This window comes from Cyprinodon tularosa, unplaced genomic scaffold, assembly GCF_016077235.1.
Source record: "Cyprinodon tularosa strain WSP-4 unplaced genomic scaffold, ASM1607723v1 ctg851, whole genome shotgun sequence".
NCBI classification, from domain to species: domain Eukaryota; kingdom Metazoa; phylum Chordata; class Actinopteri; order Cyprinodontiformes; family Cyprinodontidae; genus Cyprinodon; species Cyprinodon tularosa.
In genome coordinates, this window is record NW_024039620.1 from 151393 (window position 1) to 295571 (window position 144179).

The 144179-nt window shown below is 38.3% G+C and overlaps 2 protein-coding genes across 8 annotated transcripts; both read right to left on the bottom strand.

The window, feature by feature from the left end:
- Nucleotides 1–1610: 1610 nt before the first annotated feature.
- On the bottom strand, nt 1611–57836 carry col5a2a (collagen, type V, alpha 2a). Its single transcript, XM_038273026.1, has 54 exons — nt 57589–57836; nt 32472–32690; nt 29189–29208; nt 29057–29089; nt 28944–28976; nt 28748–28801; nt 26213–26305; nt 26015–26086; nt 24858–24902; nt 24718–24771; nt 24553–24606; nt 22640–22693; nt 22491–22544; nt 22257–22310; nt 21457–21501; nt 20961–21014; nt 20755–20799; nt 19373–19426; nt 19154–19252; nt 19024–19068; nt 18839–18937; nt 18690–18743; nt 18472–18579; nt 17658–17711; nt 17474–17572; nt 17320–17373; nt 12832–12930; nt 12665–12718; nt 12482–12535; nt 12330–12383; nt 12067–12120; nt 11947–11991; nt 11708–11806; nt 9273–9380; nt 9087–9140; nt 8824–8877; nt 8688–8741; nt 8533–8586; nt 8325–8432; nt 8098–8151; nt 7891–7944; nt 6093–6254; nt 5858–5965; nt 5541–5648; nt 5410–5463; nt 5233–5340; nt 5032–5085; nt 4820–4927; nt 4523–4576; nt 4295–4402; nt 3882–4194; nt 3598–3779; nt 3255–3497; nt 1611–2940 (listed from the first exon to the last, which is right to left on the bottom strand). The coding sequence occupies exons 1-54, from the start codon at nt 57671–57673 to the stop codon at nt 2794–2796; spliced, it is 4482 nt and encodes a 1493-aa protein (XP_038128954.1). The 5' UTR covers nt 57674–57836; the 3' UTR covers nt 1611–2793.
- A 36551-nt stretch (nt 57837–94387) lies between these two features.
- Nucleotides 94388–139521, bottom strand: gulp1a (GULP PTB domain containing engulfment adaptor 1a). 7 transcript variants are annotated; one of them, XM_038273033.1, is made up of 13 exons: nt 139366–139521; nt 133924–134004; nt 118815–118876; nt 107201–107272; nt 104222–104320; nt 103971–104108; nt 103760–103876; nt 100801–100887; nt 98968–99198; nt 98695–98833; nt 98510–98604; nt 98097–98107; nt 94388–95120 (listed from the first exon to the last, which is right to left on the bottom strand). In XM_038273033.1, exons 2-13 carry the CDS (start codon nt 133949–133951, stop codon nt 95099–95101), a joined length of 1101 nt encoding a protein of 366 aa, XP_038128961.1. In that variant the 5' UTR covers nt 133952–134004; nt 139366–139521; the 3' UTR covers nt 94388–95098. The 7 variants fall into 7 exon arrangements, with proteins under 7 accessions (XP_038128961.1, XP_038128960.1, XP_038128959.1 ...); XM_038273032.1 differs by having other exon boundaries at nt 103965–104108; XM_038273031.1 differs by lacking the exon at nt 98097–98107.
- Between the last annotated feature and the right edge of the window lie 4658 nt (nt 139522–144179).

The window sequence follows — 144179 nt, forward strand, 5'->3', positions numbered from 1 at the left end:
CCATTGGCTCCATGGTAGTTACTTACATTGGTTGCCCTGTTTTTGCTTTATTAGCCATTAAACCATCGCTCTACTCTCTTGTAGTAGGACTCAGAAGGGCTGGTAACTAACACCGCAGCCACATTTTTCTTGTTAACTGTGTCACAACTTCCAGATGTGTTATGTCCTTCCAGCCATCCATCTTAGAGATCCATATTGACCATTTTGCTACCCTCTGGTAGTCACTGGGCCCATTGAATTGTGTGAATTATGGACTCTTAAGCCAAAGTGAAAGTGCATCAGCGGTCACCCTGATAAGTCCTGCTGACTAGTGCCATTAGTGAGGCAAGAGGTAAGGAAAGGAAACTGGACGTTCCTTATTATAGTTAATTTAGCATAAGGACCTCCCTATGTTCTCTATGGTTCTCTAATTCACAGTCTTCAACTTCTTTTGGAGGTTCTCCAGACATTCCTGAGCCAGAAGGATTTCTAATATTTGACTGAAGGTCCTTTAAGGTCCTTCAATTTGCAAATGTGTCCGAGCATTAACACTATTGATCACCTCCTCAGCATGCGATCTGGTTCTGATGGAGCTTGGTACCTGACTAAGCTTGAACATGTTCTAATGAAACTTTTCCATAAATGCTAGATTGAGGGTGTCACAGTTTAGACAATTACATCTCAAGAGTTGGGAAATACATAGACTGCCATATCAAGAACTTTGTTTTTTTGTCGTAGCATTGTCTTTGTTGACTCTTCAGTTGATTAAGCATCAAGCAACGTGTTCATTTGATCAGCCCTCCAATGCAATTCTTTGATAGAAACGCAGCCCCAGATGTTTTTAGGGGTTTGTCTCTAGCTTTGGCCATAATCTGTGTGAGCGTTTATCTCCTACAGGGCTTGTGTCAAAATGAAAAAGTGTTTTGTAAGAGTGGCAAGAAAAGGTGTTCCTTGTCTTCAATATGTTTGTCCTCAGTTGTTTTGAAATGACAGAACCTGCGGATTACAGCTGGATATATTTTGAGGTAACATTACAATTGGACTAACTAACTGGAACTAATTGGTGCCTTCAAGCTAATTGCTTGAAAGAAACTGGCTCCAATACATTTTGTTTATTAGTATCACAGGAAACGGGACTGATAAAAATTCTTTCAATTGTTTTTTCTAAACCCTAATATATCTCAAAACCGCACATTTATATCCTCCTAAGATTAATACGTTACAGAAAAATTTAAATCTATACAAGTTATGTTTTATTTTTAAGTGCATTTTTTCTTGAATTGAGCCTATGAGACATTTTGCCAATGGAAAAAGACTATTAGCCTTTAAAATAAGAAAAAACTTTGAATTATCTTATTTAGAGTACATATTATATAAGTATCTTATTTTAGGAGTAAAAATACTAATTCTACTTGAAAATCATCGTATTAACCTACTCAAATTAAGGATAAATACCCTTAATTTAAGACATTTTTACTTATTTCTAGACAGTTTTTGCAGTATACTGTATATGTTACTGGTCTGTCACATAAAATCCCACCAAAAGAGTTGCAAGCTTGAACCTGCAGCCTAATCTTTTAAGGCAACAGTCTAAACCAATGTGCAGCCCGCAAACAAGAACAGGCAGTGAGAAAAGTTTTAATATTTATTTTGAAACATCCAAACTCCTCCATTTCTTGTTTGAAATGCCTCCCTCTTCTGCTCCTCTCATTCTGTTAACCTTAGCTATTCCATAATAAATACTGTAAATTGAAATATAACCACATTCTGACCAAATATTCGCTTGAAAATACAATCTAGAAATACAAAAAAAAAAAAAAATGAAAAAAAAAACTGCTCACATTGTAAATGTCACCACCCTAACAGAACCTAACTGTGGCTTCATTAATGTGACAAAAACTTAGGGGATTAAAAAGCATTCAGTTTAATTTGTTGCATAGCAAAAAGTACAAAGCAGACAGCCAGTTATTCTAAAAAAACTGAATATAAGAAGGATTTCTTAAGCAATATTAAAAGCCCAGAATACGGCAAATGGGGAACTGCCGTTCAGAAAATGGTTATAGTTCTGCTACCTGTTGCTGTACCTTTATGTGGGTTAAAGGTCACCACAAACCACCTAACCCCTCCCACACCACCCACCTCTTTCGTCAAACCCTGCCTTTGTGGACCGGAAGAACCGATCACACTACCTTAAAAGAAAAACAGCACCTGGGAAGAAAGATTTACATGCAGCATCATCGTTTTCTCAGCTTTGGTGACGAGGTAGCTAACACTGAGCAATCGAAGGATGAAATGAGTCTGATCCCCCGCCTGCGATCCAAAAAGCTGGATGCAGACTTCAGACGCTGCATCGCTGACCTCCTCCGAGATGGTGTTTTCCTCAATAGCACCAAAATGTGTTTAGTTTAAACATTAAAAACAGCAAGTTTGTAAAAAAAAAAAAAAAAAAACAACAAAAAAAAAACTCATTGATGATAATAATAGCAATGGGGTGGGACATTTAACATTTCTGGGCTTATAAACAGCAGTTATGGGTACCATTTTAAAGCTTTTTTTTTATTATTATTTGGATCCAATTAGTGAAATGAAATTTAATGCATGAAGCTTTAGCTGAACAAACACAAGACAACAAAAGAATGATTTAGTTGTTTTTTTTTCACCAATTATTTTTTAAAACCAAACATTTTTACAAAATTAGAAATCTTGGATGTCTTGAACTGGATTGAAAGGCACAATAAATATCCTGCCACAGGGCCAGAAGAGTCCTCAGTACTCTGACCATGTCAGCTGTCAGTTCAACAGTCTGCTGAATCTTTACAAGAAGCACACAGGCCCGATATCGATGCCAAACTCCTGATTTGGGCCACCAATGTCCACAGGGGCCATATCAACAATGGGAAGTCTTGCAGTTTTCTGTGTCCTGTATTCAAACACTGTCTTGCCCCAGTTGCCAGATGCTTGCTGTGAAAAAGAATAAAGAAAATCAAATAAGAAAATTCTATTTTCAAGAAACAGCTAATATTTCACAGTTGTTTTAATTGAAGAGCATTCAAATGCCTATATCAAAAGAAAATAGGTAAACATTTTGTGCAATCAGATGTAAGTAAGAGGATAATCTCATAAACAAAGAATCTTTATGGAAAGATTGGGTACTAAAAAATGATAGAATAGATAGAATCTTTTTGTGTACTACCCAAAATACTTTTGGGTTTTAATGATGTGTTTTCGTTGGGCGTAACAAGGAGAGATGTTCAATCAGGTTGAATGAAACGTACCGAGCAGGAGTCCTCCAACACTGTATATCTGAAGCGGTTATTCCCGTCGGCTTTGAGCTCCAAGTTGTTGGAGCCTCTGAGGATCATAGCTTTCTTCAGGTTGCCATTCTTGGCATCGTTGTAGGCCACAGAGTTCTTACAGTGGTAAGTAATGGTCTGAGATGCCTCCTTGGAAAGCAGGCGTATGAAGGTCATCTGCACTGTGGCGGAGTTCGCAGGCTGATCCATGTTGCCATAAGTGAACTGAAAACAGGTAGAAAAAGTTAACGCTGCACTGAAACAGATGTGTGGTGTATTTAAAGCTAAATATTTCTCCTATTATAATTTAAAAGGTGCTACTCACATGCGTCCCGCCATTGATGTCAGCTCCGAACCACACGGGCTTGTTCCTGGAGGAGGTCCACCACACTTTACGGGGTATGCTGGCTGGGTTGGCAGAGATGCAGGTTTCTCCTGTGTCCATGTTGCAGTGAACCTTGATGGCATCTTCTGAACTGCCCTGGTTTGGATCCACCCAGTACTCACCTGGAGTCAAATCAATCATCTTTAGGAAGGAAAACGCTCATCTTGGGTTTTTTTCTCTACAGATCGTAAGGAAACCAACTGGCTGTCGCCTCTAAAACGTACCACTCTTCTTCATGGGATAGCACCTCTTCAGGTCATCACAGGTCCTGGCTGGGTGCTTCCTGCTGCCGTCTGGACTCTTTATGCTGTCGATCTGGCTGCTGAGGGCCTTCAGGGTGGCTTGTACGCTGGGGTCAACAGGCATAATGATGGATGAAGAGTTGCTGTTTGGCATGGCTTCATCTTCGCTAAACTCTGGAGGAGGAGGAGGCCCAGAGTCGTAATCTTGGGGGCCACCAAACAGATCGTCCATAGCTGCCACAGGGGGTCCCGGAGGCCCAGGAGGCCCAGCAGGTCCAGGTTCTCCTGGAGGGCCCTGTTGATTTGATATTATTAAAATATTGGTGGATATACATCTGTTAATAACATTTTAAGGTTTCAATGACTCCCACATCTATGTTTTTGATAGAATTTACCTGAGGTCCAATTTCTCCACTGAGTCCACGGGTTCCCGGGGGTCCCATTGGTCCAGGCTGGCCCATATATCCCTCTTTACCAGGAGGTCCGATAGGCCCGGGAGGACCCTGAGTTATGTTCAAATAGAGGTTTACTTAGTTTTAGAAACTGAATTCCACAGTTTTTATCATGCATGAAAAGTCAATCTCATATTGTTATAAAAAGTTTGCCATAAAAAAGTTACATACCCTCGGACCACCTGGTCCAACTATTCCAGGAGCTCCTTGCTCACCAGTTGTTCCCTAAAAAAGATGAATGATAAATAGTTTTACGTACAGGTTTGTTTGTTTTTTTCCATTTTCAGACACATAAAAGTCCATTTGAGGCTGGGGTGGGGGGGGGGGGGGGGGGGGGGGGGGGGGGGGGGGGGGCACTCATCCAATTTGTGCCGTGTTGGGGGATTCCATTGGGCATATCTTTATTTTTAAGATACAAAAACTAAAATGTAAAATGTAAATGTTTACAGTTGTTTATCTTTAACCTACTGGAGGTCCAGGAAGACCCTGCAGACCGGTGTAGCCTCTGTGTCCTTTCTGTCCTCTCTCTCCATGATCTCCCAGGTCACCCTTATCTCCTCTTGGTCCTTGTGGTCCCTGAATTGAAAATTTTAGGTACAATTTTAATAAAACTTATACTATCTATTTGAACAATCAGTTTGTAGCTCATCTTTAATTGCATGAGGATATTTAAGACTGACCCCTAATCCTCGTTTTCCAGCTGTTCCAGATGGTCCTTGAGGTCCTCTTGAACCCTAAAGTAATAAAGACCCCTTGTTACTAACCAGCCTTCTGACTGATCAAAGTCTAAATTTACATATTGACATATTAATCAAGAACTTAATAACAAAACACTTTTTCTATTAGTAAATCAGCCTAAAGGTGAAATGATCAACACTTACAGGCTCTCCTCTCTGTCCTGGAGAACCTGGTGCACCAACAGGACCTGATGCTCCAGGAAGTCCTTGTGGACCAATCAAACCCTCAGGCCCAGAATCCCCTCTGTCTCCCTAGAATATATAGAGCATTAGTGTTTTGCAACATCAAAATAAGAACCAGAATGTTTCTTTGAATCCTACCCTTTGCCCTGGAAGGCCATCTTTTCCTGGAGGTCCGTCAGATCCTCTTGGACCCTGAGGAAAACAAATGTGTTAATTTAGACGTGTCTTTATGAGTGTAGCTTAGAAACCAGTTTGAAGTATCTGCTTACATCCGGGCCAGGATCACCACGGGGTCCATTAGCACCAGGGACACCAACAGGACCAGGGGGGCCTTTATCTCCTGGTGAACCTGGGGAGCCCTGCTTTCCTGGAGGTCCCTATAATGAGAAGAACACAAAATTGACGCTTTTATTGTATGGATGTTTATGTACAGTAGAAATAACTACCTTACACAGTTTAATGTCTATTAGTTCAAAAGAGAATATAATTTGGGTCTAAATCCACAACATATGGTGACCAAAATATCAGGATCACCCTGATCTGGTTCAGTGAGGGTCTACACATCTATTTTACAAATAATACCAACCCCTGGCCCTGGAAGACCCGGCATTCCTCGTTCTCCTCTCTGACCAGGAAGACCCACAATGCCTCTCTGTCCTGTAGTTCCAGCCGGACCTGGAGGACCATCAGGACCCTGAAGCCCAAGACAAAACATACAGATACTTTACATGCTTTCTTTTGCAGATGTCTAAAAAAAAAAAAACAACAACAAATAAAATACTTGATGAAACCTGATTAAGAAAAAAGCCTCATTGAGTTACCGTTGGACCGTCCTCTCCAGGGTCTCCTTTGTCTCCAGGGCTTCCTGGGGGTCCTGCAGGTCCACGCTCTCCCTGTCTTCCTGGGGATCCATGATCACCACGCAGGCCAGGTGGACCCTCTTTCCCAGGAGGTCCCTGTGGTCCTGCTTCTCCAACGGGGCCCTGAAAAGACACATCATCATCAGATAATATGATTAGGCTGTAATGGGACATTCTTAAATGACACGTGAGAATTAAAGCTATTTAGAAACAGTAGATAAAATTAAATAGATTTTATTTGATTATCGCACCAGAAAGGTTTAAGTTAAAATAACTTGATTATATCTGAAGGAAGATTCCTAAAAATAATGGAAGTAAAACTTTTAGCTTGGTATAGTTCTCCAGGTCTATTTGCAAAGATTCTCCAAATCTCTACAAACATCCTTCCTCCACAGAATTCTTAAGATGTTTGACAGACTCAGTTCACTTTAGATCATTCCAGAACTATAAACTAACGTTTTCAGGTCAGGGTTGATATTTGGGACATTCCTAATTCAACCCAACTTGACATAAACATAAGTTCTGTCTGGAGTAAAAAAAAAACCTCAGAATTATGCTACCACCACCATGTTTTACCCAAGTTATTGCACTGTGTTGCTGATGTAGAGCATTGGGATTTCATTTCCTGACATTGACATTGGAAGTGAGCGTATCAGACTTTATCCTAAACAAAACTCTGGTTGTTTTTTTAGAAGAAGGTAAAGCTTCCGTCACCGTTACTTCTTTGACACGAAACGTGGCACATAAAGGTCATTATGATCATATGTAGAAAATAAGCAGCACCTCTTTCAGTTCATCATATTTCCTTTAAATTGGTAACAGATTTCCTGCATTTAACGCTATTGAAGATCAACTTTCACCTCTTATATCTTCTCTATTCTGATACCTTTTTAAAGATAAATCTTTTAAATCATTTGCAATCTTTTTGCAACCCATAGTTTTATACACAGTATGAACATGAACAACATTGAGAGAAATACTACCAGGATATGAACAATAATTCAGGTGGAAACTAAAGAAGACTGAAATATATTTGCTTTAAAAGTTGCTTTAACAAAGCTTTAGACATGAGGCTTATCCAACTAGGATGCTGAAGAAGAAAATAATAAATATCCCTTTTTAGTTCCACATTGGGGAAATTTGTAACCTGCAGTTTTCTCACTTTTACTGCAATTATTCCCAATCCTTGTCCCTTGTCCTGAATTTTCCCCCTTCCACTTGACTTAAATGAAAGAGAGATTAACAGGCTTCTGCAGCACTTGATGGGTGTTGCGGACAAGCATAATTTGTTTGAATTTGATCTACTAAAACAACTGCATCTTAAATATGCAGGATATGGGCCCCCAAGGACCAGGGTTGGGAACTGCTTCATTAGGGAGCAGTTTGCTGCCACACTGAGTAACCCAGGAGGACCAGTCTGGGGTTAAGGGTCTTACTCAGGGACCTGGAATTACAGTTTGAGGTCCAAAACAGAAATGTTGGATTTCGGGATATAAAGGCCCTGCTCTACGGACCAATATGCAATGGATGTTTACTTTTACTTTATGTTTTACTCTATGTTGGACATATAAAGGCAATAGTCTGTGGTGAAGCTTCTTTATATGTTTTCATTTTAGATGTGAGAATACAGCCACAGACACAAAAGCAATCTGTAGAATTTGCACTAAAATATCTTAATGTATAATAGATCAGACAGTTTTGTTAAACAGCAAAATTCAGTCACTTTTAAACCCAATCAACAAAATACTCCGGAACTTACAGGTGGGCCTGGTGGACCGACTTTTCCTGCAGAACCAGGGAAACCAGTTGGGCCCTGCAAGAAGAGAAAAAAAATCATCAATATTAAAAAAAAGTTATAACATATAGAATTGGTTATGTCTTTATTTAAGTAGATACATCAGGTGTTTTGGTCTCCTGAGGAAAAAATGGTTCGAAAGAACCCTTCAGTAAATCACTGTTATCTTACCGGTGCACCCTGTGTTCCTCGTCCTCCTTTCAGCCCAGAAACACCAACTGGACCCTAAAAACATGATACAGCATTTTTTAAAAATCCACCTAGCAACACATACACATAAAACAGCATATGCTGTTTTCTTTTTGTGACTGTAAGACGACAAAGAATGATAGAAATGTGTTCAAAAAAACTTCCAAATCAATCTGGTTGTAAACAAGGTCTAAAAACTGGAAACCCACCGGAGGTCCGTGAGCTCCAGCCAAACCCTGAGGTCCTGGAGAGCCAGCCTCTCCCTTTTGGCCAGGCTCTCCAAGCTCTCCCTTGACTCCAGGCTGTCCATCAGGACCCTGCAATCCACAGAATCATTAACAATTAGGCTGTAGGGGTAGGGTTTGAGTTCAGTTTGGTCTGGAGATGCACATATCAAAAAGAATTCTAGTTTCTTGCCTGGGGTCCGGTGAATCCAACAGCCCCGATCGGACCAGGGTCTCCTCTTGAACCCTGAAAGGACACAAACTTTTAACTGAAATACTCTAAAATGATAAGAAAACTTCAGATTGCTTACTATACAAGATATAGAAGACTCTTTTTAATTAACATACCGGTGTTCCTCTGGGTCCTGGAGGTCCAGCTGGCCCTTTTGGTCCTGGTTCCCCCTGTAAAGACATTATGTATTCATTGATAATACAGACACTAAATTATGTATTCACTAATTATAAGACTAATTCTACACTGAACCTTTTCACCGCTGGGTCCAGCAGGTCCTACAGGGCCAAGGGGACCTGGGGCTCCCTGTGGAGGAGAATAAAAAAAGCCTCCTCATCAGCCGTGCCTTTGATTAACAGCAACATGTGCAGTCCCGTCAGCAGAAACAAGCTGGGACGAGCTTTGAGCTGCATGAATCTATCATTACAGTTTGTTTTTATGTAAATGAAATGCCATTGTTCAAGGCTTAGGCAGACTAAAAAGTACTGTTTTGAGTGCAGAGAAGATAAACCTACTCTTGCACCATCGTTGCCAGGTGTACCCTCTGATCCTTTTTCACCGATTGCACCCTGAACAGAAACAGCAAGAACAAACGGTTTTCAAACATGAGTACTGATAAAGTTTATTCCGCTCTTACCATCCTTTTCCAAAGATGTTCAGAGATAATTTGTGAATCCCTCCAAAGATGCTGAAACACGTACCCTGTCACCCTTGGGCCCTGGAGGACCCGAGATTCCTCGTTCTCCGGGCATTCCCTGAAGACCAGGAGGACCCACATCTCCAACAGTGCCGGTAGGACCAGGGCTGCCCTAAAGTGACAAAGATCATAATTGTAACGACTCTTTCACCTGAGAAACAATAGGACAAGGAATGGCTATTTTATGGAATAAATAAGTGTAATACTGTAAATGAAGGATCATATTGTGAATCATAGCAGGAGGCTTTTAACTAACAACCAAGAGATGCATGTAAAAAGGTCCGGAGATACATATCCACATTTCTGAGATCAGGGCAATGGGGAAAGAAGAAGGAAACCCAGAAAAGACTTTCTCCCTATGCACTCCAGTTCTCTTTGGGTACTCAGAGAGAAAATATAGAACAATCGGTTGCTTGGGGGTTTCCTCTTCGTGGGATGTTCTGAGAACTCATGCATTCTGATTAGATGCCCAAGTGACCAGTACTGGGTGACAGAGGCATAGGAGCAACCAGAGGGTCACCATTTGGAGTCTTCTGTCTCTGTCGTTGTCTTCTAGGTCTAGACATTTCACCTACATTGCCTACTTAAGGTGATTAGAGGCTTCAGTGACCCCTGCATGCAGCAGCATAGCCTCTGTCAGCGAGCTCCAGTGAAGCAGTCGCTCGCCACCATCAGTGCATAAATCGATGGGTGACTGATTTTAGGAAGAGCTTTGAGGTACTCAGACTTACATAAGTTTAAATATGGCGAAAACCATGGGTGTAGCCCCAGCAATCCCTTTTCAAACCGATTCAGAAATCCAGCTGCTTCCTAAAGAGTTAAACTGTCCTGTCTCAAAAAAACTTCAGCACACAACATCCAGTGTGTGTTAGAGAAATAATCTGATTGCATTCCTACTGTTTGCCCCCTTAATACTAAGTCCAGCCTTCCAAAGAAGATTATTTCATTTGGTGGACTCTGGGACATCGCTCTTTCTATCATGATGAATTTCCCGTCACCATATAGGTGATATACTAAAATAAGAAAGACCAGTAATTGGAGAGGTTAACCTATTGGCTTTCTTCAATGAAACAGATAAGAGGGACACTACAAAACAAAACCCTATTTTACTGATCTCTTGCTAACGAAGAAGACAAAAGATACTTCAACCTCCCAACCTGTAGTAAGAGGTCAAAAATTTTTCTGGTCGAGAACCAAGGTTTTAAAGATTGAGGAACTGGCTGTCAAACTTTAACTGCACAACTGTGCACTGAAGATCAGAGTATAAAGACGACAAAAGAAACACACCAAGAAACACAATGTGGACACCTTGTACAGTTGGCTTTAACTTAGAGAAACCATTTCATTTTCCAAACTGTGAGGTCATACACATTAATATTTGTCACACTCCTATTCAAACCAAAATTAACTTGATGGCCCTCATTTAGATCTGACTCTTAGATCTCTATGTAGACTACCTTTTCTACTTAGATATATTACTCTAAATTTAGACACCACCACATGTTTATAAATTTCCCCACTTTCCTTGAAGGGTCCTTGGCTGGTTCCCTACAATTCCTTTTTAAACATCAACCTTTGTACTAAAATATTCTTTCTGTCATGATTTGAGGACATTAAGGTCTAAAGAGAAGCGTCATCTTCTGGTCAGACCCTGTAATTCAGTGAAAGGGTGGAGTCACAGTAAAAAAAAATATGCAAGAGGAGGTCACTGCAGTGGCTAGAAGTTGGAGGGGGTTTCACTGGGAGTTGAAGGGAAGCTGGCTGCCGTTCGGCTGCAGTTTGACTGTGAAGGGCCATTTTGAATGACTGCTACTGTAGCCTTTGGAAATTATCAGATGAGGCAGTACTCTTCTTTGAAAAAATAAATCAAGGGTTATTTTTTTAGCATAATTAAAACTTCACTGAAAGATATACAAGGGTTGTGTGTTAAGCTGAAATTTCAATATATGCCAACCAGAATACAAGGGATAGATAAAAAAAAATGTGGATTTATGTATACGGATAATTACTGGAACCACTGTTACAGTTGAACTAATGTAAATAACAAGGTAAAATATGAGCTATTTAATAACATAAACTCAAACCCTGTCTGTTTAAATATTCCTGCAGTGCTTGTCTAAAGTTTGGTAACAAATATGACTATATTTAGCTGAACTTTAGCTGACAAAGATGTCAAAGATTTGGATCTATCTTTAATAAAAACTTCTTAGTGTGTGCAACACAAATGAGAGCAAATATGAAGCTTTCAACCGTGGATATAAATTTTTTTATTTGTCAAATGCAGCATCCCACTGAAATCTCTTGAGACATTCACAGATTAATACATTTAAAACCTATTTACTTTAAAAACCCTCTGAACAAGAACCCCCTTAAACCTGTGTAAACTGAACTACCTCTTATAAATGCTTGAATTCATGTCAGAACATGAATATTTATTACCTTTGGTCCATCTGGTCCCGGTGCACCAGGAATTCCTTTAGGTCCCTGCAGACCGGATGCTCCCAGTTCTCCTCTCTCTCCAGGGATTCCTCGTTCCCCCTGGAATTTAGAACCCATCATTTATTGAATGATTTACTGAATTTCCTTTTAGGATGAATAGAGTATTACTGAACCGAATTGAATTCAATTTAGAATTAATAAGTGGCACAAATATCTTTATATAAAAAGGATTCACTCACCCTTGGTCCAATTTGACCAACTGGACCAATTTCTCCAGGGATGCCCTAAAAGTAACACAAAGTTTTTGATGGTAGTGCATTTTTTTATGTGGTTAAAAATGTTGCTTTTGTTGGACTCACCTGGTCACCTGGTTTACCAGACTCTCCAGGGGGGCCTTGGTTTCCTGGCAAACCCTATACAATAAATAAAAGATGGTGAAACAATGATAGATCATATTTTATAAATGTTTTGTTTATCCACATCTGTGAAAAAAATCCAATATTTACCCATAGATACAGTAAAATTTGTTTTATGGTTTTATTAAGGCTTTCTATTTCTTCAATAAAGTGCTTTGAAACATTTTGTGTTTATTTCATATTCAAGTCAAGAAACCCCAACACACCGGGAATCCATGTACACCTGGTGGTCCCTGTTCTCCTCTGTCTCCTGCTGGGCCCTTTAAAAGACACAGTTCAAATGAATAATTTTTCTCAAGCCAAAAAAAGAAAAGGACCTTTAGCAAGTTGCGTGATGCTAAATAAAATATATACTTACGGGTGGACCAGGGGGGCCTGCTGGGCCGACCTCTCCATCTTTTCCAGGAGGTCCCTGATGATACGTAAAAAATAAACTGAGTATAGAGATAGATAATTACCTAAATAAATCTAGAAGAAGGAAATGAACCACTTTAGTGAAAGCACTACAGCCAAGAATAAACCAGCTTATAAAATTACTTACTCTTTGACCTGGCACTCCTGCAGATCCTTGTTCTCCTGTTTTTCCAGGGTCGCCCTTCAAAAGTAAACATACAACACATTTCAAGTCAGAAAAAAAATGAAACACGCTTTTTAATCAAACATTATATGAGAATGTCATGTCACTGTTTATAAATAAATCGGCCTTACATTAAAGCCCTTTGGGCCTGGGGCCCCCATGGTTCCTACAGGGCCTCTATTGCCAATTGATCCGGCTGGGCCTGGACGACCATCTTCACCAGATGCACCCTAAAAAAGAACCAAATCATAACTTAATCTAAACATTAAAGCAAGTTTATGGATATTATAACAAAAAAATTCCAGTGCGATAAGTTTTAAAAAGGACTGTTTGTGACAGTGAAGGCTGCTGTTCTTGAAAACAGAAAAGGCTCAGAGGCGTTAAATAAATCCAAACGTAACGTATTGCATTAAAAAATGTTGAAACACATAAAACACATTCCTACAATGGGTTAAAATAGCTGCCGTGAAGCTCTCTGAAATAATAAACTTCACTTCAGAAACAACTGAAAGATTTCGGCACAAGATGACTGTTTTGACTGAGTGATCACTTTTACATCTCCACTCATGAGGAAAACCTCCTCGCTGTCCAGCCACCATCAGTCAAAAATCCTTAAGTATGTTTGCCAATCAGCATCTAGTAGCCAGCTAATATCACAGCCTCAGGGTTCAGATCCAAAGAGAAGCCTCAGTACTGCTTTATCCGTGGAATTTTACACTTTATTTGTTACCTTAGAGATCTTTTGCTAGTAACATCACTTTATTCATATATATAATGACTTTATTCGAGTACTATTAGGAAATTTTTTGTACCATAAAGACTTAACCCTCTCAATTTTATGATAATATTTTCAAAATATGAAATCATTATAGTATTACAAATTTAATCTAATATTATGACCTCTTCGCTGTCTGGACACCACCAGTCAAAAACCCTTAAGTATGTTAGCCAATCAGCATCGAGTAGCCAGCTTCAAGACCCATCCCTGCTCCATAGACCCCCTAAAAGGTTTAGCCTCACTGGGAGTGATGTATTTTTCCATGTTATCCAATCAGGGCTCTTCTTTCTTGTTGCTTTTAGTGAATATTTAAAGCATTTTAATGAGTACATTTATGATGTGCAGTCTTCTAAAGCCGGGCATACACTGTACGATTTTTGCCCTTTTCGGGACGATTCTCCAGGCGTGCAAGAATTTTTCAATTGGGCTGAGTTTCAGCCTGATCGTGCGTCCTGCGTCATGTAGTGTACAGGGGGTAACGAGGGGCAATCAGCCTTTCACGACCACCTCCCGGTCAGGAATCGTAAGGTTGGAAGAAAATCAAATGAAATTTGAAATTCAGTCGGCCGTCGTAAGGTGGTTGTGGGCAAATCGCTAAGTGGGCATCCGCTAACAAGCATTTGGCTTCCGGATAGACGAGTCCGACATGTTTTTTTGGGTTACAGTTTGAGTAGGTCCGCGGTTCTCAAAGTGTGTGGCGCGACCCACTGGTGGGGAATTGAGACGTGACAGGTGGGGCGCGCCAAGTTCCGGTGTGTGTGTGTGTGTGTGACTATAAATGTAGAATGTGTATGTAGAATGTGTGAGAGCAAACTGTCCTTATAGCTGTATGTTGCCGCTTTTTAGACCAATCAAACCCACAAAGTAATCATTACTAGCCTACATGCAGTCTAATTAAAAGAACATTAGATATGAGAAAAATTTCACCTGGAACTGAAGTGCCAAAATAATGATTGACGTGACGTCGGCATATTATTTGTAACGGAATAAACTTTCGCGCCCCAGTGTTGCCAACTCAGCGACTTTGTTGCTATATTTTAGACCCCTCCAGCGACTCTTTTTAAAAAAAGCGACAAATCTAGCGACTTTTGGAGACTCTTACGTGAAAGCACGTATCGTTCCTTTTCTTGTCCTCCAGCGGCAGGTGCTGCCGTGGGGCGCCTCCCCCGTCCCAACCCCGTTCTCCCCCGCTATCGCAGGAGTCCCTCTCAGCGCTGCAGAGACACAGCATGTTTACCCTCAGCGTCCAGACTGCAAATGAAGCGCACATGCGCCGGGATTGACGGCGCAGGTTGATCATAAATAACTGAATTTGAAATATTTTATCTTAAATAAATAGGACCAGTTTATTGAAATGACGTCTGACTCCACCCTGAGGCTCAGGTTTAATGCTCAGACTAATAGTGAATTCTGGTTTGGAGTGGAGAGGGAGTTTCCACTCATCGGGCAGAGAGCTGTGTGCATTCTTCTTCCCTTTGCCACATCATATCTCTGTGAGATGGGCTTTTCAACTGTTGCTTCACTGAAAACAAAATACAGATCTCAGCTGAACATTGAGCATGACTTGAGAGTGGCAGTATCAAGCCTGCAACCCCGTTTTGAGAAACTGTGCAATGCAAAACAGGCTCATCGCAGCCACTAATGCAGGGATAAATAGACCTGTCTTGCCAGATGGATTTCACTTCTTTTCTTTTATTAACAGATTGCAGAGTGGCACTTTAATTTTTTTTATCTTTGAGCTTGATACAAATTTTGACACAGCTGCATTTTTATTTTCTTTATTTTTGAGCTTGCTGTTATTTGATGTAGATAGTTTGTATTTAGATACTACTTGTTACTTCAATAAAATTGGAAAATTTTAAGATTGTTGCATATTTCATTAGCATTGTGTTGGGGCGATGGGGACAGGCGGGGCTTGAAAATTCCCCCTTGTCCAAAGTGGGGAATGACAGAAAAAGTTTGAGAACCACTGGAGTAGGTAGATCGGATCAGAGTGTTGGGTCACACAGTGTGAGAACATACATTGTGAGCTGTGAACTCACACTGTACGACAAAACCACAGGGTCTCATCGTACAGTGTGAGCTGGAGCTGCATGCAACGACTGAAAAAAAACCGCACAGGGTATGCCAGCTTAATTCAGACATGATCATTCATCACATTAAAACAGGACTTTACTTTATGTAGAAGTCTAAAAATGGAAGAAGATTTTGCTATTTTGTGAAAGATTCCGTTTTATTATTTGATTTTCAATTATTTGGTGCATTTTCATCTTAACTAACAGCGTTAGCACAGTCACTCATTTCTGCAATTCTCAAAACTGAACTTTGGAGGGAAAGACAGTGTGATTTACAGCCTAATTTAGACACATCTCTTAATAAGAATAAAGCCTGTATTATGATGATAAGGTCTTACTATTATGAGAAACAGTCCATAGTAATATGAACATAAATTTGCAGTACTGAGAAAAAAAGAAATAAACTTTTTGCAAGAACCAGTTCAGTATAGTGGTTAGTATCCCCATCTGTCACACGGGACTCAGGGGTTCAATTCTCTTGATGGTAGATAGCTTGGATAAAAGCGTCTGCTACATGGTACACATCTAAGAATGCTTGAGCTAATCACATAACATCACAGCCTCAGAGTTCACATACAAAGCTTAGCATTTTAACAGAGAGAGAAGACTGCTCTTTCTTTTAGAAACCTTAGTACTGCTTTATCCTTGGAATTTTACACTTTATTTGTTACCTTAGAGATCTTTTGCTAGTAACATCACATTATTCATATATATAATAACTTTTTTCTGGTAATATTAAGACTTTTTTGTACTATTATGACCTTATCCTCTCGATTTTATGATAATATTTTCAAAATATGAAATCATTCTTGTATTATTACAACTTTAAGCTGATATTATAAATGTAGTTTTCTACCTGAAATACACATATTATGATGTTAAGATTGTAGGTCTGCTACTGTAAAATTATGCTGCACTTGTATTCTTGTAGATCTAATATCATGATTTTATTTTATGACTCTTCTCTCATAATATTATAACTTTATCTTGTAATTCATAAGAAAATATAAATATATCTCTTAGCACGGTGTTCAAGGGAAAACAGTCTTTAATAATTGGGATAAAATGTTAATTTTTTTTTAAATTAGTTTGTGTAATTGAATTGAACTGACTCAATATTCCAGCTGATTTTGGATGATATGAATGGTTATTTTAAAATGCATTAATTATTTTTGCTACACAATGAAATAGATATGTACGTAAAACAAAATGTAAATGAAGACCTTGTACTTAAAAGTAAAAAGCAGCCTTATAATTTGATTAGAATCTCAATCTACGGTAATGGTTTTTCTATTTTTTTTTCCAATTATCAACTAACACATTTTTAGTTGAATGAATGGTTGCTTTTACAGAGTTAGGACCAAAACTTACACTATATGGTTTCCTGCTTATTTGTAAACATACAACCCACAGCTTAAACTACCTGCTAAAGCTAATGATGCTACAGTAAGGAAAGTTCTATGATGCTTTCATGAAAAACACTTCTTTCAGTTCAAACACCAAATACTATCAAAGACATGTAGACATGTTTAAAGGAGAAACAGAAAGAAGGTGCATGCTTCAAAAACATACATGTATAAATGTAATTGGAGAGAAAGGAAAATGAGATGTGTTTACTGCAACTATAACTGTGAAAACACATTTAGCATAAGAATATATGTCTTCCTTATCTATCAATGATTTTGGCACTGGGAGACCACAGTGAAGCTAACTTACTTGACCATTAAAACAGTCCTTTTAAAGTGTGATAAAGCTCTTTAACTTACCAGGGGCCCTGGCTTCCCTTCTGCCCCCTGGACTCCTGGGGTACCAGTAAGACCCTATGGAAGATTGATCAAAAACAAGTATTGATTTGTCAGAATGGATCTGTAACAATAACAAGAACTCTATTTCAAATATCAAAGACAACTCTTGTGTTACCCTTGCACCTGGTAGACCAGGCTCCCCTGGACGTCCAGGGTCCCCAAGAGAGCCTTTTGGGCCCGGTGGACCAGAAGTGCCACGATCTCCTTGAGCACCCTTTCCAAAAAATGGGACACAATTTTCATTTATTATATGAATTAAACAAAATAAGAAAAAAATCTGCAGAAGAAATAAAGAATACCTTTGGCCCAGGCAGGCCATCAGCACCAGGGAAACCTCTGTTACCAGGAGAACCCTAAAAGACACAACATGGTATCAATCATTACTAAATCAGATGTCAAATCAGCATTTTGGGAGAAACAAGGCTACTCCAGATCCATTCTACTCTCCACACAGGTTCTAGATAATACCATATATAACCAGATAAAACCAAATGATACTTGACAGGGAGAAACCCAGATAGAAGAACTTTTTAGACAGCTTTAGGGCATCTTATGAGTTTAGCTACTGTAGTACACAGGCTTATTTGCAGATTTAGTTTGCATTGGACTTGTTTTGAGCTAAGGTAAACACCACACTAACACCTGATTAACACCATCATCAATGAAGGTCCTTATTGACTTAAATCTTTTATTGTTACATTTTGTATTGTTCATAGGTTTAATCTGTAAAATATGCAGATTTGGCATCAACTTTTCCTAAAGAGGTGCTGATATAACAGTTTATTATTGTTTTTATAAAGTGTCTTTTTTTAAAGACTTAGGGTTGTTTTTTCTAGTAACAAAAATGCATAACTTAAATGAATGGTAAACTGTAAAGGTAAGTATCTGGAAATGCATGAAGATTGACATGGATATAAAGATGGACATAAACTGTTAAAAATAATATCCTCTGTAGCTTCTAAACAGGAACATGGGTGGATAATCCAACATATGAGTTGTAAAAACCTTAAGGGCAAAATAGGAGATCATTCAGAACAAGGTGAACGTTTAAAACGTTGGGGAAGTACCGTATTTGCAGACATTGTTTTAGCGAGAATAAAAATGGTGACTTACTCTCTCACCGACGGGACCTGGAGGCCCAACAGAGCCGGGATCTCCACGTGGTCCTCGCTTTCCTTCCTCACCCTGAGGTCCTATCACTCCCTGAGAACCTGGTGGACCCTAAAAAATATGGAAATACAAAACAAAATGCAGGATGAATGCTCATACCTGTCAATTTTCATCTGACATCTATGTTTTTTTATTTTTTTATTTTTTTGATAGGTTCTTACCGGTTCTCCTTTTGGTCCTGCCTCTCCTTTGAAGCCTGGAACACCAACGTCTCCCTTTGAAGAGAATTTTACATATTTCAGGTTCCATTACATGGGTGAAATATTATTTAAGGAACCAGAAATAAGTCAAAACTTTAATATTTACTCACTCCCTGTCCTTTTATGCCAGGCTGACCCGTGCTTCCCTGTGGTCCTGGTGGGCCAGGGGGTCCAGGATGGCCTCCTGCACCTTGTGGACCCACATTACCCTGTAAAGAGGGGCCCGTATTGATTGTGAAATATACATAGTTTTCTATTTATTTTTATTTTTTGGCAAAACAAGAGATCTACATACCACTGGTCCTTTGGTTCCTGGGCCTCCATCTGTACCCATGGGTCCCTGAAAACAAAAATATTTGTTATGTGTCAGAAGTATTGCATCGCTTGTATAACTTCTAATATAACAAGGAATTTAAGATAATGACCCTCAGTCCAACTGGTCCAGGTCTGCCTAAACGACCCGTCTCTCCTCTCTGACCCTGTGGGCCTTCTGGACCTCGGACCCCTGTGGGACCAGGTTGTCCCTGTGGAAATCAATCGACAAGTACATTAAACAACACAGAGTTTTGCTGCTTCATGTTTTCACAATAATAAAACATCACTGAGTATGTAGAGGCCTCTGTCAGATGTGTTGTTCTACTTGCCTTCATACCCGGAGATCCTGGATACCCTGCAGGACCGCTGAGACCTAACGGGCCCTGTTGTTTGACAGAAGTGGCAAGATGAGATTTTAGAGCTATATAGTCAACATATTTATTAGCAGGACGGATAAAGGACATATCAGTCTCAATGTATCTTTTTAAAATGAAAGATTTAAAGGAAAATAGTGCTGCATTAACTAGACATACAGCTATGATTCCTTCATGGTTTTTATATGATAAAGTAAGGTTTACCTTCTTAACTCCTTCCCTAAGGTTAAGTAACTGATAACACAAACACACTATGTTTTATGTCTTTACATAGAATATTAACAATATTTCTAAAGGCAAAAAATCAATCTGCTTGACATTTGATAAGTTACCATGATGCTTTGGCTATTGTTTGTTTAAAAACCTAGCCCAATTTGAAATCCTTCCACAAACCTTTTTTAACCATTACCTACACCTTTCTGTTTCTCTATTCCTAATCTAACCTCTCCATTCAAAATCAATAGATATCCAAGTGAAGCTCAAACTTCTCCAAAAACATGTTGCAGTTTCTCAGGGACTGGTTCTTGATTGCTACCTTATCAAAAAGATCCACCAATCAAAGCCTTTGCTTCTGTCTGTATTCTGACAGTTCAAACAGATTATATTTTACCATTAACTCAAGCTCATTAAAAGATCTCTTAACCTTTAAAAAGCAGGTGGGGGGAAAAAGAAAAGCATGGAAGACCAAGTAATATTTTCAGATATAAAAGAAAAAAATACACTTTATGTTAGTTTGATTTTTATGAACTTTGACGTACAAAAACTTCAAATTTAACTATTAGCTTTGGGTTTAAAATAGTAGCAATACATAAACAAAGATTAAGATATTAAAACAACACATAGTTAAGCTTCGACATTTACATATTTAGTAATTAATAAGATATAGTTATTCATATAAATCATCTTATGTAGAAAAAATATTTTTTTACGATTCTTACTAGATTTAAAGAGGCATTATGGAGTTTTCCAATGATGCTGCCACCTGTGGCCAAAGCACATAACTGCAGCTCTCTTCTGCTCATTCTCGTAGCTTGTGCTCATACTTAAGATTTCTTTTTTTTTTTTTTTACTTTTTTTTTTACCTTACTTTGAGTTGTCATTGTTGTCTAAGATGAGCTGGTTGACAGTAAATCTAGAAAAAACAGGCTACAGGTACAGGCTTATATGGCCTGTAGTCTGCTCATCAAACAATGTTTTAGTCGTAAAGGGTCAAATAAAAAGGTTATTTTAAGGATAATTTTCAAAAAGCATAATATCTCTTTAAAGAAATGTAGAAACATGCATGCTAATGTTCAGTAAATGCTAAAAAGCAGAATTATATGCACAAGTGAACTCACCAGTGGTCCAGGTTTCCCAATGTTGCCAGGCATACCCCGCTTCCCCTATCAAACAAGTTTAATCATTAAACAGTGTTGAGCTTTGTTTTTAGTATTTTATATGCTTTAATTAGTTCTGGTAGTAAAAGATTTATAAATGTAAAATATATATATTTTTTATTAATTGTTTTCTGGTAAAAGGTAACTCTTTGTTTTAATAGACTTACTGCGACACCGCTAGGTCCAGGGCGTCCTCTCTCACCCGGCATCCCAGCGGGACCCTGTTAGTCAGACCGAAAAAAAAATTCAAATACTTATACAGTACCTGTTTGTTAAAAGGAGAGAACTAATTTTCCACTTTTATCCCTGATCCTAACTAAATCAAATTAACTTTTTTTTTTTTTACCTGCCACCACTTTACTTGACATAAGATACCTTAAATCCTTACTGTATATAAGTCACTTGATCTCTTCTTCTTTATTTTTTCCCATCCACTGTATGTATCTGGTTGCACTGTATATACTTCATGCACCTTTTCCTCCTTTATGCACCTTCTGTTATTTATAGGAACCAATGTCACAAGTGAATTTCTCCATTAGATCAATAAAATTCTAGTCTAATCTAATCTAACTGTGGATTGACTTTGTGAATATTTAAACAAATTCAAAGGTATATTCCCTGGCTCTTTAAAATGGTAATACTTTGGACATACACTATACTTACCATTGGCCCAGGTCCTCCCATAGGACCAGGCGGCCCTGTGGCACCCTAGAAATACAAACATTATTTCATTACTCCTTACAGATTTTACATTAACATATGCAGTCAGTCATAATGACAGTTCAGTTTTTATCAGGCATGTTTTAGGGATGACCCGTTGACTCCCTGTTACTAACTGCTTATGAAGAATAGGCTGGCATTTTTACCGACTCTATGCAGATGACACTCAGATTAGTTGTAAGATTTGACTGTATGTCCTATACACGCCTTTTCTCTGAATGATCAATAACACTCAATCAGGGATAATGTTACTTCCCAGATTATTTCTGGAATAATTTAAAGTCAGTTTGCTCCTCCAGTCAATAAAGTACCAGACCTTCCATTAAATGTTACAGCTTTATGTCAAATAGATATTATAGAACTTTGTTTTTACAGTCCCAATTCTTATATGATAAAAAGCAGCGTATACCCAGTGGTAAATACAGTCAAGGATGTGTGATGCTGGGGGCCTAGGTCTTTAAATCATAAGGGTGATGTCACAAAACTGTCATGAATGGCCATTAGGTCTAAAACATGGCTGAGTCATCAGTAACATGTGGAGGGCGCCGTCACCCTGTCACACTCTTTGTCTCTTGGTTAAAGCAAACTTTAAATCAGAGAGATGTTCCTTTTTGTTAAAGCCTCATCTTACTGTGTTAAGGGCATTGCTGAAGTGAACACAGATCAGACTGTTGATACCGTCTTTAGATGTAATATACCAGAGAAATATTTACACGCTTACATGACTTGTGTCTTGTTCATACCTTAGATCCAAGTGCTCCAGTTTCACCTTTTTGGCCAATTGGTCCAGAATGACCCTGAAGGCAAAAATCAGATAAAATTGGAACATATCAACAGATTTTTTAGTTTTTTTTTTAATTATCATTGTTGATATATGAAGAATATAACAAACATATAAACATCAAACACATTCCCTTTTAAAATATAGTTGAAACGATTCACAAATAATGACATTTTTAATGTTTTTTGGAACTCACTCGGTGACCCTTCAGGCCAGGTGGACCAGGTGTACCAGGGAATCCTCTTGATCCCTAAATATGAGGAAAGAGTAAGATTTTTTTTTTAAATAAAAATGTTTAGTAAAAGGAGCTCCATCTCCATGAGGTATAAAGTTGGGGAAAGTTACCGGTGATCCAGGGAATCCAACTTCTCCGGCATTTCCTCCTCTACCTGCTTCTCCCTGGATGGGGGAAATGACATTTAAACATTGCAAAACCTTTCTTGAATATGTTTTTTTTTTTTTTTTTTTATAAATATATAGCCAATAATGCATGGCTGCATTTGTAAACTTTTCAGGCAAGCATGCTTTATTCTACTGTCAAAATTTGACATATTATCTGATCTTAATTTTCTGAATTCATATTTAAAGAAAACTTTAACATTCTTTACATTCTGAGTTAAAAAAAAAATTATTTAATGTGCTGTTCTAATGACTTTTACAGCACAAATGAAAAACAACAAAAATATTACTTTTTGCAGCTAAGAAATATTGTAAAAGTTCAATATATTCAAAATGAACAACCAAAGCAAACTCTTATGCCACTCAGATTATGTCCCTCAATCCCAAGGATGTCATGAAAAAAAATGCTTTACTTGAGTGCCTATTAATATGCCAGTACAACCTTATAAAACTGAGTTTATTTCCCTAATTGATTAGCATTTTATTTTGGGATATATTATAATTGGCCACAGATTTGAAAAATTAGTGATGTATGCAACTCCGAGGAGTTTAACTCTCAGACTTTTTATTCCACTTGGAACAATAAACCGAACTTGACTCCATTCTTTTAGTACAAAGATCAGATTGGCATGTATATAAGTTTATGATCTGTTTTAATAGTTGTATTGTTGTAATTATATATTTAATATGCATTATATGTATTCAAAATTGTTCTTTATGTCTTGTAAAGTACTTGTTGTGAATTCAGGATGTATAAACTACCTGCACTGAATTCTAAACTTTCTTTTTTTTTTCTCAAAGGAATTTTTACATGTCTTAAAACATGAATGTGAAAACAGATGAGTCATGAAACAGTCGTCTGGCTACAAGATCAAACTATTGACATGTCTGATACTATTTAGCCTAAAAAAAAACATAAAAAAACAGATACTTTCTCTAGTAGCAAAGCAAAAAAAAGTTGCTAAAGTTGGAAAATCTGAAATTCTGTTGCTTTTATTGTCTTGTGACATCCAATCAGGACCTGCATTTCGCTTTGATGCAGTGAAGACAAAGTTGTACTCAATCAAATGGAAGATAGAAAACCTAATGTCAACACAGGATTAATTAAAAAGTGTTTTTAACAGGTTGGTGGGTGAGTTTTAATAGAGCAGTTGTAATTTAGACCTTATAAAGACTTAAATTATTCCTCATTTTTTGTCTTCTTGTAGCCCCTCTGCCCAGCGTCCTGCTCTGATCTCCCGTGTCAGCTCCAAAGCAGGCCCCGTCCAATCGCTTCCTCTGCCCTGCTCTGGATCATTCTCTCCTCGCTGTCTTCCTCCAAACCCCTGCTGCTCCAGTCTGAGCTCCAGAATTCCCCCCTCACCTTATGTCTGCTCATCTTGAATGAATAAAGTGGTGTGATATGGTAAAATCCAGGCCCGCCATGCTAATTTGAAACCCAGCAAGCAGCAAAAGAAAAGCTCTTTCTAATTGGTGATGCGGTGAAGCAACATAAGTGGAGCTTGTTGCCCTCCATGCACAATGCTTGCAAATTGTCAACCAAGCCACGGCACCCAAATGTAACGACTTTGTTGCTGGTATCGCATTTGGTATAAATGTACTGTTATTGGCAGGTTCACTGCTGCCAGTAAGCTGGGTGTCTTATTCAGGTTTGGCCTTGGTAAAACTTCTATTTTCCATGTGTAAACTTTGCTAATTCCATCTGGTTTTGTGTGGAATCTCTGAAAATTCTGCCTTTTTACTGTAACACCTTAAACTTATGTTAAGTTGCACTCAGTAACTTTATTGTTTTCTCACTCCCATCTATACAAACCAGATTGTAATAAGAGGATAACATTCTCAGAGTTGCAAAGACTCACATCTTCGCCGGGTTTTCCTGGTGGGCCCTCAGGTCCCCTCAGCCCTGGTGAGCCCTGAAAAAAAGTAACAAATTTTAGACACATATTGCATATATTGCATAATTAACACATATTATGAATGCTCTCCATGCTATGCAATGAAAAGTTTAAAAAGGATCTTCATACCATATGACCTGGATCACCAACATCTCCTGGAGGTCCTTGTGGTCCAGGGTGACCCTTTAAAGGGATGAATAACACATTTCATGAAAAAAACCAGATGGACTAACAGAATATTTTTGATAGGTAAGGTGACGCAGACTTACAGGTGAGCCATTCGGCCCCGGTGGGCCTCTTGTACCTGCTTCTCCCTACAAAAAATATCATTAAGATTCAAATCAGGAGCATCTAATACCAAAAATTAGAGTCTTGACAAAGTAAAACCAAACAATCATTTCTGTCTCTAACATCCATCCATCCATCCATCCATCCATCCATCCATCCATCCATCCATCCATCCATCCATCCATCCATCCATCCATCCATCCATCCATCCATCCATCCATCCATCCATCCATCCATCCATCAAATGGCATTTTCTGGCAATCAGTTGATCTAATATGGATGTTTTCTTGGATCATTGCAGAAGGATGGGGTACCGGGAAAAAAAAGTCCATTATCCAGGTTTGCCCGGAAGATAGTCTTTCTCAGAGCTACTATAACCAAATTACACATCCCTCGGCTGATTCATGAGATCCTCCAAGCAAGCACATGATGCTAAAAGCTCCTAACTCTTTCTCTCAGGCTGACCATGGTGACCCTATGGAGGAAGCTCATTTACTGTCTTTTGGTCATAACCTCTCAGCTGATTTTTGCAGATGAAATTTGCCTTTTTTTGTCTGTCTGACAGTGAGGGGTTTAACGGATATTCTAATCAACCCCTCAGACTATCATCATAAACATGGCCCAAACTACCACACAGCTCATGCGAGGTATGCATACCACTTATACCCATAGATGCATATCCTACTCATACCATCAATTGTACTGGAAACAATTTGCCTCCATCTAGTGGTCAGAGTTATGCTCAATCATGTCACATTTTCTAGATTTTTTATCAAGTATTTCTAGTTGGCTCACAATAACTTCATGTTACAATAACTTCATGTTTTTATTGCAGCAGCTTTGATGTTGAAGGAATACAAATGTTCACAATCTTCAGATATTTTTTCCAGATCTGTATTCCTAATCTCTATGAAAGAAAGTAAAAACAAACAGCTCAAAATGTCTAGTATTGGTAAACTAAGCTGTCATTCTTTAAGACAACCTTTTCTTCACCAGAACTAAAGTTGTTTGAAAAAAAGGTCAAAGTTCTGGAGGGATTGGTTAATGGGAAACCCAGTGACTCATTTATCCAACGAACTGCAGATACTGTAACAATATCTTAAAATCAAAATGAGCTCTGGATCAGTTCACAACTTACCCTGGCGCCACTCAACATGTGCTGTGGTCCTGTTTTCGAATCCACTCCTTGAGCCATTTGAGCTCCCAGTCCCTGCAGGTCAGATGTTTCAAATTAGATTAGTTCAGTTTCAGAGGATACAGCTGATAACTATGAAGACTCACACAAACATTATACAGCATTTTGAAGCATTATGTCTCTTCTTACAAAAATACTCACCCCTGGGTGCGATGGAGGACCTGGAGGTCCTGGTTCTCCAGGTTGACCTGGTATACCTGGTTCTCCATCATATCCTGCTGGTCCACGCAGTCCCTATAAGGTAAAAAAAAGATTGACTCAGATAGGCTCTAACTCATGTATTAGATGTTTTTGAAGAATTGGTTAAACTGAAGCATTTAAATAAAAGTTACTCCATGCTCCTATGTTTAATCTAATCCCACTGAATGATTTTAATCTGGTTTACGGATATTAAGTTAAACTCCAAGTAAAAAATCTACATGACAGCCTGTGTTTCTGTTTGCTGAGGTCCAGAAATGTTGAACTTAAAGAAACCAGGCTACTTACCAAAAAACTATCCATGTTAACCAATATGTCAAGCCGAAAAATACATTATCAAATGTGTCTGTTCCCTAGAAAGGACTTAGCATTAAACCTGGTCCATAAATAGTTAACATTGTCGAGTTTACATTATTTGAAAGGTGGTTCTAGACGGGTAATGTTCCACCAAACAACAAACGGAATCAAGGTTTCAGCTTCATTTTTTGGAAGTAATTCCCTCCTTCATGACTTAATCTTTTCTGTGCAATCCCACATCTCCTCTGGCAGCAAAGCAGGGCATTATACAGCCACTACCCTGTTTCATAGGCCTTAGCTTAGCTCCTCTTAAAGGCACACTATGCAACATTTTTCAGTTAATTAATGTGTTCCATAACGTTATGGATGATTAAATGATTAATTTCAGGTTGAACAAAGGTATTCTCGGCCGCCCTGGTGGTCTGTGGGGGAAATACTGCACTTGCAATTGCAGGAGCACCGACCCGCACCCACAGGCTCAGAAGTCTCGCGAGAGTCAGTCTTGCTTTACGGCGAGAACTGCTACACCCCCCAGTTAAAAGCATGCTCGTTGTTAGCACAGTGGCGATCTTTGTGCAGTTATGCTACGTTCACGCAGCAAAAGCAGCAAAATCGCGTCTGCTGCTTCATTTTTGCTGCTTGTACCAGTTAGTTCTGACGCGCGGCTGAAGCAGCTTTGCTGCTCTGGCTGAGCGGTGCAAAAGTGTGTCTGACGCGCGTTGGGTGGAGCTTCACTATCCTTTCTCTGCCTTGCAGCTATATTTGCTGTGATCAGTGGGAATAAAGTAGTTTTAATATGTGTTTAAGTGAGAAAATACACCTGAAAACATAATCAGTGCAGTCAGTTCATCCAGATTATTACCCTGCCTTCAATATTTTTTCTGTCGGAGCCGCTCAGACCCCCACATACCAGCGGTGCGCCGACAGTAGGAATCCCTTCATCAGCAGCCTCTGGCCGGGTTGCCTCCTCGCGGTTCACCGCGGCAGCTGGTAGGTGTTTTTCATCTAAATAATCCAAACTGCATATTCTGCCGCCAGATTTCTGCATTTTAAGTTAATTTAGGCGTCAATAAACTGTTTAAGAGGAGTGATCATAGCCTCTGATCATCAGCGCTGTGTCTCTCTCCCTGCGTCAGATGATTAAACGCGCCCGACGCATGCACTGCAAAAAACATCTAGAAATAAGTAAAAAATGTCTTAAATTAAGTGTATTTACCCTTAATTTGAGCAGGCAAACAAGATGATTTGCCAATGGAATGAGTATTTTTACTCCTAAAATAAGATAATTAGATAATATACACTTGAAAAAAGAGAAAGCAATTGTTTTTTCTTATTTTAAGCGTAAATTGTCTTGTTCCATTGGCAAAGTGTCTCACTTACCACCTGAATTCAAGAAAAAATGCACTTAATTTGAGTAAAAATGACTTATTTAGAGTTCCATTTTTTGCAGTGCACTGCTTCAGCTGCTCAGACGCGCTGCGCCTGCTGCTCAAAACGCGCCGCTGGACCTTTTGCTGCGCCTTGACGCGCGTCAACCATTGACTTTGCATGTAAACTCGCTGCTTCTGTCGCGCGAGCTGCGGTGTGAACGCAGCATTAGTCATTCGTTGCCTTCGCCTGTCGGCTAAGGTCAAAACAACCGCGTCTGGCTTGACGGAGAAACCAGGAGAACAGCTGTGCATATTTACGACAGTTCACTTTTTCTTTCGCCCTCTGGGGGGAGCCTCGCTGGAAAATCAACACCGGTTGCATAGTGTACCTTTAATATAAAGTACTTCATTGTGTCTTTGTCTTTGTCTTGTCTGCCTTTTCCGTCAATTAATGATTTTATTGTCCATTCAGACAGCTTCTCATATATATATATATCTATATATATATATATAGATATATATATATATATAGATAGATAGATAGATAGATAGATAGATAGATAGATAGATAGATAGATAGATAGATAGATAGATAGATAGATAGATAGATATACTGCAGTTGGGGTTTAACAATTTCTTTAAGCACCGCTGATGGCTGATGCTACCAGGGTGCCGCACAATGGCAGCCTGACGCTCCACAAGGGGATGGGTTAAATGCAGAGAGTTCATTTCATTGCTCTGTACTTGTGGCAGTGTAGTGACAAAAAAAAGCTGAAAGAAAAAATGGGTGCGAAGACTGAAAGTAACGTACAGGTCTTCCTTTGTGTCCACGAGGTCCTCTCTCTCCTGATGGGCCGGGAGGTCCCTGTCGAATGAACAAGCATTTTCAACTAACAGACAGTCACAATAATCCTTTTTATTTTATTTTAGCAGAGAGTTATTGTATTGTTGATGTTTAGACTGAGGTGGACCAACTCCGACACTGGGGTCTTAACCGGGATGCTCACCATGGGTCCTGGTCGGCCTCTGATCCCCGTCACCTGCAGAGAAGTCCCCCAAAACAGCAGTCAGATGCTGGTCTGAGAAATTTGGATGGATTAAGATATGCTGTGTTACTTACATATGGAACCTCTCCTGGTTCTCCTTTCTGACCCTGAGAAGACAGAAGGAAATCAGGTTCAGACTCATGCTGTATTAGAGGGATCATAGCACCTGACTGACGGGATGAAGCTGGAAGGAATGGCTGTCTTACCTTATAGACTCTGCCTCCACCTACATGATGAAAAAAAAAAAACAAAGATTACATTTTAGGATTGTCAGCCATTGGTTGTTGAAAGAGCCTTGCAAAAAGTATTCACACCCCTTAAGCTTTTACACTGTTATTCCCAACCAAGCTAATCCATGTGTTTTATTTTGATTTCTATGAGGTGGACCAGTATCAAGAAGTGAATACTGCACCTGAGATGGGGATAAAAATATAGGAAAAAAACACTAAGTTTGTTGTAAATATTCACCCCTGTTTAAAGTATTTAAATCTAACCCACATAACCACCATTAGCATTTTATTCATCAGTAAACAGAACTCTATTTCATCTGAGTCTTATTCCAGATGTTTTGGCTCTGGCCTCAAGGGTTTCCTTCAAAAAGCTGGAGAAGAAATGGCATCATAAAGATCAGGGAACCCAACAGACAGGTCAGTGATGATTTGGAGAAATTTAAAGCAGAGTTAGGCTTTAAAACAACATTCAAAGCTTTAAACATCTCACAGAGTTCTGCTTGAACTGTTGTCTAAACCTGGAGAGGGGATGGACTCACTGGGGACCTGCGAAGGCAAATGTCCACCTAAACTGATTTATCAGATAGGCAACAAAGAAAACCTCAGTGATTCCTGAGGAGCTGCAGTGGTCAGCATGTTTCTCTGCCAGCATAAAAGGTCAATATTCATAACTAAGAAAACTGTTAATTTCTTTGATAAAAGTGTTTATTAATAAAGATAAAAGTAGGGAATGCTGGGAACAGCTGCACCAGGGGAAGATTGCAACATGTCATTTTTCTCTAAACCAGAGGGATGACTCATATTGCACTTGCAAAATTGGATGTGGTCTGTTACAATATAAAAAACACAACAATGTTTTAAACATTTGTTTTTGGTACTGCAATTTAATATATTCCATTGGGTTAAAGCTGGAAAAGAAGATTTATAGGTGTTTTTATGCATGCCTTATTATAACTGTGTGTTTTTGTGCTCTGGGAGGTACAACCAAAATTCTAACTGTATAAAAATATGTATATATTGTTTATAATGTCAAACATTGAAGTGTATTGTTAGATGAAATTATTTAACTTAAAAATAGATAATGGGGTGATAATCACAGTTTAACAGCTACATATAATATTATTCACGTTTTAAATGTTGTTGTTTTTTTCTATTGTTTTAAAGGCTTAATTGTCTCAAAGGTACATTTCCCATAAAAGGGAAATCTTTAAAGACCTACTGGATTTTAAATCAGTTTTAATCATTGACATCTGCATTTAAAACTAACTCATCTAAATAGATATACACTTGTTATCTGATCAAACAATATTTCAACATCTGGCGCTTGGAATTTAGAGGCAAATCGCGAAAAAATTACAGGTATTTTCTTTTATCAGTTTTAAATAGTTTTGACTGTTAATAGGTAGGTACTTTGTTGTCTAAAAAAAATCAAACCGTCTCTTAGTAACAGAATTAAAAGTTAGAAAAAAGTATGCAACTGTCTCTGAGATCCAACTATATTTAAAATTAGTTTCCCAATCCCAAATTATTTCTTATGTTTTCTATTTTCTACTTCAGTGTCAAATGATTCTCTTAACAGATTAGCCTCCTGTCTCTGTTTTTGATGAAAAAGGTTGTTTGGTAAATATTCACAGTTAGATGCCTCTTTATAGAATAGAATAGAATAGAATAGAATAGAATAGAATAGAATAGAATAGAATTAAATAGAATAGAATAAAATAAAACAAAATAAAATAGAGTAGAATAGAATAGAGTAGAATAGAATAGAAAATCCCTTTATTGTCTCACAATGGGGTAATTCCGGTGTTTACAGCAGCAAAAAGAATGTAGAAAATATGGTCATACATTTGTGGACCCTAGAAAAATGTATAAGAATAATAGAGAAGAATGATAGAAAAGTTAAAAGATAAACAATAAAAAACTGTACTGTAAAGTGTTTTAACAATATAGAACTGTGCACATTGAGAATAAATAACCAATATACAGCTGTGGACATTTTTACAGTAATGGATATTTGAAAATAGCAGCAACATCGGAGATGTGCAAAATGACAGCAGCAAGTTATTTAACTGACTGAGATAGAAACTGTGCAAAATCAGCATGAATGTAGCAACTTATTGAGGTTGCTGGGAACAGTGGTGGTTCTAGAGTCTTATAGTAGCTGTGAGGAAGGATCTGTGATAATGCTCCCTGGTGCATTTAGGGAGCAGCAGTCCGTCACTCAAGGAGCTCTCAAGTTCTGCAACAGTTTCAAGCATGGGGTGGGAGACATTATCCAACAGAGATGTTAATTTAGTTAGGATCCTTTTGTTTCCCACCTCCTGCACTGAGTCCAGAAGGCTTTATGTGACTCTTCCTTCACTGAAAACTGTTTCTATAGCTGCAATATAAGTTACAGCTATAGAAAGACTAGCGGTAATGGATGCTGAGTCTATGTTTCAAGCAAATTTTGTTTGTTTACTAATTTTCTCTATGAAGTTTCTTACTTTATATTTGTCACAAAAATTTTTTTCAAAGGTCGACAAGAAGTTCTCCATGTATTTCTGCTGTTGGGAAATCATACAAATTGATTCATTGATCTTTAGTCTGTTTAGATATTTCAGTGATGTAGACTAAACCTATGAACTGTATTATTAAAGTATTTCTGATTCTGAGCGTTTTATTTTTTTATTTATGCACAACTTTTAATCCATTTGTCTGTAGGCCTATCCTATTTGTAAATACCTGCTAAAGACAATGGTTTTGTTTAGCTATAGTCTCTGTCATTAGCCACAGTCAGCTCTAGTAGACAAATTCAATAATTGGTCCAATATAAGCCTGAGTTTTAGTCAGTCCAATATTTTAGATAGCCCAGACGGTAGAATCTCTACACAGGGCATCTATCAAACATCCATACCACAAATCTGGCCTATATAGAAGAGTGATAGGAAGATACGCAATTACTGAGATAAAGCCCAAAAAATACATAAAATGCTCTGCTCAGAGGAAAGAAAAAAACATTTTTGGTCTACATGTAGAATTGTATGGTAAGTTCAGATCAGAGAATTGTTATGTGTTAATGGCCTTGTCAATTTACAGACAAAAATCCTAAAGAGAATGGGTACAAATTTCAGTTCAGCTACTTTTAAAGTTAATAGAGAATAAACCTGTAAAAAAAAAAAAAAGCACTTCTGCCCATCTTTTAGTATTTTTACAAGAAAAAAACATTTGTCTTAATTTTAAGCAGCTCAGTTTGTGTCCAGCAGTTTTATAAGCTCACCTGAGGTATCTGTCCCGCCTCCGGTGTTTGGTGAATCCGCCTGACAGACTGGGCAGCACTCACCCTCCGGGACGTACAACTTCTCACAGTTAGTCACGTCATCACACTGGATGTCTTCGCAGAGTACTTTTCCTTCGTCACAAACGCAGATCCGGCAGACTGTCGGCTTCCAGATGTCCTTATTTTCATAGATCTGTCCATCATATTCACAGCTGCCTTCTGGAAAACAGAGAGGAGCAAGAATCTGTATTAAGTTTATGGGAAAAATGCTTTAAAAACAAGTTGTGTTATCAACACAAAATGTGTTAAAAATAACTGAAACAAACTCTGTGGACTAGTCTGCTTATGGCTAGAAGAGAATAAAACCCCATTTGTATTTCTGATACTACAGCATTGACCACTTTCCTGACCCAGTCCTGAAACATGTTTATTGAAAAAGGAACAATCAAGTAAACAACAGAACGTGTCTCTAGAAGCAGCAGGAGGGGAAACATCCTCCTGTCTTTCTGATTTTTTTCAAAAGAGAAAACCCTTTTTGAAGTTCCGCCAAACTTTCCAGAAAAATCACTAAATTTAAACAATTTCCTTAGATTGAATTGGTCCTTTGATCCTTTTGTCACTTTCTACACACCTGATGTTTAAGGTTTTTCTGTCTCAGTGAATTTTGATCCTGGGCAATCGATAATCTCTCCACTTTCACCACAAGGTAGGTATATTTATTCTCACACAGCACACTCCTATAAGACTTATAGTTTTAAGTCAGATCGGCCCAGAGTTCATTGAAAAATACACTCCAACTTCAATTCACTCCAAGTATTGTATAATTCAGATAGACATAACTCATCAAAGCCTCTTTAACCCTTCATATCTCTCACATCAAACACAAAGCAACACATAGAAATGTACATGTGGCCACTGAAAGGTTCAAAATCCCATAGATCACAATTTATTTTCTAATTTAACCAAAAGATGATCTACAATGACTGAGATATTTAAGATTTGTATTCTTGTCTGTTCTTCAGCAACCAGTGACTCAGCACTTTCTGGAGCTCCTGGTTCCCATTGCATAGCAGTTTTGTCTTTTTCATAATGATCCATCATCAAGTACGCTGTAACTTAACTCAGCCAAAAAAAAAAGGAATAGAATGTTCTGTAAAATATTACATTTTAGATGTTAATGCATCTAAGATGTTACTAAACACACTGAGATGAAAAAAGGGCTTAAAAAACGTTAAAAAAAAATAGTTGCATTGAAGTCTCCATATTTTAGACATGAGGTCATTGTCTCTAGAGGAAACAACTTTCAGAGGAGGAAAAAAAACAGAAGAGAAATGCTTTCCCCCAGCATGCATTCAATTTTTAGACATTTGAAGGTTTAAGGCTCCTTTACTGATTCGGGTAGATTAGTTTAGCAGATTTTAAATGTCTTAGCAAAACAAGATCCGCTAAAAAAATATGCACTCAAAGCAGAAAGCTGCACACAAAGCTGTCCAGACTCCTCAAATCAAATCAAAGCAGGACAGAAGCGGAGGAAAAGAGTTAATAATAGGAGTAATATGCAAGAAAGTAAACTCTTACAAAAACTAACATGTAAAAAACAACTAAAACTATCTGCACCTGAAAATCTTTTACATCTTTTGAGATCGACAGACCTGTCCAGTTCAGTAAAAACACTTTAAAAAATCCACATTCAGGAACTAAAACATTTGGTTTGAGGGAGGAGAAAGCACTTGACATGAGACAGAGACCTGGTGTTCCCTTTAAAGGGATCTTCACCTGTTTCTGCTGCAAACAGCAGGTGGCAGCTGTGAGCTTCATTCTGCAGGTGAGACAGGTTAGACATGTCAAACAAGTCCTCAAGGTCCAGTATCCTGCGACTTTTAGACATCTACCTGGTCCAAAACACCTGAATCTAACTGTTCGATTATCTCCTCCTGTCCAGATTCCTGCAAAGGACCGCTTTATTTCTTTCAGGTGTTTTAAAGCAGAGACGCATCTAAAAGGCTCAGAGCATCGGCCATCGAGAACTGAATTCTGACATTCCAGGGTTGGAAGGAGGAAAAGGAAGAGGAGCAACACAGAAACAATGTCTGTGTTTTTTTTTTGTTTTTTTTTAGCTCATAATGGAAAATAGTTGTTTTTGACAGCCCTTCTAAAAATGACTGAAATATCAAGATTTATTAAAACTACATTTTAAATTTAAGGAAGAAAGATTAAGATTGTCTGAATTTAAGTCACTTAAACGTTGCTCAAGCGCTGAGGTTTCTGCTCAGCTCCCTGGAGGTTCCACAACATCTCATTTAGGCTGGTAGATGGACTTCGACTGGATATTGACACACTCTGATTTCTGTTTTTCTTGACATGACCTTTGACCTCCTAACTGAGTCCTGTTGAGTCTTGGATGGAGCTTTTGCAGTTTTTGTCATTTCTCATCGCTTTAAGTTAAAATTTTGGCCCGAATCAGCTAAGATGTTTCCATTCAAATAATATTCCTGTCTTCAGATGGTTAACGCATAACCGCCAATGATTTACAGGAAGCATCTATTGCTTCTACAAGGTTTTACAGAGGCTTAGGTAAAGAGAAGAGGACATATTTTGCTGCTAAAAGGATCATTCATTCCAACATGTTTTTATCTCTGTTTAAGAAATGTTGACAATCTGGAATCTGTTTTTCTACAATTGAGGCTAGAGTTAAACATCTCTAGAAGCTTTTAAAAATCAATTGTAAAATCTGCTGCAACATAGAAGCCAGAGAGGATGTGCTTTTTAAAATTATGATTGTAATACTCCTTCCTAAAAGGGAACTTAAAAGACCAAACAATACATGTAAATTACTAATTTACATTTCCTGGTCCTGGGTCTTTCTGCATGGAGTTTGCATGTTCTCCCTGTGCATGCGTCGATTCTCTCCGGGTACTCCGGCTTCCTCCCACAGTCCAAAAACATGACTTTCAGGTTAAAGGCTTTTCTAAATTCTCCTTAGGTGTGAGTGTGTGTGTGAATGGTTGTTTGTCCTGCTTGACTCTGCAATAGACTGGCGACCTGTCCAAGTTGTACCCCGCCTCTCACCCATAGACAGCTGGAGATACCAGCAACCCTCACAACCCCAGCATGAATAAGTGATAAAAGTAGCCAAAACCACACAATGTCAAATAAAACTATCCATTACTGTTTTCAGATGAAAGTTTACACGAGTATCTATTAAAGAAATAGGCACTAAAGTATATAAAAAGATTTTAAATAATTAGATTTGCAGTAGATTTGAAATAAGAGAACATTTAGAAATAAAAACCTGCAAACAAATATGTGTAAACAGATTAAATACCTGCTAACCAAAAATGGCTGAATTAAACAATGATTAGTGAGTAAGAAAACTTTACTTCTTAAAGGTAAACCAACAACTAGAACAGATATTTTTTCTCCTTTAGACACTCTTAAAATGAAGATAAGAAAAAATAAGTCAACTACAGCAAATCTCTGCTTGCTGTTCCTGTTTACGTACAATCTAGCAGCTAACTGCCTCTGTATCTAAGAAAAGGTTATAAGAGCCAATAAGACAGCTCCTTATAGGATGGTCTATATTTTGTTATAAAGATTTGAAACAATAATAACACATTTGATATATTATATTGACGTTAAATCGGCAAATACAAATCACAAAAAAAATACAGAAAAAATATGGTTAAGATTTGGAGATAGCTATTACCAATTTAATGATACCAGTGCTGGTAACCATGGCAACAACATCCACACAACATCCATTTCTTATTTACGTAAGAGCTAGCATTTGCTCTGGAGAGCAGCTAACTCGTCAGAAAGTTTGAAAAGCAGCAGATGAGAACTAAGACAGCTTCAACAAACTTTATTTTTAGGGATTATTGTTCTGTGGCAAACGGCAGGCAAATAATTTAACATTTTGCATGAATCTTTTTCCTCCCTCACATGGAACCATGCATTCATCTTTAGCTGTCAACGACGAGGTTAGATGTTCTAAAAATGGAAAAATGAATTAAAATGAGAGGAAATCAGAGTTTTGGAAATTGCACAAAAGGATCATATGATCCAAAATGGAGATTTATTGTTTCTCCGCATTCAGAATGGGAGGAGGTTGCTTACAAAGCAAGAGATACAGGAATTTGTCAGTTCAGGAAGAATGCAATCATTTTAAACCAGTGTAAGAAGCTGGAACGAAATCTGGACCTTTAAGGTTTCCAGGTTTTTAATTTGTTTAAACTGATCTACATTGATGAGTTTAGGATTAGACTTAGACAAATTTTATTGCGTACAGTTTACAACAGTGTAATGATTTTGCAGTTGAAGTAGATAAAACTTCCAATATGAGGTGCAGCAGCGATCAGAATGTAAACAATGAAAACTTTCAGTGCAGAGCAAAAATAAAAATGGTGCAAAATGCAGTAGAAACATTAGATTTTGTCCTATTTAAAAGAACTATAGAAGTTGGTTGGTAGTGTAAAATAATGTGAATCAGAGTCCAGTTTAGAGCTGGACTTAAAACCCACTGCTGTGGATGCCTCTTTGACATCCATCAGCCATTGACTTTATCTTCACGCTTCCTTCCACCAGATGTGTGTATTTAAGATCTGACACTCCTTAATACAGCCTGAAGGTTTGTTTTTGCTCTGAGGAGTCGCCAACTTGATGTTGCCTGAACTGCAACCAGAATCAAAAACGTCAGGATTTTTTCCTTTACTGAATCTGAAGAGACACGTTTAAGTCTCTTTATAATAAACCTTGTAGTCGGAGTCGAACTGCGGCTCCTTTCTGTGCTGACACACAGAAACGTCACACCGTCTAGCCGAGCTATGTGTTTTTTTTTCCTGTCGTGGTTTGAGACTTGAAACGCTGCATGTCGACAGAGTTGAAGATTACTGGCAGGGACGTGTGGGTTTTTTTGTAATGAAAAAAACATAACCACAAAGCCTCAAGAAGAGAAGGAACGAGGAGGGAAGTTCACTTTTCACCCCCATCTCAGCTAATTCACCTCCAGGTTTTCCACCAGTCAGCTTTTCTCCTCCGGTCTGAAACATTCAGAGCTTTTCCACATGACTCATGCGTCTGTTCTGCAGTTATCACAAAGAACCAGACTTCAGACATATTACACACACGCTCACAAAAATACAGCTTTTGTCTAAAGCAGGAGAAAAAAGTGGGGATACTACTCCTGTGATGTAGCTGGCAGATGTGAGAGAAAGAGAGGCAGTTAGTTTATGGTTTTTTATTTGGGCTAATATGGAAATATTCATAACATAACGTGTTTGGCGAGAAGGTTTGGCAGGAAGAAGTCAGAGGGGAGGTAAGAAAATGACCAGATGGAAACAGTGAGTCATTTCAAATTAAATCTTCATTTCTAATACAAGAAAAGGCCCTAATACACATAGTAAACTGTCTCCTTATTTTAAAAATACGGTAGGTTTGATTTATAAAATAGTGAAGAAGAAAACCTTCCTCTGTGTTCTAACATAGAGGGAATGAGTCCTGGTCCAGATGAGTTACAGCTGCTGAGGAATAACTCTGCAGCAGATGCTCCTTCCTGCTTTAAAGCCCTCTGAGTCGCAGCCAATCATAAATCTTCCCTCTGGAAAAACTCTCAGCCCAGCTTGACTCTTAATGCAGCTTGTTTTTTTAATGCTAAGGTCCAGCTTTAGAAACATTTCTACTCAGAATCAGACCAGAAGAAGCGGAGTTGTAAGACAACTCCTCCTGCTTGTTAGATGTTTAGCGCAGAGCCGCTGTGATGCTGCTTAGAGCAGATCTTCAGCTCGGCTTCCACAAACAAAGCTCTGAACCTCCAGGGACGGAAGAGGGAGGGGGGAAGAAACCGGGGCCAGGAAAGTTGAAATGAATAAGCAGCTCGCTGATTACATGTCTCTGCGTTTCCATCAGCAGCCCCCCGACTCCTGTGGGTCTCTTTCTTTTAAGAGGTAGCCACAGTTATGAGCTGCTCTCATCCCATGTTCGACCCAGGGAAGGTTGTGGTCTCTCTCTGAATTACAGCCCCCCCTTCCTCCTCTTCCTCATTATCTATGACTGCTCTCTACTGGATTCCACACAGATGGATCCCACGTGAGACATTTTAAAACAGAACGGTAAATATAATAATAAAAATAGATAATGATTAAACTTTATTGATTTCACATTGGAGAAATTTACCTCTGCATTTAACCCTTCCCCTTTGGGAGCAGTGGGCTGCCATCATTCAGCGCCTGGGGAGCAGTGTAGGGTTAAGGGTCGTGCTCAAAGACCCAGAGTGGCAGTCTGTGGGAGTGGGGTTCGAACTTAGAACCTCAGGATTCCAAGCTCTATGCCCTAACCACAAAGATATCTCACAATAAAACTGCCTCAGGTGTTAAAAGCTGGATCCAATCAGCTCTGAATAAGCTTCAAATTACAGTATTGTCATAAATGTGCTTTTGTCTTTTTAGTAAAAGGATCAGTTAGAATAAATTAGCTTTACCAATCAGCAGGTTAACAGTTAACGACGCTTAACTCTTGGTGGCCTGGTTCTAGGCTTTCACTGAGGTCAGGGTCAAAGGTTAAAGAAAAGGTTAAATTGGTCATATTGCTTAAAACGAACCATGTGCCTCTTAATCAAGATTTAAATCTTATTTTGTTTCTTTCTCTTCGATGAAGAAAAATTATTCATTTTAATATGGGAAAGCAAAGCAAAAGGCTGCCATCTTGTTATAAATTGATGTCATAAAAAAGCCTTTTTTGTTTTATTTGATTTTTTTTCTTATATTAAGGTTTCTCTTCCCTACAATTCATCTTATTTTCAAGACAAGATAAATCCGGTGTATATATCTGCTTTTCTTTGTTAACAAAAAAAAAAGTGGTTTGTTGTATGATAATCATTTAGTTAATTTAATCTTCTACACCAGGGGTCTTTAATGTTTTCCCGGCCAAGGGCCCTCAAACTGATGGCAAGTTGGAGCTGGGACCTCTAATTATATATATTGTATGAAATTGTGTTATATCAAACTGGTCCTATAGTCACTCTATTTTATATGGAGTAATGTAATAAAAGTAATTTCTCCCTGGGATTATTAAAGTATTTCTGATTCTGATTCCTGGTTGATGGGACAGGTGTTGTGAATGAAACGGTGCCGAGCTTGAAAGAGCTCCTGTGTGTCGCTGAATGTGAGCATTGATGACTGAAAGACATCTTCTGCCTCCATTTATCTGTTTACTACAGTGTGTTGAATTCATGTCGATGTCTCTTTAAAGACATTTCAATTAGTGGAAAAAACCTCTGTGGACCCCCCTGTTGAAGACCTCCATTCTAAACAACAAATGCTAACATTATTTCCATGTTTATCTAGACACTTTAGTTCTTCTAACTTAAAAAAACTACTGGCAAACATAAACAATTTCCCAATACTGAAAGAAAGACTTATCCACTATAAAATTGCAGCTTTGCTTAATGCTAATGAATAGGCAACATTTTATTAGCATCTAATTAGCCTAAAAGTTCATTGATACCTGATTTATTTCTTTATAATAAATTAAGACCCTGATGCTGTTTATGCCATTTTAACCCCTTAAGCTCAGCTTATAAAGTCTGAAGGTTCATCCAGACTTTCAAATGGGGTTTCAACGTGTTTTGCAGTGTTTCTTTTGGAAAAAAAATCTGGCGAGGCTAAGTATTTTTTCATCTTTTTCTTTGTTTAATCACCCATAAATTAGACATGGTGACATTTAAAATAATGGTTCCACCTGAAAAATATTCCTCAATGCCTTTCTGCTATAAAAAAACAAACAATTGTATTTCCAATTTATAGTTTGAGAGCTGTATTTTCTTTAATTCACATATGTAATTTCAAGCGGAATTTGCTCCTAAGACCCTGTGAGCTTAAGAGGTTAGGGTTCTGATGTGTTCATCCAGCACAGCCAGACCCCCATCTTCATGTATTAAAAGTAAATAATGACAAATCATTAAAAAAATAAAATAAGGGACTATGTAACAGTTTTTGTCAAAAACTGAAACACAACATAAGAAAGCTACTACTACAACAATACACGTTTAAAAATTACTTTAAAAAACGTATGGTACAGTAGGCATATGGTCCATTTTAGATTAGCACAGAATTACCGTTTTAACTATTTTTTTTTATGATTTCCTATCAAGCCAATCCAAATAAATAAAGCAAACAAGGTGGATTCATGCTGACTGGTTAAAGATAAAGACTAAAGGCTACCCATTGGTTGCAAATATCTTGAATCACCAGAAAGCAAAAACAATCGAAAAAAGGGAAGAAAAGAAAGAAAAGGTCTGCTTGTGTAATTTGTTCATTATCTATAACAATTAATTTCCCTTTATCCCTGCAGTTTTCTCCAGTAATGTTGCATTTAACTGGGCTTTCCGAAAAAGGTAAGAAGTTAAAAATAAAACCACTGGACTTCCTCAACTCAAAAAGTCTGAAGTAGCATTCGAGTTCCAGGCTTATAGAGCGGCACAAAAAGCCTTGTCAAGGAAAAACAAAGTCCACTGGTTTCTTTTTTTAACGTTTTAACTTTTTTGGAATGACTATGATCTGGATGAATGAGAATCTTCACCAGCATTTCATTGGGCTCAAACTAAAACAACCCAGTCCAAATCCAATATGGCTGCCTTATGTTAAATTTGCAATTTTTCCACTATGGGGAAAAGCACGTAGGACGGGCTTACGTAAATATATCATTAGAATGATTGACAATTAGGAGGACCACTTATTTTGATGATCCACCAGAAAAAGAAGCTCCTCCACTATACCTTTCAACAAAATAAAGTATTTGAAGATATCATGAAGTACTCAGGGTGGGTCATGTCATGCTTTTAATTAATTTAATGTTTGAAACTGTTGGTTTCAGAAAATGATTTAGTTTCCCCGACTCTTAAAGCAGGTATGTTGATCAGGTACTTTTATTCATGCGTGTTTGATTGTTTTCCACCTCCAACATAACAGAAGCCACAAGTCCAGGCTAATCAGACCTAATATAGTTTGGGTTTGGATTTTACAGCGCTGTTGCTAATGTGACAGGAAGATAATATAGATGAGAATTCTTTAAAGGGGATTCCTGTTTAAAAACTAAAAATTTCAGCTCCAAAACTGTACAAAACAACCCATTCACAATTTTAATCCAAACTAAAATATAAATATGTCTGTGGATCAGATGTAATAATGGAATCAAAAGGAGCTAAAGGATGAAGCACAGACGGATCCCAGATGGTATCCCTACATATGGTTGGTTCCTGTTTAAGCAGCAGCTAAGGAAAATTATGACGTCAAACATTGCAGTTGTTCCAGAGCCGACGGTTGACTCATACAGGGGGTCAGAGCGCCCCGGTGTTTTACATCTGCAGGGCACAAGGCCAGATGTGCAAAAATAAACTGGTTCAGTACACAGAGGAAACTGGTTTCCAGTGTCAAAGCTCTGTTTGCCTGATAAAACACAGAAACAGTTACTTAGATGTATCTTAAAATTAGATAGAAGCAGCAATTAAACATTTGAGAGAGACTCTCAGAATTTTTTTATTAATGCATGTCCTTCATAGTTATAACAGATTTGTTCATGTTTAATTTGTTTTGTCAGTTTTAGATGAAATAACAAATATACTGTATGGTATTTAGAATTGGATGATTTATAAATGTAAGGATTAAATGCCTTCTAAAATGTCCAGATTAGCATTCAGGTATTAATGTCATCCCAAATAATGTGTCTCCTCATGGGCGGTTCTAGACAGGGGCCAACAGGGGCCACCACCCCTTTAGAACTGGTTAAAGCCGCTGTAAAAAAGATATCATTCAATATAAAATTAAGATTAACTGGAAAACTGATAGGCCCCTTCAACCAATTAAACTTTTTTTTTTTTTTTTTTTTTACAGTTTTACTTTATTGATGATTGAAAAATCTAATTGTGGCACTTTAAGCTTCAGTCATATTGAAACTGGACCACAGTTTAAAATTGATAGATCTGAGGTTTCCAGACCAGAACTGCAAATGGTTCATTTAATATATCAAGTGATAAACTTCCGACTTTTGTTTTGCTTCATTCTTTTATAGAACCGTGTGTCTCCTGATCTATAAACATTTGATTTCCTTCCTTCTTTCTGATTTACTGAGAGCTATAAATCATAAATGTTATAGTTTATTTATGTTGCTATGAATTAATAAAAGTCTGTTATTTTATAGAAATAGACATTTTTCTGGGTTGTGTTCTACCTGATCCATGTGAAATTTAATATCATGGAATAACTGTTCTGGCTTAAAAATCTGGTTCTGGCTTTAACTGGTTTTACTTGCATGAAGGGCAGGAAGATCCTCACTAAAAGCTTCTTTCCTCTGTGGGGTTCCTCATGGATCAGTACTCAGTCCCCTATTTCAGCTATTCTATATCCCTTTATTAGTATCATCAATTCAATTATTTTTTTAATGCTAATTTCACTTGGATATGTATTTATTTTTTTTTTATTATTCTTGTAAAGAAGAAAAAATAATCAAGATTGCACCCAAAATATTTTAGAACATGGCCCCCTTTGACACATCCATTTATACTACATTAAATAAAGTTTTTTTTTCAGATGTACAAGTCAAGCAGAACATCTCAGCCAAGTTATTAATGTGTTGATCATTTTATTACACATGACCTCCTGCTAAGTTCAGAAAAACAATCTTATCCTCATATATAAAGGAGTGGATTATCATGCAGCAGTACATTTTTTTTTAAATGTAGATTGAGGCTTTCAAGCTCCAGCTTCTGTGTTGCCTTATGATTTTATATTTCCTTTTACATATTTTAGCTGTTTCTCTGATATACATGCCCTTTTTTTTTTTTTTTGCTTTTTGCCTGATATACATTTTTCATCCTGTCGGTTTCAAAGTACGTTATACAGTAGTAGCCATTCAAAATTTCCCCACTTTCCTTGAAGGGCCCTTGGCTGGTCCTTAGCTAATCCCCCTACAAATGCTTTTTAAGCATAAATCTTTGTACTAAAATATTCTTTCTGTCATGATTTGTGGACATTAAGATATAAACGGTAGTTTCATCTCCTGGTCAGACCCTGTAATTCAGTAAAAGGCTGGAGTCACTGCAGTGGCTGGAAGTTGGAGGGCATTTTGCTGGGAGCTGCAGGGGAGTGGGCTGCCATTCAGCTGGCGTTTAAATGAGAAGAGCCGTTTTGAATGGCTAATACATGTAGATATCTTATTGATTCATTCATTAGAATGTGAAAGATGAATGCAATAACCTTTCTGCTTTTTTCTTACAATGTGTGGGTTACACATGTGGAGATACCAACATTTCTCAGGTGGGAAAGAACTTGCAGTTGTTTCATGAGACATCACATGTGTGTGTAGTTGTGCAGCCCCACCGGCGATAGATTTATTGCCTGCAGATTTTGTCTGACCTCAGCACTACAGCGCCTTAAGAACACAGCATCCTCTCCTAGAGCTGAAATGGCTGCCAGAGGCCCTTTTTCTAAATCCCGCTTTTTCTTCCGCATTAATCTGGGTTTCCTCATATCCTTGTCTTCTTTCTCCTTATCCTTATCAAAACACTGAGATTTTTATAGATTTTCCCTGCACACACTTTTTCTATTTTCTGTTTTTTTCTTTTGTTTTAAACAGCTCCAAGAAATAAAACAGATGTTCTCCAGCATATGGCTATTTGGTCATTTGAGACTTAAGAGAACCAGAACCTCCACTTAAAAGTAAGTTGATTTCTGTGAAAATTTGCAGGCAAACCCCCCCAAAAGAAACATTATGATTCATCCAGACCTGGCTAAAGAGCGACATGATCGTTTTAACAGGAATGCAGATTTAGGCTTGGGCAGCAGTCCTGGAAGTTGAACATATAGGTGTGCAGGAGAGGAGAATGTATTTATGGAGAAAGGAGAAATTTGTCCAAAGCTGCACAATTCGCTTGTTTTACTGAGATTCCAGGATGATCGTCTCAAATAAAACTTTAAATGCATCCAGGTAAACCATCCAGACTTCAACTGTAAAGCACTTAAACAGGAACTCATCCAAACGCTTTTTAAATTGAAGTGAAATATCTCCAAGGAAAGGTAACCAAAGAATAATGTGACCTGTGTAACTAAAATGTCTGGAACGTTTGGATCTATTTAAGCTAAAGTATTCTGTTACTACCTTCTATGTAGTTACAAACCACACAAACTTCATTATTTATTGGACTCTTAAGGTTTTGAAGATAAACGATGATGAGGTTGACGGTACGGCTGCGATGAAAGAGGATTGGGCCCCTGATTTAATGGGAAGACATAGGCCTAAGCACTGGGGGGTCTCAGGATTTATCACTTTCTCTTTATGACTGAACGAAGAAGTGCTTGAAGTTTACCACAGCCTCGTTTTTTTGTACAAAAAAAAGAGACACAGACTACCTCTGAGGTCAGACCACAGCCTTATGGTTTTATCTCTGATGGAAGATGTCATTCCTGAAACCAATCAAGCAGTGACTCAAATATAAACATTGTAATAAAGAATGAAAAGTCACATCAATGGGAACATTTTATTGGAGAATCCGAATATCTTCAAAGCTGTGGAGGATTTTAATATGTATCCATGTTTATAAAGGTGGGACCAAGAAAAGAGACGTTTTTATGTGGTGTCTTTTAATAAAAACGGTCTAATAGAGTCACACTGAATTACACTTGAAGCTTATTATCTGAGTTTCTTTATTATTGTGGTTTTTACTGTTTCCTGTTCAGCTCTCCTCCATTTATACTTCATTAAAACCCTCCAACCTTTTTTCGAGCTTTGAGTCATAAAGGGCTGGTTATACTCCCCGCAGCAGTGTGTCGCAGTGAGCTTGTCGCAGATATTTTAGATTTATGCCCAATATTGAAGCGTGGTCTGCGCTATGTCATTCCATGCCACAACACCAGAGGGACAATCACAAACTAGCTGTGGGTCTAGATACCGCAGAGGCGGAGAGGAAGTGGGGGCAAGATCGCGCAACAACGGAGGGACATGAGGGTGAAAAATAGCAGGTATCCAGGTGGAAAAAGGCTCCCAGCGTTCTCGTGCACCTAGCTTTTCTAGCTGGTCCATCTTCACGAGTCTTTTGCCACAATGGCGTTCATACAAACAAAACAAGCCTGTAAGGTACCAAACAGGAAATACGCATAGTGTAGAGCGGATGTAGATCGGAGGCCTCCTGTCTGGGGTCACCTACAATTTTGGAGAGTAGCACCAGAGTGTCTGCAGAACGGGCGGGGAACATTTGCATTCACTGCAACACACACGCAGACAACCTGGTTTCTGAGCATAAATACGTGAACAGTTTGGACTAAGATCGCAGAGTGAAATACTGAACATCACAAAAGCACTAAAATCTATAACTGACATTAAACAGATATTGCAACTCGATCGTTGGGTATCGAGCAGTCACTGCAGGATCCAGGAGTCGATCTAAACATTGAAAGAAGGTCCCAGCATCAACACTGCACACTGCAACTACCGGGTCAAATGTCAGTCAAACCTTTGACCTCCTTTAACCTCCAGCAAGTCCCATTAATGCCGACTAATGCTTGTAAAAGACGACTTTCACTCACTGAACCAAGATGCTCAAATCATCGCTTGATAACAGATAATGGTAGCTATAAACATCACTGAAGGTAAACTTCTACTGAAGCAGGACCCAGATGTGCTAGCATGTTGAAACATGTCTACTCTATGTTGTCAATCTTGGTAGCAACCCAGAAAACAAGGACCTCTGTTCAAAAATTGCTGTTTGCATTGCTCATACAAAATTAATATCCAAAAGAAGATTTGCAATTTTCCTATGATGTCAGACTCGCCTCCGATAAGTGAAAATAGGGACGAGCAATTAGGACAGACCTTACATAAACACATCACCAGAATGGTTGACAATTAAGAGGACCGCTTGTTTTGATGATCCACCTGGAAAAAGAACATCCTCCACTATACCTTTAAGGTAATCGGATGACCTTCCTTTTATAGAAAATTTTTTAACCAGTCTGTTTGTATGTTAGCCTATCTATGCACTATGTAAATTAACAAAATATGAATACATTTTCTATAAATTATGTAAAATGAAAATTTTATTTCTACCAAAAACTGGGATTTAATGAATCTGTACCTCCGTCAACTAGTTATTTTAGTCTTTTTTAAGTTTTTCTAGATGCTCAAAGAAACAGTTGTCGTCTTAACAGCCCTGCAGGAATGGAAGCCATCTTCACTTCTGTATTAAATATTTCACTCCGAACATAAAAAAAAGCAAAAAACCCTGCAGCCTATAAACCCAACTTTTTTGAATACTTAAAGTGAGTAAACGTTTTGGAAAACCTTTTTATCCAGAGTCTGACAGAAATGCTTCCACTCAGTACAGCTGGTAGATCTTAGGGATGACAGGTAAACATGTGGCTCTAATCTTCTTGGCTGGAAGGCATTGTTTTAGTCTCACAGTTTTATTCACTCACATGTAATCCTATTTTTGCATTTAATGAAATCTAAAACGGCGTCTCCTCCAGAGGATGAAGGAAATTAAATTTTCTTTTTTCTGTGACACAGACCCGCTAATATTTTATATGCAACAGCAGAGCCCAGCATGACCCGTGTCCACCACTAAAATCCCTTTTTGGGAAGCTTCTCCTGCTCGGCAGCTGACTGCCTCTGCTGCTGCATGTTTCTGAGTCTCCTCCCATAACTTCTGCATACTTCCATACAGTCACAAAGGCAGACATGGTGAAGAATTAACTTAAAAGCTTCTCAAAAAGACTTATGTTTACAACTCTGTTTTTTAAACCAGAATATTTAATTGTTTGGGGATGAATGCAAGAAAAGGAAATGCATAGACTGATTTGTTACACAAACAAATGTGGAGCTCGTTTCGGTTATTTTGTATTTTTAATCATAAATCAAGCAATAATTAACATCAACACCCCTTAAACGGATAGAAGAAAAAAGCCTTTCAGCAGAACTTCCTGAGCATGTCCCACTAAACTTCTGGGTTTCCTTCACTGTCACTTCTTCCACATCCTCCTAATGACTGTTTTCTCTCTGTTGACAGAAACTAACACTGCTCAACAAACCTTCCCATCTTTCCTCTGAAGTTCGGATCTCTAGCTGCTGCTAGACTCCTCCTCTACCGACACTGGCTATACTGAAATGATCTGATGTTTGAAGTTTACTCCATTCTCTCCTTTAAACATCAGCTCCACGGCCTGTAGTTACAGCTCTCAGCGTTAGCTCAGGTAAATAAGGTCGGTCATGATGCACGACTCATTTCCAGCTGTGTTTGTTCCATGTGGGGAAAAATAAAGGTTTTTGCAGCACAGAGATTAAGAGGTTTTCTGGTTTTGAATGCAAACCAGCACATCCTTGCTTTTTGTTTGTCCAAAAAGATCCAAGATGTTTGCATTTGAAGGAATTCATATGTGATCATTTAAAGGATGGTGGCATTTAGATTTATCTACCCTTTGGTTGAGTTTCACAAGCTTTCCATAATTGGCTGACAACAACTAAAAGCAGAGGGACTGAGATGGTTCTAATGGGAATTAAATCTACTGCAGCTTTGGCTCAGAGATGCTGCTGGTGAACTGGTTGTATTTGGAGGAATCTTTGAGGTTAAATGTCGACCATGAGTCACCATTTAGAGCCAGACATTTCCACATCCAAAATGTATGAGAACATTAAATGGACTCTGGAACACAGACTCATCATTGTGTGAAAAGAATGAAACTTTCTGTTTGCCGAATAAATCCCACACCACAGCAGAGACTTTCCCTTCAGGAAAAAACAGCTTTTTGTCCAACAACTAATTATCTATTTTAAAGAAAGTCAAACTTATGTTGATTCCTTTGACATTTGAGGTAAAATACCTTTTCTTTTCTGATGGACTATCATTTCAACATATAAGAGTAGATACACAATAAACTGCAAACATGGCTTGCAAAATACATTAGCAGGCAGGGAGACAGCATTGACAAGACTAAGACTTAGACAACATTTATTGTTGTTTTGTATGCATAGAGGGTATACATATGCATAAAGCTCTCATGACATTCCCATTCTCTTAAAGTGTAGTGATCAAATTGTGTGTGGGAAAAGTGCAAAAAAAATGCATTGATATGGTCGGTTTGATGCAGAGTCTGTGACTTGATTTAGAGTTTTTTCAACATCCATTTGTCTGATGGCGGTAGGGAAAAACTGTTTCGAAATCTGCTGGACCTGCATCGAATGCTTGCAAAGCCTCTTCTCAGAGGGCAGCAGGGAGAATAGTCCATGGTGGGGGTGGGGTCTGGGATGTGTTAGGCAAGGTTATCCAGTGTTCTAGTTAACAGTTAAAGATACTTTAGGGTATAGCTAAATCAGAGTTAACGTAGAAGAAGAAGAATGAGTAGGATTTGGATGATTTGTGGAAAAACATCATTAAGGACTTAGAACTTAAAAAAACTAACAAAAAAAACTAAAAAGTAAAAAAAAAATATTAATAAATACATTGGTTTTAAAAAAAAGTCTGTTGGTAAAACACAGTCGAAGGTAAACTGGGGCTCTGAGTTGGACGCTGTGTGGTGATCTGGCTGGATGGTGCTTGGTTGTTTTGGTCGATGATCAATTTACTACAGACTATTAAAATAGATGCTGCTGACTGTGTAACGATGAAATCTCTATGTAACTACATTAATAGACAGAATTCTATTATGGTGCATTCAACAGTAATGGCTGCTTAATGCAATAACTAATTGATGAATACATGCATGTATCCATTGATACTAATACAATAAAAACAATCTACTGTAATAATTGCCAAAAATATTAACAAGCTGATGTATTAGTCTATTTCTGGCAAATGCTGATCTTCCTACTTGCAGCTACTAGATGGTACGTTTGTCAGCAAAATATTTTAGCAACACAAATGCAGCTTCCATTCGCTTTTCTTTACAGGAAATGTGAACATGGTTAGTTTCCTAAATTAAAGAAAACAATCTAAGATTTAAATATCTTAACTAGTTTAATAATATGTACATTGAAAATAAGCTTTGCATCAGTACATTGAAAATAAGCTTTGCATCAATCCGTCTGCATGTGTCCATAAAAGAAGACACTATTTCAGCCAAGTGGGAGGAGTTTTAGACTCATTTTGCAAGTGATAGAATCTCCTATGTGCTGCTTCATGTGCTTTCAAAACCAAATTAAAACCCTCAGAGTATCTCGCAAAACTTCAAATGCTCTTTGGAGTTCTCTTATTGCCTTTGCTGCAGAGTGACAAGATGTATAAACAAATATGTCAGAAGCATATAGATTCAATTTAGCTTCAATATTTTTTCACATAACTTATTGAAGGAAAAAAAGGATGGGAGCCAAAAAGCAACCTTACTGAACATCTCTTGTTATCTTAAAGAAATCTCATATGGGGCCTTATTTAATAAAACAGAGGTCTCCAAAAGGAGACAAATCCCTGGGAGACAACTAAAATTAAAACTAGAAATATGTGTGACCAGGTAAGGGTCATATCTGTTTGATTGAATAAAACCAAGTTTTAGCAAAGTTAGCTCTTGTGTTTAGGTGGAGCTCAGACTGGGTCACATGATTTATTTGGTGATCGATCTCACTAGTTTAAGTTACACAAGTGAGTTATTTTTAGAAGGGAAGCCTGCATGGAGCAACGTTACATGACAAGTGATATAAATTGACCTGAAAAAATCATTTAAAATTTCAACTTAAAGTAGTAATTGTGCCAAAAAATATGCAGTACCGCATTATTGTATACATTGTTTTCCCTGATCTGTTGCAAATCCTAATCTAAAAGTCACATTTTTACCATTTTGGCATTAGCCAAACGTCAAACATTTATTTGTTAAATTTTTTTGAGATCTTGTTTTAAATTGCTTTTAAACTTTATTTTTTGTAAATGTTCCATTGTCCATCAGTAATAATAAAGTAAAAATTAACAAAAAGGTCAACAGTTCATGATACATCAAACTTAAATAGAAAAAAGGATCAGTATCAATATCAACAATACCGACCCCTAATCCCACTGTCGCCCACCTCTAGGTCCTCTTTAAGAGCACTTGTCAGTAATCTATATCATATGTTTCACATCATGATGGAGGTACTGAAGCAGCTCAGTTTCAATAATAGCTTTATTGAAATGAACATGTAAATACATGAGAAATTTAAACCCTTTGCTGCAGTTGAATTAAGGCGTTCAGGTTAGAATAACTACAGCCTTTAACTGTACAAGCTTCTTGTTCCACCAAGAGGAAGAGAATAACTCCTTCTTTCAACAAACTGGTTATTTCCTGTGCAGCACCTTCAGGAGGACCACCCACACTGGAGCGTAGCTCAGGGTGCTCCGCCGCTGATATCTCTAGCTCGTCCCTGTGAAGGTATTCAGCCGTCCAACAACTTGTGGGAAGCTTAAACATATCAAAGGCCACATTGTTGACCCTCGTCACCCACTAACACCCAAGCAGGTCCGCCCGTTCGCCCCTTTGGGGTTTTAATACATAGTCGAGCTACAACATAGAATTTAGGTCTGACCTTAAAGCTGCAATTATGGTGAACTGTCTGCAGATTACGGTCTTAAAACACAAGCAGGGCTGAGAATGTCGTGTTTTTAACAAGTGGTGCAAACCCAACGGTTAAAATGTTTTAATTTCAAAGCTTCACCCTGTATAAAAAGATTTCTGGACTCATTCTGGTGGATTCATTAGAAATGAATAAACAGGATGACTACTTCACCATGAAAAAGGTCACATTCGTTCTCTCTCCTGCAATATTACCGGTAATACGAAGGCTCTCTATTAAAGAGGAAGTAGAGTGAATGTTGACAGCAAAGTGAAATCGAAATCTGCAGAGTAAAAGACGCTAAATTATGCTAATCTGCTGTAAAAACCACAACCAGCTGCATCAACACTGGATGAAGCAGCTGATAATGCAACAACACTGCAGTCATGTTTGTTTTTCTAAACTGCCAGTATTGGTCTTCAATTGTTGACAGAGAAAACATTGTTCTTTAAAAGCAACAATTAAAGGAGTAAAACATCACAAGAAGATGCCCTTGTCCAGACAGACTGGACTACTTAGAACAAGCAGCCTGTGAATTAAAATGGCTTCATTGTGAATTAAATATCTTCAAACTTTTGTGAAGAAATAAAGTTTCATATGAAGATCTCATATACAGTAACCCAAACCATCTAGAAGCTAATAACTTCTGCTAACTTGAGTTACATGTTTAAACTTTAAAAAGAATCTTAAACTAAGTTATAATGTTATAATCATATCAGACTTAAGTTTTACTGGGTTTTTATAAACGTAACTATACTGCATGAACCTTTTCTGTAATTAAAGAATTTTGGCATTTTTTCTAAGATAATCTGAAAATTGTGACATTTATTTCAATTCAGTCCCATTGCTCCCTCCTGGTTCCAGTTGCTGGTTGTTGTTTTTTTTTTCTGGTTTGTCTCTGATAGAGACAAACATTTTCACCTATTCTTTTCTGTGAAACTCAAAATCAGTCCAAATGGATAAAGAGGATATGCGAAAATTCTGGTCTGGTCTTTGACTAGGCCGTTCTCACCATTCAATTATAGTTTGTGCAGTAAGTATATGTCATTCAGGTCATAGTCATTCCAAAAAAAGTAAAAAAAAAAAAAAGTTTTTAATCCGAGTTTGAATGGGAAGAGAAACGTCTTTAAAATTGGACACAAAGTCCAGTGGTTTGTTATTCAACACTTAATTCTCTGCACCTACTTTAGTAAAGAATCTCCACAGCATGATGCTGCCAGCACCATGCCTCTTAGTGGGGATTGAGGATTTTGGTTTAAAAGGCTCTTTTTTGTTGCATGATGACCAAACAGGTTTACATTAGTCTGGACCTCCTTCCAAAGATTTTCAGTATATTTCTCTACAAACTCCACCCCAGTCTTAGCCTAGGTGCCATTCCGAACTTAGTCCCACCCACAACGTCTGAGGTCGGGAAGTTCGGTCTGGCATTGCTCAATAGTAGCGCGAGTATGCTCGCCCAATATCTGGTCGGGCCAATCAAATTGTCAGGGCGGGCTTTATACGATGATGGACAGATGATCAACAGTAACGTAATCAATCACGTGACCAAAGCGCGCATGGGTGACAACAGCAATGGCTACCGCTGGAGAGTTTAGGTGTGTAGTTTCTGCTATTAGGTCTGTTCTAGAAGATATCGACAGCAAATTAATTTTAAAAGAGGAACAGAGAAACGCGATCAAGGCATTTGTTGAAAAGAAAGCGATGCATGTTGAAAATGCCTCTCTTAACATACGTCACGCACTCCATTGCTCTTATTGGTTGTAGGTCTATCCAATTGAGCGCAGAGGCATTTTTTTGCTGGTTCGTTCGAAACACGCCCCATAATCACAGCTCTATGGAGCAGCATCAGACTCATATTCTGACTAGAATTGAGTAGGACTGCGTCAGGCTACCTGCTGTGCTCCAGGACTTTGTGACGCCATTAGTTATCTAATGTTTCTATTGAATGATTCAGACTAGAAACAGGATATTTGCATCAACACTCTAAGTAATTTACACACAGCTGGTAGGTATTTATTTATGAGGAAGACTTTAGTCAGCTGGTTGCTCTAGATTTTATTTAGGGGTCTCAGATTTTTGCCACACTATTCTAGATTTCTGGTTGTAAAAAGGTTGATAACCATGTTTTATTTAAAGGGCGATACTATTTGATGGTCTAATAGAAAAGAAACTTTAAGGTTTGTCCTGCTGTGATAAGGCTTCAAAAAAGTTGGACATTTTTAAAGAATGAAATCTTTAATAGATGCCTCATGTTTATTCCTGTAATTAGTATCTAGCATGCTTTAAAATATTTTTTTAAGACAGAAAGAGGAAATTTTTCCTGTTTTTTAGAGAAGATGATGCAAAATGCTGGTTTGGGAATTTTTTTCTTGGAGGTCTGCCACTTCCTGGATTCAGGAGTCAGGCCCTTTTAAAGCAGCTACTTTGGCACGTTGTTAATTAGGATGAAATCAGAGGCTGATAACAGCCTTCGGTGGGTAGAGCTGACTGTCGATGTTTAGGTTCTGTCCTGTCATTTCCCCACAAGGATGATAGGACAGATTGGAGGCAAAGTGCCAATTAGGCGGCAGGAAACCTGAGGAGGAGCCCGAACGACGACAACTGCTGAACAAACAAAGGAGAATAGCAACAAAGTACGCAGGGAGAGAAACTTTCACATGTCCATGTTTCAATCCTCCTCTTCCAACGGCTTTTTTAAAACATCTGGAAATCATCCCTCCAGTCTGAAGCCCCCCCCCCCTGCTCCCTGCACCACGTTGGTTTATAAGCATTTCCCATGGAGCTCTCCTAACAGGCATTAGAAACCTATCAGTACCCTCACCAACATCCCAGGTTCACAGCCAGACACTTCCCCTCGGACAGCTGATGATTCCTCAGACAATCTGCTGAGGACCGAGCATCCCCCCCACCCCCAGCTCGGGGAGAATGGAGGCGTGTAATCAAGTCATAGCTGAAAAATGCAGCATGTGTTGCTAATCGGAGCCGTGTGTGGACCTGGCTTAGTTCACATGTTGGGATGTTTTAATTTTTTTTTTCAGCTATGGTAGAAAACAGTCCATTTGTTGCCGTGATGTGGCAACAACAACTGGAAGCAATTTGGAGGACAGAGTGACCTCATGTCGGTTTGTTTGCTAGGGATACCAGCCAGTGTGTGTGTGTTGGGGTGGGGGGCGATGAGAATTGTTACAGTGTAAAGCAGAGTCCCCTTAATTCCCTGCACAAAGTGACACGTTTTTTTAAGATGTTTTGCAGCATTATTGGAGGGTAGGAGGTACAAAGTCTTCAATTCTTTCTCTGCAAAATCCTGGGCACAGAAAAAAAATCAAAACACGTCTGTTTTTTATTACTGAATCAGAAACACGCTTCGCTGCCATTTTCTTCCTGCTCTTTTCCAAACCTCAGCTCTGTCTCCTAATATGATTCCAGCATATTTTTTTTTTCTAATTCTCTTGGTGTAAGAAGCGCCTGTGAACCATTGCTGTTTTGTGAGAGAAAACTTTCCACAAAAACTGAGACACATGATTCTGTTTTAAAGCTGGTGAACCGTCCTGAAAAGCTCAACTTTGCATCAAAACCTGATAGAAGAAATTTACAAGAAGAGAAAACATCAACCTTGACTTATTTTATACAACAAACAAAAAATGGTTGAAAAAAAGAGGATTTCAGTAGCAAAACTTCAACTACAGGCCCGGTCCAAGATTATACAGGGCCCTAAGCAAAGTGCTGTTAGGGGCTCATTTTCCAGTTAGGCCTAGAAATCAGCACTTTGTTAGTAAAACAACTTTCAAAGAGTTAATGTTTGTTTCCCTGCATGTTTGAGTATTAAGAATGACAGCTTTTGCAAACAATTTAAATTCTGGTATCAATGAGTATTAACCTGAGTCCTGTGTTCGGTGTTTTCAGCTCTGACTAAGTGAAGTCTGGATTTTTATCTGTTCTACTTTAACACTGTTATACGAACTCACAATAGAGATTTGACTCTTTTTGTCCCAGCAATACTTTTACCTGATCTTCAAATCCTAATTTAATTTGAATTTTAAAATTATACTCATTCTGGATTAACTCCAACTCTGAAGTTTTTAGATCCATATTCTTGTGGGTCCCCTCTTAGCCTCAGCTGGAATTGGTTTTAAAACAAAGATCCCAAATTTTCCAGTTTTAAGCACCTTTTTTTTTCCTGAACTACAATTTATGAAAGAATGGAAAAACATAACTGGTCGCTGAGTCTTAAAATCCTTTCACAGACATTCGCACACATCATCCCACAGTGCTGGTGAACCACATTTTCCCCCAACCCCCCTGAACTTTCCACTGTTTTCACATGGTCCAAAAGCAATCATCTAACCCTCAGCACATATGGAAATATGCTTGGAGGGCCGCTCTGCTATTTTATGAGATGATATGGACAAACCGGAGCAGGACTTCCTAAAGTAAATAAGGCACAGCTAGATACGGATTGAACATTTCTCTTCTCCAAACACTGTTAAATTTATTCCACTGTGAGATCAGTAAAGTCAATCAATCAATTAGAGTAAATTATTTTATTTTCCTTTTTATATTTTATGGGAGCCCCTAGAACAAGGCAAAAACAATCATTACAACGCATCATCAATATGGTTAGCCTAAAGCTGGACCCCTAAAATCTTTATGTTAATGTTTTAAGGTCATCTGATCTATAACTATTGATTATACAGCCGAGGTCAGAAATAAAAATTTAGAAATTCTTTGAATGTTCTCTTTGGAACTTTTACTTTACTTCTCGTTTTTTGGTGCATTCTATTCAGATTATTTTCTAATCAACATTTTCAACCATGAACAATTCAGGTTTAACTAAATATTCTTTGCATATTAAATTAAATACAGTTAGCAACTAACAACAAAGGCAATTCATCAGAAAAGATCAAACCCAACAGCAGCTGTTCTGACTATAGAATACAGATTTTCAATGGAAGTGAGGAAAAAAATTCAAAGTGGTGATAATTAGATTTTTCATCATATCTTCTGTAGGTTTGATATCATCCCCAGTTTCGACTTAATATAGTTCTGATTTCTACTTGGACAAGTTGACTTTTTTTTTAAATGTCTGAACACGACCGTTAAACAAGCTCAGAGTGACTTTCAGTTGGCGGGGATTCATATTTTCTAACATTAGGCTATAATCAAATCATAAAAGATTACACTAACCCTTCACTAAATAATACTTACTAATTAAAAGATTTTAAAAAAGTGCAAAACTGAGAGGAGATCATTCATTTAAGTAGACTGTGTAAAACTTTACATGGCTATGACCACTAGAGGGCGACTCAGCGGTTCAAATATGTCTGTCACAATGTGTAGATTAAGCATCAACTGGCAGAGTGTACAGACACAACATTGGTTGTATTACGACTCTGACCATTTTGAGACGATATCGAGCAGATTATCAGGGTTAAACCATCATCTGAAACAATAAGTACGAAATGTCCCCACTGAGCAGGAACTGGAGCCTTTCAGCACAAAACGTTCTTGAAGCGTCTTTAGGGTCAGATCTGTAGTGAAATGATGCAACAGTTTACAGGTTGTGAAAAGAAAATATTTGGTAAGAAAGAGAAAATCCAAATTCCTTTAATTACGAAGAATATTAAGAATGGCAGTACAACAGAAACTATCAATTCTCCAAACATTTTAAAGGGACATTAAACATTTGTAATTGCAACTAGTACAAAGGCATAAGGAATAAAATACTCCAAATCCGTTATCTAAAAAGGGATATTCTGGGTGGTTTCTTCACAGCACCACAAGGTGGCGCTCTGCCTGCTCTATGGTCACAAATTGTCCTTCTTAATGGGAAACAGAACCTTTGAAGTCTTGTAAACTACAGCTAATGATATAATAAAAAAACCCAGCAATTATCCAGCTGGAGAGACGGCTTTAATAAAACAGAACTGTCTGCAGTCGCTAACTTGGCTCTGAATCAGGAGGCCATCATAGAGAGTTCACAGAACCCAGCAGGGCCGCTGGCATCATCCACTTATTAAACCAGAGATCCAAAGTATTCAAACAGGGAAACTCAGGTGTTCCAAACTGATTCCAACAGCTGCTAACATCATTGGGTCACTTTTGCTCATAGGTCCACCATAAGATCCAGGGATGCTGCTGCTACCTAATGTACATCCCGCCTCTAACAAAGGTCCTCGTTTCCTTTCCTCTGAACCGTCCCTGTGCCTCGACGTGACATCACCTTCAGCTGCTAAAAGACGTCTGGCAATTACAGATAATCCACTGTGAAGGCATCATCGTCTCTTCTAAACCGCTTCTAAGCTGAACAGCAAACTCGACAGTGACCATGTCAGGCTGGTCTTCATCATCTACATCAGAGATGTGTTTCAACAAGCAAAGAAAGCCATCAGGTAAAGGAATCCAAAGCAAGATGCCTTCTGTCTGAATCACAGAGAGGAATCTGTTTTAAGTCAAGCAAACAGTCTGTTCAACTTGACTTAAACTCAGCTTTGGGTTCTCAGCTCTGAGCAACATGTCTGAGGGTCAACAACCTTTGCAGCAATTAGGGGTTAAATCAAAGACTTACCGCCGCCCACGTCCTGACAGGTCACAATCAAAACCTTTGAGACCACCAGAAAAATAAAAGTCCTTAAATGCACAGAGATCATCATGTCTATAAGGCAGACATGAGCCGTCTGTGTGTGCAAATAAAAAAAAGGGGGGGGAAAGGGATGGAAGAGAAAAGTGCTCAGGTTATCACAGCACCACCATGAATACAGAGAGTTCCCCTCCTTGTAAGCAGACCCAGCCCAGACTGCCTGAGTGTCTTTTTTTTTCTGTAGTTACAGCTTTAAATGAGAAGAATGCTGGCAAGCCTAATTTTCCACCCCCTTTTGTCAGCCCTCTCCCATCCCCTCACACAGAGCTACACCCATGTTTGCAGGATCTCCGGCTTCACAGAGACTCTCTTCGTCTTCAGACTTTGAGTAAGAAGATGCAGGACGAGATAAGGGAAAACATACTCAGTTGTTTGAGCATTTATTCATTTCTTTACTATTCATTAATAGCTGACCAGAAGGAAAATAAAACTGCAGCTTTTGGGACATTAAACAGGAATCAGTCAGCTGACAATCCGATTCTGTTTTACTGCATCATTAACAGCAAAAATAGACTTTTATGGCTTTGGTTTTTATTGGGAAAACAAGAGCTAAAAATGTAACTGAAAAACAGGACTTAATTGTTCATTGGATTCATTTATGGCAGAAGTCACAGACAATATAGTGATGTCTTGCAAAAGTATTCATAAAACTCAAACCTTTTACTCAGTGCTTTCTAACTATAAACTTTATTGTATTTTATTGCTTTTTTAATGTGACAGACCAACATGAAATCAGTCTTTAATTGTTGACTGGAAAGCGAATTATACCCTTTTACTCCGATGACCCCAAATAAAATCTATTGCAACAAATTAGCTTCAAAAGTCCCAAATAATCAAATAGGAGTTATGAATTAGGGTTACACAGTGGAACAGTGGGCAGTGCTGTTTCCTTGCATTAGGAAGGTTCCAGGTTTGATTACTGGCCCGGCGTCTTTCGCATGGAGTTTGCATGTTCTCCCTGTGCATGCATGGGTTCTCACCGGGTACTCCAGCTTCCTCCCACAGTCCAAAAACATTACTGTTAGGTTAATTGGCTTCTCTAAACTCTCCTTAGGTGTGAGTGTGTGAGTGAATGGTTGTTGGTCCTGTTTGTCTCTGTGTTGCCTTGCGAAGGACTGGTGACCTGTCCAGGGTGTACCCCGACTCTCGCCCATTGACAGCTGGAGAAAGGCACCAGCACCCCTCATTACCCCAAGAGGTATAAGCTTGACGGAAAATGGATGGATGAATTTTGAATTAATTACTAGATGTTCTGTGTCTGGCCTCAGGTTTGGTAAGGAACATTAAAGAGCAAACACCATATCAGACCAGTGTTTTTTGACACAGGTGTTTTTTTCAAACAAAAAACCATAGAAAAAAGCTTCTGCCTGTTTGAACTAGTTTGTCTTGTTTGATACATATATGTCAATATTAAAGATGATAAACTAAACAAAGCTCTCCTAGCTATTGTTATATGTACTAAAATAAGGTTAATCATTGCGCTGCAAATTCCCAGGAAGAAGTGTAGGCTTTCAATAAAACTTCACAGAAAAGCCTTTTTCAGTCAGAGACAGGGGATTCATCATCATTTAAAACTCCCATCAGATGTGGCGTTCCCCAAGGTTCTATTCTCAGTCCCTTAAGGTTGCTTTTTTTTTTGAAGAGTTCTTTTTGATTTGGTCAGCAAATCCAAGATATTCATTTTTTGGTATCCAAACTATTTTTTTCTTTTATTAAAAAAAACGTCAAGGGTTATTATAGATTGTTTTGACATTTAGAACATTCTAGTCATGCAAAATATAAACTATACACTTGGACTGTAACAAATTAAACTCTGAAACTTGTATATAGATGACTGACACATTTATTTGCCAATTGCTAAAAACAAACACAGAGCCCTCTCCTCTCTGCAGTTTGTCCAAAATGCAGTTGTTCGACTTTTAACAGGGACCAGAAAACATCAACACTTAACAACAATTCTTGCATCTCTGCGCTGGCACACTGTTCTTTTGGAATTGATTTTAATATTTTATTGTTGGTGTTTAGAGCTTTGAATGGGATGGCTCCTCAATACATGATCAACTCTTCCAGATTTGCACTCTGGCATGTGCTTTGAGGTCTGAGGGCCATCTTCAACTAATAGTGCCTAAGACGAGGCTTAAAAGCGGAGGGGACAGAGCCTTTTCTGTTGGCCCCAGACTATGGAATACTTTGCCCCTCCATGTATGAACAATCTCCTAAGTAGTGTGTTTTAAGTCTCATCTTATAAGGAAAAGTCCGGTCACATTCAGAATACAAACTTCTGAAAGTACTTTAAGTAAGAAATTCTTACATAGTTTTCAATAAATGATAAGTGTTTTTAATTAAGAGTAATTTTCATGTGAGTGTGCTTCACCAGAGACATCCATGTTTGTCAAAGAGCACTACTGCCACCTACCGGTTTCTGATGTCACTGTGCGGTATCGGCTGTTAAGCGAGTCCCAGTGCTGTATCTGGTGTTTGAGATAATGCGCTATTTTCCATGATGGTGACTACCAGTGCACAATGCGAAGCAGAGAGTAACGGATTGATGACGTGTTTTCTCTGGCCAGAAGGTCGATGGCAAATCCTCCCTCTTCAAGTTGGCAATCCAACGCCAAACTTGTGGTGGATCATTAATTGGAAAAGTGAAATAACTAATTTTTTTTTCACTTTTCCCCGATGTATTCCAACATCCAACTGCCATGCACGTGGGCATTGTCAGTTTAACTATAGCTCTGGTGAATTTCAATGGCGAGGTCCTCTGGAAATCTTCAATAATTGTTGTTGATTGCAGATGTGTCTAGTAGTTCCCATTCATTCTGCTTGTAAAGCGGAGAGAATGGCACTAGGCTTACCGCACCGTGACGTCACTGCCGGAAGATGTCAGGAGTGAGGTGTTACTATATTTGGGTGAAAATGGCTGGTCCTGGACTCAGTGATCGAAAAGAAAAATTATTGTTTTTATTTTTTGACTGATTAACACTGAAATAATTAAGTCACAGTGAACAATTTAGTTTTAAGTATAAATAATGACCCATTGATTATTCCTTGCTGATCGGACTTTTCCTGCGTGTTTTTTTGTTCTATGTACAGCACATTGGAAACAGTTTTTGTTAAATGTGCTATATAAATGAAGTGTATTGGAATTGCAATCTAAAAACCTTATGAAGTCATACTTCACATCCCTTTTCCTGATTTCAAGACATGCTTAGGCTTTGTTGTAAACCAAATCTATCATGTTCAGCTATTTATATCTCAACCTACAACCTACTCTGGAAAATCCAATATACTGTAGTGTAAAATACAATTTTACTGTAAACCGGTCCAGACAATTTTGCCCATTTTTAAGGATGCGTAACATTTAATATTTTGCTACAAAACAATTGTAAGCCATAACAAGGCTTTGTTGGGCTTCTCTCTAGAGCTTGTAACTCAACATTTGGAATAGAAAAAGCTTCCTGAATGGGAAGCAGAATCTCTTCAAACTTGGAAAGCAAAGTACAGTGGTTTGTTTTTTTTTACTTTTTAACTGTTTAACTTTATTGGAGCAACACTCTGTAATCTGAGCTATATGGAAGGAACCAGCATCAATGTTATGTTCTCAAGATGAAAAGAGAGACAAGTGATGAGCTTTTCCTTAGACTTGTGTTCATTTAGAATGAGGTGTGTTAGGAAAACAGAGGAGGACTAATGGAAAAGACAGCTGTTTTACCTTTAGCCCCACCTACAAACTCAGCAGGCCAATTCGCTCCAAGTTCTGCACAGCAACAAGGCATTGCTGCTGTTTTAACTGAGAAAAAGCAAAAGAAACATTAGGACCCTGAGTTCTGTAAGCCATGGCCTACTTTTAGCTTTTGTCTCAGCAGAACGAGCTGCCAAAAGGAGAGTCGATGATGTGGGAGTTAAAGTGTTTAAATTGTGGTTTCTGCCTTGATGGCTTGTATACAAACTTTGTTGGCATGTGATTGGTTGGAAAGATAACTGCATACATTTGTAAAGTAGTCACTATATCTGACTAAATGCCTACACTGTAACCGGGCTGTATTTGAAGCTATGTTCTCTAGATGTAAAAAACACATTTTCTATTCAAATAAATGAATTATACACTATTTGTTTTGTAATTAACTGTGAAGCTAAGCAATGAGTCTTACTTTTAGGAGTGTGAAAACATTTCTGATAGAGACTAACAAGAATCCAGTTGTCTTGATTTGGCCTAAAACCTTAATCCATTAAAAAGCAACAGATAATTTCATAATTCCTGATTTCATTTAAAATAAAAGCCAGATTTCAATAGCCTTACCCCACCAGAACTGGAAAAAAGAAAAGAAAATAAAGTAAAGAGGCTGAATTTTAAAATTAGTTGATATAATCGCAACATTGTCAAAATTATTTATACTGTTAATCTTTACTAATAATTCTAAAAAAGGAAACTGTGTCAAACTGAATGAGAGGGTCCAGGCTCAGTATGCTGCAGGGTTCAAGTCTCTGTATTAACAAAAGAAAAATACTGAGCATGTACTTGTGCTCGTTGTCTTCTGCTTATCTGAGACCGGGTTGTGGGGGAAGCAGTCTCAAAAGAGATTCCCAAACTTTCCTCTCAAAATGCATCTCCACCATTTTGGCTTGGAGAAGCAAAAGGTACTCCTAGACCAGCCCAGATTCATTGTCCTCCAATGGGTGCTGGTTTATCCCACTTGGCCTCCTACAGGTGGGATGTACCTGGAACACTTTCCAAGGGAGGCATTCGGCCATTCAAAAAAGGTTTCTGAGCGAAATCTGCTAACTCCTCTTGATGTGGAGGAAAGGCTGCTCTACCTGGAGCCTCCCCCAGTTGACTGAGCTCCTCATTCTGTCTCTGAGAAAGTGCAATTCAGTTATGATCTAGATTAAATGACCATAAGAGAGGATTGGTACCTCTCTCATCGCCCCTAAGGGCTCCCAACTCCAAACTCCTGGTGTACCCCCCACAGGGCATCTCAAGTTAATCTGACTGTTGGAACACACCCTCTGGTTCCTCTTCATATGGAGAGGAACCGCTCAGTCTCCCATCCAGAGGCACTGTCCCCGATCTCCATGTAATCTTGAAGAGGTGTCTCAACCAGGCTCAGACTGGTAACGATTTTCGGCAGCACAGTCAAACGCGTGCGTCTCAAATGTGAAACACAATACAAATACACATTGTGGATTAACCGATCTATCTTCAAGCATCCTAAACAACCAGACACGGGGACATGTTGTTTTAACAATTTGTACAATGGCTAGAAGATAACCCAAACTGTAACCATCAGAAGAAAGGTAGCTTCTTATTATGTTGAGAACCAACTTCGGAACCCAAAAACCTATAGTAAACTGCTAGAACATTTAGACTCATTAATTAAAGTGAGCCAGTTTTACATCAACTTGAAAAATGGTGGAAATAAAGTTTGGAAGAGCCAAACAAAGGCTTTAAAACATAAGAATGAAGCTAATCCAAACTGGTTCTGAAATGGATAAAGGAGACTAACATCAATCTTGTAAAATGTCCCTCTTTACTATAAAAAAAGTATAAGCATAAAAGCTGGTCTATCCATGGAAACCAATCGAAACAGATTTGACTAAATCTGCAAAACAGGTCAAAGTTCACCAAAAATGGTGCCAGAAGTTTGTTGATCAATAAAGAAAATTAGTGTGACTGAACTAAAGCCTGGCTAGATTTCTTTTGATTGTTGTGGGGGTGTATTTATTCTAAGATGTACTTATGTTTTAGGCCCCTTGAAGATGGGAAAAACAGCCAATAATTGATATATAGAAGTTTCCAAAGCCAGAGTGTTAGTTCCCTGTAGAAGATTTTCTGCTGTGGGAGGGAAGTAATAAACAAAAACTGCGCTCGTGTGCAGCTGGCATCATTCATCACTTTACTCCTCCCACTGTTTGAAACTTTTTTTTTTCTCTGAAGTAACTACTGAGTTCAGAGTGAGATCAAATTACCACCAGCTTTTTTTCTACAACTTTTCTTTAACTGTTACAACAGAACATTTTCTTTTATTCTGATGATTCAGCTAAAAGTCTGCAACAGTCTTTCCCTTACAAGCTCTAAAAATCAATCTCAAACGGGACAAAATGCCAGAGAATTTTCTAATGCTGCCTGTTTATAAAAGTTTTCATCCATAAGAGACAAGCGATCGTACAGCTGCATGAGCTGTGGTTCTGTTTCAGACATCTGATGGTACTAACAGGCATGAGGACGGGGTGTTCTTTGATAGCTTAGGTCAGGACTGAGATGTAGAATGGAAATAATTTGCAATGTCCACATGTCTTAGAGACTACGTCAGCCCAGATACTGCAGTAAACATTCCCTGCAACCAGTGCACCATTCATTAGTAACTCTTCACTTCAACATTCTCCTCATTGATAAAGTTCTTGAGATCTTTAAAGGAATAGTACACCCAAAACATGATTAGCCTTCATTTTCTACTCACCCCCATGCTGAACAACACTCTGGAGTACTTTTTTGATATCTCAAATGCATCTGGAGATCTGGGAGGCTTCTTGCTGTCTGCTGACATTCAAATAATGGAGGTCTATGGTGCCCGAGACAGAAAGGTCCATAAAAGTCCACAAAAAACGTGTCAATATTCCTCCATACTGCTCGTCCAATGTATTCCAAGTGTCCTGAGTGGGTAGCATCCAGAATTTACTCGAAACGAAGTCATTTAGAATGTTTTTAGAGCATAAACAGTAGTGTATAGGATTTCCTGAAAGCGCGCACCTGCGCGATCACGACGCTATGGAAACCGGCAGACCAAACCAGATGAAAGTGCGCATTCAGCGTCTGCTCTGCCAATAATGCAAGCGTAGAAGAAGAAATGTGCTGTTTACCTGTGCAAAGAAAGAAACAACGAAAGAAAAATGTCTGAGGACTTCAGTGTTGAGGAAGAGCATGAGTTCTTTGCCGAGCTGAATGCGCTGGTTTGGTCTGCCGGCTTCCGTAGCGTCGGGATCGCGCATGTGCGCGCTTTCAGGAAATCCTATACACTACTGTTTATGCTCTAAAAACATTCTAAATGACTTCGTTTCGAGTAAATTCTGGATGCTACCCACTCAGGACACTTGGAATGCATTGGACGAGCAGTATGGAGGAATATTGAAACGTTTTTTGTGGACTTTTATGGACCTTTCTGCCTCGGGCGCTGGGCACCTCCATTATTTGAATGTCAGCACACAGCAAGAAGCTTCCCAGATCTCCAGATGCATTTGAGATATCAAAAAAGTACTCCAGAGTGTTGTTCAGCATGGGGGTGAGTAGAAAATGAAGGCTAATCATGTTTTGGGTGTACTATTCCTTTAAGTCAAATTAAACCAGTTTGTCTAAACCTTTATAGCGTTGATTACAAAGGAGACCTCCAGAATACAAACTGAAGGTCGATGAAGACTGAAGGTGTACAGATTTGCAGCCTTCCACATTCAGCGTTGAGTCACTGTTTTTAAACTCTAACGGTATTTTCATACGTTTTAAGTACATAAGGTGTTAAAGTAACCTTTTGAGGTAGAGGAAAATTAGAAGTTGGCTTTGTTGTCATTATCTGTTGGCTTGACTCAGAATAGACATTAGACTGACTCTTTAGCCACCAGCTTCCCTCTTGGTAGCTTTTAGATTAGAATAGAATATAAAGGAAAAGAAAAGAAAATACCTTTATTTGTCCCACAATGGGAAAGATGTAGTGTTACACCAGCAAAAGAATATAGGAAAGGTTCTACTGGAGTTTTCTTCCTGTTAAAAGGGACTTTTTCCTCCACTGTCGCTACAAGCATGCTCAGTGTGAGGGATTGCATTCCAGTCAATGTGTCAATGCAATCAAATGGTTTTTTATTTAGATAGAAAACTTTGTATCAATTTGACTGTATGATCTGGTGAATTGTAAAGTGCCTTGAGATGACATGTGTTGTGAATTTGCGCTATATAAATAAACTGAATTGAAATTGAGTTTACCTAATATAGAAACTGTGCAAAATTATCAGTAATGTAACAATTTATTTAGGTTGTTGGGAACGGTGTGTGATGGTTAAGGAAGGAAAAGATCTGTGATTCCCTGGTGCATTTAGGGTGCCTTTCAGTTAGACTAACCTAAAGTTAAACATCATAATGTGTTGATTTTATTTAACTTTAATGTCTTACTGCAGAGCAGCAGAGTAAATCAGGAAATTGATAACTGGCTCATCATGAACATATGGCGACGGTATAACTGTTGAAATTCTGCAAGGATTACATAAAAAAACATTGAAAAAAATAACCTTTGTAAGAAACTCCAGAAGACTCAGGTGGAGGTATTTACAAACAAACCAAACCCCAGTATGTGAGACTGAATGGTCATCTGTTGAATCATGGAGTTTGCAGCACAAAAGCACCACAGGGGACAGTACACTCACCCTTCCTTTTTACTCTGCACACCTCTGATTTCCAGAACAAGACAGAATCCTGTAATCTGCAGAAATACATAGGTGACTGCAGTCGTTTGGTTGATCAGAGAGGAACAGGAAGATGAGTAAACGGAACTGGTGAACTGTTTTGTGGCATAGTGTGGACACCGTCATCTGATCATGAAGGTGAACAAAACAAGGGAGATAATTGTAGATTTTAGAAGAAGCAGGAACAACTTGATTGCTATTGTCATCATAAGAGAAGAAGCTGAGGTGGTGGAGGAGTATAAATACCTTTGTGTTTATATGGACAAACAACTCGATCTGAGATTTAATTGTCTACAAGAAGCTTAGATTCTTTCATGTTTGTACCAATATTGATGCTTATCTTCAATTCAAGCATTTTTTTTGAGAGTAGGATCTCTATGCTATCATCTGGGATGGCATGTGGCAGCATCAGGATCAGATCAGAATCAGAAATACTTTACTTTAGGTAGAATCAGAGTTTCTACAACTAAGAATCGAAAATTAAGAACAATATGGATGATCCTAATCATCCTCTTCAGAAGACTTCAGTCCAGAAGTGTAAACAGTCAAAAGTTTCTACAGATCCATGGTATTAAAGACAGATCAATTCAGGAGATCCTTCCTACAGCTAATGACATATACAGTAGTAGCCATTCAAAATTTCCCCACTTTCCTTGGTGGGCCCTTGGCTGGTCCCTTATAATTTCTTTTTAACATCAATCTTTGTACTAAAATATTATTTCTGTTAAGATTTGTGGACATTAAGATCTAAAGAGAAGTATCATCTCCTGGCCAGACCCCATAACTCAGTGAAAGGGTGGAGAATAAAAAAATATGCACGCCCAGGAGAAGGCCAGTGGCTGAAATTTGAAGGGGATTTTGCCGGGAGCTGCAGGAGAGTGGGCTGCCATTCGGCTGCCATCTGACTGGGAAGGGCCATTTTGAATGGCTGCTACTGTACAGTAAGTCATAAAAAAACAGAGAATTAAGAAAATACTTACACCCCGTTTCAGCTAAGCTGGCAGTTAGTAAAAAAAAACAAAAATATCATACCATGCTGTGGACAATCTTTGCCAAGTCCTAAGTAGTATAACTTTTAGTAGCTTGAGTCATGAGAATCAGTTTTTGTGGATAAAACACAGACTTTTCATATTCAAATTGTTTTGTTAATGTGTTATGGTACACAGCTTGACCTCCAGAAGATTCCCCCCTAATCTTTAAACCAGGATCAATCCATTGTCCAGTTAACTTATGATTAAATTAAAGGACCATTAACCTTCCAGCAGGAACTTTTTATATGGAGGATGTCTACATTTGGAAGTTGTGACCATGAATTTTTGCAAAACTGTTAAGCGAAGCCAATGTTACATTCTCAAAAAATGATCAAAATGTTTACTGGAGTAGACCTTTTAGCAGCAACATGTTTTAAGTGATAGTAAGGATGTATTAAAGACATGTTTCCATTTAGCTCCAAGCCCATTAGCAGGGATTTCGGTAAAGTTGTGAGGAGAGCTCATTTCCAGCTAATCCAAGAGTAAACAACGCAGAAGTAGACTGGACAAAAAGGCAGAAGAGGAAATAGATAGATGTGTCTTTGTACTTTAGATTGTAGTTGTGGATTGTCAGATTTGATGAAAATGCTGAGCATTTCACCAGGATAGTTCGACATCAGTGAAAGTAATCCCCCTGAAAAGCTTTTTGGCCGATTTGAAGGTTCTGACAGAATTCTCACAGGCGCTGTTGACTGAACGCGGGCTTCCTTCACTGGAAAAAATCTCCCCTGTGCAATCTCCTACTTTTAGTTCGACAACTCCCCTCCCCACTCCCCACTCGTTCATGACTGCCAAGACAGTGATGACTTCCCCCTCTTTCCTAACATGCAGCTTCATGGTCCTGGCCCATCTGCTGAAGCCATCTTAAGCTCAACAGACATTTTGAAAGAAGAAATTATCCTGTGAACCAAGGAGAAAAGAAGGTGCAATGTATTCAAAATTTCATGTTACTAAAACAGATTGCTAGGGGAGTTGTTTCAGTTTGCAGAATATCTTTACATTTGATCAAACTGGCTAAAGTCAGATTTCAAAAGTTATCAATGTGTTTTAATCCTGTCTTTTCAACAAAATTGCCAAAGTGGAATTCAAGCAGCCATCTCCTTTGAAAAATAGGCTACAATAATAAATGAGTTATTGAGGCAAATTACCAGAAGTCCGTCATTCTACAGAGAGATAAGCATCTCAGACAGCTGTCAATCTACCCAGGAGCAGACACTGCAACAGATTCAGTCCATGTTAAGAGTGTAGGGCGAAAAAAATTCAGAATCTAAAAGCCTCAGTAAATAAGTTTAAGTTCACAACAGAACATTTCTGGAAAGGTTATGAAAGAAATTTTCATTTCAAATATAACAAAATATAGCACCAAGCTTATGTTCCTTTACCTTTCATGGGACCAACAGTAAGAGGGACCTAGCAAGGAACAGTGAAGGGCTGTGTATACTCCTGCAGCAGTGTCTCGCAGTTAGCTGTCGCAGGTATGATGCAGATATTTTCAATTTATGCCTAATTTGGAAGCATGGTCTGCGCTACATTATTCCACACCACAACACAAGAGGGACAATCATAAACTAGCTAGGATTGTGGTTGTCCATGAGTCGGTTTGACAAGCTTGTTTGCCGTCTACAACCCCTCATCCAACGCCAGAAGACACACAGTTCACCGGTGAGTATTCCCGAAAGACCGGCTGCATGTTTTGCCGTCGGGTGCAAACCAACACATCATTGCACAGAGCTACAAACAAGCATCCTGTATGGTGTCTGGGATAGTGTCCAAGGTGTACCTGGCGTTGTAGACTGTACTACAGTCAGAGTTTCTGCCATTAGGTACCAAACAAGAAATATGCATTTTGTAGAATTGACCAATCAGAGGCCTCCTTTCTCTCCTCCCTGCGATGCTATCTGTGGCACTGTCTGCGACCACCTTCAATTTTGGGAAGGTGCAGGTTTCAGCCTCATCGTGCGTCTTGTGTCATGAAGTATACGGGGGTAACGAGGGGCGATCAGCCTCTCACAACCAACTCCTAATCAGGAATCGTAAGGTCTGGAGAAAATCAAACATGTTTGAAATTCAGTTGGCCCTTGTAAGATGTTTGTGAGCAAATGTTGCTGTTGAAGCACAGCTACGAGCAATAATGCAAATTTGCAAACAAGCAAGTTGGTCTTCTTCCAGAATGACGAGTCTGACCAGCGCAATTTCTCAGTGCTGAGTCTGACATGGAGTGTCAGGCCCGAGTGTCTGGCAGTACAGTATAAGAACATGCATCATGAGCTGTAAACTTTTAAACCCTGTGGTTTTATCGTTCAGTTTGAGCTGTAGCTGCATGCAACGATTGTACCCTACAGTGAATGCCCTGCTTTATAGAAGGCATAAGGATACCGATTCGGACAACACCTAAGAGATACTGACACCTTTGCTTTGGCTTAAGAGTCCTTTAAACTCACCTGCAAGCTGCATTCCCATAGTATTTTTGTGTTCAAAAAACATATGAGTATTCTTCTTGTCCTGCTCCAGATTCCAAACTCCAGTTCAAGGCTAACCCAAAACAGGTCAGCCAATCATTTCGCAGTATTTTGGTTTAAGGTGGGACATACAGTTGGGATACAAAAGACAGATAAATAAATATGATAGCACTGGGTTATATACACATTGCTGCTGCTATCAAATTTGTTTTGTCAGAATACATTATTTAATCTTTAAAAGAGAATCAGAAAGAGCACATAAGCGTGAATTCTCAAGGTTTCCCTTGGCTCATGCTGCTATATCATTTCTTAATTTGATTAGCTAAAATCAAACGTTGGTAGGTGAGAACTAGTTGTTGCAATGCCCAATCAGTTTGGAAGGTTCTACAGAATGGCCCTTCTTTCCCCGAACAGATTCGCTTGGAGCAGTCTAAGATGAACAATGCGTGAGACTAAGCCTGAGGGCTGAATGTTATCAATCTGCCATTCCAGGTTAATAGTCCTTACTTATTTGATATATTCTGAATGAGTCAAAGCCTCTTCTTTCTTTTCATTCAAATGGTTGCTAATCTTTGGCCTAGTCAAAGCACAGACCTCAACCTGATTTATATGTTGTGAAGGAACCTTGATCTCGAGCATGTGAATGGACATTTTCTAGCTCATACAAGAATTGACCAAATTAAGTTATAGATTACAGAGGGTTTTTTCTTAATAAATCCCTGATAGAAATATGGAAGTTTTGAAGATGACTTCCTGTTTTTTTCAGAGATTTTTTTTTCACATTGGAAAGCTTTTTTTTTTTTCATCTGATTTGACCTCAATTATTATCAGTTTATAGTATTCTTGGTTTCTGTTTTTGGTAATTTTTACCTTGTTTTAGCCATATTTCACTTTTGCCTTTTTTTTTTTTTTGGTCAATACTCTGAATCTCCAGCAATTCAGCAGTTTTTGTTAATTTAGCTCATAATTCAGTTTAACCTAAGTTCCCCCTGCTTTGGATTTTGGTTTGGGTTCAACTTTAAGGATATCTTGGAGAAAAAAACTAAAATAACTCCCCATTGCCTCGTGGAGGAGCGAATTGCTCTAAATGTGCCGTAATTTCTGTTTTTGCTTTTATTTTCTCTTTATCATCTTTTTGCATTAGGGGAGTTGGGTTTAAATGATGATGGAGGCTTATGGGGTGGAGTTTCAGACAAGTTCACACAAATTCCTCAACCAATAGGACTGAGGGGAAAACACACAGTCAACAGTCATAGCTTCAGACAATAAGCTCCTCTAGGAAGACATCAAAGTAAATTTGAAGGGATTGGAAGAGAAAAATGGAGTATGAAGATGATATTTCTTGTAAGCTTAATTAACTTGAAAGGCCTTCTCCTAGTTTCCAGAGATTACTAAGCCATTCAAGATGTCCTTAACAATAATCACTGATGTGTCTTTGAGTTTATTTTCAAAATAGAGCCACTTTTATTTCTTCAAACCTTCATCAGGATAATTAAACAATCAGATCACCAAATAAGTTCTCTATGGTGGGACCAATACATGCTTTTACAGTGCAGTGGGCAATGATTTTCACCTTCTGGAAAAAGTGAGGAGGACTGAGGCCACAAAGCCATGAGTCACTGGCCAGATATCTTTTAGGGGGTTGGAAGTTATGTGTTTGACTGCTGAACTCAGACTTTTGTTTACTTTCCAGACAGAAGTATAGTGAGGCACACAGAGGGGAACGTGGTGGATGAGAACTTATCTCACTTTAAAGTCAGATGGAAAGAACTGGAGGGAAAATTTGGATTTCAATGAGTATCAGAGAGAGTTCAGATAAAAAACGTAAACACTATGAATTTCAACAAAAACACAAATAAACACCTAATAGTGGTTTTAAAGATATTGGTTATCAGGGTTTGAAAGGATAACATGCAAACGAAGTGTATATTAACAGAGCCCATCATAAGTTATCAAAGGGGCTCTTTGCATCTAGTGGAAACTGTACAAGAATGTGTTTGTGACCAAATGCAGATGAAAGCTTTAACCTCCTTGTCTTATTCATTGTTAGTCATAAACATTACCACTGAGGGTTTCTAGTGGTGAGGGACTCAAGAGGGCTGTAAAAAGGCTGATTTTCTTCCATTTATACAAACCTCAGAGTTATGGTCTCCTCTTATGTTGATGATTACTGTTAGTAAAGGACCCATGTGAAGAGAATAGCTGTAAAAAATAGTTACAGGTAAATTTTTCAGAGAAAGAATAAGTCATATACACAGGAAATATAATCGATAGTCAATGGAAGAATCTATTGATGACAACCAGAGAACCTAAATACATAGTGAAGAAAAACAATGAATATAGAGGAGCAGCTGAGGCAGAGTGAAGGCAAGACAGCTGAGGGTGGAACACTAATTAAAAGTGTCCAGATCACTTAAAGGGGAATTTCATTTTTTTTTTTTTTACACTGGGCCCTTGATTTTACATTATTACATCATGCTCTACTCACCCATATGAGTTTTGTGTCATTTGGAGCTGTTCTGAAGATATTCCGTTAGGTTATAAATCCAAGTAATGTCCTCATATGAGCAACGACTTGAAGGCACAAACTAAACTGTTCATAATTTATCATTTATGGTACGCCAGCATTCATAACATGTAGGCGAATCACTGTCCCCCAGACATCTGTGGTTATATTCTTTATATTTATATCTTTTAAAAAACAAAGTGGCGCGTGTATGACGTCATCCGCGCGCCGGACTGGAGTTTATTTTTGTTTGTTTTTTTCAAAAACCTTTATTTAACCAATGTACATTACACCAGGCGGTTACGCTCTACCCCTTCTATTCATTCGGCTAGCTAATCTGAGTCGTTCAATTCCATTTCGAGAGCGAGATCATCTGTGGTAGTAGCACTAGACGTCTTCCAGGCATGTGAATAAAACTAGCAACAGTTCAGCGGACAGGATGTATGAACGGTAGCCGCGTACGCGGATGATGTCATACACGCAAGGCTTTGTTTTTAAAAAATACAAATATAAAAAATATAACCGCGGATGTCTGGGGGACAGTGATCCGCCTACATGTTATGAATGCTGGCGTACCATAAAGAACAAATTATAAACAGTTCAGTTTGTGCCTTCAAGTCGTTTGCCCATAGTTAGACATTACCTGGATATAACCTAACCGAATATCTTCAGAACAGCTCCAAATGACACAAAACTCATATGGGTGAGTAGAACATGATGTAATAACTTTAAATCAAGGGCCAAATGAAAAAAAAATGCCATTCCCCTTTAAGAAATGCAAACCAAGGACATAAGATAAAGAAAAAAATAAAACAAGACAGAAAGTAGAGGAAAACAGTATCACAATAACAAACTAAAGGGCCCTGTTTATTTGTCTCTTTAAAAAAAATCTTTTTTCTATAAAAAAGTAGTGGCCTTGATCAAAGTCAGTTACAGGAAGCGTAAAGCCTTTTGGACTTCAGGAGCCACCATAGCATGGGCCTGCAAGAATACGTGTTGTACTGAAAATCTGATTTGCATTGTTTGTGCTGTGAGTCAGGGCATTTATAGAACACAGTCTCCTTGGAGTTGTTGCACACTTACGCTTGCTCTGCTCCAAAATTAGGGATAGAATTATGCAAAGTTCAGTTTAATAAGCTACTCTTGACCTACGCAATCATTTTGCTGCTGTAATAAAGGCATGACTAGCCATAATACAAATGTAATGTAGCACTCAGGATTTCCATGATGGTTTTCCTCCATTTACGGGTTTGTGCATCTAGTCTGTTCAATTGGAGCCACAATTATCACATGGGGCTTTTAGTTATCTTTTTAACAAGTAAAATGGGACAAAGGACTGCATCAAATGAAACCAAACAAGCAGACCAAATGACTTTCCAGGTGTGAATAGGGCCTACTAACATGAAGAAGGCAGATAAATAACTAAAGCTAAAATCATCTAGCTCAGGGGTGGGCAAACTTTTTGACTTGCGGGCCAAAATGGGTTCTAAAATTTGACAGAAGGGCCGGGCCAGGAGCATTTGGACAAGCAATGTCATTAATTAAACCTGGGGATTGAAATGTATAAAAAAAACAGACAATTTTCACGACCATAAGGCGCACCGTACTAAAAGGCGCAGTCTCAGTTATGTGTGCCATTTCTGTATTTAACACACACATAAGGCGCACCGGACTATAGGGTTTTCTTATATACAGGTACATGTCCTCTACTACCTTTAGATACCTCTACTGCGTATTTAAAAATAGAGCGGGAGCAAAACTGAGTATGATTGTGTTTTATTCATTTATTTATTACAAAGTATTAATCAAACCTACGTGCTGGCCTTGAGACAGACACGTCGCTGATGACAGAGCGCTGTGATGACTCCTAAATTAACTTAAAATCCTGAAACCTGCCGACGGAATATGTTCGCTTTTATTGCTGGTATCCTGGTGCCTGCAGTTTAAATTATTTAGATGAAAAACACCTGCCAGCCACCGCGGTAAACCCGGAGGCTGCCCGGCCTAGAGGCTGCTGTTGAAGGGGTTCCTACTGTCGGTGTACAGCTGGTATGTCGGGGTCTGAGCGCCTCCGACAGATATAGTATAGGCATGATGATAATCTGGATGAACTGACTGCAATTATTAAGTTTTCAGGTGGACTTTCTCACTTAAAAACATATTAAAACTACTTTATTCCCACTGATCACATCAAATATAGCTGCAAGATTTAGATTATTTAGATGAAAAAACACCTGCCAGCCACTGCGGTGAAGAGGAGGAGACCCGGCCCAGAGGCCCCCTATGGAGGGGGAACAGATTATTTCAGGCAGCTGAAATATATGGTTCCCCCCCTTTAATTTTTGCAAATAAAGAGTAAATATGACCAAATCCACAGGATTTGTTCTCGGTGGTGAGAGGAATAAGTACAGTTAAAGACTTGCAGGTAAATTAATTTCTTCCCCTGTTATGGAAGGGGAACAGAATATTTCAGTAAGCTGAAACATCCATTATCTCCTCTCCTCCTCCCATATATTTGGGAAATAAAGAGCAACTGTTTCCAATTTCTCTAAAATTGATATGTGTGATGTGGTATACTATAAATGTCCTTAATCCAGTAATCTGTCATATTTTACATTAGAAGGTGATTAACCAGAAATTCTACTCTCATCTTCGCAGGACGTCTTAATTTGTGTGCCCTGCTATCAGCCAGTTTCCATCCTCTTATATCAGCAATGAAAAATTAAAAATACACTACGTGTTGTTGTGTTCGGTGACTGACGTTTATTTCTGTCAGGCTGAAGGGACAAAAGTTGGAGAAATACCGATTCTCTTGGCGTTTAAAGAAATACAAAACAGCGTGAGGACCTCGTTAATGTATTTATTTTACAATTTCTTAAAAAGAGCAACCGATTAAAATGAATGTTACAAAGTTGAGATGATTATATGAGCTGTTTTTACCGAAAAATGATCAGGAGCGCCTAGAGAATGGTCAGATCCGCCTCTCTGGCTGCAATGCGCGCTCCCGACACAGGGGGAACAGATTTTCACGGGGAAACAGAATTTCGCACAAGACCTCTTCACACCGATGTCGAGCGGTTGAAGTTCCTTTGTCAGACCTCCCGGGATAACAGCAAGCACAGCGTTCATTCAGTCACAGATTAACAGCGATGGTTATGCGTGGAAAAAACCACCTGGTCTCCTCATACACCTGCCTCGCTGTCAGCTCCCAGATCAGCTTCTCTGATTGGTTGATGCGGCGCTTCCAGCAGCAAAACTTCAATTTTTCCATCTCGAGCAGCAGCAGCGCGTTGGCGGCGCGCTCCCGAAGCGCACCGATGTCTAGCGGTTGAATAACAGCGAGCACAGCGTTAATTTGTTTCACCATGTTTTTCACATCAGCTGTGAGATGGGCACGCATGGAGTCACAGATTACCAGAGATGGTGATGAGTGGGAAAAAAACACCTGGTCCCCTTACATTCACCTCCCTCAGCCACGAGTTCTGCATGGTGCATGGTGGTCTCAAAAGTCGCAGTTACAACACACATAGGGCGCACCGCACATTTTGAGGAAAAAAAAAAAGACGTTTATGTGCGCCTTACAGTCGTGAAAATAGGGTAATTTGGACAAGTTCGGCGGGCCGGATTAAAAAGCCTAACGGGCCGTATACGGCCCGGGGGCCGTAGTATGCCCATGTCTGATCTAGCTGCACCAGAGGCTTGGTCCCAAAGCCCCCATGTCAACCCATCTAATGTTGAACTTAATGCATAAAAAACAGCCGTTAAGCACTTTAAAATCCTTCACCACCAAAATGGTCATAAAGAAGTCAAATATAAAAAGCTAACAAGTTTGTCCCCTTTTAGCTACCATAATCAAAGATGGTAATAATGGAATTTTCTGTTGGGTACACTGCTACCCACAGTATATATTCATTTAAAACTCATTCTAATCTATTGAATGTGAAGGAGAGTCAGTCAGAAAAAAAAAAAAAAAAGATTTGAAATCATAGAATTACAATTTAAAAAGCATTTTGTAATTGCACGCTTTAAATAAAATTATTATTAGTGTTCTGCTGTAGTGTTGTTACTACAGCAATCCTATGTGTTTCATCAGAGATCTGCTATTCCTTTTATTGGAGTGTGCTCACTGTGTGAAGGGGTTTAAACCAGTTTATTTCTACTGGGAGACAAACACAAACCATAACCAAAGTTGGGAGTTATTAAGTGAAGAGAAACTTTTTCTGTTTTTGCTCATGTTGAACAACCAAGATATTGTACAAACTTTATCCTGATCACCAGTAAAATGTTTAATAAAACATGAAAAAAGAAGAAACTGAATCTGTGTGTTAATTCGCCTTTTGTATTTTCCCTCTGCGTTTGTGTGTCCTGAACTCTGATTGTTTCCAAACAGCTGGTAAAACAGTTCTGAGGTTAAGCAGTAGCCTTTTCTGTTTTCCTTCACTTGTTTTTGTCTCTTTTTCTCCAAGTCATCGCACTTTGTTTCACCCTAAAAAATTTTTCCTGGGGTGACAACAGGTGTCCTGCAGGAGGTTGAGCTAAGACCAATTCCAATCCTGAACATATTAATTACGTATATATTAGGGATGGAACGGTTTTTGAAAACCGTCCGAACCGTTCGGTTCGACTGTCTCAGTTCAATTCGCGTGTGTTGCATTCGGTTCATGCTCTGCTTCTTTTTCTCATAGGCGAAGCGTGTACACTCCAGAGCAGAAGGTGGCAGTACTGCGACCAAAGCCAACCACCAGTAGTTAACAAGAAGAAGAAGAAGCGAAGCAGCATAGCCAGGTGCACGAGATGATTAAATTCAAAAGCAGCAAAACATGCGGAAATGATCCATGTTTTGGATCATTAAAAATAATTACAATTCATTAATTTTTTGGGATTTTTTCATTAATTTCATAAATTTTTATGGGATTTCGGGGTAACAATCAACATATACCGAACCAAACCGAAAACCGTGACCACGAAACCGTGAACCGAACTGAACCGTGGATTTTGTGAACCGTTCCACCCCTAGTGTATATATACTGAAAGGTCTAGAGATCTGTGTCTGGGCGATACAGTTTGTTCAAGATTTCTTCACTTCTAAAACTAATAATAAGACATAAGTCAGTTCAAGCAAGCGAGCGATCTAGAAACAGACTTGGTTTGTTTATGAGTGTAGCTGATTTGATACAGATTTAAGGGATTTTTCATGGCCCCAGGATTTGCTGGATGCCTGTCAAACTATAGATCTGTTTGATGGGGCCTCAGAGATTCCCTTGGTCTAGGGGAATGCCCAATTAAAGAAGACTTGATGAGAAATTCCAAGCAAAAAAGAACTTCTACAGATCGGTTTCAGCAGCAGCAGCAGTCTAGATAAAAGACATTCTCAACCTCTTTATGTGATTTAATATGCAGAGCAGTCTGTACGTATACATCATGCTTGCAAACCTTGTCCTCTTCAAGATGTGTGTTCAACAACCTATGGGGTCAGTCCACATCCACCGTCTGAGCATGACTGCAGAAACCCTTTTGGGTCGTTGCCACTCTCGGGAGGGGTCAAAAGCGGAAGCACCAAAAGCGGTGACGTACAAGCATTCCCTCTATCCTCGGTCGTTTTATGCACCCTCCTTCAAATCTTAGCTGAGAACCAAACCTCCACAACTGGAAGTTCATGGTCCAATTATCCATTTATGTTTTACCATATAAAATCTTTGGAACTGCTCTTCCATTTTTTTGTAAACTCGTGCAGCAACAACTGCAGAACATTCCTTCCAGCAGAAGCAAACTTTTCCAGCCCATATGGGGCTTCTGCTTTACAGTCCATGAACCCTTTAGTTGCCTGGATTGTGACTGTGGGAGATGCGATGGAAAACTTACGCAGGAAAAAAGTAAAAGTGTTGGAAATTCTTAGAGTTTAGTTGTGAAAACACTAAAAGACTCAGAGATAGGTTTTAAAAAAGAAATGTGGCAGTGATGTAACTATTTTACTAGGATATGAGCCTTTTCTTTCCACAGCCTGAGGGCTGGGGTGCTGGGGGGGGTTCACGGTCGTGATATTCCAGTTCCACAGATGTGTAAACCAAACCCTGAATGTGTGTCTGCTGAGTGGAGTGGGGGTCTCCTTCAACTCAAACTGGAATGTACTGGAGTAATTTATCACTCTGAGGTCTGTGAGTCAAGACGATGAGGAAAGACAATGTAAAATTCCCTTAAAGAAAAAGCTGCCGTGCCTCAGAGGCATCTTAAAATGCGCTGTTGTGTTGTTGCTACAGAGGACATAAGAAAATGAGACGTCGTTATAACGTGACTGAAGTTCTGATCTACAGTAAATCATTAAAACATTGAGTTTGTTTCCCACATAGCACTAACAGCAGTTATCACCTCAGCCTCCCTTGAGTCCCGAAACAAAAGTTTGATTTGATTATCCTCTCCAGCGAGGCTCATTCATGCCTGTGCAGATTTATCTTCATGTATACAGAGACCTCTGCAGCTTTATTGTAGAAGAAAAGCTGACCTGAGGCTGGCAATGTTACAAATAGCTGATAGGTGAGTAATGACAAGCCTTCAGAGTTATTTATTCAGCCGTGTCAGGATGTAGTTAAGACAGGCAGGGAGTGCTCCTTAGACCTGCCTGCACTGATCTGTCTGTGTGAGTTTTATTTTTGACTACGAGGCATTGACGATGTGTTTACTTTCTCCGCCAGATATTCACAGAGAACTCCTTCCTTATCTTGTACGGACATGCAGGCGTAAGAAAACTGAGAAGCTGTATATGCTTAATATGAATTTCAATAATATACAAACCTTAAGGCAATAATACATTTAGTATCCTTTTGAGCTTTTAGCCAATAGAGAAGTGATCAAAAGGGATTGTGGACCTCTAGAGACAGTACTCGGTCCTACTTAAACTTTTACAGGTCTTTATTTTAAAGGGTAACTCAGCCCAAAATCAAAATATTTTAGCAGAGTAATCGGGCCTACTGGATGCTACCATTAAATGCTAAGTTTACTGTATAATCTTTTAACATTTTGAAGTTATCTTGTTTGGTTTTCAATACTTATCTTAAAACCATCTTAGTGCTGCCTTCATAAAGTTGAACTCTGATTTATAGTCAAATGTTTCTATTCATTTAAAGCAGGGGTCTCAAACCGGTTCCAGAAAGGGCCGTGTGGCTGCAGGTTTTCTTCCAACCAAGCAATCGCACACCAGACTCCAGTCATCTCATCAACTGAGTGCAATCTGAACATGATGACTTAATGAGATGAATGGAGTCTGGTGTGCGATTGCTTGGTTGGAAAGAAAGCCTGCAGCCACATGGCCGGTTTGACACCCCTGGTTTAAACGATATACTGGTAAAAATGTTATTATCATAGCCCTATTTTTTTCTGTTATTTAACAACTCCCACCAAAACACAATCCTTTAGCGACTCATGCATTGCGCTGATGTGGCTCCAAACAGTTTGTGCATGGCAAGGTCAGAGCGTCGAGTTGGAGCATCACACCGATGAGGTTCCAGCCCACTATAAAGAGTGAAAAATCCTCCACCTCCACAAGAGCTGTCCATGCCTTAACCTGTAGAACTGGTTAAAAATGTAAACACTTACTTATAGCAGGTGTAAAAAAAAAACATCTAAATCTTATAAAGACATTGTCACATTGAGAATCTCCCTCCAACTATTTTGTGCATCTGGTTTTATGATTTTGTCATGAACGAGGTGTTTGTATGGAGGACCCAAACGCAGAGACCGGTAGGCAGAGGTGAAATAAGGTCTGTTTATTCAGGCTAACAGATCCAGGGGCAGGAATCAGAGTCCAACAGAAAATTACAGACGTACCAGAACCAGGAGACATCAGGGATTAACCAAAACCAGAAGTCAGGGAGAGACGAGACAAGCCAGGCAGATGACAGACGGGAAGTAAGATGAGATGTTTGACGAGGATCCAGCAAACAGGAACTGAAGAGGGAGGGCTTTTAAAGGGGACAGAGACAAAGAGAGAGCTGACAAGGAAATTGGCAACAGGTGCTGGTAGGACAGAGAAACAGAGCAAGGGAGGACACAAGAGGGCAGCAGAGGACAACAAATGGATAACCAAGGAAAACAGGAACAAACAGACCAAGACCCTGACAGATTTTGTGTGATGATTCTGATGTTTTGATGGTTTGCTGTGTACTCAGCAGTCTAGTTGTAACAAAAAAAAGAAGGGGTGGTGGATTTACTTATGTATTTAAAGTATACATTAATAGTCTATTAACTTTAAGCAATACGCATGGTATGGTTGTTACATGTCAGGTACGTCGGTCATTGACCCTGACCAAGGCACCTTACAGCAGAACTGCAGTCAGTCCCTGGGCTGGCATGGCTGTCACTGCCCCTACATAGTTAGGGACTAATGTCCCACTGGGATCAGCTTCATAGTCATGGCAGGACACTTCTTTGATTTTATTTTGCTCAGGCTACTCATAAGCCCACAGCTGGCCAAATGTTGAAAGTGCAATAATATTGCCATTACTGTTATTAAATAGTATAAAATTTTACACATTCATCAATAAAATGTCACAGGGGATGATATGAGAGGATGATCATTTAAGAAAGGGGATGCCAACCCCCCTCAACTGGACTACTGCATGTACTGTCATGGTCTTGTGTCTGTTGTGCTTTACTTTGCTCCATGTTTCCTAGTTTTATTGGTTTAATTCCTGTTTTGTTGTCATTTCTAGATTTATGTTAGTTCTCATGTTTTTCTGTTGTCCTCTGTTGCCCTCGTGTCTGTCTGTGTGTGTTCCTTTCCCCTTGGCTCCCTCGTTTTCTCCTCTCACACCTGCTCCTCATCTGCTCGTTAGTCCTGCCATTGTCTCAGTCAGCTATATATTCTCTACCTCTGCTGTCACTCCTTGTTGGTTCCTTGTCTTTACTGTCCTCCCATGCTGTTGTCCACCTACCTTGTCTCTCTCTGGCTCCTCGTGTTTGGTTTCCCCAGATGTCTCCATAGTTCTGGTTTGCTCATTATTAGTTGGATTTTTGGATTCCTGCCTTTGTTTACAGTTTCTCACCATTAAACTCCAAGAAATCTCCTCAGCCTCTCTGCCTCTGCATTTGGGTCCTCCAAACCACAAACAAACCCTGACATGTACTTGATTGTTTTTTTTTTATGATTTTATTATTCTGATCCATTTATGAGTTAAAGCACTTTGAATTGCTTTTCTCCTAAAATGTGATTTTTACTTACTAATTCCGAGATACTGAAACCAGATAAAACCTTTTTGCCATAGGAGATAAACTAAAACCCAAATTTAAGGCGTTGGCTACCAAAATTTCCTCTTTTAAGAATCTTGTAAATTAAATCGGTTTTCACCAATGACAAAAAATGTCTTCCAATTGACTGTTCTGATTAAACTGAATTTGGGAAACTGTGTTTCTGATTTCATGTTCTTAACATAAATAACCAACATACACACAAAGTCAAATTGTAGATTGCAAACTTTAAACTTTTTCTAAATCCTGTTTTCCCCTTAAAATGTTTTGGATACAAACTGAAGGTTTTCCTTCTCATCCTCACTGCTCCTTAAATCCAGTTATACAGTAATTAGAAACCATTTGCTGTTTGTTAGTAAGCTGGCATTTAAAAAATGTATTTACTTTTTATCCATCCCTTTATAACATCCAGGAACACAGTACTTTATATCTAGCTTTTAATGCCCAGAGTGAGGAGCTGGATTATAGATTTCCCTTCAAACTGCCTTTCTACATCTAAAAACACAGGCGGGGCTTTGAGCTGCGTTTTAGCCTTTCATTAGATGTAAGTCTTTGTTTTAAACATGACTAACCCTTACACCTCCAGATGCTTCTTAGTTGCAAAAGGAAAAAAAAAACTGACTGGTTTACATTTCAGCACAGCTGCTTTCAAGCTTGAACTGTTTAAACTTGAGAAATCTGAAAATGCGTGTAGGAGTGACTGGAGGAAAATAAAGGGAGCGACTCTGTCAAGCAAAAAACAGAACATTGGTCTTGGTTATTCTTTACATTAGACGACTCAGTGTACAGGAAACCTTTAGAAAAACAGGCAGCATGCTCTACATCTGGAGGGCTGAACCATTTAAAGCTCTCTGAACTGGTGCAGTCAGTCTGCTGCTGGTAATTAGCACAGAGCATGTTGCATTTCTTCCACATGAGCTGCACAGTGATCCAAGCTGAAATGTAGGAGGATTTATTAAGTCCCTCTTAAGAGCAGCTAATTCATATCCGCCTGAAATTCACCTTTAAATCTATCCTCTAGGCCAAGCTTTAGTTTGAAGCCAAACCAGCATTAATGTAACCGAATGAATGAATTTTACAATGCAGTTTTGTATGTGAAAGAAGCTCCTGGCTCAGCTATTTGTCACTCCGGGGCAGATATAAAGATAAATGCAGGCCAATACATGCTGAGATGCTCTTCAAAAAAAGAGATCCTGTTTTGATTAAACAGAAAGCTTTAAAAATAATACTCTATTATGATTAGGAAGAGTTAAGTTAGATTGAATCTAATCAAATCTAAATGAATCAGCTAAACTAAAGATGAACCTTTCTATTGTCATGGTACCAAGGAAAAGGAAAAGAGACCACAGATTCAGTCTTCACTTAAACAAGATTTTTATTTTGCCTTTGTTTTGGAAGGTTTTTTTTTTTTTTCTCAAAAATCACAGCAGCATCACAACTTTGCATGAAACATCTTCAGTCTTTAGATACTTTGAAATTTGACATCAGTGGTTTAGTCTTGGTCCTGCGTCCTTCAATGACTTTGTCTTGACTTGATTTCAGGGTATATGGACTTTATTATAACACTACATACATGTCAGCAGTTTTTTTTTATGATTGGCTGTGTGATGAGCCTGGTGATGTGTTCTCCTTTGAGACGTCCATGGCGTCTGTTGCTGAATCTGAAAGTAAAAAGAGTCAAAGAGCACAAAGTAAGTTAGAATCAAAAGGTTTTACCAAACGGAATAAAAACAGACCTGATCAATCTGACGGATTCTGGTCCTATTTTTCTGCTCTGTATGCCTCGATGTGCTTAGCAGCCAACAATGATTCTCTATGGCCCTGTTCCCACTAAAGGCAATGTGGCCTAAATCTGGTCTTTTTGGGGTCAAATAATAAACTAAGACAGTTTGGAACTAGAACAAACACTCAGATCTGGGCCAAATCTCATCTTTTCAGGTCGCTCCAAATATGACCCTGAAACAGACACATTTGATCTTTTTGAATGTGACTCCAATGGGCACAAATGAGACGGTCTTGTGCAGAGTCACTTTCCATTGACAATTTTCAGAACTTTGTGCCCACAGTTCAAAGAAGTGATCGCAGTTAGCCAGATTAACGGCTGCTGTGAAAACCCGGTTAAGTGGAGGAAGAGCGGAACATGTGGAACGAAATGCAGGCCACACCTTTTTTCCCGTTATTTTATGCAGGCCAGTTAGTTATACGTCAGCTTGTACACCTAAATTCTGCCAATCATATATCAACGGTCATCTGTCAATCAAATTTGATTCAGTCATAGCATCTTGATTCATATGCCGCAGCTAATATACACAACGGTTGAAATAAGAAATAAAAATAAATTCCTTTCCCATTGAGTTCGGTCCCAGTGTTCACGGGGATGGACGTCTGTGTCTTCGACAGGGCGTAGAGCTAACAGAACTGGCAGCGTTGCGAAGCAAGAGACCAAGCTTCTGCCGCCCTGGCGTCCTCTTCCACAACATCTTCGTCCCCACTTTCCTCCTCTTAATAAAAAAGGTTTGACGGAGGAGACTCATCCACGTGCTGATAGTCAGTCAAAGGGATGTAATCTCAGCCAGGTAGCCAAGGTGCATGCTCAGTCAGAGTGGCAGCATCCCTACACTGTCGCTTAGATTGAGATTGATATACATCTTCACAGACTGAGAAAATAAACCAAATAATAATAATAAATCACAAATCTTGCAAAGAAAGACTAATCATTGGACTTTCATCTGCTGGTTGAAAAATAAAGGACACGGCCTCCATCGTGTTGAACGAAAGACTTCATACTGATTTTAGGTCATTTTTTTCAATGTTTTCTTCTTTTCTTTATGTGCATCAATAAATGTAACTTCTTTAGCCTTCAGATGTGTCATGAAATTAATTTCCAGAAGCAACATAAGATCTCTGTTAACAGCATCCTGGAACTTAACCCCTGCATTAGTTTCACATCCCACAGATAATTATAACAAGACATTAAAATCCTTCCTGCTGCATGATCTCCTGCCATGATGAGCTGAGAGGGTCTGCAACAAGGAGGAGGAGGAAGAAACATCAGGACTCTAATTAAAACAAACTGCCTCTATTAAATTCCTCAACAAGCAGGAAGGTAACAAGCAACCGGAATCCATCATATCTACTGGAAACTATTACTGGTCTGCTGTTCAGTGCTGGGAAAGCTGACCCAAACCAATGAGAAAAAAATTACATTTAAATAAGGGAAGTGGTGTCAAAGTTACTCAGGAACTAAATGTTTGAACAGACTGACAGTAATACCTGAAGGTCTGGAGGCAGCAGAGGATGAAGCAATGTTCAGGAGGAGACCAGATCTACTAGAATGGATCCAACTGCTGGTGAACTTAAAGGAATAGTACACCCAAAACATGATTAGCCTTCATTTTCTACTCACCCCCATGCTGAACAACACTCTGGAGTACTTTTTTGATATCTCAAATGCATCTGGAGATCTGGGAGGCTTCTCGCTGTCTGCTGACATTCAAATAATGGAGGTCTATGGTGCCCGAGGCAGAAAGGTCCATAAAAGTCCACAAAAAAACGTGTAAATATTCCTCCATACTGCTCGTCCAATGTATTCCAAGTGTCCTGAGTGGGTAGCATCCATAATTTATTCGAAACGAAGTCATTTAGAATGTTTTTAGAGCATAAACAGTAGTGTATAGGATTTACTAAAAGCGCGTGCCTGCGCGTTCACGACGCTACGGAAGCCGGCAGACCAAACCAGATGAAAGTGCGCATTCAGCGTCTGCTCTGCCGATAATGCAGGCGTAGAAGAAGAAATGTGCTGTTTACCTGTGCAAAGAAAGAAACAACAAAAGAAAAATATCTGAGGACTTCAGTGTTGAGGAAGAGCATGAGTTCTTTGCCGAGCTGAATGCGCACTTTCATCTGGTTTGGTCTGCCGCGGTTTCCGTAGCGTCGTGAACTCGCAGGCGCGCGCTTTTAGTAAATCCTATACACTACTGTTTATGCACTAAAAACATTCTAAATGACTTCGTTTCGAGTAAATTCTGGATGCTACCCACTCAGGACACTTGGAATACATTGGACGAGCAGTATGGAGGAATATTGACACGTTTTTTGTGGACTTTTATGGACCTTTCTGCCTCGGGCGCCATAGACCTCCATTATTTGAATGTCAGCAGACAGCAAGAAGCCTCCCAGATCTCCAGATGCATTTGAGATATCAAAAAAGTACTCCAGAGTTTTGTTCAGCATGGGGGTGATTAGAAAATGAAGGCTAATAATGTTTTGGGTGTACTATTCCTTTAAGAGTCCAGCTCCTTTTCACAGCTTCTGCTCCAGAGTTTCTTGTTAGCTTTGTGGCCCAATAACTTTACTATTCATCTCCATTACAACAGGATTTTTTTTCCCCTTTGCTAAATTATACTGCATTGAGGTTATTCATTTTGTAGCAGAAGCAGTCCTGAAGCTATGTTGCCATCTAGTGGAGTTATCATACTTTACTGGGCTGTTGTTGAGTTGTTTCCTTAGAAAGTTCTGCCTCCAAGTTTTTTTATGCTCTAAACTTTAGTCTAAAGCCAACTGAGAACAGTTGAGATCACAAGCAAGGACGTAAATGAGTCTTTACACTTAAACCAGGATGTTCTGCATGTTCTTTTTGTCCCATTTGATTTGGCACTTTATATAGTTGAAATGTTTCATAAACTGTTTTTAGACGTTATTTGTAGGGCAGCTGTACATGAAAATTTCTGGCTCAAAACTACAAATCAAGATTTGTCTTTATATCAATAACATCATTTAGCAGACATTTAATTTATTTTTGGAAAAAAAGCTGGTGAAGATTCTCAAGTCGTCCAGATCATAGTCATTCCAAAAAAAGAAAATTAAAAACAATCCACTGGACTTTGTTTCTACGTTTGAAGATGTTTCGCTACCCATCCAGGAAACTTTTTCAATTTAAAATGTGGAATTTTGGAAAATAAATCCATTTTAATTTTGAACACAGAAGTTGCCTCTACCACTGAAACAGTATCTGAGTTACATTTTAATTTTTCAGATATTTTTTTGTAAAATTTGTCACATTTTTTCCTCATTTTGGAGTTGTTAACGTGTCCATTACAAGATTTATTTATGAAAAAATAAAAACCCATAAAGTGTGACGTAATTCTGAACTCAAAAATCCAACTTCCGAGGCGAAGTGAAGGCATCACATTGTTCTCCAAGGTGTAAAAAGTAAGAGATGTTTATCTGAAATGTCTCAGATGAATAAACATGTTTCAGTTTTTCATCTCATGTCTGTTAAACGGTCCAACCCTTCAGTGAAAGCTGCTCCAGCCTCTCTGTCCTCCCCCAGTCCTACTCCCCCTCCTCAGTCCTCTCTCCATCCTCACTCACCTGTGCTCTCCTTCGGCTCCTGTCGCTCTTCTCCCTGGTCCCCTGGAGCCTCGTCCTCGGACCCGGACTCGTCGTCCAGCTCCTTGGGGTCGATGAGTCTCGGTCTCCCGGCTCGGAGCCTCAGTCCCTCCTCGTACCACTGGCGGTAAGCGCTGACCACCGCAGCCCGGGAGCAGCCCACCATCTCGGCCGCCTGAGAGACGCTCAATCCCAGCTCCCTGGCCACCACCACCTGGCCCTTATCAAAGTCACTCAGCTCATTCTGCTCCATATTCCAGCAGAGTCTAAATCAGACGGTTTATTGGATAAAACCAAACCCAACAGACACCAGTATTTACTCTTTCAGAGGCTTCTTCTTCTTCTTTTCTATCATGGCGGATCGCAAGCAACTTTAAGGTGCATACCGCCACCTACTGTTCATGAGTGTGTAGCAACATTGTTTTACATCTATTAAATTCTATTTTTTAATTTTGTATTCTGAAGATAAATAAATAATGGTTTCCTTAATCTATAAATATCCTTTATATTTCCTTTATTTCCCAATAATCCTTTACGACTCCATTCTTTGCCTGTCCTTTCAACTACTCTTCTCAATTTCTCCCTTTCAGGTTCATATGTTTTACAATTCATCCATACGTGTTCTAAATTTTCTATCTCTCCACATACTTCACATTTATCATTATTTTTCCTCCCTATTAAGTATAAATTGTCATTTAAATAAGTATGACCTACTCTTAATCTGATCATTATTATTTCTTCCCTTCGGTTTCTCTCATTAATATTTCTATTTAATACTGACTTTTGTACTTTATATAACCTTCTTCCATTTTTATCTTCATTCCACCTTTTTTGACATTTTTCAATTTCTTTCCTCTTAATAAATGATTTTCCTTCCCCTTTCCCTAAAGGAATTGTAATTGTTATTGGCTCCTCTAAAGCCCTTTTTGCTAATTTGTCTGCCTTTTCATTTCCTTTTACCCCTTCATGTGCTGGAACCCAACAAAACCAAATATCAATGCCACCCCTGTATAATCTAAATAAACTGGGCTGAATTTCTAATACTAAATCTTTCCTATTATTTCTTTCTCCCTGAATACTTTCTAAAACTGCTTTGGAATCCGTGCACACCACCACCCTGTCTGGTCTGACCTCCTCAACCCATTGTATACTCAGTATAACTGCCACCATCTCTGCTGTGAAAACAGAGAGTTGATCTGAAATTCTTTTAGAAATGTGTATTTTGAACTCTGGTACATATATTCCTATTCCCACACACCCTTTTAAATTCTTAGAACCATCAGAATATATCTTAAGGTAATTATAGTATGAGTTTCTTAAATATATGTCAGTCTGTATCCCTATTTCGTTTAAATTCCAATCATTTTTCAGTTTAATAAGTCTCATGTCTACATTTATCTCAGGAAATAGCCATGGAGGAATAACACTGATTGGATTAAACTGTGCTATTTCCTTATCCTCTAATCCAAACTCTTTAATCAAGTTGCTTATAACCCATCAAAATCCATTATTATGGAACTTTGAATATTCCCAACAAGTTTGTAGAATTGTTGAAGTTACATTTTTATCCATACTACTTTTAATTTTCATCCAATATACTAAACCTAATTTCATTCTTCTCATTTCCAGTGGAGTTTCTCCAGTCTCGACTAAAAGAGCGTTGATAGGTGTTGTTTTCACTGCTCCTGTACATATACGTAAAGCTCTACTCTGTAATCTATCTATCCTTTGTAATGTTGTTTTAGCTGCTGCTCTATAAATAAAACTGCCATAATCTATTATTGATCTCATGAGAGCCCTATATATGTTTAATAATGACTGTATGTCTGCACCCCAGTTATTTCCAGCCACAGCCTTTAGGAGATTTATAACTTTCTTACATTTAGTTTCCAAGTTATCTATATGTATTTTCCATGTGTAAGAGCTATCTAACCATAGTCCTAGGTATTTAAATTCTGCAACCCTTTCCAGCGGCTGTCCATATAATGTTATTGTTACTATATCAATATTTCTCTTATTTGTGAATTCCATGAAACAAGACTTGTTTGCTGATAATTTAAAACCCCATTCATAAGACCATTTTTCTACTTTATTAATTGCTTTCTTAATATTTCCTACTACATTTTTTATATTCCTTCCTCTCATCCATCTCTTTCAGAGGCTCTAATCGAGCTGTCTTTTAAACATACAGCTGACTTTTCTTTAGCGGAAATCCACCATGATCCTGTTTATCGCCACCTACTGGACTGGAGTGGGACCCACCGAGAATTTGCTCTTCTTTTAGGGCGGATGGAAACTTTAAGCTGCATACCACCACCTACTGTACATTAGTGTGTAGCAACTTGGACTCACATCACCTAAATACTATTTTCAAAATTTGAGTTAGGAAGATAAATAATGTTTTCCTTTCTGAATAAATGTTCTTTATGTTTCCTTCCATTCCCAACAATCTAAGACTCCATTCCTGAACTGTCCTTTCAACAATTGTCGTTAATATAATCTTTTCTGACTCATATAGTCAATTCATCATCATCATCATGTTCTATGCTTTCTTTATCTCCACATCACTGGTGAAGATTCTCAGTCATCCAGGTCATAGTCATTCCGAAAAAAGTAAAAAAAATAAATAAAAAACAATCTTTTTTTCCCCCCAACTTTTGAAGACATTAAGCTTTTTCCGTTGTTTGTTTAATAACTTTGAATCTGTATTCTAACAGAAGCATAAAGTCTATGAAGGACCTAGAGAGTTCCTCCATAAAAGTCTACAGTAAAAAAAAAAAAAATAAAACTACATCCAGAACACCTTTAAATATATATATATATATATATATATATATATATATATATACATATATATTTCAGACCATTAAACCAATTTAAATATCAGAAAATAGAAGCTCAGTCATGATAAACATTTAAACTACTGGAAAAGTTATCTAACCTAATGATAATGTTAATCAACTTTTATGAAAAAAAATATATAAACAAGAAAAAGGTAAATAAAAACAAAAATACATCGTACAGTTCATTTAGACTGGAGCACTCTGCCTCCACACTAGAAGATGTTATGATATATTTGTTGTCCATTGCATAAAAACTTTTAGAATTCATTTATAATTTTCCTATTATCAAATAATTACTGTGAAAAATATGTTCAAACTTATTCTTGTGTCTGTTTCATGGAACAGTTTTACCTGCCGCTTGAAAAACATCAGCGCCCTCTTCTGGTTAGGGTTGACCATTGCACTTGATCGATTTACTTTGTTTGAATCAAATGATTTGTTTTTTCTATAAAAAACAAATCTAATGCTTTTCTTTAATTAATCATAATTTTACATCCATAATCCCAAAATTTATTCCTGGAATGTAATTAAACATGATTTAAAATGGATGAAAACATGTATAAATGGCTGTGTTCATCTGTTTGGTTTATCATGATTATGAAAAGAAAAAAGTACACTTATGGACATAAGCCACCCTTTGTCAAACTCTGAAACATAGAGATCCTTAAATATTTTATATAACTGCTTACAGAATTGCAGAAAATATAAAAGAATCCCTTGTGGCAAATCAGTTTCCTTCAGTCAGAAATATGGATTCTGCTTGTTTTTATTGTGAGCTGTTTGCTCTGACTATTCATGACTTAAGTGGTTCTTCTGCAAGCCTGCAGGTCAGATTTCATTAGCGGTATTGATCTGCTGGAGGCAAATGTGAAAAGAGATGAGTGAGAGGCTTTTAAGCCTGGAGGCAGATGTGTTTCATCATTGGAAAAATGTTTGAGACGATTCCCTGAGATGATTGAAAAAGCTGCAGCGAGTGCGATTTCCTTCAGCCTCTACAAGGCAACAGAAAGATGAGGGCAAATCAGTGGAGAAACGGAAGGTGCTGCAAAGGGGATGTCGTCAAATGAAAGAGTCTAACAAGATATTTAGGCTGAAAGCTGTGAAACTGATCCTGTCTGCACACTTACTAATAAAATAAGGAATTGATTGTTATTCTAGATGAGGAGGACCTGTTTGAGAGGCTGCAGATTAACAGAGGATACCTCATATAAAGACTAGTTTGTTCAGAACATTTTAAAATCTCAGTCATGTATTACTGCATCATAATGGGGCCCAGTCATCTATGACATTACAGATTTCTGCACCAGTAGCTCACTCTGATTGCATACTTTCGCATTAAATTAGGATTTTATTAGTAGCTTTTATTTTCTGTGCTTTACACTTTGGTTTTGGTTCATTTGTTTGTCAGCTTCAAAATATAGTGGATGACTTTTCAAATTAGATGGTTTAGGTTTCAACTGGATTCCAAAAAAGTATAACGCTGAAAAAGTATGCTTTTCCATGAATTCAACAAAAATAAAATAGACTTTAAATGAAATATAAATTATACAGGGGTTACACTTTTAAATCTTTTTAAGTGAAAGTTATTTTGATTATTTGTTATTTGTTTAGAGCTGCCTTTGACTGTTGAAGTTAAACTGTAAACTGAGGTATTATGAGTTCACGGTTGTGATACAATTTCTTTTTATTGGTTTTGCATGTTTTTTTTTCTTTAATCTTCATTTGCTTTTATTTTTCTCTTATTTTATTATCTAATTCATGTAAAGCACTTTGAATTGTCCATGTACCGAATTGTGCTTTACAAATAAACTTGCCTTACACTATTCCAGAAAAAGAACAAACAAAAAGTATGACAAAAAAAGTCATACTGTAGTATTTTTGTGTGAAAAACAGTAATCAGAGAAAGTAAAAAGCAACAATTGGGCAACCTGCTGTCAGTCAGTGTTGAGATGCCATGAGATAAGATTAGCGATGCTTCTAACCAACATTTATATATAAATATAAAACAAACTGTATCTTTGTTCTTGCAAATAATGAGCAAATTAGAGAAAAAATGTGCCTTTGATTTCAGAGCGTGCATTACTACTTTATAAAAAACTGTTACGAATTAATAAGCATCATTGTTACTTCCAACACTGCATGCAGTTGTGTAAGCGAGACCTGCCACGCCTACAGGCAGGGTCTAGGCATTGCTGCTGCAATCACATCATTTTTTTCAGAATCCAAGACTTAAACTTGAGCATAAGTTGTAGTTTCTCATGGCTATTGTCTAAAAGCAAACCTTGAAGGCGTTCCTTCGCCCAATCTGCTCGTTTATCAGCGTAGTTTGGCTTCAATTCGGATTCAGCTTTAATCTACTGAAACTCATAGGATACATAAATGCTAGTGCACATGCACAGCAATGGAAACAAATCTGCACAATGGCATTAGGCAAGCATAACACTTTAGATCAGCAGTGGGCAATTCCAGTTCCTGAGGGCCGGTATCCTGCAACTTTTAGATGTGACTCTGGTTCAACACACCTGAATCAAGTAATTAGATTATTGAGAGGACTGAAGGAACTGACTGCATACTGAGGAGGTAAGTCAGCCCTTTGATTCAGGTGTGTTGGACCAAGGATGGATCTAAAAGTTGCAGGATACCGGCGGCCCTCAGGAACTGGAATTGCCCAGCCCTGGTTTAGGTGAATGCTCTGGAACTTGAAGCTGAGAACAGATCATCCACCAGACCTTCAATCGTTTTCAGTATTTACCAAAAGAAGACCAGGTTACCACTGTAATTCAAATTAAATTAAATAAGATATTGCTCATACACCCGATAAGCCAGGAAGTTATGCAGCAAAGCAAGTCAGCATTTCCCCTGCGGAGGTGTTAAAAAATAATAAGCAAGATGCAAAGATAGATAAGACACCAGTAACACATACAATATGAATGCTGGTGTTAACTGAAGGAGTTAAAGCTCCATGCAAGTTAATGGATGCATGACTAAGTATTACCAGCAGATGGAGACAAAGTACAACAATGTTTATGTCTGCAGCTGCATAGGTTATTTTCAGGTTTTAAAAGAGGATTAAGTAAACACTATCAGGAGCATTTGGTTTGTGAGTGTTCTTTTTCTTAAAGGTATAGCACAACTCTGGGTCCCTTTAATTAATTATCCAACTTCAGTTCTTTTTTAATCACGATTATACTGAAAAACTGAATACTCCAAATTAAAAGAATGTGGGCCTTCTGAAAATTAGGTTAATGTACTGTTTAATATCTGCACTGTTTGGTGATGGTGGTGGGGTCTTTCTGCATAAAATATAACGTGATTGGGGTATGACTCCGCTAAACCTGGTGGTACACGTTATGCCTTATTGTAGCAGAATTTGTCCTTGTAGTACAGAGCAGGGGAGAGGTGAGCTCAGCAGCACCCAGAACCAGAATCTTTACTATGTCAATAGATGTGGACAGAACAAGGACCAGGTAAAACTTTCTACTAAAGCACAGAGTTGGAGGTGAAGAGAACCAGCTTAGATACATCCTGAAAGCATCAGTTTCATCAGGTCAGCTCCCAAAGTATGTTCCCCTGGTTTAAAGCTACAGTGTGTAATTTTCAGCGACATCTAACGTCCAGACTGCAGTAACATGAACATCTCCCCCCCACCGCTTCTCCCCCCCAACAGTACGGCGAGCGTTACGGGACAAAATGTCTTTCACGACGTCCGCATTACCTACCTTCTCAAGTGATGAGGTTTGTTTACATAGATAATTTTAATACTGCCATCTATTGTTCAGTACCGTCTCAGTTCATCTCTCTCAACTTGCCGTAGTTACTTTCGAGCGTAATGGGCGATCTCGCAATCTCTAGTTTGTTGGCTCTGCGCTGCCGTAGCGCAAAGATGTCTGCCTCCATGGCTGCGAGACCCGCTCCTATGTAATTCTAAATAACGAATTCTAAGGCAACGCAAATATTAAGGTTAAGAGGCTGAGCTCGTAGATGATGATAAATAACATAGTTATGTATAATATATTACATTTCTGACTGTATATCCCTGTAATTATTACACACTGTAGCTTTAATAAAACAACATTCATAAAATAGTTGAGGGAATATTAGCAATTTTCTGGGATAAACATCACTCATACGGTCAAAATGTCACCATTCATTACAGTCCTTTTGCCCGGTTAGTTATAAATTAACACTTTTTACCCCATAGAGAGCTTCTCTGGACTGCATTTTGGATATATATTTCATTAAATCCTTTTCCTTAGTAGTTTTAATTTCTACGGTTGGTAACCAAACATCAACTGGTTACTGCATGGCAGCACTTAGTGCTCCATCTCCAACTTTTCCATCATTTTCTACCACACTTCATCCTTCCACTACACTTTCTACTAATATTAATTTATATATCGCGTTGTACACAGCCAGCTGTTGAACAAAGACTTTGTTTGACTTATATACAAACCATAACAAAAGATTATTATGCCTTAAATCTTCCCCATCTGATATTATATTTCAATGTATCTGTGGTTTTGTAATCTTTATTAAATATGAGTGTATCTTATGAGTTTTCACTTTTTAAATTAAATTACAGAATTAATTTAACATTCAGATTATATCATAGTTTAGATTATTGCTTGGATGGAATACTTTTAATTTTCGATGTTTTCAAAGTGATTTGTTAGGATCTGTGATCCTGCATCGCCTCTTTAATCAGTTTGATCCATTAACTATTTAAAATAAATCAACTTTTAAATTTGACTTTAATATTTAGAAGGGAAAATATCTAAACTAAGGATAAAATAACAGTCACAGGTGAAAGTATTTTTTTTTCATCAGATATTTCTTTAATAACGACAAAGTAACCAAAAGTAAATAACTGGAATAATTCAGCATGGACAGGAACAACACAGGAGAAGGAAAATATGATAATTACAGAGTTTGGGAGAAAAAACCCCCCACAAAAGTGTAAAATTCTGATAAAAACAAAACATGTTGACGAGTCAGTGGGTTAAAAAAATAAGTCTGGAGTAGTAATCGATATCAAAAGGAATGAGGCGACGTAAACCAATTAGCCGATGTTACAGTGAAGCTGAACATTGGAGTTAATGGTACATTTATTTTGCTTGTCAGCTTGTATTCGCCATATAAACAGGAATGTGTCACCATCACAGAATTCACACAGATATGAAAACTCTGCCACAGAGTGTACCATTGGACATATCTGAATATTTACATCTTGCGTGAGCAAGCAAAGGTACTCAAAACATCTCGTTCTATAAGTGTTTCTCTTCTTTGTTCATACAAAAATAGCTCTTTACTATAATGGATCCAAGTTTACGTTGAAATATCGAAAAACCAATCTAAATGCAAATGCATATAAACCCCAAGATGACGGGTGTGACATCTCGACCATGGAGTGGATTTTGGCACTTTTTCATACAAACGAGTTACAGATCTGCCTCGAAGGGACGTCTACTCGGCATCAGCAGCGGCTGTCAAGCGGGTCCAGAGAGAAGACGGTTCCCTCTAAGGTTAGTCCCATTTTGAACCCCTCCTGTGGGGAAAACAAGCAGGATGATAAACGCTGCTCAGTGCTGGCTGATGAGCCCTGACCAACCTGTTTTATCTGGAATCTCAACGTGAGGAAAGTACAGAACAACAACCAACAAAGGTCAGCAGCGACAGAAACTGTTTGAAACATGCAAAGTCATGCTTTACAGTTGACTGGATGCAGTTAGTATCCAACATAGAGTGGAAATCAGACCAGTTTCTAATGAAGAAATAAAGGCAAAAACAGCACACGGGCTAAAAGTTAAAATCTCTTTTTATGCCTTATGCAGTCCTCTTTGGATTATGCAGTTCTGGAAGTAATTGATGTCATCCTCTCAGAACTAATGCTAACCGTAAAAGTAACCTGATTAGGGATGCACGATATTGGGATTTTGGCCGATATCCGATATGCCGATATTTTAAAACTCATGTAGCCGATAACCGATATCGATACTGATGTTAAAGCTGGACAGAAATAAGTAGTCATTGAAAATAGCAGTTTTGTTATCCATTTCTGACACTTTGAAAAATAATATACTCAAATATATTTTTATATGCTGATATCAAATTGATTTTTAAAAACGCGGTATCGATCTATTTTACTTTCAAAATCTCGTGAAATTTCATCGTTCTGTTACAAACTCTCGTGATATTTTGCAAATTCTTGTGAGATTTTGTTAGTAAAATAGATCGATACCGCGTCAATATATCAACATATAAAAATATGGCAAAATTTCGTGAATTTTCGGGGGATTTCGTAGCATAACGATGACATATAGCAATATTTCATTAGTAAAAGAGATTGATATGGTGTTTTTAAATGGTAATATATCAGCATATGAAGATATTGTGATATTTTAATGTATCAATATTTTTTCCCTCGTCTTTAGAAGTTTTTAAGTCTGTAAAAAAGAAGTTTTTGAGGAAGAAGAAGAAGTACAGTAGTATTTTATTTTTTTAGACTTTAGAAACTCAGAAGCTGATCAAATATCGGGTTAAATATCGGTGGGGTGGCCGATGTCCGATATTCAATTTTAAGGCCGATGCAGGCCGATAGCGATAGGGGGCCGATTATATCATGCATTCTTAAACCTGATAGTTATAAGTATAGTTATAATGTGAGCCTATACTGCTTGTCCTTTGTTTAAGGAGGAACAGAATGACCTAAGGGAAAGGCAATCAAATTAGCACTTTTCATCTCTTTATCAATTTTACTAATAGCTTATGATAGATACAAATTAAAGCTGGGTGTTATTTTTTTTCATTTACTGTGGCAATAACAGGGTTGTTGATAATTTATAACATGGTCCAGGTCAGAGGTCATAGATTAGCGGACCACGGACAATACAAAGTAGATTTGAGCAGATATCCGGGCCCAACCTGATTTAAAACATTTATAAATTACCGCGTGTTGTCCGATGACAGTGTCTAACTTTACTTGCGCCGCTTCTCCTGTTAATGCGGTCAGTCACTGCAGCGAGACATTTTTTAAAAAAGGCAGGCAAACCTGTGGCAAGCCAGGCAATGAGAAAAAAAAAGCAGAGAAAGTGTGGACTGCTGGAAGAAGCGTGGTGAACTGGTGAAAAAAAGTGAAATGGTGCTCAAAGATGACCCTGCACATTTAGAGGATGTTTGGCTCAACCTGCTGCTGTGAAGACGGATTCTCCACCATGAACAGAATCAAAAATAAATATGGATCCAGGCTCAAAATGAGCTTGATATGTGCTTGAGAATGGCTTAGTCTCCATTCACACCCAGGTTTAAAGCCTTGCAGGGCAGCCTAAAGCCCACTGCTCTCATTAAGCCATAAAAAATAAAAAATAAATAATGGTCAGTTCAAGTTTTTTATAAAATATGTGAATCAGGAAATTGTCAATAAACCAAACTGAACAATTGTTGTTCTCTAAAACAATTTAGATTTTAAAATAGAAACATTTTTCAAATTTTTAAAAAAATTTTTATTTAGAAATTCAATGTATAACATGGATGCATAGAAAACCCCATTTTATTTCAGTGTTAAATTCTGTTTAAAGTAATGGATTATAATTAAAAATGTCTCTGTAAATCTACTGGTTGATGATTTTCTTTATTCGGACCCCGCTGATTTTTAATTGGTTACCTCTGTTCTAGGTGAATACATGATACTGATTGGCTGCGGGGTGGGTGTTAAAATCCGTGCCTAATTGTTCTTAATTACTGGGTTGGCTTAAATGCTAGATTGTAACAGCAAACGAAAAGACTAAACACGACAACAGCTGCAGGCTGCCAAGATTTTAACAGCAAAAAAAAATTATTTATTTGCTATTTATTTATTTTCTAAGTGACCAAGGTTTAACGGGACATCGTCTTTTTAAGTGTTGATTATCAATGAATGGACTTCATGGAAACAACCGTCCTGGTTCACATCCGTCTTGTCCTTTGATTTCTGATAAAAGACGCCTTGTCTGGCCTTTTTACCTTACTTATTGTAAAACCTCTATGCTTAGAACAAAAATCTAAGTGCAATCATTACCAACTAAACAGTAAAACATGCTAAATTTTCTATTGCATGCAAGACATATATTCCTTTAAACCAAATCACATAATCTGCAATAAATGAGATATTGCATGTTTATACACCGGCCTCCATAAAATCAAAGACATACAAGCATTAAAGTGTAATTATTTTTGGTTTAACTGTTTATTTAACCATGTAACAGAATTTATCATCACTATGAATACATATAAAAAAAAATATCTGGAAAAAGAACATTAATTCAGGGGACGCTCCCCCATATGAACAGTTAAAAACTCAACATATCAGTGTTCAATGTAATCTATTGATTAGCCAGACAAAGAAAGTAAAATCATATTTGCTCACATTAACCAAACAGCTACCATAAGAACCTGGAAGCATCAGTGAGAACATGCAGCCGCGGCAGTCACAGCATGCTAGACAGGAAACTGTCACTACACAGACAGCAAAGCAAAGGGTACAAACCATCTCTGACGCTGAGAGGGAAAAGGACAGGAGACAAATTCCGCTGTTAGTAATCAAGGAAAGGAAGAAAGAATGGAAACAAATTCAAGAGTAATGTCGCCCCCTGCTGGCAACAATAACAGCAGAAGGATGTGCTGTATGAGTGTGTTTGTGTGAGCATTGCAGCCAACAAACCTGACCCAGTTCTACCTGGAGGAATGGGCCAAAATCCTAGCAAACTATCTAACCAACATCAGACAGTTTTTAGAGGGATTTCCAGTAAATATTATTCAATCCTGAATGTAGAGAAAGCTGGAAAATATATTTCTATTGTTCTGACATTTAGCAAATAGAAATATTTTTGGTTATTGTACCTGTGAATGTGCTGTTTCAACTGTTTGTGCAAACAAAGCAGTCTGTCAGCAGAAGCTCACCTGCATCTCATCCAACTTTGACTGGATATCTGGAGGGAAGTCGGCCGCCCCACAGGTGAACGGATCAAACGGCTCAGCTCCGAACAAATCTTTGCCTGCAGACACCAAACATGGACAGACCGCTTCTTAGAGCTGCAAACCCTCACTTATGGCGGGCAAAAATATGAACAAAGCTGTTCGCTCACTCATGTCTGGAGGCAGGGTGGTTGGAGGAGGAGGAGGGCAGCCATTGCTGGCCTTGGTCGGTACCAGCGGTGTAACGGGAGAAAAAGGAACCATGTCAAAAACGTCTGTGGACTGTAGTTTCATGGAGATGCTCTCAGCCTGGACAAAAAAAATACACAAACTGTTAGCCATCCCATCTGAACGCTCATCGAAAAGAGTTATTTTAGTACAGAGGTGGGACGGAGCAGTAGGAAAACCAGAAACGGTAGAAGAAGAAAGCTGAGGGTGTTTACACGAGGCCGTGGGATGCTGAATCCCTCGGTCGCTTTAGGAGGAGAGACAGTGGGTTTAGCAGGCGGAGGAGTTAGTAGCCCAGTGGAAACGTTGGAATCCGGAGAGCTCATAGGAGTGAGCGTGACGGAGGAGATCTCCAGACAGGACAGCGACGTGAAGCTGTGAAACCAGAAGAGAGAGGAGGGCCTCTGCAGCATGTGCGCTTCGTTTGCTGCGTCCACGTGCAGCGGCTGACGAGAGACGATAGACAGAGAGCCACCACAGAGAAAGGGAGTGGAAGTCAGAGAGTTGCAGCTCATTACATTTACAGCATGATGCTACGGCTGCCCCAATTATATTTAGAGTATATCGTGTTCCTCATCGGACCAATCAGGTGTGTAATTGGTTTGCAGCCACAGCCTCAGAAACCCGCTGGCTGTCCGCAGACCGGACGGCTGGCTCTGAGGCCATGCTTAGAATAACTAAGGTGATATCAGCCTAACCAGCTGTGTCTCTACTATGGGAAGTTTGGTTAACATTTCCAATTCGACTTTAGATCAGTATCTGGATGTTTGACTTTAAAACATCAGGTTGCTGCAAACATGATGGATGAAACTATTTAAGAAAAGTTAAATAATTTTAGCTCATTGATAAAACTCTCACAGCATCAAAAAATGAACACCAGAAACATGTGGTTTTAGCCCCATCATGTTTGAAGCACTGAGCCAGTTCCCTATAGGTCCATAGAGACAGTTTAGAGCTTAAATAAGACATAATGTAAAAGCCAGTTTCCTATCGCAAATTCTCATTATAGGAAAAAAATAGACAAAATGTCTTTTAAGTAATGCAGATGTGAGATATTTTGATTAAAATTGTCAAAGATCTCTATGCAGATGATCCAGAGGGAAAAAAAGGAAGCTAGTCAAAGTTTCTAATGTAAATATGCTGGTGAAGATTCTCAGTCATCCAGGTCATCATTCCAAAACAGTTAAAAAACAATCCACTGGACTTTGTTTCCAAGTTTGAAGATGTTTTACTTCCCATCTAAGAAGCTTTTTCAATTCAAAATGGCAGAAATAGCGTTGAGTTCGAGGCTTTATTCAGTGGACTAAAAACAAGGCCCTGTTTTGGCTTAGAAAACATGCAAGTTGAACTCAACGCTATTTCTCCCAATTTAAATTGAAAAAGCTTCCTGGACACATATGTATATATATATATATATTTACATACGTACGTACGTACATACGTACGTACGTACATACATACGTACATACGTACATACATACATACATACATACATACACATATATATATATATGTATGTATGTATGTATGTATGTATGTATATATATATATATATATATATATATATATATATATATATGTGTGTATGTATATATATATATATATATATATATATATATATATATATATATATAGTTGTTTTTTTTGTTAAAAGGAAAGGTGTTCTGGATGTATGAAACGTCTTCAAACTGGGAAACAAAGTCCAGTGGATTGTTTTTGAACTTTTTTGGAATTTCTACTGTAAACTCTTACAAACTCTGACTGTACCAGACTGTGCCTTAGAGCATGACACAGATTGTTTTTACACAAGAATGTTTCTCTATTGAATGGATGGCAATAGAAATGAGGCAGGATTTCTCAATTAGTCTTTTTTTTAAGTCCTCTGGAAACATCTTTATTGCCGTACTAAAGATCTAAACTTAGCCAGTGATATTCAGGACTTTAAAAGTATAAAGTGTTTGAGCGGCATCTGCTCCATACTTCAACATTAACCAGCAGCCGTTTGCATCGGTGCTGAACTGGTTTGGGTCAGTACATGTAGCTCTTACTGGTGGGACATGAGCTATCATCAGCTGCTCCTCTAGCTCTTGAAGTTGTTTCTTCAGCTCAGAATTTTCTGTTTCCAGTTCCTGAATCTATAAAATACAAATAAATAAAGAAAATTATCAACATGAACTGCTGACCAATTTTTTCCTACTTTTTGTTTGTTTTAGAGAATCTGTGTTTATTAAATGTTCATTAGACTTTTATTTCAAACCACTTTCAGTACTTGAAATAATTCTTAAAAAGCAGAATTCATCCATCAAACATGGACTTTTTAGGGCTACATTTACTCAACGAGTCTCTCTTTTACAAGAAGGTTTGGTAGTTTTCTCTGAAATTCACCCAGCTTTGAGGTCCAATCCACAGGGAGCCAAGAGCCTGCTGGGTTTAACCTCTTTGTGTTTATGAAGAGGTCTCCTAGGTTTGTAGTTAAGGGAACATGAGGGCAATGTGGTCAATGTATTTAATTTCTCTAATAACCAATGGATGTAGAGTGCAAAGGTGCAAATCTATTGTCTCTTCCAGCAATTCCACACTGAGGCCTGAGCGATAATAAACCACAAGGAGCTCCTGGTTCACACGCTCCATTACGTGCATTACCTGGATTTGTCCCACCTCCTTAAGGCTCTGTAGAGAACATCTATAGGTACCTTTGGGCTTAATTTTAGTCACACTGAGCTCTTTATTGAATGGATAATTTAACTAAATTTTTCATTACCTAATTTTTACCTGTTTTGTTAAGGAAAAGCAAACACAAACTGAAGTTTCACCAAGTAACAGTGATGCCATGAGGCTTTGCAGAATTGTTAAAGCTCCTATAACATGTTTTTTAAGGCATTTCAAAGTCACCTTTAGGTAAATATATGATGGAATTATCCTTTTAGCTCTTATTTATTATTAAATATGGTGGTTTTCTTCCAACCAGAAAGAGGTTGGGCTTTAAAGGAAAGGTCCGAAGGTCTGAGAGTACTTTAAGTATTAAATTATTGCATACTTTTCCAAAAAATATTCATTTGAATGTGCTTTACCAGAGACATCCATGTTTGTCCAAGAGCACTACTGCCACCTACCAGTTTGTGACGTCACAATGCAGTATCGGCTTTTGAGCATGTCCCAGTGCTCAATATGGTGTTTATCACAACACTCTATTATCCATGATGGCGACAACCAGTGCACTATGCAAAGCAGAGAGTAACGGATTAATTACGTGTTCTTTATCTCGCTAGAAGTCTGATTGCAAATCCTCCCTCTTCAAGTTGGCAATCCCACAGACTGCAGGAGAGACCTCACCTTGACGCCGTGGCTCTGTGGAAGTGCAACCTTAAAGCCAGGATCAGGCTGGAGTTTCACTTCCATAGAGCCACACAGAACATTGAGGATTTTATTCAGTTGTGGGGTTTTAAAAACATTTTATGTACTGTGTCAGATGATGGAGAACTGCATTTTAACAAGCTCATCATTTAATGATTTTTAACTGACACTTGTTTTACTATAATAGTGATTTTAATTGACACTTGTTTTATGTCAATTGTATACATGTTTGAATTGTGTAAATAAAGTGCTGTTAAAAGTCAAAAAAGTCACAACGAACCCGTCCGTGGAGGATCATGAATCAGAAAGGTGATATAACAAAATTCTTTTCACTTTTACCCGATGTATTCCAACATCCAGCAACCATGCACGTGGGCATTGTCAGTTTCACTATAGCTCTTGTGAATTTCAATCCTAAATAACTGGTGATTGCAGATGTGTCTAGTAGTTCCCATTGATTTTGCTTGTAAAGCGGGGAGAATGACGCTAGGCTTACCGCACCGTGACGTCACTGCTGGAAGATGGCACACTGCAAAAATGTTTTATCTCAATAAGTCTTTTTTTTTCTTAAAATAAGTGCATTTTTTCTTGACTTAAGGATGTAAGTGAGACACTTTGCCAATGCGACAAGACAATTTACATTTAAAATAAGAAAAAACAATTACATTGTCTTATTTCAAGTGCATATTTTCTATTTATCTTATTTTAAGAGTAGAAATACTAATTCCATTGGCAAATCTTTTTTACATACTCACATTAAGGGTAAATCCACTTATTTTAAGACATTTTTACACATTTTTAGATCGTTTTTGCAGTGCAAGAGTGAGGAGTTACTATATTTGAGCAAAAATGGACGCTAAAAAAATTTTATTTTATTTTTTTATTAATGAAAGCTAAATTCATTAAATTACAGCAAACGTATTAGTTTTTGTATAAGTAATGACCCGTTGATTATTTCTTGCTGCCCGGCTTTTCCTTTAAAGCACCTATAAGAGCCACTTCTTTTGTAATTTTGAGCTGGAATCATCGGCCTCTGCCTCCCAGCGCCCCCTCCCTGATCGGAGAGCGTGGGTGTTTGTTTACAGTGCAGGTGGAGCGCGGTCAAGCTTGCTGCTTCCTGGGGGAAGACTTCATGCATAGATATTCCCCATCTGCTTGTTTTCACAGGACAGGAAGTGGCTATTGCTCTGACTGAACCCATGAGGTTCAGATTCAGTTGAGAGATCAGTGATTCAAGCAAAATGCCACTCTGTGGCAGAGTGTGATAAAGGAATATAAATATAAAATAGTTAAAATTTAGAAGTTGATTTTGCAGGATATAGGCCCCTTATAAAGCAGATATGCGCCAATGGGATGGGGGTTACCATTTCCATTACTTGAGGTAAGTTAATCCATATTTTAAACACTCATTTAGTGAAATCCACTTCACTGTCCTAATAACTCAGTTTAAACAAACCAGAGGTCCAGGTCTGTGTTCCCAGCAGAAATCTAATCACAAACTGCAGAGTCTCTCATTAATATTCATTACTCTTGATTAATCGTGTACGTGGGGGGATTTAAAAAAAATCGATAAGACACAAACTCCGCATTAATTGATAAAAACGTCAATGTTTGGACACGGAGGGGCAGCTTTTATTGCCACTTGAGCCGTACTCTTTTCTGCAGCCCCCCGATCTGCTTCCTCGTCTCCACGTCTTTCCCTCCAGACTCCAGAAACTTCTTGTAGGCCAAGTCGAAGGCCTGCCCGATGGTTAGAGTGATCTCCTCCGCCTGTAAGCAACAGGGTTCAAACAGATGATTCGCGAACGGACCTGAACTGTCTCTCGGGTACGTTGAGCGTTCGTATAAAGGAACATACACGTACACATTTTTCACTGTCGAACACGTAGCAGAGGTGCTTGTTGGACTCGGAGTCTTTGCAGATAAAAGTGAATATCCTTTTATCCGTCTTGTCGTCTGCACAGAAGGATATCCTGTGTAACTGACAGTTATGCTGCACATCCTGCAACACAAACAAAGTGTAGGTTATTTGCAGCCTATATTTAGAGGGTTTATGTCTTTCCCTGCATGCTGGTGAGAGGGAAACAAACAAACAAAAATATAAGCTGGACTTACTTTTGTTTTAGGATCAAGAATTTTGACTCCATAGATGGAGATCTGAAGCTCCACTTTTGGGATCTTCTGGCCCTCTGACTTCTTGATGTGCCTCTGAAACTGTCAGAGAAATGAAAAGAACATGAAAAAGCTCACTGGAGTAAAACTCTACTGTTCGTAATTCATATTTTTAAAAGCTGCAAGACTCGGTTTCTGAAATGTTCAGGTTTGATCATCTAACATTTAACCTACTAAATGAGGCCTTTGGGGACTGGGAGAAATTATTTCCCTGAGCATCATGGGATGAACTTATCAGGATGTTCACCTCTGGTAAGACTGTCAGCTGTCTGAGACATTTTATCACTCTGGAACAATCTTCCTCTCTGTAGACTGATTCCTTATAACCCTCCCAGATCAATAGGTAGCAACAGCTGCTTCTGAGGTCTTTACTGATGTCTTTCCATTGTGGCATTGTGTGGACAAACACCTGAATGCTCCAGGGCATCTTTAAAAGAGGCGCTTGCGCCGATCATTATGTTTCCATTCCATCAGTAGCCCCTCATACCGTCACTCTAAAATCCTCTTAAAGCTGTAAGGGCAGATTTAATTATTTTTTTAACACATAGCTTTATACTTTTATTGAATCCTTTGACGTTGGTTGTGCATGGAGTAAAATTTGTTCCGTGTTTGACCACATCTGGTAAATGAAAAAAAAAAAGAAATTAAATCCAGAAATTAAACTTTGAAGTTTGAACATAGATTTTGAGAGGAACTTTCTTAGATTTAATTTTTTCATAAACACTTATTTTAATTCTTTTTTTTGTTTTTTACAAATCCTATTCTTTTAAAACTTTATTTATTAATTCATTTATTTTTTGTAGGAAAATTTAAATTATCTTTTCAGAACAAGTTTTCTGAATTGCATTATTTTCAGCTTTTCCATGGATTTACATGCTTTTCGCTTTAAGCCTAATTCAAACCCTTGCTCTTGATCAATAAAAATGTTTCTTAATTTCATGCAGACCAATAGAAATGCATCTTCACCCGTCACTCCAAAGTCTGACGAATAGGTAAAGAAAATTATCTGGAAATTGCAATTTCAAATTAATAGAATTTGTAAAACATAAGAAGAAGAGGAAAAAAAAAAAAAAACATAACATAAAAATATATAAACTTATGAATAAAATATAAAAAGATAAAGAGAAAATAGCAGAATTACTCATAAATCTTTTTATTTATTTTTCATTTCTGGGTATTTTTTTTCTTCTAATTTTCCTTTATAATACATGTTTAAAATTTGCTCTATAGTTGTTCTCTGGATGTTAGATTTACACAAATCATCAGACCTGGTAAGTTTTTCTATACTGCTCATTAATTTGGCTTCAGAAGCTCAAATGTGTCAAATCCCAGCCTGACTTTAAAGGAGTCTGCAGTCTGGCTGCAAACTGATTTATAAATTCAGAGTTTTTAGGCTGAATCAATTCATCTCTGTGTCAAAGACAAGTTTAACCTACAGAAAGTCTATTTATTCATCTGTGTTTTCATTAAAAGCATGCAGGGATTTAACTGTTAGAGGAGATTTTGCGGGTAACTCTGCCTCAGACCAAATCTATTCTTCTGGAGGTGATTAAAGGAGGCATATTTGAGCTCGTCTCGATGGCTGCTGCTTCTGGAAGGGTAACCAGGGAGCTTCGGGCAGAGAGTGATCTCCAACATGAGATGTGTAGCAACAATGGAGTGCTAGCTTTGGGAAAACATGCCACCCCCACAAGGGGCCTATCAGATTCAGCTCTTGGCAGCAGGAGTCTGGTTTGAGGCCAGCAGGCAGTCGGCACAGAGGCGTGGGTAAAAGGCTGGGAAGGAGATCTTCCCAGGCCTAAAGGTCTGTTTAAATGGTACGAGTCTGGATTGATATTTATTCTGGGAAAAGGCCAAGGTAAATGTCATTCACTGGGTGAGTTCAGTAGGACCATGTGCTTAAATCCTGGAAAACATGTACACTGGTTTAACTGGTTTTTCATGACTTTCTTAGCATCTGGTTTGCCAGTAAAACTCCATCATGATCCACACAGGCTCACCAACTCACCAACAGCAGGACATACCTCAACTGATAAGACACTCTGATTGGTTTAATACTTTTCCAATAAAATGGTAAGTAAATAATCCAACAATCAGATTAGGTCTAAACAAACCCACAGTATGGCTGTCTGAGGGAAAGGTTTCCAGTGGTGCTAAATGCGAGTTAATAAAAGCAGTTATCTAATATTTTATGACCTATACGTCTGAAAAACACATATTTTGGTTACTAACTAGAAGTTTGTCTTGATTACCAAGCAGAAATTCATTTAAAAGTATGTCCATCCATCTTATAAAAAAGTGTTTTCATATTTTATTCTTGATTAAAAATGTTTTCTAACTGAAGGATCTATTTATAGAAATTTTTGTGTGTAATACATATGAAAAATATACAGGCACTGAAACATTACTCCCTCTGACCCTGGAATTGACAAACTCTTCAGTAATGATGTGTTGAGAAAAGTTTATATGACCCCAAATACAATTATATAATCACCAAATTTGTCCTTCAACCTAAACCAGATCTAGAAAATCAGCCCCCGGAATAATTTGTTTGGATTTGCCTTATCTGAAGCACAGAAAGTTTCTTCACTGTTGATGATTGGGAGTTTATTTACATATATGTTTTACACAGAGATATTTAAGCATCTCGGTGAAGGAAGTGATTATCCGTCTGATGATGAATCCATCTAGCAGAGTTTTCCATGTACTGGGGGGAGAGGCTGAGTGGACAAACTGCTTATCTTGCACTTCCAGCCATCAACACTTGGAGCTGGGAAAACTCCAAGGGCACCTTGCTGATGATGAACTGGAGGGGGGGTTTGTCACTCCGTCCCATCAGCCCCTCTGTCCCCTCCAATCTGCTCACTGGCGACAACCTGAGCTCTCCTGGAGGCTACAGATCCGACTGAAGACTGATTTTACCTTCAGTTTCCTCACTGCATCCTTCACAACCTCTGTGCCTTTAGGGGCTTCAACCTCTGTGTTTCCAAGGAACTGCAGGAGAAAAAAGAGAAAAACATTGCTTATGTAACATGAGTGCAATACTTCAAGTTCTGGAATAAAAGATGATAAAGATGACTGTGGTTATATAACTTTTCCCATACAGGTTTCTCCTGCTTTTTACTGTTTTGTCAGACACACTTTCCAGATCTTTTAAACTAGTTTCAATATCAGACAAAGATGTTGGGTTGCAAAGTCATTTCTGAGCCTCTTGGACTCCAGAGAACTACAGTGAGAAATTGATCCATAAATGGAGAAAACACAGATCAAAGGTGAACCTTCTTACCAGCTCCCAGGACTAATAAAATTACACCAAAGCTCATAAAGGAAAGTCACAGAATAACCTAGAACACTGTCTAAAGCTCTGTGGGCTGCAGTGCCACAGTTAGGGTGAGAGTTTGTGATTCAGCAGTAAGAAAGAGAGACTAGGCAAAAATGGCCTCCAAGAGAGAGTTCTAATGCCTGAACCAGTGCTGACCCAGAAGGATTAAAAGGCCTGTCTCATTGTCAGCAAAGAGATCTTGATCTCCAAGACTTTTCAGAAAATTATTTTGGGGACAGACACTGCTTAGAAGCCCGGGTGTCATTAGATCTGGCGTAAAACTGCTTAATGTACCACATGACAAGGGGATGGTGTTGTGAAAAAACTGTTAGTTAAAAATTATAAAATTCAAAGAAAGTTTCTGGGTCATTGAAGTAGATGAAAATGTTTATCTAGAGGTTATTTTTGGTTCCAATCAACTGAAACTACAATAAAATTCAGCAATGGAATATATGTGTCAAACCAACATTTTTTTCTTACATTTCTTGTTCTAAGATTATATCTGAGAATACAAGGAGCAAAAAACGAGTAGTCTCATCATCTTTTTTTTATTAGTCTATATTATAGGTGAAGTTATCAATACAACAGCACAAAATACAATTGTAAACATGCTATTGCAAGCATAACATCTGAGTTTAAATCCAGGTAATGGAAGTTTATGAAAGAATTTGCATCAAATATATCTTAAGAAACAAAATAAAGACTCTTTTTGACGAATTTTTGAAAAGACCCGCCCTCTCCACTTAAAAAAACATGCACAACCCAAGCACTGTGATGAGGATTTAAGATTTTATTCCTTAGTAACAGAAAAGGAGATTTTTTTTTCTCTGTGCACAGATGTTTTTTTGTGTTTAGGGAAGAAAATAGAGAAGACAAAACATCATTAGTGTTAGTTCAAAAAAATACCATATAAATTAGGAAATCTGAGTTCATTATGAAATGGTAAAACACAGGAGTCCTGCATTGTGCTTTCCTCCAACAGATGGCACCATTTTACTTGAGCACAGTGCAGCAATCAGCCTCACAAACACCCCCAGCTGCTCAAATATTAGACTTCATAAATAGTTCTGTCAAGCCCTTAAAGGTTGGAGAAAACAAAATAAAAGGTTCTCCGATCTGAGCAAAGCAAGCAGATTCCACAGCCATGGTTCATCTTTGCCGTTCAACATAAATCCTAACTCAGGAGCCTGGAATAATGTGCCATCCATTCTCTTGTCGCCTCTATAGAAATGTGCTGTTCCATCCCTACTTTCACTGACACTGAGAGTGTTTATTGCTCCTGCACTCTCTTCATAAGTTAACATTACAGCATTTGACAAATAAAATATAAATTTTACAGCTAATTAAATATAAACCGCAACTCTTTTTTTTATTTTGTTTCTTAACACAAAAGGAGAGAGAAACAGTAGCAGCACCAAAACGTTCCTGCTAACCGGCAAAAAAACCCCCCAACAGATCGAGCCTTTATTCAGAAGTGTCAGCACTCTGCCTCGGCGTGACAAATGAACTCTCTGCAGAGTCGCGGTCATGTCGGCGAGTGCTGTGGCCCAGAATAGAAAAGAGCAGAGCATGTTCTTGACCGGAGCATTGTGGGGCTGCGACTGGGGACGTTTCAGGAGGCAAATCAAGCTCCGAGGCTCATCCATCAACTGATTCATGCATCTGAAAAATGAGCCGCCCCTCCCTTTTCACTGCTAAACATATTTCAATCTCATGGCAGGCCTGAGGAGTTCATTCAGATGACAACATGAACTTCAACCTCAGTACCAGTGCAGCGTTCTCCTTTAGACTCAGTCAGAGGGCAGGGACTTTAATGAGTCTAATTTGAAACTAAAAGCACTAACTGTAACTTTAATGACAAATGGCTGCCAAGAAAACAACTCTTCAACATTTCTCTTCTTTGGCTTCCAGGCTAATGACATTTTCTGATTCATAACTGATCCTATAAGAAAACAAATAACCACTTCTGAGCTCTACAAACGGTGTCACTTTAAAAAGGATGGTGTATATGTTCTATCCCTGTCATTATTTAAACAAACAGATTCCTAAGAGTTACCAATTTCATTTACCGGTAAATGTAATGTTTCAGACAAGAGTCAAAGTTTGTAAATGTACTTTTGAGTGCCAACCAGTGATCCAGGGGAAAAAAACTCTCCCCCGAAAACAGTGACCTGTATGGAAAAACTGCAGGTATTCATTCTGGTTCAAAAGAGGAGGAACAGACAATATGATATTAGCAAAAGTTGGTTAAAGAGCTGAGGAGATCTGAAAGCAAGATGCTGCTTCCGGATGTTTAGTTCTTGTCCTGGAAGGAGTGAAAAGATTTACCAGGACCTAACATGGTTCTCTGAGGTGTGTTAATGTTAAACATCAGCCGGCTCTGTGGTGTTTACGTAGCTTCACTGGCTATAAATGAGTAATAATCTCTCCACCTTAAGCCGGGCATACACTGCGATACCTTTCTATTGTTGCACGCAGCTACAGCTCACGCTATATGACGAAACTGCAGGTTTTAAAAATTCACAGCTCAATATGCATGTTAGCACACTGTGCGGCCCGATGCTCTGATGCGATCTAATTGCTCACACTGTACCTCTAAAAACCACGTCGGACTCAGTTCCGCAGTGAGATGGCGCTACTCAGACTTCTATCGAGTAGAAGAGGAATATGAAGCTCACTAGAGTGAAATGCGCTGCCTTGGCAATTTGTGCAATTTTGTGCTGAAAGCCCTAAAAAGAAAAGGCGACGACTGGGACATTTCACTGGGACCCCCGCCATGCTTCTGTGTTTTTGTCTGAGAGGAAGAAGAAGAATCCTTGTTTGCCCACTGAGCGATTTGCCCACAACCACCTTACGGCGGCGGACTGAATTTCAAACATGTTTTGTTTTCTCCCGACTTACGATTGCTGATCAGAGGTGGTCATGAGAGGCTGATCGCCCCTTGTTATCCCCTATACACTAGATGACACACGATCAGGTTGAAAGTCGGCCCGATCGAAAAATTCTCGGAAGATTTGAGAACAAGCCCGAAAAGGGCAAAAAAAATGGTACAGTGTATGCCTGGCTTTAGGAAAACTTCTTGGACCAAAACAAACACTTTAATCTTTTCTGCATAAAGTTTGACACAAAATCTTTGGTATTATTTTACAAGCTACTAAAATGACAGTCCTGAACTGTAGCAAAACTGTGACAATATTATATAGCAGACTGTCATTAACATCGTTGTAATTTTGTGGTACTGTGTAGTCTGAGCTGGAAGGAGAACACAGATATCAAACCAAATGTGACACAAAAACAGAGCCTTGATGAACTCCATGTATTCCCTTTTTTAATGTAGCACTTTGAGATTTGAAGTCAAATGTAAAGTGCATTATAAATAAAATTCATTATTATTATTATTATTATTAATTTTATTTGATTGGATTTAAAATGAACAAATGACTCAAAGTGGTTGTTATCTGACCAGTAAGATAAAAAACCAATTCATCGCAATATCAGACGGTCCCATCCGCTTTTCCAATGTAATCACAATGGCACTATAGCAGCAGGGGGATGGACATAGTTAGTTCACCTTAATTTAAGAGTAAAGTCAACACCAAGCCTTTATAAATAGGCTAAAAGGTGCACTAATATGAAAGGGACTATTCCAGTTATTATAAAGCCGTTTAGTGTTAAAGGGCTTTAAGGCAGTTATCCAAACTGCTGTGGAAAACTGCTTCATCTTTTTTCTATAAACAGACCTAAAAAGTTAATCAATTATATAATTATCAGGTTAATCAACTCTGATTCCTGTCGGCTCTTAAAAGCACAAATCGCTGTTAAAAATAATCAATAATAATTTGACTCTCTGCCTGAAGAACAAGATATTTCTGTGAATAAGCTCCATGCTGCCTGGGTGTCCTTGTTAATCTGATCAGTCAACATTATTTTCCGAGGGTTTCATTATTAATAATACTTCCTTTTATTTATTTTCATTTATCAGACTCCCTCACCAACTCCTCTATTTATTTTTTTTATAACAATATTGACCAGCTGGCTCATCTAAATACACAATGATGTTCTTCCTATGCTTTTCATGGACCATACTGTAGCAACCATTTAAAATGGTCCTACCCAGTCAAACGCCAGCCGAATGGCAGCCATCTTCCAGCCACTGGAGCGACTCCCTCCTTCTGATGGGTATGCATATGTTTTTACTCTGACTCCAACCTTTCACTGAATTACAAGGTCTGACCAGGAGATGACGCTTCTCTTTAGGTCTTAATGTCAAAAAATCATGACAGAAAGAATATTTTAGTACAAAGATTGATGTTTAAAAAAGGAACTGTAGGGGACCAGCCAAAGGCCCATCAAGGAAAGTGGGGAGCTTTTAAATGTCTACTACTGTTTATGGTTGAATGTGAGCATGAAATAGTCTGAATATAAGGTGGCGCTTGGGCACAAACTTAAAGGCACAGCTGTGATCTATAAAGGAAGATTTCTTGGTTTTGCGTATGGATTAATATTAGGAATTTGGGGCATAATCCATTTTTGAGTGTTTGGCGTACATAAACTTTTGATATGGATTCAACGGCATTCGTTAGAAATGAGACTCCAGGGTATTTAGCCAGTGACAGACTGTATTTGATTGTTTAACACAGCAGTGCTCAACCTTTTTTGCACCACGGACCGCTATATGTGAGACAATATTTTCACAGACCGGCTGGGGAGGGGGGGGGTATATACGATCAAGTAAAATGATACGATTGGCATAAAATCAAATACAAACTGCATAAAAATAAAACAACAAGCCGGTCCCATCTAGGCGTAATCGGAGACAATGACACACGAAGTGTGCTCCTGATGTCCGGTCTGCTCCGTAGCTTTGTTTTGGTCGCTGTAACCGCAGAAAATCCCGCTTCACAAAGATAGAATGTTATAGATAGGATGAGTCTTGAACTGAATTAACCTGTGTCAAGAGGCACAGATGCACCGACTGATGTAATTAGGAGAGAATACCGCCATTTTTTATATTTTTCAAAATAAAACATCACTCAGACTCTGATCGTCGACAAATTATATATATATATATATATATATATATATATATATATATATATATATATATATATATATATAATTTGTACCGGGCCGCACAGAAAAAAGCATATATATATATATATATATATATATGCTTTTTTCTGTGCGGCCCGGTACCAAATGACTGACGGACCGGTACCGGTCTGTGGCCCGGTGGTTGGGGACCGCTGGTTTAACAGACTGAAGTTGGCTAATCTGTCAGCATAACACAAAGGCACTGTTCACATATTGTGATTTCTTACAAATTTGCACACAAAAAATCTTTATCAGACTGAAATTACAAAACAGAATCAAAAAAGGGCAAAACAACTTATTGTTAGTCCTTGAGTATAATTCAACACTATTGCTCAAATAAATGAAAGAATGTAGAAAAAAAGTTCAACTAAATTATTCAGTCAGTTAAAAGCAATCTCAGTAAACTTACAACTGCCTTTTGCATGTATGGAAAGAGTACTGCCATAAACATTAGTTAATGTTTTGTGCCTTCTTTGTATGTAATGAATGTAGAGAAGGTTCCCTCCACGTGTGAAGAAATCCCTGCCGCTCCTGCTGAGGTCATCATAACGCCACCTCCAGCTGCTAACAATAGGAGTTCTTTGCAAAGTGCTATTTTATTCTCCTCGTTTCATAGCAGCACCCTGTGCTTTGGTGTTGAAAACAGAACAAACTGGCGCCAATAAACGCTGGCTTCCAACCAGGACTGGAACTGGTTTGGTGAAAAGCTTTCATTTCAATCTGCCACGCAGCTCATATCCTGATAGCAGGGCTAAATTCATAACAACACCCAAATGAAGACGGGGCACCGAGGACAAACAAACTGAGACTGACTCCAGCCTTGGCTGTTACCTCAGAAAAGCATAAAGCTGATTAAACTCAGAACAGTGAGAGTTTACTGACAAAGCTGTGCAGCTGCTGTGACATGTTCAGGGTAGGCGAACGGGCTGGGATAAACACAGGAATGAGGATCATTCTGTGGAACATTGAGATTATTCTTTAAAAGAATTTTCTTATAAAAAAATAAGAAGAGGTCAAACCTTAGCCAACACTGCTCTGATGGGTTCGAGGCCTCGCAGATAAGAAAATTCACTGACGCATAAAATATGTCAACTTTGCAGGACGTCCAGACAGAGAGACGCTGAAGATATGAAACACATTCAGGTCTTAAAATCCAGCCTATACTATAACAACTCAAACTTCCCCTGATTAAACTCCACATCAGGTCACATTGTTGAGTTGCAGCCATCTGCTTTTAACCCGCTCACACAAACGTTACAAACATTCGGCAGATGGCCGCTCACTCTGAGCCTGGTTCTGCTGGAGGTTTCTTCCTGTTAAAAGGGAGTTTTTCCTCTCCACTGTCGCTACAAGCATGCTTAGTGTGAGGGATTGTATTTGAGTCGATGCAATCAACTGGTTTTCCTTAGATAGAAAACTTTGTATCAATTTGACTGTATGATCTGGTTGAACTGTAAAGTGCCTTGAGATGACATGTGTTGTGAATTTGGCGCTATATAAATAAACTGAATTGAATTGAATTGAATTACGGTCTGAAAAGTTATTCTACAATTCCATGATCATCTGCAACAGATAAATTCAGTTATATTAATATTTACAAAAAGAAGCTTAGAACTCTTAATGTTTATAAAAGCAGACTTTGCAGAATGTGGTTATATCTTAACTTTGATTTAAATGTCCTGTTTGTGCTGCCCTGTGATAGGCTGGTGACCTAGCACTGCAAAAAAAGAAATCTCAATAAGTTATTTTTTCTTAAAATAAGTGCGTTTTTCCTTGAATTGAGGAGGTAAGTAAGACACTTTGCCAATGGAACAAGACAATTTCCTTTTAAAATAAGAAAAAACTATTTTATCGTCTTATTTCAAGTAAATATTATCTAACTATCTTATTTTAAGAGTAAAAATACTCATTCCATTGGCAGATCATCTTATTTACCTGCTCAAATTAAGGGTAAATATACTTAATTTAATAATTTTTTACTTATTTCTGGATTGTTTTTGCAGTACAGGGTGTAACCCGCCTCTTGCCCGTAGGCAGCTGGAGATAGGCACCATCACTTCTCGTGACCCCATCTGGGGTAAGCATATTGGAAAATGGATGGATGGATGTTTGTAGCAAAAGAATAAGCTTTTCTGTTACAGTTTGAACTTAAAGGACTAATCTGTACAATTTGGAAATTTTTCTATAAGACATCTATTCTACAAAATGGACATGAAGGCATCATTTTACCAGGTCATTAAAAAGATTCTGTGCGGAGAGTTTTTTTTTCAGGGCTTGTTTTTTTCCTTGTCATTAATAAACAGCTATGTCGTCTATGTCTTCCTACCAGAGAAAGAAGCTTAGTGCAAGATTCCATGTAAGGCAGATGAGTTATCAGAGAGGAAAACAAGTTGTAAAACAAGTGGAAGGCAAGGAGAAGGAAAATACGGAAAGGTTTATGCTGGATTTGACGCCACCATCCATAGAGAACAGCAGAAATAAAGCAAAATCTGAACTATTGATTTTTATTGTATCCGTTCTTATAATTAAATGTTGATGAATTGTTGAAATATTGTTTAAATACAATGTTTTTTCAGATTTCTTTTGTCCAAATTGCATAATGTACAATCTATATAAACCTTTAACTGGCAGTAGTTTATTCATCGTATGGGGCAACAATCTCTCATATGGGATAACAATCAATTGGTAATTGGTAAACTTAATTCACTTTAGATTCAAATGTTCAAATATAAACAGTGGTTAAGTGGATATTATTTATTTACATTTCAAAACAGTTTAATGAGTTTTAGAGTAAAATGGATGTTGAATAGCATTATGAGGAAGACGGGGACAATATAGTTTATAATTATAAAATTATGATTTACAAAAAATGAAAAGGCACACAAGATTCTTCTTTTGAAAGTTTTTTTACTTATCGCTGATACTGGATAAATTATTACTATTTTTAAACAAATATATAAATTCCTAGATTTATCTATTTTTATTATCATTTTTTAAACATTTTTTTATTTTATAAGAAAAACAAAAAAATTATTATCAAAAAAGACAGTGGCGGTTTTCTGTCAGATCAGTATATGCTGTTAGATCGGCATACAATTAGTTTTTATCTAACCTAAATGAATTCAGAGTCACAATATAAACCACTGCTAAAGCTTGATATGATTTTAAAAATGAAAACAAAATCTGTCCAAATTCTGTATGATGTTCTGACAGCAGAGCAGAGTAGCCTGCTGGGCAGACAGCGCTTGAATTGAAGAGAGGATTGATACCAACTGTCCATGACAAAGCTTTAAAGGTAAGAGCTAGGTACAACTTTACTTTGTCGGAGTGCTTAGCCTGATAGCCTTCAAACACCCAAAGGAATGTTTTACTGCTCAAAGCTTACTCTCTTATAGCTCATGAAACATATTTTAGTTTCTCAACTCAGTACAGAAACGTATTGCATTCACCAAAGAAAAAGAAAATCAGACATCTTATCTGATAATTACAAGATCAGTATCTCGTAATTATGAGATCTTTTCTGTTAATTACTTGATAAGATCTTATAATTACGAGATAATAACTCATAATAACGAGATAATATCTCATAATTAAGAAATAGGATCTTGTAAAATAATTCCATCCACATTGAGGAAACTCCGTATTTCCCAGTGTCGCATACCTAAAAGAAAATAAAAGCATATTAAATCCGACAACCCACTCATTGTTCACGATTCATGTAGTGTCGCTAAGCAATGACTGTCCCACCTGATCTCCTAAATATGAGATGTTATCTCAATATTAAGAGATCTTATCTAGTAATTATGAGAAAAACTATAATATTAATATCAGGATCTCATAGTTACAAGATCAATTTCTCGTAATTATGAGATCTTATCACGTAATTATGAGAAACAATCTTACAATTGCGAGATACTGATCTCGTAATTATGAGATAAATCACCAATTTTCTTTATTTTCTTTGGTGTATGACATATACGCTTCCGTATCCCAGTCTCATTTTAGACTACATTTTTTGTCACATGTCTCAGGGTTTTTTTCTCCTTAAAATCACCAAGAGAAATAAGGTAAGGCATTAACATTACAGTACAGGAGTCATAGATGAGATTTAAAGGAGATACCTTGAAAACTATTTTTAAAGAAATACACTCATTCATAGATTTATTTATTTATTTTTATTATTATTATTATTTTTTTTTTATTTATTATTAAGAATGACGGTTTCCTGTCAGATCAGTATATGCTGTTAGATCGGCATACAATTAGTTTTTATCTAACCTAAATGAATTCGGAGTCACAATATAAACCACTGCTAAAGCTTGCTGTGCCAAATTTAAATTTCCGCACACATGTTTCTTACTACTAAAGTAACTAATTTTAGATTAATATTGACTAATATGGTTTTAGTTATAGAGGTTTCTTCTCTCAACATCGCAGAAACTTCCATAATATCTCGCCATTTCTACACCCAAGAATAAACAGTTAAATTAAAGCTGATTTAAAGGAGATACTTTGAAAACTTGAATTTACCCAGTCACACCCCTTCACCCACTGACACGCTTGCCACACATAGTCACACACCATTATAATATGCCACTTTGTAGCCACAGCTGCCGTTGAGCTCACAGACAAAAGCAATGCTCCCACACATGGGCACCATCGGGCCCATCAGCTCTCTTCATGTACAGTTTAAAATCGCTTGCCCAATGACAAAACGACACTAAAAGCCAGAGCTCTCGTCTCATAATTTTGAGCGAGTGTTACCCTGTGAGCTAGTATTAGCTCAGTTTAGCCCTTGCGTAAGTGTTGCCACAAAAATTAAAGACTGTAAGTTGCCGTAACATTAAATGCCAAACAAAATAATGAAACCTGTAAATTCCACTAGAAAACTAAGATCAGCTGCATTAAATAAGACCTAAGATACAAAAGTGACGCCGTCTCCTTTAAGCATATATTTTCAAAGTGATTTTTTCCCCCCAAGATTCGCTTAGAACGGGGACACAATTTAATGGAAGACCAGATAATAATGAAACAGTTGACCCAAATCCTCTCATTAGTGGCTACAGCTTAGGTTTTGTTCCACAAAGCAATAAAAGAAAAACTTTGAGGTTAACAGAGGGAAACAATCTGAGCGGTAATGTAGTGCCATTAATATAAAATGAGCGAAGATAAAGCGGATGATGTTTCTTTGAAGAGCAAGAGGTCAATGAAAAAAAGAAAAGCTCATTTTTTCTGCTGCAAAAAGATACATCATCCTCTCACCATACTGGCTGAAGGCTTCAACAGCAAATCGTTAACTGAGCTTGTTTTCAAAAATCTTGGGTTCTTAAAACCGGAGGGACCAGCTCGTGCACATCCTCATTACTTGGCCTGTCCTACTCCCTCAAACTCCCTCTGCTTTCACTTTTTTTACTCGGATCTCAGCAAATCTAAGCAGATGGGAAACTCATCAGTGAAAGCTGACAATCTGCTTTGATCTCAGAAAGGTATCCATTGCCGGTTCAGCCTGCATTTTTGCTGCCTACAGAAAAGCAGCTCCTGCATTTTTTAGTATCTGGTACTTTTTGGAGTTTTACATAATTATCTGAAGCAGAGGTTGTAGGATAAGAGAACCTTGCCTCACAGATGAGTGCTTTTTTTTTTTTCCCAGGAAAGCAGGCGGATCAGAGAAATGTTGACACATAAAGACACTTCTCTTTCACAAAATCAGCACAGAATATTTGAAAATATTTCTGGTGTGACAGTCAACACGGAGGGAACCCCTTTTCACATTGTTCTTTCATGGGAAGCGAAGGTTGCTGTTTAAAAAAGAAATGAGAGGCCGTTCATATAAACAACCCCTGAAGATCTCATTAGCACTAAACAATCAAGGTTAAAATAAAGTAAGAAGTTTCATAAAAACTTTGGCATCATCAAGGTAAACAGCTGCTGCAGAAGATTAATGAGTCAATAACAGCTCTCTGGCAATTCATGCTTACAGCACTGCATTAAACATAAAAGGTACACATTGGTAATTAAAAAGCTTTACATGTTGAAACATTAATTTATTCAATCAACTATAAAAACCGCATCAATTATTTCCAAGCGAGCGTTTTTTTACAGTCTAAATGCTGTTCTTACCTTGGCATTGTAGGCTATGTAGTGCTTGGCCAGAGCTTCTGGGGTGTGCATCCACGACTTATCTGCAAAAAGACAAACCAAACCACAATGAAAGCAGTCCAGTTAGTGCTGTCATTAAAGATTAGGTGCTTTTGGCCACATTACTGGTTTATAAAGCCCCATTTACACTACCCTCTGAAAACAGTGCCGAGCTTGGATTAGTTAACCGTACCGAGTTTGGTTCCTTATGAACATTTACTAACCGCGCTAGCATGGTTCCTCGCCTCCTAGTGACTATCTATGGTACTACTGCTCTCTAGAGGGAAACAAGCAAATCAACATGGTGGCGGCCGAAACATTCAGGAAGTTTGCAGAGAGTCAGGGGAGGAAGGCAGCCTATGGTTAATTCACTTTATAGAGTCGACTTTTGGGAAGTGGATATGACGAACGAGAGTCTAATCAGGGCTTACTGATGCAGGACACAACGACGGACGTTGAGGTTCATTACAATGCTAAGCAGAATCATCAATGGAAATTGTGTGGCACGGTAGGGAAGCTAGTAGTTTTATAAATGTCTGAAATTCCATGATTACGGAGGCTGACTGTAAGGAGATCACCTGGTCTGTTTATGCACTCTTTGTTGTCGGAGAAATGAGCCTGAATTACACTGCTGTGTAATGACAAATTTATTGTCATTACACAGGTACAAGGCAACGAAATGAACTATGATGAACTATACCACCAGTTTAGCGTGATTCCGTTATGTCTGGCGCGGTCCGGTTCAGTTTTGCGTGCCTGTTACACTCAACAGTCATCTTGGTTACCGTGTTTGGACTCGGCACAGTTTCAAAAGGGTAGTGGAAATGGGGCTCATGTCTGCATGAACAGGTGTCATGGAGCCAGGTGTATATAGTATGGTTCGGAGGTAGCACAAAACACAGTATGCCTTGAGAATGATCATAAACATACAACTTTTTCTTTACCCTGCTTATTTTACAGACTAAAACTTGTTTAAAATGCTTGTGGTAACAAATCTCAGGTTATTCTGAAACAGGCTTTATTTGCATAAGAAACACAGTTATGAACCTTATTCTATCCATTAGAGAATAGAATGATTAGAGGCCTGTCACCCTTACGCCTGAGGTCTTGAAATTCTTTGAGTGTTGAAGCATCTGAAATAGATCAAAGCTCCACTAATGAAGTAATAGAGTAAACTTCATACTCTATTCTCCACCACCTCAACTATGACCATGTGTGCCAGGATCCGGCTTTTAAACTTAAACTATCTTGAACATAGGCATCCTCCTGCAGAAGCTAACTAAGCTTATAATGCTTCTCTTCAGAAATGGCAAAAGTACTCACTTTCCGTACTTGAGTAAAAGTATAGATACTTGTGTTAAAAAATACTCTGGTAAAAGTGGAAGTAGTGATTAAACTTCTTTACTCAAGTAAAAGTAACAAAGTACAGGCTTGTAAATTTACTTAAAGTATAAAAGTAAAAGTAGAAACCACTTTTTTCATGCCGTTGCCTACATTTTAAACGGATGTCTGCCAAAAGGACTAGATCTCCGTTGTGTTCATTTTCAATCATCTCGTCGTCCATACTACTATGCTAACGCCACCGCCACCAAGCAGCTACCACCGAATCTGTCGATTCATCTTGTAGTGGTGCGTCAAATGCAACGTAGATTCCCATCCAATTAGATTGAATTTGGTATTAATGACGTGAAAAATAATAACGGTAACTCCATTGAAATGATTCAAAACTAAAGTAACGGGCCAATTTTTAAAAATGTAAGGTAGAAAGTACAGATATTTGTGTAAAAATGTTAGGAGTAGAAGTAAAAAGTCGCCATAAAAATAAGTAGTAAAGTAAAGTAAAAATATCAGAAAAATCTACTTGAGTACAGTAACAAAGTATTTGTGCTTCGTTACTTCCCATCTCTGCTTCTCTTCCAGACATCCAGAGAACACCAGCCACATTTCCTCCACTATCTATCCTCATCAACACTGTGTCAAATCTTGACCATTTCTCAGGAACCACTCCTTTCAATACCTTAGTTGGTCTTCTCACATCGACAAAAATGAAACCCTAGTAATGGATTTTGGGAAACTTCCACAGGAGCTGCTGGTTATCTCTCTAATGCCATTATTTGGGCTGTCCTCAGCACATCCATCTCTGTGTGGTTTGGCTCAGTCATAAAACTGGACAGGTCCAAACTGCACCAACAGATCTGCTCAGGGGGCAGGACTTGTACAAATCAACGGTCAGGAAAAGGAGAACCAACAGCTCTGCAGTTTACTAACATCTTAACCTGAAAATGAATCCCTACATTTGGATTTTTAGGAAATAATTTCTTAGCTTTCATGCTTTAATGCTAATTTCAAATTTTTTTGTATGAAGTGTTATGGTTCTAGTATGCTTTTACTCCCTTTTTATCTAGCCACGTCCATCTCTTCTACAACCTTGATCCCAATTACATGACCAAGTATGCAAATCAGGCAATTACATCATAAAGTGACTTTTAGGACAGCCAATGGCTATTTTCCTTACTGAGCAGTTGGTTAAATCAGACATCTAATTTGTTTCTGTCAAGGTTGATGACCTATATAATCAGCACAATTTGGAGTCATCATTCATTATTAACCAAATTCCAAAACTTTCCTCACAGCTGCCCTAGAAGCTGGTTCTTGAAGATTGAAACTGAGCCATGGCGCAGAGGTCATCACAGGTCACTGATATCACAATCTAAACATCTCATTAGTCCACCTTTTCTCTTCACTTTCACTTTTCATTTTCTGTGTACAGACTGCTTATTACAGCAGTAATGAATCTTGGGACAATATATGCATGATTGTGACCTGAGGACATTAAACTTGTATAAATTTATTGGGGTCGCCAAATTTGGCAAGGTGTTGACTGTGAGACTCGTCACTAGTGTGACCTCTGAATAAGAATGCCTTGTTTACATTACTGCTTGTAGCCAACTAGATAACCTCATTTGAATTTTAATTAGTTTCGTTTAAACGTACAATTTGCCTGAATTGGATATAAGTAGCTAATGACCATAGAGACAATCATCATAGAGGTAATGTTTCACAATTTCCTCTCTTTTATGAATTCGGCTTAACTCTTCTAGTCACTGCTGTCAGATACTACAGGGCTAAAAGTATCATTTTTCCCCCCTCTATCTCTAAATCAAAGAAAAAAAAAATCAACTTTATCTGCTCAGGTTAATCACAAGTTGATATCTCACCTCCAAATATCCAAACAAATTTTAAAAAAATCTATATCTAAAATGCTTCAGGAGGTTGTAAAAAAAATTGTTATAACATCACCAGAACTTTGACCTTTATTTTCACTTTTCAGTCTTTGCAGTAACAACTATTATAAATGCACTGCCCTTACGGCGACTTATCAGCCTTGCAAGAGGTGAGAAGTGATTGCATCTCACGGCAGTTTCCTAAAAAAGTAATCCTTTTCGTTGTGGGAATAAAAGCTGACAGAAGTGATGCATCTCCTCTTGACCTTAAAAACTTGAGAAGCCAAAAAAACAGAAAAGATTTGAAAAAAACTAGCTACTTATATCCATGTATACTATGGGTTTAATCATTTTACAAGGTCTTAATATAATATATATTTTGTGTTTTTATACTTAGCATAAGCACCCAATTGACTTATATTACTATGGTTCTTTACATCTTTTAAACTTTGTCTTTGTCTCTGTGGTTATCTAATTAAAAAAAAAAAATTTGGAATTATTTTAACCAATCGACTGGAGGTATGATATAGCATAATAATGCAATCAGTGGTTCCCAAAGTGGAAGGTGCACCCCTACCCAGGGAGGGTAGTGGTTGAAATGAACTACATAAATAACCCATTCTGAGCGTTTTCTTTTTGTGTATTGAACATAACATTTAATACATTTTCTTTTAAATGAATAGTTAGACTGAAAATAATGTGATAGTTGATATGCCACATACAAGGGTTGGCCTTTATTTTCAAGCCTTTAAAGAGAATAGCCCTGGTGCAAAATGTGTTTCCACACTCAACAAGCACAAAGTAAACACTATTATTGTGAATGATTGGCATATATTGATCTATTTGAAGATGATTAGACTTTGTTGTGTTTTTTATAGCCATATACATAACCTGGTCCCTTTAAATGCTTTTAAGTTGGAGATGGATAACACCTGAACATTTCATTGTTTATCATCCAAACAATAGTTTATAACAAACACAATTTTGTTGAAAATCACACCTAATCTATTGGCACTTTGATGTCTTGTGCCTGCAACATCATGCCCATGGGTTTCTGCTCTAATTAACCTGAGTAGACAGATCGCTCCTTTCAAGTGAAACAAGAAAAACACTTTGTACCTTCAGATGAAAACAAAACCTCACATTACACAAACAACACAGCAAAGTTTCCCAAATTAATGATGGGGCTCCAGCAGTGCTGCTTTTCAACATTTTCATTAGTGAATTAATCAGAAATCAAAGCGCTTATGCGTGTCTTGCATGTATAATCGAGTTCCGCCATGCATGTCAGTGGGAACGATTGAGGTCCAGCACCTTTTGCTTTTCAACCTTCACTTTACCCTGCAGCTTTGTAACCATGAAAATTAGATAAAAACACAGTTTATAAACATATAAAAGCTTTTTGCTTTTTTGTAGGATGTTATAATAATTCACACTGAAACTACATCACCAATTCTAATGAAACATTCTGGAGTTGTAAAGTTATTTTCTCGGATTCTAACTACTAAGTCACATTTATTGGCATGCTGTGTCATTGTTCACAGTTTCATACAGAGGGTATTGGTGGGTAGTAATGGCTTCAGTGCCTTTCCTAAGGACAGTTTGATATCTGGTGAGGAAAACTTGGACTCAAACTCACCTATTAATGGCCGACAGAGTCAAACTCACCAAAAATAAAAGTCATAGACTTGCAGTAAGTGAACCTGTTGCTGGATCTACTGTTAGTCTAGTCAAAGGCCAGAAGCTCTGATTGAATTTTTGGTTGTTTCATGTTAGAAGGTTTTGTTGTAGAATCTTGAAACATCTTAAGTTCCTTCAGCACAGCTGTTAGCCCCTACATGGCCTCAAATATCCAATTAGACTTGAGCCCATTTAGTGATTCAAGTAGAGGTTTTCCACACCTGGTTGAACATAAAATACAAATTTTCTGGGTCATTTCCACTAAATTAACAGTTAGGGGCATTTTGCTATTGCTAAAGCTGAATATTATTGATAAACAATTTTAATAAAATGAAAAAAAAAATAAATAAATGGCATAAAAATTGCTGGATGAGATTTAACACAAAAGTGGATTGAACATACAGCTTACATTCAAATTATATTCAAAGCCTACACACACATTGTATATACATACATATATACATATACACACATACAAATATATATACACACGTATATATACATATACACATGTGTGTGTGTATATATATATATATATATATATATATATATACACACACATATATACACATATATACATACATGAGGTTTTGATAAAACTCGGGCAAATTTGCAGCAAAATGTTTATTTTTTAAAAGCTTTATTTAAGTTTTATATTCCTCACTGGACCTATCTAGTGGTGAAAATATTTTTACCAAATCTGTCAAATCTGCATATGTAAAATGTATGAAATTATGGATTTGAAAATAATTTTTTCAACACATTGGCACACACTTAATAGTCTCCTGCTATGTAAAAAAATGTTTTAAGTGGGTCTCATTTTTTTTAAAAACCCTATAGGGAGAAATCTGACCACAGTGCTTCTGAACAGGAAAACAACTCGTTAACGAGTTGCAATCCAGACCAAACAAAAAAATAAAAAATACACACACCAGCCTCAACACAATCTGGATCACTGGATTTATCAATGCAAAATAAAATCCAACAACTTTGAAGCACGGTGTCCTTTATGGCTATTTTTGACAAACTTTCCAGGGGCTTGAAAATATAAACTTTCCTCTGTAGCTCTTCTACTATCCAAACTAAAGCTTTGGCTGGACCTGTTGATCTTTAGGGCACACATCTAAACTCTCCTCGCTCATAGAGCCTGCTCTCTTAGAAACCTCCTGCAAAGGCTTGGAGGGTTTTGTATTGGGAATGGTGAGAAGAAAAACAGAAACTATCCATTGAAGAGCACCTGTGGGGATTAACATGCCTTGTTGAGGTCAGAGATCAGGCGAAATGGCAGCTCAAATAACTTCTTACCATCAACACATGCAGAACAGCTTATTTGAATGTTCAACATGAAGGGACTTTGAAGCAGATGGGCAACAGCAGTAGAAGACCCCATAGAGTGTTATCTCTGTCTGCCCAGAACACAAAACAGAGGCTCTATTTAAGCCAGGATTCAGACACTTCAGTCAGAAACTGGTGCAAACCCGAACGCTTTGAATCCAACCTGCTTTGAATAAACTGTTTAAAGTGGTGGAGTTGGTGTAATGGTATGGGAGGCAGCTTCTTTTTAAACCTGGGCCATGTGATACCAGCTGAGCATTGTTTAAACATCCCACCCTACCAGTAGGATGATAAACCAGACTAATTGGGAGATGAAAGGTGTTATTTAGTCTGGCCCCGATCAATGAGACATCGGAAGATTGTTGATGAGAACATCCTGCTGTTTTTCAAACCATGTCTGTGCCTATTGGCCAATGCTCTGACCAATGAGCGCAACTGACTGTGATGTAGTAAGTGCGACAGAAAGCTGGTGGTGGAGTGAAAACAAACAGCCTGTCGGTAAAATGGTGAATACGTCCTTCTTAAAAATGAATGACATAGAGCCTCTTCTTGCTAACGTTTCATCAAAAACCCCAAGTCTAATCCTTCCAAAACTGATTCCAAAGCTGAGTCAAAAATCGCCATTAGAGCCAGTGGTCCTTCACACAAGACTATTCCAAGAGAGGGCCGCTGCAGACGGGCTCCAGTTAGCCCTGGCCGCTGTTAGCCTCGGAGCTCCGCTGGTTGCCGCGGTCCTATCAACTTCGGAAATTGTTATTTTAATTACAAATTAAATTGGTAAATTGACTATATAGTGACGCTTTAAAGTATAATATTCTCGCCTCAACTGATCTTAAACCATACTTTTATTGAGCAACAGCAACAGAAAGAGAAGTATAAACTTTCAATGCGCACTACATCTACTGTTTTGCTTTCTCCAGCGTCATGCAGCTTTGTCGTTGCGCCCTCAAAGCCGGCCCACTTTGCATCGAGACATTCAAAACACATCTCTGCGTTGTGATTGGCCCGCCAGATTAAGGGCCTGGGGCATTGATCGAGGCTAGACCAACTCGCAGGCAAAAATGAATTTGGCGGGTGGAGCTAGTTTACTAAGCTACCCTACCAGATTACCATCACTGACGTGTCCAACCAATATAGAACCAGACTCAGACTGAACCTTTTTCTAAGATTACACACCATGTCCCAAACCTTAGATTATGTTAAACTGGTTTCTTGAAAATTATAATGCATTTTCTGTACAACAATGGACTTAACGGACACCAGGTCTTATTGGTTTGTGGTAAACCAGCATGGATTAGATGAATGTATGCTGTGGAATCTTGTTATAAAACATTTAGGCGGAAAAAAAAAGACAAAAGCACAAAAAAAAAATTATACAAGAGTATAATAAGGGTAACTGAAATATAATAACTTCCATTTATTTCAGTACAGCAACAGTCTTTCTCCAAATCTAACAAGTAATAACATCATCCCTTTCTTTAAACAGAAAACCCTGTTTAATAATCTCCATTCTAACTCTAGTCTTTAGCAGTCGTAACCTCACACTGTAAGTGCATTTTTTTCCCCTCTATCGTGCCACAGGAAGTGGGCAGGCAATAGACTAATTCACTGCAGTGCTCAATCAATGACACAGAATGAATTTGCTGGCTGTGCACGGTTCTCCATCATGCTGAAGACAACATTAACCGGTCTCCAAGCAGGACGAATCCAAGCCGCAGGTCTGCTAGAGAGCAGCCGGAGAGTGTTACTGCTAGATAAAGAAGTGGAGGGCTTATATTGTACTGTGCTGTATGGAAGTAAAAATACATTCAAGCAGAAATAAAGCCTGAGCGGACTCGTCTGTTCAGGATGATGGATTCAAAGTCAGTTATAAAAACTACATTTTGTAAAAGAGGGAAATGTTTCTGCAGATGACTATAAATTACAAATCAGCTGAAGCTGAGCAACAACTGGAGCTTAAATGTAGTTTATGACTGCAAAACTGCACAACTACTGTTAGTTGCCCGATTTCATCATATCTTGTTGAAAACAAAGCGTAAGAAAAATCTCCCCTGGGTTAATGGAAAAATAAATTTGGGCTCAATGAAGAACTGAGGCACGACCGTGCATGGCTTAAGGATCAGTCTTATGAAAGAATAGTTTCAGAGCGATGACACGCACTTTGTTTACAGCTCGCTTTTCTCAGCTCACATCACATGTTGATCCTCCCAAAGTTATCAGACACACAAAAAAATGCACTGAGGGGAAAATATAATCAGAGCTCCAAGGCTGTATTTGGCCTCAAATCATAATCTAAACCATTCTTGATAGCTTGTGTAATGGTTGAATTAAAACATTGTGAAATAAACACTGAGACTGTTTTTATTCTGCTCAGTGATTCATCCTCTGAAAGAATCTCAGGCTTACAGAACTACATTTCCATTTTAGTGTTTATTCATGGTGTAAGAAATTATGAATTATTAAGCCTATTAAAAAGTGTGTACATTTATATTGATCAATGCTCACAATTCTAGGTAGTTATGTTTTAAAAAAAAACATTTATTTAAAGAGATAAAAAAATTACTACGGACAATATTGTCTTATTTGGACATAAAATGTTTTCATAATCCTAACAGATGTACAAATGCTTTATCAACAACTGTAGGCAAATAGAAAGGCACTGTAGGCATTTCATTAGAATTTTAACGAATCAAACAAAGAAAAGCCAATGGAGGGAACAGCAATCCATGCCGGATATCGAGGTTGGTTGCTAAATACCCAAATAAATGCCAAACACATGCCAGCATTGGCCCATATGATACAAAAATGAGTCAATGCATTGGTCTACCTTTAGAAGGTAGGTATGCATGAAGTTTGTTAGGTAGGTATGTATGCAAGTAGCTGGGATGGTTGATAGGTACAGTAGGTAGGTACATAACTGTACAAGTAGATAGGCAGCTGGTTAGGTACTGTAGTTACAGTGCAACAAACTCTCCCCAAAAGTTTGGTGAGGATCTTTGATTGATCCAATGTTGACCTAAATGACTTACGATGATGATAAAGGGAATCCACCTGGGTGTAATCAAGTCTCTGTATAAATGCATCTGCTCTGTGGTCGTCTTAGAGGTCTGTTAAAATCGCAGAGAGCATCATGAAGGACAAGAAACACACCACGCAGGTCCCAGATACTGTTGAGGAGAAGTTTAAATCTGGATTTGGATACAAAAAGACTTCCCATGCTTTATCAGACCATTGGGAATCTACAAAGACAAGGCTATCCCGTTAGACTTTCAGCTCAAACAAGGACGATCAGAGATGCAGCCAAGAGGCCCATGATCACTCACTGCAGAGATCTACAGCTGAGGGGCGAGACTGTCCGCAGGACAACAATCAGTCATAAGCAGCACAAATCTCATCTTTATGAAAATAAAGCTATTTCTTAAAGATATCCATAAAAGTATAGTTTAAAACTACTTGGGAGACACAGCAACCTTTGGAAGAGGGTGCTCCGGTCCGATGAACCCAAATCTAAATATTTGGAAACAATCCCACTGTCAAACATGGTGGTGGCCGCCTGGGTGGGTAGGTAGGTATGTAAAGAATAAGGCTGCATTTTATATTTTTGATGTTGTCATTGAAATATTAGGGTGTTAATTCTACTGCAAAGGACTATTTTGATTGGAATTATTCCATCCATCATCCATCCAATTTCTTCCACTGAATCAGGGGCTGTGTTGTTGAGGCAGTAGTCTAAGCAGAAATGCCCAGACTTCCCAATTAACACACACCTCCTCCAGCTGCTCTGGGGGCGACCCCGTGGTGACTAGGGGTGTAAATCACATCCATCATGGCGATTCGATTCAGTATCGATTTCCTGATCCAACGATTCGATTATTTTCGATACTTAAGAATACACCACGATTCGATTCGATTCGATTAATCGATTAATCGGTTAATTTTTTTTTTATTATTATTTATTTTTATTTATTTTTACACCTTACAGGCTAAACAAAGTTTCAAGTTTGAAATAAATCAATGAAAGCTGTAATATCATTATGCATTTTCTTTAGAAACAACAGCAAATAACAGAAGTAGAAAAGTTGCATCAAAAAATACTGCAAAAATACTGCACAATATCAGTGTAATGAGTTCAATGCAATACCTCGGCTCCAGAGAAACTGTCCAACATATTTTTTTAGAATGTAATAAATATACTCAGGAAAGAGAGATGTTGTGTAGAGAGTTAGACAGGAATAAAAATAAACTACATATAAGGGAATTGTTTCAAAGGTCATCTGGGGATGTAGTTTTTGGGGGTATTTTTAATTTTCTAAGAAGAACGGGTATTTTAGGGAGAATATAATAGTTTGTCTGGTCCATACTCCATTCTGGAAGGTGGCGGTAATGCAGCTATAAGTTGTTTGCTTACCGCCATTAAAAAAAAGAAGAAGGCTCCAGAGTGTTGACGTCACCGCCCCTTGAGAGACGCTCCGCTGCACCTCTCCCAGATTGTAGCTGACCGCAAACAGTGCACCAGACAGGAGGCCGGCTAGTTTTGTTTTTATGACCGAAATTGCGGAAAACAACTCGTGAAGTTTGACCCGCTAGAAGAGCGAGGTGCGCGAGAACGCTGGGAGCCTTTTTCCAGCTGAATCTCCGCTCTTTTTGCCCCATTGTCCCTCCGTCGTCGGACTAAACTCGCCCCCACTTCCTCATCGCCTCGGCCGTATCTAGACCCACAGCGTGTAGCCCAGACCACGCTTCAATACTGAGCATAATTTAAAAATGTCTGTGTGAAGCTTGCTGCAACAAACTGCTGTAAGAGTATAACCAGGAAGCGCGGTAGGAGGGGAAAATAGGTTTAGCGCCACCGCAGCACGGGAGGAAGAATTACGCCCAGGAGCAAATGGATAAAAATAGACCGGAGGGAAAAAAAAAAACATTAATCGATTATCTTGCGGACGTGTCGATGCATCGGATCGTCGGCTTTTGGATCGATGCATCGATACAAAACGATTATTATTTACACCCCTAGTGGTGACACCAGGCCAGCTCAGAGACATAGTCCCCCCAGCGTGTCCTGGGCCTTCCACGAGGCCTCCTCCCAATTGGACACACCTGGTACACCTCCAGAGGGAGGCGATTGGAATAGTTAGGTTAATTATCATTGATGATTTGTGAGTTTATTAAACCTTAATATTAGCTGCCTGTTGCGTGTCAGAACTGATGTTTTCCACAATAGTTTATCTAATTAAGACAGTTCCTCTGTCCAGATATACAGTATAATCTTCATTCTGTACGTGGAAAAGATTTGGAAATGGAATAAGAGTGATGTCCTTCAGCTAAGAACAAAGCGTAATATTTTGATAAGGCTGGAGCCATGGATGTCTCCTCATCTACTAGCGTGCATGATGTATTGATGTGATGATGTAGCAGACTGGAGATGTATAAAATGCCTTTTTAACTGTTAATCGTGGCCACTTCCAGGGAGGTGAGCCCAGAGGTAAGCAGCTGCTTTCTGTAAACTCTAAGCAACTTCTCTGATCTGAGTAAGATTACAAGTTCTATCAGAATCTGTTGTTACGTCTCATGGTTATTTAATACATACAAGTTACAGAGTGTTATTTAAAGAGTTTGTCCCGAGTGATCTCTTTTCAGGAAAAAGAACCGGCGAGATAAAGCCTCAAGTTGCATACACAGAGCCTATCTTTAACAAAATAATTGATGGCTTTTATAAACTATGAGTGTTTCTAACTTGCATGTTCATGTTAATGTAATATTTAGCTAGTCGGTTAGAGACTAACAGCTGGAGATGCTAATACTGAACAGGAATGCTAACAGAATAACGTGAGCACAGATGAGAATAAGGCGAAAGACAAAAACAAGACACATCACGCCTGATATCACCATGGCAAGATTAATATCATTACAGTAACAAGATCATCTAATGTTAAGCAGGCCTGGTATACAGATACACTCTACTGAACTTTTAAGGGACCTGGCTATGTGAGCACTGCTTATGCTTAATTAGATATCGGAGGTAAACTTTCATAGAGAATTACATCTGAGATCACACGGTTCCAAACTTAAGAGATAAAAGTAATTAAAGCCCTGCTGGCAGTGCCTGCTGGACATAAACAGAACATTGCCACGCAGTAATAAAGAGGTAAATCAGACCAATGGACCTTCTGTCAGGCCCAACCTCAAACACTCTCAGCAAAAACCTCCAGGGTAGTAAAGTCAGAAAATCAGGCTTATTTAAAAGCTCCAGCACGCTTAGACACTTGTTAGGTTGTATGGGGAATATTCAATTTACATATCCCCAAATCAGTTCTGACTGATGAAAGAGAGGTAAACTGCAGAATCCGTATCAGAACCCTCTGAGAATAAATAAAAACACAGCGAGGTTTTGGATTTAGCTCAGATAATCTCATGTGAAACTAGCAAATAAATGTTTGTTACTCTCATTCGGCTTGAGAGGAAATGTTGCAGATCCCACAATATTTACAAATTACAGGCTGTTTAATCTCAACAAACAACGTTATCAGCAAACCGTGTCTTTTAGTGCAATGGAGGATTTCAATCTAAACATAAAAAAAAATACACATTCAAATTTCAAGAGGGAGAAGCTTTACATTTGTGTGTTGACATTTGGTTCTCTGTATGAAAAGAAAGAGGTCAAGCAAGAACGAAAGCGTCTTTGTTTGCTTGGACGCTCAACTGTCTGCAGGTGCTTCTCCCATGACTCATGCTTGTTTCCCAGCACTGTGCAGAAAAAAAGCTTTTTCATTAAAGGGATGTTATTGGACCTTTTGGCCCCTTTTGCAACAGTTTGACTGTAACAAGTGTCGCACAAATAAAGTGCAAAAGGGCCGGAGGGTCGGGCATCTGTTGGTGTTTTGATGAGCTGTGGGAGCAGATGGAGGAGTCCAGGAAATTGTCATAGTTTGCACAGAGGAAAGGACTGAACCCACTGTTAGGTCTGATGGGGGAATGAGAAGACTATTAGCAGCTCCCAGGAGTCCAAAAGACGTGTTCAGAAAGTTGTGGCCAGTCTCTCAGCTTTTGTTTTTAACAGTTGAGGTCTATTCTCCTTTTTAAAAGCTTGGTATTATAACCTGTTCTCTGTTAATCTCTCAGCATGCACCATTTGGCAGATCAACATTTCCTAGGATGCAGAGGAATAAAAAAGCATATTACTTATAAAATATAAATTTAATGTGTTATCAAGTCTGAATAGCTACACCTCCACATCACCTTATTTTTGCCTCGACTGAAACAGACCTAATGGGGATCAGTGATGTGAAGGTAAAAATCATTTAAGGACATGGAACCACCTGTATTCTGGACATTTTCCCAGTGTGGCCGAGGTTCTTTCATATTCATGAAACACATGGTGGGAAACACACCAAGCTGTTTCACAAACTGTGAATTTTATCTTTAGCAGAAAGACAGAGTGCTGCAAAGAACATCTGGGGGCAAGATGCTCCACGGTCCTGCCAGAGAATGAGTTTAGAACAATGTTATGGGTGGGCTTCATTGAGGTGATACCCTGAATCATCTGAAAAAAAAAAGCATTGAAATGATTTTTTTTTTAATGCAAAAATCTGAAAGCTGTAGTAAATTGTTTAGGAAAAAAACAAAAACCTTTACACTTAAAATTGTAAATCTAGATATAGCAGAAGGTTTTGAGGTGGCTAGAGCTCCACCAAAGAGCCCCTCACACAATGTTTAGGGTCAGAATATCAAACAAAACATACTTTTTTTAATTCACTTTAAAAATTGCAACTATACATTGGCTGCACACAAAGCACATAAACAAAGATAATGGTTTAAAAACAACTGAAGCTTCAGATCCAGAAACATTAATATGGAAAGGATTGAGTGCTAAGGACAGAAAGGATTTGTCTGATGTCCATCGATCTAAAACCCTCCTTTGCATTAAAACTTTCATCTTATTTGGAAATCAAGGTCTTGGATGCTGGAGAAAGAGTGGTGCCTAAACCAGCTTTATAAGCTCTATGGGGATGCTGAATTCATAATAGCCAACATGGCATTAAGTGCCAATACCTGCTTTAATGACTGTGGTTTCACTGGGTTTGACTGGTAAGCAAATAGACCAACCTAAATCACATGTTACCTGCCACATGTCATTTTGTGTCAAATCCGCCCTTCTTCAAATCCACTAACAATGGGGACGAGTTTCAACCAAACCTCCAATTCGTTGTACGTAAAAGCTCTGCTCTGGCCATGCGCATGCCAGTGACCTATGCTACATTATTGGCTGAACGTTGCCACATGGTTTAAAACGTTGTGGTTGCCCAGACAATGATAATAACATCACGCAGCGTCAGTGTGTCGAGTGGGAAGCATCTGTAGTAGGGTTGCCAGCCGTCCCTTGAAAAACGGAATTGTTCCGTATTTAGAAATAGAAGTACCTGTCCCATATTTAGGGGAAAAGGAACACACTTTGTCCCATCCTACATTGTGAGCAATGAGCTGACAACATATATGTGACAATCCAGAATACCCTCATCCCATTGGTAGAGCCAAGTGTTGTTCACGGAGAAGATAGTGGGAGAGAACAGAGCAGTATGTGGGATGAACGGAGTAATTTAAATGCTGACGGTGCTTTTGGGGGCGTTGCACCTTCGCATAGCAAAAACCCCTTTTTGAGCCACATTTTTTAGAAAGTAAAAAAAAAGATATCATTGTGGCTATAAAATATAGTAGAAAAAAATCACTGAACCATTTGAGACAAGGGTGTTAGGAAACACTGCAGATGTTTGGGAACACCTGACCCGACAGGATGAAAACCAGCCTTCTTTCAGACCTAAAACCAGTTACTTACTGAGGAGGGTGGTTTTGCTTACCTTTCTTCCTGTTGAAAGCGCGGTTCATAATGGAAAATGTGCGTCACTGAAGTCCCTCCTGACCGTCTGCCAATCCACCACCTGTAAAAAGCAGTGGGGGCAGAGAATTAAAAAAGGTTTCAACCTCAAACCTTTGCTAAAAGTCAACGGAAAGTTTAAAACAGTCCCAGAAAAACAAGACAGCAAATGCTCCAACATGCCAGAATGAGGTAAAGTTATTCAGGGAAAAGGGTCTGAAAAGGTTTGTATTTATATTTATCTCTCACTAACTTGCATCACACTCTGTCCAAGTGGAAAGTGCCCCTGAAACATGGCCATACTGAGAAAACAGGATGTTTTAGGTCAAAATGTTCATTATTAGGTTCTTCTGTGGAGTTTTGTTCAATCTAAGCTTTTCTTCTGAAAAACCAGCATCCATAGAAGTCTTTATCTGGGTTCTAAAACATGACACAAGGTCAGAATTAATGTACAAAACAGCTCCATCCACACCAACCTTGTGAAGATAAGAGCAAATACAAATAAGCCTCAAAACAGCATAATTCTCCACTTTCACTTTCAATGTCCCCCGAAAAACATTTAGGTGATTTCTTTTGCAAATGAAAAAACGACCACCTCCGCAGAAACTCTAAATGTGACCCCTTATTCAAACGCCATCAATTCCCCACGAGCGTTGGGCAATCTGCAGAACGACAAGGACAAACGGTGGCGGAGTGGTCGCTGTCAGCTCGCTCCACAATCAATACTCCTTACTATTTGGCTGCGGGAAAAAATACTGAGGGGAGGTCCCCTTCATTATGGGCGTCTCAGAACTCTGCTTTTTCAAAAACACAATAACCCCAAACAGAAATACCAAGTACATTTTTCCATGTCTGGCATTTTTCTTCTTGTCATAAAAGAAATATGAGAGATTAGAGGGTAAAAAACAGTTGAAGCGCTGAAGTGGAAGCATGGTTTTAAAAAAAAGACCAGATCATTAAACTCCATACCATGAACTATGTCCTGATTGGTCTGCAGTGGTAGTCATATATTATTTGCTTTTATACTGTTTATGAATGCTGATAAACAGACCCAGTGGAAGACTCTTAGCGAAAACAGCCTACGATTACAGCAATGGTTCCCTGTTTGTAAAAGAACGGACTTCAAGCTGATGCTATTGGCCCAAGGTACAAACCTTCAAGGTTCCTCTAGTCTTCAAAGACCTACTTCCTCAGAACCAGAATTAAACAAGATGATGCTGCATTTAGTTTCAATGATTCTCTGCTCTGGAACAAACTACCTAAAAATAAGAGATGTTCACAAAACTGCCGAACCAAGTAACTGCAAGAATATAATATGCTTTAAAGGGCAAACCTGATGAGCGACATGACTAGCTTTGCTCCATAACTAACGGTTTAGCCTATTTTAGCTTGGTTAGTTACTTTAATCAAGCTAAATGAACTTTAGCTGTCTACAAGAACCATCCAATTCATGCAAGTAGAATAACTCTTGCCTTTTTTAATCTACAATCTCCACAAAAATATTTTTTTGTAACATGCTCCATCTGTGCTCCCCTGCCCTCAGATCTTAAAGGTATAGTGGAGGCTGTTCTTTTTCCTGGTGGATCATCAAAATATGTGGTCCTCCTAATTTGCAATCATTCTGGATATATGTTTACATAAGGCCATCTTACGTGCGTGTCCCTATTTTCACTTATCGGTGGCAAGTCTGACATAGAGGAAAAATTGCAAATCTTCTTTTGGAAAGTAAGCTTGTATGAGCGAGAGTGTGCACTAGGAGAAATGGGCTCGTGCACGCTCTTGCAAGTGTTTAATAGGCGTTCCCTCTTGGGAGTGGGTACAAGATTTTGCATGTGCATTTTTTTTTTTAGGGGAGAGGGCGGGTCTTTTCAAAAATTTGCGAAAATACTACACTGTGCATTTTATAAAATGAAGTAATGAAACTTCTAGTGATATGGCATATCTTAGTCCGTCTTACAATGTAATACTTGCATTCAAGACTGAGAATCATTGCTTAGACTTAGACTTAGACTTCTTTATTTGTCATTTTGTATGCACAGGGTGCATACAAAATGCAAATGCTTTCTACTTATGGCTACTTTAGGTAGCCAAGGGAAATAATTGTAAAATAATTGTAAATGCAGGTATTGATAAGTTGAGACTGAGAAAAGATTAGATTTTTATGAAACTGATGCAATAGATTTTGTCCGAGTGGTGTTGCTGTATTGTGACATCATCAGCAGCGACCGGGCCCCTGAGCAGATCTGGTAGCTACAATGGCAATTGGGTGGCAACCAGTGCAACTCAAGGCTATAATGAGAGTGGGTGAAGGTTAGTGCTCCACCTACTGGCCAAGAAGATTTAAATACGTAACTTATTTCCTTTAAATCAATGCTTAAAACATTTTGACTAAATAATTGGATTAATAAAGTAATAGAAGAATTCAATATTTAAACTTAAAGAGGCATTAAGGGGTTTTCCAATGATATTGCCAGCAGTGGCCAGATCACAGAGCTGCAGCTCTCTTCTGTTTGTTCTTGTAGCACGAACTTTTTTCACCTTACGTGGAGTATCTTGAATATAATACTTTAATTGTTTTCTGGGTCAGACCCAATTAAAATGGACACGCTTGACGTCCGCAGAACAGCAGAGAAACTACCAACCTGTAGTAAATACAGGAAAATAAGCTACAGGCTTATAGATGTATCAACGCTGCACTACTGAAGTGTCAGTCTGCTCTTCAAACAATGGTTTAGTCCTAAAGAAACTATTTTGATGATATTTTTCAGTAAGAAAAAAAATTATAAACTGTATCTTTAAATCGATTCTTTCATTACCTGTAAAAAACTGCAGATCTCCTTTTGTTTAAATGGTGCAAAAGTAATAAATTAGCCTTCCCTGGTATGAATTAATAAATTCAGGACTACTACTTTTCACTTCATTTATGAATTTATGAAAGTACATTTAGAACTAGGGGTGTGCAAAATAATCGTCATGATGATGCATCGTGATTCTAATTTTCGTGATCTACTGCATCGATTCTTGACGCCAAGTATCGATTATTAATTTTAAAAAATTAATAAATAAAATTGCATGAATGGTTGGCGAACATCAGCCAAAAACAAGTGTAATACAACTTCCAGTCCAGTAGATGTCGCTGCAAATGTGTTGACTTAGCTGCCTTGTGTCACAAGCATTTCTGGCCGCGGGATACTGTGCAGAGTCATTCAAAAACAAAACATGGAGGAGAAAATATTGCAATGCATCGCAATAATTCAAGTATCTTGATGCATCGTGATAGAATCGCATCGTGGCCTGTGAATCGTGATTCGAATCGAATCGTGACTTCTTTGGCAATACCCACCCCTATTTAGAACCATGGTCAAAGTTTTATTATTACATATTTTTTTAGATTCTACGGGGAAGCTTTATTTTTCATGGCTCACAGTTATTTCAGGTTATTGTACACATTCAGCTGCAGATTAATTTACTGCAAAAGCTTTTCTGTTTTGAAAAGTTATTATAAATTTTGATGCAAAGCAAATGTTGAACCATTTTCCTTTCGCAGTTATGCTTTGCATTTCTCTGCATCATCAAATATAATAAGAAAAAAAAATAACACTAAAATTATTATGGTTGTGGATTCTGTTGTGCTGTGATGTTTTTAAGATAAAGAAGTGAAAAACACCACAAGGCTAAAGATTGTCTAGATGCACTTTGCAAATCACATTAAAAAGGTTTTCCCTCCAGCTGAAATCCTGGGAAAGCTGCAGAACGTTAAAGTGGAACAAGATTTTGGGTGGGGACTTGGACATTCCTCCATCTGCAAAGACTTCCAGAATATCTCAGCTGGAAAAGTTAACTTGCATTTTTGTTTAATACAGGGTGAGGATGTCCAGGATGAATGCCTTTATTGTTTTGAATAAAAGAGAAACACTTCATAGTGAGTTCTGCAGATCTCTGTATCAAAACACTGCTTAAAGACCTTGGCAGCAGTGGCCTTGTTGTTCTGTCACAATATTTTTGATAACATCCTTTTTAGGTTGAAATACACGACTGCTTTTACTTCTTTTGGTAATATTTTGGAACAAAAACACAACTGTCCTTTCATGTTTCTGGTATCTTTATCAAATCCTGTTAGAATCAAGGATAAAGTACAGGAACATAAATAAGTAAACGGAAGGTTAAGACAGTGATAAGCTGCTTAAAAAAGCAGATTATAATTATATCCCCATCTTAGAAGTCCAATTAAAACTTCATGTTCAACATCATGTAAACTGAAGCAGGTTTAAATCACCACTCAAAGCTTCAAGTTATTTAAATCAAACCTCACACAGTGGAAACATCTTGCTGCAGACAAAGCTGACCAACCTTTCTGTTTGTTTGTGACACAGTCTGATGCGGTGAAGCCTCTCCCATCCACACTTCTCTGTTATAACGGCCTTTCTGACTGACAGCGGCCCTGCTGGGCTTGTTTTAATAGCTTCCTGTCTGGTGATTCAACAAAATCCCTGTGGGAGATCCGCTGACCCGGAGACACACACACACGCAAACACACATAAAGTTAACACCGGTCTGCAAACCTTCAGAGTCTCCTTGCAGTGTTTACCAGCTGAAGTGCATTTCGTCTGCAGAGATTCTGATGAAATCTTTCAAAGTATGCCAAAAATGCTTAAACATTTATGCACTTATGAAATGAGCGCAGAAAGTCAACGACGAGCTACAAAGGATCCGTTTACCTGTGTGGTGTTTACCAGCTGCAACACCTCAGAAATCTGTCTGCAAAAATTCTCTTGTAAAACACAGTAAATTAGAACCAGGAGAGCATTTACTAACAGAAAATCTTAGTATAAACAAACAAAGTCAGAAAAAATATACCTGAGGGGAAGGAAACTTCTGGAATTTATGCTGAGAAATAACCTTTCTGGATGTAACTTCAGCTGACTTTTCTCCTGGACTGAAACATGAATATGGAAGTGAATTTCTGTTTTTTTTTTACAGCGCCAGGGCCGGAAAATGCATTAAAAGAGATGGAGACGTTGCAAAGTTCTGAATACCTCTAGGCTTACTCACTAATCTTAGCCATATGTGTTAAAGGGAGCAGGTTTCTAGCTCTGTATTGTGCGACCAACATGCCTCAGAGAGAAGAAAAGAAAAAACAAATCTCCCTCGCTCCTTTCTTTACTCCCACAGAGTCTTAAAAGACGAGCCATCAGAACAACAATCAGATTCCAACCCGTAGTTCCTCTGCTGTCTATCGGTGGCGTCTTGTTGTTCCATCTAAACGCCCGGCTTGCTCTATCAGCGTCTGGCACGTTGACTCCACTCCATCGAATGCACCACCGTGACGGACCTTATCAACTCAAAGCTGATCTAGCGTCTGCAGTAAGACAGAAACATGGAGAAAAGCAGGCAGACAATAGCAGAACTGAGATAAAAAACTTACTTGTCCTTAAACTGCCGTGGAACAGAGAGCAGGAAGTTCCAGCGGGACTTAATGGTTTTCAGCTGTGGACCAGATGGGGCTACACTAAAGACCGCAGGAAGGAGGGATGGTGAGGTCTGCAAACTCTACAAGAGGTTTTTGCCCTCACACAAAATAGTTGACATCCAAACCCAACTTCCTCCGCCCACAATGTGTCCAAGAGGAGTTTCACGTGAAAAAAAAATAAGAGAAGGGACGTCTTTCAGCAGGAATTTTTCACTGAGGCAAACAAGAGTTAAGCAACAAACCCCAAGATGATTCATCAGCAAAAATACCCCCCCACTTTCTAAGTTTCACATATGAAGACACGATCAAATGAATCATTGGATCCCGAGCAGATGCTGAAATTATGCAAGTAAAACCCAAAATGATTTTAAATCTGCCATTGTAAACCAGCCTTCATCTGTTTTACAGACACCGAGGTAGAGTTTAAGAGCACCATGTAAGAAACAAGCCAAGCGTTAAAGGGATAGTTCAGATTTATTGTAACACTTTTCTGGGGAGAAAAATATCAGTCAGTATGTTTATACTTTCAGGGACAATCTGAGCAGTTTACATCCACAAAGAAACCTAAAATCAAACCAAGAGCTGAAATTTTTGAAAGTCAGAGGAAATATCATTCATACCCAGTACTCGAGTTGAGGGGGGGTGAGGGGGGGTAGCATCCCCTTTCTTAAAAATATCTTAAAAATCATCCCCTTTCTTAAATGACCATCCCCCCATACAATCCACTGTGACATTTTATTACTTAATATGTAAAATGTGTACAATATATTAACAGTAATGGCAATAATATTGCCCTTTCAACATTTGGCAGGCTGTGGGCTTACAAGTTGCCTGAGCAAAATAAATAAGATCAAAGGAGTGCCCTACCATGACTATGAAGCTTATCCTAGTGGGAAATTTGTCCCCCCCATTAGTCCCTAACTATGTAGGTTCAATGACAACCATGACAGTCCAGGGACAGACTGCAGTTCTACTGTAAGGTGCCTTGGTCAAGGTCAATGACCGACGTACCTGACATGTAACAACCATACCATGCATATTGCTTTAGGTTAATAAACTATATTCATTAGGCTATATATGCTTAAAAAAATAAATAATAAATCACCATCCCTCTTCTTTAAAAAAAAAAAAAAAAAAAACTACAGTCGATACCTGGCATTTTTCTGAAGTCTAAAGCCGGAGAAGAGGGTCAGATTATCTTTTAAAGCTGGTGTACAGGAGGTCTTCCATGGCCCAGTTTTATGGCTTTGAAAGAGTGATGCTTTGACATTCCATCAAATTCATCTAAAACTTTGTTCTCAGAATAAAGTTTAGCTTCTTCCCTGTGTGGATAGAAGTTCAGTTTAGTTTTACAAGGATGGGATCTAGAGATGTAGTCATAAATAGGACAATGTTGGGTCTAGAAACCTCATTATCTTCAAGACTTGACCTTCACCCTAAACTGGAGTTGTTAACCATCTTGTGTGAAGGATGAAGCCATGGTTCTCAACTGCTAAAGGGGGCTTCAACCAACCCCCACAATGGCTGAGGGTGAGTATTTGCCTCAAGTAGAGGGGTTCGACAATCTTTGAAACGTGCCCTTATGTGCAGTAATGTGGGAGCTGCTTAAGTCTATAAAATATGAAAAAAGAGCTTTGTGGGTCAAAGGCAATGAGTGAATTTCCCCATTTCGGGACAATAAAGGGATTTACAACACACCTTAGTCAAAAAAGTGGGTAAATAGCAGGACTCCAGAGAACTTCAAGGTAATATTCGGCTATCTGATTTACCCAGAGAGTCTAAAAGTTCAAGAACACCAGGCCTCAAGGCCTGAAGTTAAATACTCTTGATCTAGAGGCTTCAGGTAAGACGTTATGAGAAAACAATTATAAAAACACTGAATAAATATGACTGTTTGAAAAAACTGAGGGCAAGAATTAATTGATAAAATGATATTCCAGCTGGGCTTAGCTCGTCAAAGCCACATTTGAATGAAGCTCAACACAACTTAAACAATATGCTTTAGAAAGATGAGACTAAAGTGGTGACGTGACCATAACTCATAGCACCATATATAGACAAAACACAGCATATCTGCACATGAAACCAATACAAACACTGCATCACCGTGATGGAAGGCTAAAACGTATTTTTTTTGCTACTTTTTCAAATCGAATGTTTTCTACAGGGAAGAACAGAACAGTGTCAGTAATAGTTATTACTATTCTGTAACAATAAAACAACTGCTATGGCTAAACTTACTGATTAACTTTGTTTTGAGTATCATACACCATTTTAGATGTCTCACTAATTATATGTTTGTTATTATTAAGGAATCTGGTAAATGTTTTACACCTTTAAGTGTAAATTTCTGTTTTAGTTCAGTGATCAAAGTTATTACTTTCCTGCTATTTTCTCTTCAAACCTTTTTAACCAATCTTCGAAGTGGAGCACATGAACAAAACAGACTAAATGTTTTCTAATAAACTCTAATACAAATTATTTGAGGAAGAGGTTGAAGCATAAGGACATACTCTCCTATTGTTCTTGAGATATTTCTATTTCAATTCTGTCTCATCTTTTTAAATCTAATCTTTTTAGATCGCTTTGCCCCGTAACAAGCCCACATTGCTCTTTGATATAGTGGCTCTACTTGGCTTAGACAACAACATGTTTGGGAGAATAGCTGAATTATCGAAACTGGAGTCTACAAAAGAGACAACTTTTAGTAAATTTAAACCTAGTTCCAAATATCTAAAGAAAATGCTTTTCCAAATGATGTTTTTTTATTGTAGGACATAGAAGTTTGGCAAAATTACCTCATCCAGGAAAATGCAATATGCTGTACTTCCTTTCTTTGCTCAATTTTATATGATTGTTTGTTTGTTAATCCAAGTTAAAGGGAGCTAATTTGAGAACTTGACTTTGACTGAGTGCAGATTTAGTCAGTAGTGTAGAAGAAAATATTTAATACCGTATTTTCACGACCATAAGGTGCACCGTACTAAAAGTCTCAGTTATGTGTGCCATGACTGTATGTAACACACACATAAGGCACACCGGATTATAGGGCGCGGGTTTTATATACCGGTAAATATCCTCTACTACGTTTAAGTACCTCTACTGCGTATTTAAAAATAGAGCGGGAGCAAAACTGAGTATGATTGTGCTTTATTCATGTATTTATTACAAAGTATTAATCAAACCTGGGAGCTGGCCGTGAGACAGACACATCGTTGATGACACAGAGCGCTGTGATCACTCCTCTGAAACAGTTTATTGACGCATAAATTAACTTAAAATGGAGAAATCTGCCAACAGAATATGTTCGCTTTTATTATCCTGGTGCCTGCAGTTTAGATTATTTAGATGTAAAACACCTACCAGCTGCTGGGTGAACTGCGAGGAGGTGACCCGGTATAAAAATACGGTACTTAGCATCCTACTGTAACTTTCTGACCTCCAAATTATATTTCTATCAGCTTATTTCCTTACATATTCTCCATTTTCTTCCACTAGGCTGTATACTGTAAGTACTATAACACCACCTTGTTACCTTTATAAGTTTAGCTGTCAGGTAATAACTGTGAAGACTCTAGTGATAAAACACCTTCTATCTTTTCTACTCATAAGTATTTAACTGTGTTTAGCTCTAGGACTTCTTCACTTTTCAAATAAACTCACGCATCTTCTTGTCCTTCAACACAAAACAGATCTGATACGTAAGCACTGGTGGTTTGGACCTGCAACCTACAAACCATGACACCTTAGAGTCACCAAAATTGTCATAAATCACTGTAGTATAACAGGGTATACTAGAGTAAAATAGGAGGCCTACTCATCTAACAGCTGAAGCTTGGTTCAAACTAGATCAGTGGTAGAAACAGAATCCCAAGATCTATAAAAGATCATCTGAGACATTTGAAATGAGAAAGCTTCCTGGAGAGGTGGCGAAACGTCTTCAAATCTTGAAAACCAAGTCCAGTGGATATTTTTTGAATTTTTACGGAATCATCTGAAAAAGGAAGTCATGTGCTGTATAATACACAAAATATAAATAAAATAAAAGCATGCTGAGACATGCAAAAGGTGGAAAGATATATGCATGAAATAAGTCAAAATGTTGACCTCAGCGTGACTGGAAAATAGGGGGACCTTCAGAGAGCTGGGCAAGGACAAATGTATGCAAACTCCAATGAACCAAATGAAGAATGGACCAAAATAATTAAGTCCCCAATGAGAGGAGAGACTAATAAAGTTAGACAGTACAAAGCTTGTAACTGCAGAATTAGGTTCTATATCGACCTGCAAAACATTAAGCTTACTTAACCTCAGAATTTCTAAATTATATAATTTAATTTGGCTCAACTTCAATTCAATTACTTGTCACCAGCTAATGCAATTAATGTAAGCTTGAGCTGTATTCTCTTTTGTAAAGTCAGCATCTACTAAACGGTAGAATAAGTTTTCAATAGACTTCTAATATGCTTGGATTCATGAATACCCCAGATATGTCGTAAAGAAAACAAAAAACAACAAAGCTGGAATAGTGCAAATACTCCACCTAACTTTTCTAAAAACTGCTAGAAAAATTATTAGTATCTCATAACCCATTTTCAGCTGTTTTATAAATATCATTCTGAGCTAATGAAGGCATTTCTTGTTCTTCCTTTGGTTTCTGGTTACACATTCTGCTTGCACAGGGCCTGGGGTGGTGGCAGTGTTGGGGTGTTTTTGCTGGCTGGAAGAACTTTGGTTTCTGCATGAGAGAGCATTTAAATCAGGGAGGG

Coding starts and splice junctions, on each gene's coding strand:
- col5a2a (XM_038273026.1), bottom strand. CDS start 57,673: ATGATGATCTCTGTGCATTTAAGGACTTTTATTTTTCTGGTGGTCTCA. Junction 18,744..18,838: donor CTGGCATAAAAGGACAGGGA/GTGAGTAAATAT, acceptor TTCTCTTCAAAG/GGAGACGTTGGTGTTCCAGG. Junction 2,941..3,254: donor TGTTGGAGGACTCCTGCTCG/GTACGTTTCATT, acceptor TCTTTTTCACAG/CAAGCATCTGGCAACTGGGG.
- gulp1a (XM_038273030.1), bottom strand. CDS start 133,951: ATGAACCGCGCTTTCAACAGGAAGAAAG. Junction 118,877..133,923: donor CGCTTTCAACAGGAAGAAAG/GTAAGCAAAACC, acceptor GTCTTTTTGCAG/ATAAGTCGTGGATGCACACC. Junction 104,321..107,200: donor ATGCAGTGAGGAAACTGAAG/GTAAAATCAGTC, acceptor TTTCTCTGACAG/TTTCAGAGGCACATCAAGAA.